This window comes from Pyrgilauda ruficollis, unplaced genomic scaffold (assembly GCF_017590135.1).
Source record: "Pyrgilauda ruficollis isolate IOZ18807 unplaced genomic scaffold, ASM1759013v1 scaffold144, whole genome shotgun sequence".
Lineage (NCBI taxonomy): Eukaryota > Metazoa > Chordata > Aves > Passeriformes > Passeridae > Pyrgilauda > Pyrgilauda ruficollis.
In genome coordinates, this window is record NW_024512988.1 from 96,703 (window position 1) to 233,862 (window position 137,160).

The following is a 137,160-nucleotide window of genomic DNA, read 5'->3' on the forward strand; positions in this document are numbered from 1 at the left end:
CTTCAGTGGGAGGAGGCCCTGAGCTTCCATCGGTTCCAGCAGCTGGCTGGAAGCTGGAATCCTCGTCAGGCTGGAAGCCTCATCTCCCTCGCTGCTGTTGAAATCGGAGGGATCCCGGCTCTTCTGCACATCCCAGCCGGTGCTCGGGAGCGGGATTTCCCGGCTGCTGGCGGTGTGCACGGCACCCAGGGCGTGCTGCAGCCACTGCAGCCGCTTCAGCCCTTGCACCGCCCTCCCCTTGTCGTGCAGGAGCTGGTGCTCGGTCAGTGCCCTCCTGCTGCGGGGGAAGGAACGCGAGTCAGGGACGGGGATGCTGCTTCGCATCCATCGGTCCCAGATGCTTCTCTGCGCTGGGGAAGGAGCACTGTCTCGGGATCTCCTCTGGTCCAGGTGACCCCGAGGTGTGTTAAAAGTCTCTTTTCCCCAGCCCAGCTGTCGAAGAAGAAGTCTTTGGCTCACATTCTCAAGGTTGTTTATTATTTTTTATTTAAAACGTTTTCTGTCTGGCCTGCTGAGGTCTGTTCTGCAGGTCAGTTTGAGGCACACTGCCTGCCCACGGGGCTGGTGTTTTCTTTTATACTACAAACTACGTATTTGATATTTACAGTCATTTTCCAATACCTATTACCTATGTTAGACAGTGACTTTCTACTCTACACCAATCCCAGAGTGCCACCATCACCAAGAAGATGGAGGCTAGGAAGAAGAAGGGAGGACAGGACAATGCCCAAATCCCTCCATCTTGTCCCCTCAACCCCCACAGTAAAATTCTTCAAAATTCCACCTTTCACCCTGTGACAACTACTGTTATGCTACTTAAACTTTTGTGACTTGCAATTTTTCATATAAAGTTGGTAATTTGCTTCATGGGTTAAGATCAAAATCCCAAGTGTCTTTGGCTTCCTGCCAGGGTCTCTGAGCCCCTGCCAGGATTTTGAGCCATCCAGGGCATCCAGAGAGTCCTGGGTTCTGACACACTGGAGATGCCTCAGGCTCCAGCAGCCTGTCAGGAAGCTTAAAGATTCCTGCAGATGGGAAGCTTGTGGGGATTTTAAAGGAATTTTGAATTAATTTAGAGGTGGGATTTTTGAGTTGTTTTAGATGGTGTGGTTTATTTTTTCTATCTTCTGCATAGGCAGGAAGGGTGAGTTTGGCTCACATCTTCACTGTATGGCTCAGAAGGTCTCAAGACCTCTAGTTATAACACTTTTTAAGGATTTATTAACTAATAAAACACTGTCAACAAGGATATTTATGGTATTTACTTAATCTTTAAATATTTCATCTTATGGACTCATGCTACAGTGTAAGCTTTTTTAACCAATTATGTTTTGACATACAAACCTACAGTACTTTACTCTAAAACTCTAAACATTCTTCTACTTAGTTTAATGTGTCTTGCTTTAAACTATAAATCCACATTCTCACTTCTAGCACCTCAGTTTGGAAGCCTTTTCTAAAGTCACAGATCAAATCCTGTGTTTAATTCTAAGCTTTGGCTTGCAGGCCCAAAGTTCTCAGAGTTCCCTGCATTTCAGATTCCAACAAAGCTGAAATGCTGTGCTGTGCCCAAAGCTGTGCCTTGAATCTCCTCTTTCTTCAGAAAGCTAAACTGGGGAAACTGACAATTTGGTCTTTCCCAAACTTAGATTCTTTTCAGAGGTTTCAGTAGCAGAATAAGGCTCCCTTTCCATCACCTCAGTGTTACAGAATTCTTGGGTTTGTTTCTTTCCTTCCAGAGTTGAAACTCAGGAGTAATTTACCTGAAATCACTGATGTCCATGAAATAAAACCAAACTCCTATTTTCTTCAGATACAACAAAATTTTTGAGTCAACTGTTGACTGAGGAGGGCAGGCTAAACCTCAGATGCAAATGTTTCAGGATTCCAGGCTGCTTAGATAAGATCTAACTGCAGCTATAGGCTCCTACTGCAGATTTGGATCTGAATGGGAACCTAAATATGGAATTTCAGCATGTGCCATCATCTCCATGGCTTCTGTTGAACATCCTTATGTGATTTGCCACACGGTGTTTAAAAGTGACAGCTGAAATGTGGTCCATGTTACACATCTAAAAATGCAATTGGTCTAATTTTATACTGCAGAGAGGGTGAGGTAAAATGGTGCTGTACCAATACATCAAATTTTTCTTCTGCCATGCCTGGAGTATCTAAGAGCAGTGCAGAACACAGCCCATGAAATCAAAAGTGAGCAGTTTTCTAATGATATCAATGAAAAAAAAAGGTAATATTACTTACTTTTCAAGGTCTTGGCCCGTTGCAAAACAAGGAAAAAAAAGAATTGCCAAAAATGTAACTGTCTGCAGAGATCTCTGGGGCAGGAACATTTTCTCTCTTCTTTAAATCAGCTCCACAGGACCAGAAGCTGATGATGTGATCAGAAAACTTTTCCCCTGTTCTTGCTTTCACCTGACAAAATGAATTTCAGCCTTTAAGCAGGGGTGAGAGTGGAGCACTGTGCTGTGGTAAAACACCCCAGGACCTCCCACATCATCCCAGACCCGTGGATTTGTAAAGTACACAGGAAAGGATGGACAGGATTCACAGGATATTTCTGCATTTCCTTGCTTAGAGTTCTAAATCTCCTTTCCCACTGTTGCCTCTCAATATAACATTTTGAGCTCTTGTGCATTTGCAAGCACAGAAAATTATTTTAGAACTTGGAAGAGATTCTCCTGATCAAAAAACTTCACAGCAATTTGACACAAAGATCAGGATTGCTGAAAATCATGAAACACAAAAGGTATTCAAGGTGGAGCAGGAATATCAAGTTAAAACATGTTCACAGCCCTGGGGTTTGGGCCTTTAATAACACAACTTTTTCCATGAGCAAGACAAGTGCTGACACCCAAATATCCAGGATTATGTTAGACTGATGCTGGATTTCTTTTCTGTAAAGAAGTGGATTTCTGGCTTAGGGAAGGGACAACTAGAATATGTAATTGTGCAATTAAAAATTATTATTTTAATCTATGCTATCATTTCATCCAGCTTTAGATCTGCTCATGGCATTGGTACACCCATACCTACCCATGCCTTCAACCCCACCACACCTTCATTGCCAGGTCTAGCCCTAAAATTTCTGCATTTTTGGTACTAATGACTGTACACTGCTTTAGGATTGGCTCCAGCCTAGCCCTTTATTCCTGCATTAATTGTTACATCAAAACCTGGAGGGACAACAAAACAAAAGTTGTAGCATTTAAATTGTTATGTGAGAGTAGTAAAGACAAGTTCCTGTACAATTTTTTGTAGGAATAATTCTTTCTCTGCAGAAGAAATTTGGGATAATAAAAAAACTCACCATGTCCTCAAAAGACTTGTCTTTATACTAACTTAAATATTGTCAGTGGCTGGATAATAAAGCAAATTATGCATTAATGGAACATAAATACACATCAGTTCTGTATTTGTTTGTAACAAGTTTGTTCTTAATAATACTGCCCTAGTAATTTGTGAGTAATTTTCTTGGGCAATATGTTGAAATCAAACTAGATGTGAAATAACAAGTGGGTATTAGTTCTGATGAAATATACATGTGTATTAAATGCACATACATGCACATAAATAGACATAGAGATGCGTGTATTAAATGCTGAGGGATATTTGAAGTTATGCTAATGCAGAACTGCTCAGACACAATAGAGAAATGACACTTTGCTACTGTGATCCACACTAAACTCTACATTAATTAAAAGCATCTCCCAGCTACAAAAGGAGCATTATCCACTTACAGATGATGGTGTTTGGATCCCAGGGAAGTCCTGACCTGCAGAGTCTCCTGCCAGCCTGTGGTGATGCTCCAGTGCAGTGACACCAAGTGCCCTTGAGCACCTTTTATAGCAGCCCAGAGAGCTCAGGAACAAAGGGAATGGGCTGCACAGCACTCCGTGACTAAGACCTTGTGCCAGGGAAATGAGACAGCTCCAGCAATAATAAATCTTGGATTTTAAAATATTCAGCTCTGACTAAGGACAAGATCACAGCTTTGCAGGCAGTTTCTTCTTCCTTTGCAGTCTCTCCTGTTTTGTGAGAACTTTTGATTCTAACAGAGCTTTGCTGTGCCCCAAGATGATGGACAGGGGATATGCAACTGTTCCAGGGCTGATCAGGAAAAGCGTCTCTGGTGTGGAAATAGATTTTGCTCCTTTCCTGTTCTCATGGCTCAGGTGTGGACACTGAGCTGGGTAAGAGGAATCTAAATTAACAGTGCTGGTGACACCTGCAATGTGCAGTCAGCAAAGCCCAGTTACAGAATCACAGAATCACAGAACGAACCAGCCAACAAAAGACCTTTAAGATCATCTAGTCCAACCTATGTCCTAACACCTCCTCACCAACTAAACCACAGCACTGAGTGCCACATCCAGGCTTTTTGTAAACACATCCAGGACGGTGCCTCCACCACCTCCCTGGGCAGACAGTTCCAGTGCCCAATCATTCTTTCAGTTAATATTTTTTTCTGATGTCCAGCCTAAACTTCCTCTGGCGCAGCTTGAGGCTGTGTCCTCTTGTTCTGTTCATGGTTGTCTGGGAGCAGAGACCCCCATCTGACTACAACCACCTTTCAGGGAGTTGTAGAGAGTGATCAGGTCACCTCTGAATCTCCTTTTTCTCCTGGATGAGCAACCCCAGCTCCCTCAGCCATTCTTCATAGGGCTTGTGTTCCAAGCCCTTCACCAGCCAAGTTTCCCTCCTCTGGACATGTTCAAACAAGTTCAAATTACTCACAGAAAATCTCAGGAGCTGGTAAATAATAAAATCCCAGAATGGCTAGACTGGAAGGGACCTTAAAGCCCACCATCCCACACCCTGCCATGGCAGGGACACCTTCCACCATCCCAGGCTGCTCCAAGCCCATCCAACCCGGCCTTGGACACTTCCAGGGATCCAGGGGCAGCCACAGCTGCTCTGGGCAACCAGAATAAGATTCCACTGGATTTTAATGTTCAGTACAAATTTAATTTAAATCTGTTGATTGTACAGTAAAAAAAATTTATTTGAAATCTTGGAAAATGGGAGAAACTCACTTAACAATAAAAGTGTAAGTGGTAATACAGGCAAAAAGCCAAATTCTGATATGTTTTGAAACTCTGCAATTTGACACCACACAAGGTTTTATATTCACTGTATGACCTCTAAGCAGGTAATTCAATATAATTTGGATACTCAGGATGTGGCTGGATCATTAGGCTGGAACTACTTAAGAGGACCAGTTCCTGCTTCTCAAAGTGAAGGACAGTGAATGTATTTGCATTTGTCACCTCTGAGGAGCAATTCCCTGCGAGGATGGCAAAGATCATTTGCTCAGTGTTTTCTGAAGCCATGGATTCCCTTCCCACAGGCACAGGGCTGTGTTCCTGACACAGCCAGGCTCAGGTGGACGCAGACACGTTGTCCTGCACACACAGGCCCCTTGCAGGGCTTCACAGCCTCTGTTCTCCAGCTTCCATGGACACCAAATTGCTTTTCATTGTGTTCCTCAGGGCAGCTTGTCTGAGCCCCACAGTGTCTGAGACACCCAATAAACATTCCTGACTTCATTACCTGAGTCCTGATCATTAAGGAGAGCTTCACCCATTAGAGTGCGTCACCAATTAAGGCTGACATTCGTTAAATATTGGTAGATCAAGGCCCAGCTTCACGTCTGGGTCTCCAGGGCAGCACTTACACTGTTACACCAAATTATCCACTGTGGATCCCTTGGTTACATCTTCAAGGATTAATAAGCGTTGGCCAAAGTCCTGTGAGAAGCATCTGGGACAATTCATCCATGAACTTTTTAAGTCTCCAGCGTACAATGGGTTTTTTATTGGAAGCAGTTATGGCATCTCCACCGGAAAAACAACAATTGAGTGACCTCAAGCAGCGATGGTGACGTGGGATCAGGACAGGGGCACTTGGAGAGTGTTCTGGTGGTCACAGCACACTGCCATGGCTTTCCCCTTCCACCAAGGATTCTGGAGAAATCAGAATAACCAGGGTCACTTTGTGAGGTCTTCCTGAGGTGAGACTGTGCCAGGGTTACCCTATATCCATGAGAGATACAGCATTTCTAGAGGAAACATAAAATGTGTCCATTGCACACTCCAGGCACTCACCCAGGAGGAAATGTTCCCAGCTGTAATGGGCTCAGTGCTGATGCCACAGGGGGAAATCCTACCACCAGCACTCCCAGGTGATATTTTTAGCTGGGATAAATCGACCTCTGTGAGAGGCCTGAGCGGTGCAGAGAGGAGCAGGAGGAGGTAAGGAGGGGTTTGGGCTGAGCAGAGCTTGGTCCCTCAGGGCCTCCTCCACGGCCTGCTTGGAGCCACCAAAGGTTTCAGCCTTGCCTTCAAAGCTTCGCTCCCTCCCTCCGGCTTTTCCTGCTCCCTGCACGGGAGGCCTTTCCCGGGAGGGCCTTTCGCTCTTCCCTCACCTTCAGCAGGAGTTTTGGAGCAGGAGGGTTGTGCCAATTATAGTTTCCCAGGGAGTGATTCTTTTGTTTTTCTTTCCAGTCCTTTCCCCGGGGAGCCAGGTGGGGGAGGAAGGGAATATGGCCTGCTGCAGGGCATGAAAGAAAAAGGGAAGAGAAAGCCTGGAGGCCCAGCTGAGGGGGAAGAAGGAACTGGGGGAGGGAACAGAAAGCAAAGCAAATGTGCAAATAGCCTCGTTAGGGTAAGGGGGATCCTCTGGCCTGGGATTTGAAAACTTAATTAAACAAAGACTGTGCTGCATCAAAGGGATCCTCTATCTGTAAGGCTGAGAGATCTGAGGAATTTTTTCCGTGTGCTGTTCTCTGTTATTCACCAGTAACAGGAGTGTGGGCTCCAGAAGCCTTCCTGCTTCCCTGACGAAAACATCAACTCTTTTTTTATTATCATTATTTTTGGGTTGTGTTTTTTTTCCCTCACTGCTCTTAGCCCAACAGACCCGAAATCCTGTGAGCTGCCGTGTGGAAAGCCGGGCACCGCCCTGCCGAGAGGAAACGCTCTGACCACACTCAGGGCAAACAGAGCTGCCCTGAGCTGTGGAGAAGCAGCAGGGCTGTTTGCCCTCCCTGGCCTCCCCCACTCAGAGACAGGAGGAAATGGCACCTCACAGCAAACCACGAAGATTTTGGCACCATCACACCTGCGCTCGGTGCTCCAGAGGCATCACCAGCTCTGTGTGCCCAGGGAAGGAGCCAACAGACCCACGGCTTCCATAACCATTTCAAGAGGTGAAGTTCAGCTCCCAGGAGTGAGTTCCAGGCTTCCCCTCCTTTCTGGGTGCTTTCAGCTCTTCTGTGTCACCCCCATGTCGCTGGGGACAGTCCTGTGCCATCTGGAGAGGTGCCAGCAATCTCATTTGGGAGGGGGCAAACTGTTCCAGGAGCAGTTTGAAATCGTGGCTGCTATGCACTGTGTACTGCGTCATTCCAGAGAAAACTCCCATCTTCCAGGGAATTAAAATTAGAGTTGAACAGCAGTGACTCAGGCTCACTGTTTTCATTTTCCATTTTCTGATTTCAAGCCAGATCTACAGAAGCTCCTTGGGACTCACAGCTCTGTCTGAGCATGGTAGCAAGCAAAACCTACCCTGAAGCTAAGCCTGGAGCTGGTTCTCTTTTCTGCTCCAAATAGTCTCCAGATGGAATATTTTATTTGTGCAAAACAAATTCAGGTGAAGCTGAGACAAAGCCTCAGGTCCCTTTTGCAGCTTCTGTAACACCCACTGGACTCTCTGAGCTTATCCCGGGTTCCACAGTGTCGCAGAACTCTCCTGAAGACCTCACCTGAATAAAAACAAAAAAAAAAACCCCAAACCAAACCAAAAAAAAACCAAAAAAGAAGGGATGTCTCCCAGTGCCATGGGCCCTGTCTCCATAAAAAGAAGCTCTCTGGGACCTGTCCCTGCAAGAGAATGTCACTGTGCTGTCAATATCTTAGACATGAGACCCCAACAGTGGCAGAAGCCTCACACCTGGAAAGGTGAGGATGAAGGATGAGCAATTAAATGTCATCCAAGTAAAGAAATGTCACACTGATTAATCCCCAAGTGCTGAGTCTTGGGGACATGCTGTGCTTGGTGCTGTGTTTTACTTTAGGTCTATGACATATAAATTACAGTCTGTTGTTTCCCTCTCTCTTTACATGAAGTCTGAAGTAGAGATAAAAGCTTTCACTGTGTAAAAATGTGTTTTAAAAGTGAGGAAATAAGGGACTTGTACCCTTTAAACAGAAGAGTGTGTGGGAATAAGCTCACACACTGAAATGCATCTAAAGATCAGGCTTGTGTAGGTCTGTTTCTTCAGAAAACAGCTTTCACCAGGGATGGGCAGGATGTGAAAATGGGGCGAATCCACAGGAACCTCGTGACAGCAGGCTCAGATGTGCCCGTGTGCAGTCGGTTTCTGACTGAAGATGCATCCTCTCCACCAGTTCCTGTTGTGTTTGAGCAGTGACATTTCCCACAAAAGGCCTTTCTGTGGGCAGAACCGCGCCAGTAAATAACTGGTTTTGTTGGTGTCTGGTTTTGCTTGAGGAGCAGCTCTAAGAGATCCTCTTGCAGATAGAAGTGCTCTCCAGTAAATATTATCTGTCTCCTGAGGTAAGCAGAGCTCCAGGAGCGTTTGGACAATGCTCTCAGTCACATGGTGGGATTTTGGGGTGTCCTGTGAAGGGCCAGGAGTAGATTTTTGATAGTTCCTGTGGGTCCCTTCCAGCTCAGGATATTCTGTGGTTCGGTGATCCCTTAAATTTGGCTCACACAGCTGAGGTTTCTTCGAAATCATAACATCTAGAATGTGTTCATTTTCCTCTGAGACTGAAATCTCAGAAACCACGACAACAGTTTGACTGGAACACCTTACTCCAGAGCAGTGTGGTCTTGGATCCTGGTCTGGGGGTTTATAAAACATTTAACCAGTGACATTGGACACAAGTGGTAAAAAAAGGTGGGTGCAATGCAGCAGGATTTTCCAAACACAGCAGGATTTTCCAAACACTCACAAACATGGAAGGAGGGAATGATGCAGCACAAAGTTTCCACCATATGTGACATGCACAGGGCTGGTTTGGGGACCAGGTTTGGGTCACAATCAAAGCACTGGCTTTGGAATGACACAAGAGTTGTGTGGCTGTGCTGGCACATCCCAGCTCTGGGAATTTGGCTGAGCACTCTGACCTCTGCCTTGTGCCCCGTGATGGGCCACGTTCAGCTTCTGAATAACACCAAAACCAAACTGAAAACAGATTATGTTTGGATGATGTGATTTTTGTGGACTGTGATTTATAAAATGTGGTGAGAGGCTTAACCCCAGGGAAAAAGTGCTTGAATAGAGCAGGTAACATGTGCTAGGTGAGTGCTGAGTGCTCTGTTTGCTTTTCAGCAGGTGAGCTGACTTCGGGATAAATCCTTTGTTCCCAAGTCTGTCACCTGGAATTATCTTCATACGTCATGTGTAACTTTGGTATGAAATTAAAAGTTATGTTAGGATTACAAGGTTGTCCAAGTTGCTCTCTAATATTTGTTCTATTTCTTTTTTAAATATCCATTGTTGCAAAACTTAAATCATATTTGAAATGCACATTATGCGAAGTGAGGAGGGTCTGGGAATGCTGCAAACCCCCTTGGAGAAAGGAGGTGAGTGCTGGAAATCACCTCAAAGAAGTCACAAAGTGAAATGGCTGAACAGCTCCAACCTTCAAATTATTTCCTTTGTTTGTGCTGCCTCAGGAAATTAGCCATCAGCTAATTTAGATTACAATGGATTAGATTTCCTTAATTAAAGGCAGGTAACTCTCAGATAACTGTATACACAATTAAGATACTTTGGAGCATTCATTACCTCAAAATCATTGCTGTGTTTCTGTCCCTTGGCCAGTTTTGATCCTTTGAGGATTTTACTGAGAAAAAGCTCTTAAAAATAATGGGAGATGCTGCAAAAGATTTTTGAAAATTCCAATTAATTATATCAGCTGGTTATTTTTAATTCCAGTTGGGTTTCTGGAATTTTGGTAGACGAGGACATCCCATCCTCTGCACAGCTCCTTTTTGGAAAGCAGAGCCAACCAGCATTATTTTGTACTCAAAATGCCTTTTTTTATATGATATGATTTAAAGTATTATTAATTATACCTGTACCAGATAAATTTGCCTTCTCTGGCCCATGGCAAAGAGTTGAAGTCTGGATTAAACCCAGCCTGGCTGTGAGGGGAGGTTTTTGCAGCAACAACCCTGGGTGAATTTCTTCTATTACCTGATAACCGAAATCAGGAGGTTTGTTATCAAAGTGAAACACTTTGGAGCAAGTTAATTGTTTAATTAGAGGTTAAAACTCATGTTGTATGTACAAATATTAGGTATGAATGAGAGTTTGGCACAGCACATCAACATGACTGCATATCTGTAACTGAAACTCCTCGTTCAAATCCTCTCGTTTTCTCAAACACAAAAAAAAACAAAAACAACATCAGTTCCGTCCTTTGTGCCTCAGTAAGCCAAGCTAAGCCCGGACATAAAATTTACCAAAAACTCCGCCTTCCAGCAGTTTGTTCAACGCATTTATTTAAAGCTCAGGGGGAGAAATGGGTCGGAGAGAACTGAAGCGTTCAGAGGTGTAAACCCTACAGGAAGGGACCTCATCGGGTCAGAGACAGAAAGAAATAAAACTTTATTTTTCATGTTAGCCGGAAAAGCAGCAGTTCTGGGGGTGTTACCGCTCTCTGATTTCAGGGCCCGGGCGGGGCCCCCTCAGCGCTCCCGCCATTACCGCCAGAATGCCTCCCGCGCCCGCTCGCGCCGTGACGCCACCTGTCAATCAGCGCAACGGCGCCCTCTGATTCGCTCTCGCCTGGCATCACGTGGGAGAGGACTAGCCGTATATAAAGGCGGGCGGGGTCGTTGCGAGCCGCCATTTTGTCCAGTGAGGAAAAGCGGAGCTGGGGTCTTGCTGAGGGTCGAGTCGGCTGAGTTTAGCGCGGGCTCCCTTCGCGCGCCCTCCCTCTAAGCACCGGTGAGGATCTTCACCCCGGAGGGCGGGGGGGGGAGGCGGCAGCCGCGGTCTCGGTGCCCGGCAGGGCGGATGGAAGCGGCGGTGGCGGCAAACAAAGAACAGCCGCCATTTTGTAACGCCGGGCCTGGGGCGGCGGCTGCCGCGGCCCTGAGCGGAACCGGGCGGGGAGGCGGCGGGTTGCCGGGAGGAGCCCGTTCTCGGCCTGCTCCCCGTGGGATGTGAGGCCAGGCGGGGTGGGAAGTGCCGCGGGGGCGGTGTGGCGGCGTCCCGTCCGCCAGTGGCAGCGCTGGTCCCTCACGGCGCGCCGAGGAGCAGCTCCGGAGCGAGGCCCCAGGCACTGCCCGCGGGGCTCGGCCGGAGATGGCGGTGCCTTCCCCCCGTTCGTGCGCGGATCGCCCTGATCCTAATCCCGATCCGGGAACAATGGAGCCTCCCCCGCGCAGCGCCCTCTGCAGACCCCCCCGCGCTAAGAGGAAAAGGAGCGCAGGGACCTCCCTCCACAAATCTAAACAGTAAAAGTAAAGTAAATTCCCCGAAATAGTAAATTTTAATCACAGTCTGGCATAGCAGCTCTCTTGTTGGGCTTTAAGTTTTTTTCCACCCCGCTCGCCCCTTCCAAACAGTGTCTCCATCGCAACGCATCATTGCTGAAGTTTCAGGGGGAAGTAGCCAGTAGAGTGACTCCCTTGGAAGTGAGCAGGCACATGCGGTGTGTTAAATACAAGTGAACTCCTTTTTTTCTTGTCCTAGCAATGCATCGTGACTCTTGTCCGCTGGACTGCAAGGTCTATGTGGGTAACCTTGGAAACAATGGCAACAAAACAGAATTAGAGCGAGCTTTTGGCTACTATGGACCACTGCGCAGTGTATGGGTGGCGAGAAATCCTCCTGGGTTTGCCTTTGTGGAGTTTGAAGATCCCCGAGATGCAGCTGATGCAGTAAGAGAACTAGATGGAAGGTAAAGTGTGCTTGTCTGGTCAAAATGTGAGACATTATAGGAGTGATACGGTTTGAAATTGTGAAGCTTAAGCTGCAGGACTAAGGTCTTGACACATTTCTTATGCACTATTTATTTGTATGATTCTAAAAGGGTGTTCTTATAGTACAGCAATAGAATCCCAGAATGGTTTGGACTGGAAGGAACCTCAAAGCCCATCCAGTCCCATCCTCCTCATGGGCAGGGAAGCCTTGTGCTACTCCAGGCTCCCCCAGGCCCCATCCAGCCTTGCCCAGGACACTGCCAGGGATCCAGGGGCAGCCACAGCTGCTCTGGGCACCCTGTGCCAGGGCCTGCCCACCCTCACAGGGAAGAATTCCTTCCCAAAATCCCATCTATTGCTTTCCTTCATGAATAGCATTGTAATGCTTAATTTTGCATTTCACAGTTGAACTCCCAAGTTAGGAGTTATTTGCATCTCTTTGTGTGTGTTAATTAAATTGCAGGTGGTGTTACTTTAAAGAGGTAAAACTGATCGTGGACACTCCTTTGCTCTTTCCCTGCCTGCTTTACTGGCACAGCAGTTTTGAGAAGCAGCCAAACCTTTTTGTCTGCCAAAGAATCCCAGAATGGTTTGGGCTGGAAGCCCATCCGGTTCCACCCTCTGCCGTGGGCAGGGACACCTTCCACTAGGTAGCCTGGGTTGCTCCAAGCCTGTCCAGCCTGGCCTTGGACACTTGCAGGCAGGAGTCCCCCGCAGTCATGCTGGAGCTGACTCAGGGCACTGTGCTTTGATGGAACATTTTTGCCCTTATGCATTGTTCTCCCATCTTCTGGATTGCGTATGCTTTATCCACGCTGCCTTCTCCCTGGCAGTGCTAACCAGAGTCACCTCTGTTCCCAGAACGCTGTGTGGGTGCCGCGTCCGAGTGGAGCTCTCCAACGGGGAGAAGCGGAGTCGGAACCGTGGCCCCCCTCCGTCGTGGGGCCGGCGCCCTCGGGATGACTATCGCAGGAGGAGTCCCCCTCCTCGGCGCAGGTACCTGGGCACAGCACAATCCTAGAGCTCTTGGCACAGTTACCACCTAGCATCCTAGGAGCAGGCTTGTTAAAGGCATGTTGATGGATGGCATTCATCTATCTGATCATGATTCGGAAATGACAGATGCAAAAAAAAAAAAACCCCAAAATCAACCCCCCACAAAATCGAGGTGAACTTGAGTTGTGTTGAATGTTGTTGGCTTTTGTCCATAGGTGACTGTGCAGTTGGTAGTCAGTGCCCTCTGTCCTGGGCTTATCCTCCTTCCTCTTAAAACCTGCTCATCTTCTAGTCACACTTTCCCTTTCTTCCCCATACTTCAACTTAGGCTGTTCCTTTCCTTTACTCCATAATGGCAAAACATGACATACAGCAGTTTAGCATTTCCATGCCAATGGGTTTTTCCACTTTGTTTGCAGAACTTAAATACTTCCCAAGCAGGCAGCTGTTTAATAGTAGATGGAGTAACAGTTGCTCTAAACATCTGGAATCTTGACACTTTAGTGTTAGTGTGGAAATAAAGCATCGTGTGACGATCCTGTCACTTGAGTTTGCAAACCCAGCTCTAGCATATAGCAGGATTTTTGGGAACTGGCACGTTCTTGGACCCAGACTAGTTTGTCTGGCAGTTTAAGTGTGCACCGTGGTTTTTACAGGACTGAATTTACCTGTGGCAGGTGAGTGAAGTCCTCCCGAGCCAGGGTTTCAAGCTTACCCTTTTGCTGTTGAAAAAAATAACACATTAGGAGTATTTGTTAGCTAATAGATGGTTGTACTGATGGCTTGTTTTTCATTTTTTTTATGCTTTTTGGTCCATCTATTAATAAAAATGAACCCGTTACAGAGTCACCATCATGTCTCTTCTCACCACCCTCTGAGTCTGCATTAGCCAGCCAACTAGCCCTTTCAGCGTCATGTGACCAGCGCGCCCCATGCAGCTTGGCTGGTGTCGTTTCACATGACCCAGGCATGGCCAGTCGTCAGGTTGCACCGCCCTTTGGTTCCCGAGCATGCTGTTTTCTCTCAGCCTTCTCTCCAACCTTAACCAAATCGGCAGCAGCCACCTCGACCGCCCACACATTCCCGGCCAATCAGCTCAGCTGTTTATTTACCAAATGTCTTCACAACAACTACAGCAGCAGCCTTCGGCTAACAAAAAAGCAGGAAAAATCCACAACACCCCCTTCGCCAACCAACTAAATACAACGCAACATCTGGCAAAACCTTTTCAGCAAATTCTTCTTGGCAGTCAGTCCGGCAGCCTCACCTCACCATTTCTAGCTTGTTGAAACCAAAGACTTGTAAGTTTTTCCTGCTTATACAGTTTACTGCTGGTTAAAATAAGGAGTAAGCGGCTTATAAGTAATTACTTTTCTCAATCAAAGGCTGGCTGTGCATAATTGAGTGGTAACGTACATATGTTGCTTGAGAAAACTTTTAAGGGTGATATGGAAGCTCTTACACTGTGAATAATGTAAAAAACAGGATATTTGCATGTGAGATGCCAAACTAAATTTTTAATAAAGCTCTAACAAATGTAGCTTTTCCTTGCCAGAAAAATCCTATCACCTTTAAATGGTTTTACTAACAGTTTTCAAAACTTAAAACAATTACTTTTTGGGATGAACTGGGCCGAGCTAAGGTTATATTTTTTAATTTTTTTATTTTTTATAAGAAAATAGTCTAAACACACTCTATGGCATTAAAAATTACAATCACAAATATGCAGTTCTAATGTAGCACTTAATGGCATTATCAATATTGACACTGAGCGCATTTTCACTTTTTTTTTCCACTTGATATCTCTTATGTCTTGTTATGGACCTTTTTGGCTTGCATGGGTTCCAAAACATTTGCTCTGTGCTATTTTTTTTTTTTTTGGAACCACCTGTGGGACTTTGGTGTGGTGTTCTGGGCAGTGTATTTAGTTGAAATGGAAAGTGTTGCATTGGACAACTCCGCTCTGACGCGTTCTTAGTTAAGTGAATTCGTGGTTGGAAACGTGCTGTTCACACTGAGCTTGGTTTTACTGCCTAATCTTTCCATGCCTTTTACTGGATGATGGATGCCAGTTATTCTTGGCACGTTCCCTGGGCCCAACAGTGAGTTTGACAAGTTGGGAAATGCCTCACTCCATTAAAGCTCAAAGAATGGATAAAGTGCCTCACATTTGGTTTTCTGGTTCTAGATCACCGCGAAGGAGAAGCTTCTCCCGGAGCCGCAGCAGGTACGGATCCCTTCCCTACCCCAGGGACTGCTCCAGCCTGGGGGGTTGAAAAGAACAGCCCCAAACAGCTCCACGTGTGGGTGTGCACAATCAGTAGTTTGGTAAAAGAAAAACAGATTTGCTTCCATCATACTGCTTGCCTGGAATTACTGAGCTGTTTTGAGATTCCAGGGATAGCAGTGGAAAGATACTGAGAACAGAAATAATTTCCTTTTTGCAGCTGCCTGGCATCTTAGTTTTCCCCCAAAGAATAAGTCTTAATGTGCTACTCTCACAGATACTGTGAGCTTGGGATCATTGAGCCCTGAGGTGGGAAAAGACAATTAAGATTGACTCCAGGCATAAATCAGAATGTGATTTAGTGGGATTCTGCAAAAAAAAAAAAAAAAAACAGCCAAACTTCTCCAAGTACTGCATGCTTGTTTACTTACAGCACATTATAAGCTGTTGGCTGAGGCTGATTATTCTTTCCTCAAGAAAGGGTTGATAGCAGTATTGGTGACAGGCTTCCACTGGTTGAGTAGTTACAAACTTGGACTCCTATGGGGAAGCTCCTCAGGGAGCCTCCTTGGCCTGATGAAGCTTTGCTCTGATGGTGTGGTGTTGTGATCTGTACCAGGTCCCTCTCCAGAGACAGAAGAAGAGAGAGATCACTCTCACGGGAGAGGAACCACAAGCCCTCTCGCTCCTTTTCCAGGTCTCGCAGGTAAGGAGAGTCTTCAGTGTTTGTGGGTCTGAGTAAATGTAAAACTTGGTGCCTTGTTGGAGAATCATTTCTAGTGTCATAGGGGATTCTTCACCTTAAACAATGAAGTACTCAGTTTTATTAAATGAACAGTATTTTTAAAATGCTTGAATATCACCTGCTGATTGTGGCTGGGGGGCTTGAAGGAGAATCTGCTGTTCCTGACACCTGATCCTAACCTTACCTGTCTGTCGTTCTTCAGTCGCTCCAGGTCAAATGAGAGGAAATAGGACTGTGGGAAGGAGCTGTGTACAGGAAGTCATGAGATCCGAGGCCAGGAGTATGTACAGAACATTGTTTTGTTTTGAGACTTCATAAAGCTTGGTGCATTTTTAAAATGTTTTAGCTGTTGAACTTGCTTTGTTCCTTGTATCTTGTAACAGGTGGCAAATGTAAAGATGTGAATCTGTATATGGTTCTGAGCAGATCCTATGATTTGTAATATTAATGGTTTTCCAATGTACCATTAGACGTGGGGGGTGTGTGTGTGGAATGGCAAATGGTCTGTGTTGTGTAGCTGGGAGAGCAGGGCTGGGCTGGGGGTTGCTGGGGCTCAGCTCGAGGCAGTGTGCAGGAATGGATGGTGTGTTCCTTGTGGGATCAGGGCCAGGAGCAGAGCAGGACACAGGTGCTCCATAGCCCAGATCTGGGAAAGAAAGTAGTGAGCCAGTGGCAGGGGGAGGGAAAGGGTTGGGGACTACAGCTTCATCCAGCTCCAGTTCTGACTGAGCTGCTTTATATTCCATGAAATAAAACTTTTTAGCTATAGGGTCAGTTAATTTTGTACTTGGTGTGAGTAGAGTCCTTAATTAGATGATTGTTGATTGACCAAGTATTCCAGAAGCTCTGAATAGACCAAATCCACAGCAGAACTGACACCTGGAGTGGATGTGTTGTGTCTAATGGTACATTGTAAACATTAGTTATTAAACATTTCTTTACTGTACAAGAATTTTCATGTCACTTGTAAAATGTCTTTTGTGAGATCCTTGGGATTAAAGTTTTGGTTACAACTCGTTGTTCAGTATTTAACTCGTCCCTGACTGTGACAGTCACCCCACCTGGCTGTAACACAGCTGTGAAGTGTCCAGCACAGCTGTACCTGCTCACCTGTCTGTGCTGAGGTGCAGGGTGCCACTCCACCATGGCAGTCAAATCCTGTTTTACAGGTTCAGCTGGGGTGCTCAGTAGCTAAAACCACCTGACTTCTTGCCTAACAGTGAGCCCTGCAGTGATTCCTTAGAAAACCAGCTGGGAATGCAAAGGTTCACCATGAGCTTTGTATGCCAGCTGTGGGCTGGGGACAGCAGCTAAGGTATTCATCCCATCTCAGTCTGGAAACCAAAACTTACCCTGAAAATTCAGTTCCTGTAGAAATGCAGCATGGCTGGAGGGCAGGTGGAGCTGCCACACTGCCCAAAGGCTCCCTTGCACCTGAATCCCAGATTGCTCCATTGGTTCAGTTGTGTGGTTTAGATTAAATCCCTCATGATAAACACTGGTGGTGGAGTTTCCTTTGCTTGGTGCTTTCCAGGCAGGGACAAGGAGATGGTGAAGCTGTAAGAGAAGAATGTGCTGGTGGCTGGTGCTGCTGAGCTCAGTGTCTGGATGGATTTATATTTTTAATGACTTAGTCTTGGTTGGGCTGGGTCTTGAAAGTCTGTTCCAGCCCCTCTGAGGTTCTGTTGATGAGTTAAAGACTGCGTGTTGCTGTGTCTCCCACCTCGTGTCTCAGAAGCGCAGGGTGGCCGCAGGTGCTGCGAGAGACACAGCCCGAACTGCCCCTGGAGCGGGATTCAGCGGTGAGCTGGGAATGCCCGGCCCATCCCGGCTTTGGCGGGCCCCGTTGGACCTGCGGAGGGTGAGGAGCGGCGGGTGGAGGCGGCTCGGGCCGTGCAGTGCCGCCGGTGCCCGGCAGAGGTCAGCGCGGCTCCTCCCGCCCGGGGCCTGTTCGCTCTCCAGACTTCCCAGCCCAGCTCCGGGGGGGCCCGGGGGCTGCCCCGGGCCCTGCTTGGTTCCGTTCCCTTTCCCTACGTGCCTCTGGCAGTGTCAGATGTGCACAAGGGTCACAGCTCGTGGTGCCTCTGCCGGCACAGACTTTCTTCCTGTGGTTACCTGGGGGAACAAGGAGCCTTCAGTAGTTCAGCTGCTGCAGAGAGAGAAATCTCAAGTGCCAGAGACAGTGGGGGAAGCGGGTTGTGGTTTTCATATGCAACAGTCTTGTGGAACTGGAAGCATTTCAGTTTCAGGTTTCTGACTCTCTTACTCCCCAGCTGAATGAAGAAGTTGCTCCTTAGATAAGAAGTGTGCTGGTTTTATGTAATCAGGCAGAGGTTTGAAGGGGAACACAACAAACAGCTCCTAGAGAAAGATGGGAAATGTATAAATATTTATAAACACTGACTGGACAGTCCTTCCCACAGGGTATAGGTAATGAGCTATTTTTGATGGACCAGCACATTTGTGGATTTCAGGCATCTCCTTCCTGTCTGAGGGAGTGACCAGCCTGGGAGTGTTGTGTTTAAAAAGTTTGCTCTCAAATTAAATGTACAAGGAAATGTTGGTGTTCTAAGGCCAGGGACATCCCTTGCTTCTCCCCAAGGATTCTGACACCAGGAAGAGTCACCAAGCAGTCTCTCCTTATACTTCAAGGCTCCTTGGCAGAACATCAGCCACAGCCCTGCTCTGGAGACCCCTGGAGTGATGGGAAAATTGCTGCTGCCTGGCACCTTCCAAATTGTTTCAGGGCCTTGTTTAATGGTGCTGACAGTAATGATTTACATAGTGTTTCTGATTTGGGGAGAGGTTTAGCTGCCCCTGCTTCAGGCAGGAGCATTCTGGGATTAATCCTCAGAGGTCCTCAACAGGGCCTGAGCACATCCTGGTTATTTTATGCACTCTCCCTGGGGAGAGCATTGTATGCAAATGGGTTTGCAAAGAAGAGGATCTTGTTTTTTTCTTTTTATGTACATGCTGCTCTTTGTTTATGAGCAAAGATCATGTTAAGAATGTGCCTTGCACTTAGAAAGTGGAGAGGTTAAGGATGTCCTTGCTTTTGTTGGGATTTGTTCCACTGGCCTTCAGACAGGGTCGTGCTTGGGTGAGGAGTTGTGATCATCCCAAGCACTGTCAGTGCTTCTGGTTAGGCTGCTCCATGTTTCAGGATGACATGGCCATATACGTACACCAGTTAGGACAAAAACTGGAGAAAAAGCTGACAGATGATTTTAGAAAAACAAGGAAAAAAAATCCCATGAAAAATAAACTAGTTTTTGTCTGTTCCACTCAAATTCACGAGGTTTTAGGGTACCTTGCCCTGTCAGAGCTGGCCCTGTTCAGAAAGCTGAAGGGAGCCAGTATGGATCATACCCAGCGTTGATTTCAAAGCTGAGCCTTGGGAAGGATTGCTGCTTCCCTATGCTAAATCCCTGTCCAGAGGTGCAGCCTGGCTGTTTCTGGTTTCTCCTCTATTAAATTGATTTGCTTCCCCTCTATGAGCAGAAAAGAGCTGCAGAGTCCAGAGCCAAACACTGCTCTGTGAAAGAAGAGCATTTTTCCTCTTGGACAAACAGGTGTGCTGTGTTACCCCCCCTCATCCTCCAAACCCACTCTCTGCTGTCCTCTAGCCACAGCTGGAGCTGCAGTGTGTTACTGATGGAAGGGCCTTGCATTTCATCCTCTGCCTTTGCATTTCCTTCTTTTTGAAACCAGAGAGACACCACAGTGCCCATGGATCTTCTGCAGCAGCCTGGGGCAGGTTATACCTTGTAGCTCTGAACACCTCTCCTGCTTTGGTGGGGGTCTGGCAGCAGAACCCAGTGCTGGAAGGATTTTTTTACCTATAAGTGTTTTCAGGGTTTTGTGTTCATTAATAAAACCATGGAATCACTAAGGTTGGAAAAGTGCTCTAACATTGAGTCCAGCCGTTCCCCCAGCAGTGCCTGAGCACTTCTGCAGCTTTTTACTGCTGTTATCACCTCTTTTCAGTTTCCAGTTTTACTTTCATTTGCCATGATGTCATCACCATGAGCTGCCTCAATGTCTCTTGATACACAGCTCCTCAAAGTGGCTGAGTGTTAGACAAATGTATTCCTGCTGGATTTAATCCCTGTACCCCTGTTCAAATCCTGCCCCAGAAATACTGTCCCAAAACCTGAGCTGCAGTCCCCCCCACAGGTCAACCTGCTCTGGTGCTGTCACAGTGCAGAATCTCTTGGCTGAAAAAGAGAGAAAACAAGTGAAACAGCTGGAGCATCAGCCCACTTTGCAAACAAAGGGCTGAAGGGCAGGAGTGCAATTCCAGTTGCTCCAGTTGGACCTCAGCTCCTGCACGGGGCGATGGCACCGTGCCGTACGTGCCATAAAGAGGCAGCTCCCCACTGCCTGCTGCTGGAATGCAGCTGCCTGCAGCTTCACACCTCAACCTGCCAGAAAGAGGCAGAATAAAGCCAATTGTTGCTTGGCCATGCTTAGCAGTTAGGGGCTTGCCGGAGATGAAGCCTTATCCCGGGCTCTGACATGAGAAGTGTTCTGGCTTCCTCCAAGCACCATCGCTGTCTGGGGTTGCTCTTTCGTTTCTGCAGTTTCACTGGGGCATGGCCACGAGTTCCTCTGTTAATGCCTTTCAAACAAACACGGCTGGGGACTAAAATAAACATGGGATCCAGACAAATATAAAATAGACATGCAAGAGGAACACTATGTTCATTCCCAAGTGATTCATGTGGCTATTATTTAATAATTTAGTGGCTGACATAACTTGGAGTTGAACAAATCTTCACATTGATTTGGGTGGTGTTTCTGCTTGCTCCTCTAAGTCATTTTCCCCGTCAGATTTTCTGTGGGAGTGGTCCCAGTCGGAAAAGGGAAGCACACGTCCTTCCCATCTGGATCCTGTCACTATGGCTGGTGGTGTCACTCCACAACCTCCCTGGCTGTGAGGAGATTCCTCCTGCTACAGTCACACTGTTGTTCTTTGCATTTTGCTGGGTAACACAGAAGTTGTGGTGTGCCACTGGCTGATGCCACCCCCAGAACAGCCCGAGGTGTGTGACAGGCCCTGGGCAGCCCCAGCGCTGCGTCGGGACTGCGCTATCGGGGTGCAGCAGGGGTGTCAGGGTGGGGCACCGTGTCACTCACGCTGTCATTTGGGAAGATCACCCCTGCCAGCTGTGAGACAGGCATTATCTCCTTGTGGGCAGAGGCTGCTTAGAACATGAATATTCAAAAATATTCAGCAGGAAGTCTCGGCGCTGTCCCAGCCCTCCCTGCTGATGGAGGGTTTGCTGTTTGTTTGATACAGAGTGTTTGCAGTCAGTGTTTCACGGAATCCCAGAATGGTTTGGGATGGGAGGGACCTTAAAACTCATTTTGTTCCACCCCTGCCGTGGGCAGGGACACCTTCCACTCGCCCACGTTGCTCCAAACCCCATCCAACCTGGCCTTGGGTGCTTCCAAGGCTGGGGCAGCCCCAGCTGCTCTGGGCACCCTGTGCCAGGGCCTCAGCCTCATGGCAGGGGAGGATTTGTGCCCAACACCAGTGTTATTACACCTCGTGCACTGGCTGCTGCTCTTCCTGGTGCTGGATTGATCAGCTTTTCATGCACTTGTACTATAAACTTTGTGGGAGGAGGTTGCCCCAGCTGGGGAGATAAGCTGCAGGTGTGGTGTGCTGCCACTCCTGCCAAGTTGTCCTTGCAGCTGCCTGGCTGACACGTGCCGCTCGGGAACTCGTGGATGAAACTCCGCCAGGTTTGGAGCCAGGAGTTCCCCTGTGCAGGGAATGTTTGACAGGGACCCATGGGGTATTTTTTGGTCTATAGATGTTTTCAGTGTTTCCTGTTTCATAGAATCATGAAATCATTTAGGTTGGAAAAGCTCTCTTAAGATCATCAGGTGTGTTCCCCCAAGCACTGCCAGGTCCAGCACTAACCCATCCATACTTTTTTTGAAATATGTCCAGGGATGGTGACTGCCACTGCTCTGGACAGCCTGTGCATGTGCCTGACAACCCTTCTGGTGAAGGAGTTTTTGCTAATATCCAACCTAAACTTCTGGTGCAGCTTGAAGCTGTTTCCTCTCATTCTGTCCCTGTTCCCTGGCAGCAGAGCCCAATCCCCCTAACTGCCCCCTCCTGTCAGGAGTTGTGCAGAGCCAGAAAGTCCTCCCTGAGCCTCCTTTTTTCCAGGCTGAGTCCCCACAGCTCCCTCAGCCACTCCTGGTGCTCCAGACCCTTCCCCAGCTCTGTTCTGGACACACTCCAGCCCCTCAATGTCTTTCTTGCCATGAGGGGCCCAAAACTGAACACATACTCAAGGTGTGGCCTTAGCAGTGCTCAGCACAGGGGCAGGGGCTTTAAAACATCCCTCTCCCTTTGTCTCCCTCCTGCTCCCATTGTGGGTTTACAACTGATCATCTATAAATCTCTCAGTGTTCTGCAAAGCTGAGGTTTGTGCAGAGGTAGGAAGGGCTCTGGTGCACCATCGCTGCTGGTGGGTGAAGCACAGAACGTTTTAAACCCTGTTTCCATCCTCTGTGGCACTGCTGACCACAGTCCCAGGTTCCAGCAAATTTTCTTTTTTTTCCTGAAACTGAAAGTTTTATTTTGGCATCTGGAACTCCCCAACTTTAATCTCTGTGGCACTGGGCAGAGCCCCTCTAGTGTGTGGAGCATGTCCACCCCCACAGCCCAGCTCGGGGGGGCAGCGGGGCGAAAGCTGCTCCTCAATCCCCATCCCGGAAATCCTGCTTGACTGACTGACATGGAGGAGGAAAAGTGCAATCGACCCTTACCCCGTGTCAAGGTGGTGGCTGCCATATCCTCACCCCTGCCTTAATTGCCATCTCAGCTGTCCCCTCCCATCACCTCTGCTCTGCTCTGGGCTGTGCACGAGTCATTGCGCAAGGCAGGGCTCTGTCTGTCTGTCTGTCTGGGGTCTGGGTCCTGCTCCTGCCCTCCTACAGATCCCATTTCATGACATGTTCAGGGTCTGCCTGCCCCTGGCTCTGCCCCTTCCCTCCCTGGCCCACGCCCAGCCCCGCTCCTCGCCCCCCAGCACAAAGTGAATCACGAGGCTGTGCTGGACTGGGGCATTCCCGAAAGGTGTGACTGGAGATCCCAGGAGATGGTGACACACGCTGAGCCAGCGGGTGTTGGGATGGGCAAGCAGGCCAGTGTGCACGTCCCAGAGCCCAGATTTGTGTGGGACAACCCAAAGATGCGCCATCCTGGTGTCTGGGTGCTCCAGGCAGAGGGTGCCCCATGGAACAGGGGTTGTTTTAGAGGTGAGATTGTGACCAAGTGCTTAGTCAGAGCTCCCCATCCTCACCTCCTTCTCATGGCTTTAAAGGGCCAGCTCGAGCTCCCAATGGATTTCAAACCATCCATGGCTTGGAGAGCAGCAGTGCCACACGTGCTGTGCATTGGGAAGAAGTTACATCCATTGACAGCTTCCAGGGGCTGGGCTGCACCGAGAGCTGCATGGACAGGAGCAATCCTGCCTCGCTCTCCCTCCACTCCCTTATCCTGCTGGGTAAGGTCCTGCTGTTCCTCCCTGAGATGCCCCTGGGAAACTGCTGGCTGTAAAATAACCCCCGGTGGGTGTTTTGGATGGAGCTTATTCCCTGCAGGAAGCACTGCAAGAGGCTGGAGCCGCTTGTCCCCGGCTCCCAGTGGGTGTCTGTGTCCCCTCCGGTGCCTGCCCTGTCCTGCCGTGCTCGGGGCCGTGGGCAGTGAGGTGGAGCAGCAAGGGAATAAAGGGGCAGCCGGGTGCAGGGTTTGGAGCCAGGTACTGCGGCCGCCCGGCCGTACTCCGAACAATGAGGCCTTTGCTGCCAGCAAAAAAACCCCACAAAGCTTCCAAGCTGCTCATGGAAAGTCAGTGAAGCAATTACGTTAATGACTATGAATGGGGCTAAAAACAATCTTGGATGAAAATGAGTGAGGGGCCGAATGAAGCGACCGATTCATAGCCTGGCTCCCGCATCCAGGAATATTTCCAGTAAGCAAAGGCCTTGTTTTAGGACTGTCTCATCCCCTGTTTGTGCTTGGTGGGACTCTATTTCCACTCTGCTGGGTCTGGTGTCTCATCAAAATGCCTTCATAAATGGGGCAAACAAGGGCTGGATATGGCAGGGGAACAGTCAATTAACACGATCCGAGTTCTTTTAGGGGCAGAGTTAATCAAGCATTCAGCGTTTTGTCATTCTTGTCTTTCTTTCCTGGGAAAATCCTATTAGTATAAAATCACTTAATAGGACACTTCAAAGAGCTGATGGGAAAACAGGCTGCACTGGGATACAAACGCCCTCCAGCTGAACACTGGGTTCATTTAGACTTCTGCTGGAGCGTGAGGATTTCATTAAAAGCCTTCACGTTTCCCACTTAAAAGAAAAAAGCTTGTTAGCAGAGATAATAAAAAAAACCACAGAGAAAAAACTCTTGGTGATTTGAATCTTGCTGAAGAGGCTTTTTAGCGCTGGAATACTCAGGACTTTGTCACTGGCAATCTGCTGTCCTGAGTTGAGTAATTTCCACCTGCCTGGGATGTTCTGGCAAATAAAAACTGTTTGAGGAGGGGAAAAAAAATCACCCCCATGTCCCATGGAGTAGGACACAGCCCTGGCTGGACATGTGGGGTGTAGGATGGTGCGTTCTGCAGGACTGAACCCCGTCCCCATGTGCTGATCTCCCCACTCTCTGTGCTGGGGCAGAGGTCCTGTGTTAGTTCTCCCCATTTTCAGAAATTCACTTTTTTGCAGAGTTTATATTTATCTCACCTTGAAAAATAAATGTGCCCTGATCTCTGCCATCTCCATCTCAGAAGACCTGAGGGATGCTCATCTGCCCAAATCTTTGCTGTTTTCTCCTCTGTGCTGGTTGATCTAACAGGAATATTACTTTCCCACCCCAAAAAACCCTTTTCACATAGACCTTTGACCACTAAATCTCCAAACCATGCAGAATCCCTACATGCAGGAATCTGTGTGCCTTTAAAACAGTCCCAATGAGCACGGGGTGGACCTCAGTGTGTTATTCCTGTTATAAATAAAGTTGGCTTTCGTAGGCAGGTTTATGAATTGTTAATTATGTAACTTTATTCTGAATTGTTAATTAATGTAATAAATTGTTATACCTAATTTATGTAATAAGTTATGAAGTAATAAGTTATGGGGTTAAATGATATGAGTGATATGAGTGCCCACTAGAAGGAAGGGAGGCAGTGAGGGCTAGGTGAGAGAATTTTCTAGAAAGTTACCTCATGGGATGATAGCATTAATATGGATGTTGATTGGAAGATTTGCCAGGCAATGAGGCCTCGGAATTCCAAAATGATTGGCCAAGAAGGCCCCATCTTATGGACCAACCAGCAACCAGAAAAAGGACTAATTAACAAGTGGATTGAAAATGCACCAATCCTGCACCTTTAAGAGACTTTAAAGCCCCTGGTGCTGAGCCCCTGGGGTCTTTCTATGGTGCTTAGGTCTGGAGAAACACCTTGTTGCAGAAAGACTGTTAGTGTTACTTCTGGCTTGTTGCGTAGGCCTTAAGCTTACCTTGGGGCCTTCTTGGATTTAATAAACAGGCACTTTTTCTTTTCAGGATCATCAGCCTCCTTTACTTTCTTTTTTCCTGTTTACTACATTCCTGTAAACACAGTTTCACATTTCCCCTTTCTCCATCCTATCCAAGGCTGGAGCATTCCAACCCTGATCCCTCCATCCGACCCAAGCCGTTCCCTGCTCCGCCCTGGAATTGCCACCCGTGTCCCCGTGGCTTTTGGGGGTGCTGCTTCCCGAGTCAGAGGAGGACACGGGACAGGGACGAGCCTCAGCCAGAAGCGATGTGCCCGGGCACGTTCCCTGCCGGATCCCTGGCTGTGTGCGGATGGGCTGAGTCACACCCCGCTCTGCCTGCCGTGAGTGATGTGTTTGCTTCCGTGTCTGCTGAGGCTTCCACTCCCTTCGGCTTCTGCGGGACCCACCCGGGGAGATCCCCTGGGAATTAAACGCTCCCGAGGGCTCCCTGCGGCCGCTGCTCAGTATTTGGGTGCCCCCGGTGCTGGGAAGGAGGTTCCTTTGAAGGCTGTGAAATATGCAGTCGTTTAATATATTCCTTTTGCTTCCAGGCATTGGGATGGGTTATTCAAGGAAACGATAAACATGGATTCTCCCACGAACACACTCCTCCCCGGTGGGGGCTTGGGAGCCCTGGGGGGAGCGAGCCCAGGACAAGGGAGGTGACAGATCCCACACTGTGGCTATAAATGGTGAGAAGGAAATAGCCCATCAGTCCCTTGGTGCTGATCCTGGTCCCAGGATGTGTCTGCCTTCCTTCTCCCTCTTCTCCTCCTCCTCCTCCGTGTTGTGGATCAAACACCATGAATCACCTTTGGGATTTTCTATTTTTTTAAAAGTTCCTGTATCGCCTTCTTAATTACTCTTCCCCCTACCCCCCAGTCCTATTTTTTTCTCTGGTAATGCCACTGCAGACGTGCCCATGGACTTCCTGACCCTGACCCTGACGCCATCCCTCTCCCCACTTCCCATTTCCAATAACCCACTCGGCTGAGTCTCCTCGGATGCCAGCGTGGCTGGAGCTCCCCTCTCCCGGAGGAAGGGAAGCGAGAGTGGAGTTTGCAAGAGCCAGAAACCCCCCTCATATCCCCCATCCCAGGGTGTGGGCAGTGAACCCTCACCTCACCAAAAAATTACTGAAAGTTACTTTCCTAAGGGAAAATCTACATCAGATTGATTTTCTTGCTGGTTTAGTCCTGGGATGAACCCCTGGTGTAACTGGGACATCCCCAGCAGCCAGGCTGGTTGGCTTATCTCACTTTTTGAATCCCTCAGTCTTGCACCGGTGGCTCTGGGGCCACTCCGGGTTGCACAAGCTCCTTCCTCTGCCACTTCAAAAAGCTGCTGGTTTGATGTTCCCATTTCCTTCTGTGCACTGGGGGGCAGGAGGGAGGGGGTCTTCTATGGAAAAAAAGGATGTGTTTTAAGCAGGGAGCATCCTCTGGTAAATGCTGATTCATCCCAGAGTCCCAGGTGGCACTGGAGCTGCACTGACGCGGGGATGCCCGGGCTGGGGCCGATTGCATCCCTCACATCCAGAGGGAGCAAACCCACACCTGCAGCTGGCGCAGGGCTGGAGCTTGGCAAGGAAATGATCCACAAGCACCCAGTGCTGCTGCTTCCTCTGCGTGAGGCTCTGAAGGCTGCTTCTTGCACCCAGGAGCAGAAATCATTCCTAGGTGGAAAAACCAGTGACAGCTTCCCTGTCCCAACTTGCCCCCTCCTCTGCCTATTGTGAACAGAAAGACAGGATGAATTTTGGAGCCTTTAAGTACAGACTGCACCTTTACAGGATGGGGTTTTGGCAGTGTAGCATGAATTTAAGATGATTTCCCATTCCCCATCCTCCTTTCACCTTTCCTTTCCATCCAGCCGTGCTTCTCTGGGGGATTGGACAGCCACCACTGAACCAAATTCCTGCACCTTGGCACAGCTCCACAGAGTAGGGACGAATAATTGTGAAATACTCCAGCAGCTTGTGGCAGCCTCCAGTCAAACATGCCCAAACATATTTCCAGCTGCTCTGGCCAGTGGGAAGCTGCTGCTCCAGCTGGAAAAAGCAGGAGTGGTCTGCACACCAAGGGTCCTCCTCAGCACCCCGGTACCTGCTGCCTGCAGGGGCTTTCGAGGAGACCTGGCATTCCCAAGGGATCACTTTAACATGGCCTTTGTCACTTGGAATTGTGCTGTCACCTCCTTGTGCCCATGGGAGCAGGTTATGTTTGTCTCTGTGTGCCCCAGCCGTGAGGGGACTGCAGGACACGTTCCCTGTGCCCCACTGGGCTGGCTCTGAGGGCATCCCTTCCCTTCTCAGGCTGCCAGGCAGGGATGGAGCCACCAGCCAGGCTCAGGGCAGCTCCCTCCAGGCCCAGCAGAAGCTGACCTGTCTTCACACCTTCTCTTGGATGCATTTTCCAGCTAAGCCACAGAACCCCTCAAATCCTTGCCACAGGTTCCTGCAGGACATGCACAGACTTGTTCCTCCTCCTCACCCCTGCCTGGACATCTGCAGGACTCAGAGCAGCAGATCCTACTCCAAACACTTTTTCCACCCACAGTGGGTGCTGGGGCTCAGCTGCTGGAGCAGAGCCAGGATTGGGGGAGACAATCCAGTTGGAGAGGCCGGGGGCAGCCCGGGATGGGTTGGGCAGTGCCTGGGGGCCAGGGGAGAATCATCACCGTGTGGTTCTCAGGTTGGCATCCTGAGGGGCTGAGCCACCCCTTCTTTAATCCATTAATCTCCTTCCTGCAGTGGCCCGGTGGGTGGGACAGCCTGGGTAGGACAGGACCCCCTTCGAGCTGCCTGAACTCCTGCATGTCCCGGCTGGAATGTGGCACCCCTGGATCCATTGCTGGGGGCTCTTTGTACCCTCTAACAAGGAGATCTCTGCCTCCCTCACGGGGGCATCTCCCTGTCCCCTGACCCCTTTAGGAAGGGAGTCTCTGCATTTCCTCGTGGGGGGGTCCCTGTATTCCCTGATGGGGGAGATCCCTGCACCTCCCAGAGAGGGAGGAGGGCCCTGTATCTCCTGGCTGAGGTTTCCCTCTGGTCCCTGATGCCGGGTCCCTGCACCCACATAGGAAGGGGTTCCCCCTATCCCCTGATGGGGGTCCCTCCATCTCCTGCTAAGGGGCGTCCCTGCACTCCCCAAGGAGGGGGGTCCCTGTATCCCCTGACACAGGTCCCCGCCGTCCCTAGCAAGGGGGTCCCGGTGCCCACGGTCCTGGCATGCCCGGGTGTCCCCTGGCACCGCGCACATTCCCGGGAACCGGGATGGGAGAGGAAGCGGCGGTAGGGGCGAGGAGGCACACGCAGAACGGGGGGCCGGTCCGGGGCGGGGCGGGAGGGAAATCCCGGGCGACGCCAGGACCGGCGCCCGGCCCCGCCTCGCCGTCCTATAAAAGCGGCGGGACGCGGCGCGCACTGGCACAAGCGCGGAGACGGCGGTGAGTGCGGGCGGGGCCGGCCGACCGCCGTGCCGGGCGGCTCCGGTCCTTCGCTGGCCAGGGAGGGAGGGCGGGCGAGCGCCGGTTTCCCCCGGGAAGCGCCGGTTTCCCCCGGGAAGAGCCGGTTTCCCCGGGAAGCGCCGGTTTCCCCGGGAAGCGCCGGTGCCTGGAGCGGGGGAAACGCCGTAGTGGGGGCGGCTCCGCCTGGAGCCCAGCGTGTCCCCAGCGCTGGGGGAGAGCGGGGAGCGCCCGGTGCCGGGGGTGGCGGTGCGGAGCCCACCGGGAGTCCCCGGAGCCCCCCGGGGGATGCGGAGTCCCCGGGCTGGGTCGCGCTCGCCCCTCGGTGGCGGCGGGGCGGGTGCGGGGTGCGGTGCGGGGTGCGGTGCTGTGCGGGGCGCGGTGTAGGGTACGGTGCGGGCGCGGTCCGGTCCCGCCGCCGAGCATCCTGCGGGTCCGGGCGGGGACCGGTCCCCCCCCCGTGCCAGCCCCCCGGACCCATCGGTGTCACGAACCGGGCGTTCTCTGCGCGGGATCAGCGCCTTCAGCCACTCCCGGCTGCGGGTGCCCCCCGCCCCTCCTGCTCGCCCAGCCTTCCCCAAACTGGTGTGACTGGTCCTGGCTGTCGCAGGTGTCTGTGGAGCCCCGCTGGGTGTTCCCCAGGGGTGCTCTCATCACCCAGCTCGGCTGGCAGAGGTTTTAATGGGGCCGTGCACCTGCCACCCCCTCGCCCAAATCTTGGGGTTCCCGCGGCTGCCGGGAGCCTCGGAGCCCTTGCTGGGCAGAGGTCGCTGGAAGCGGCACCAGTCCCATGGGAGGGGACGATGACCCGGCCCCGGTCCCTCCCTCGTTGGTGGCTTTGGCAATCTGCAGCCATGAGTCAGGGCGAGCGTGTTATCTTGAGGCTCCAGGGTGGCACCTGAGTCGCGTCGGTGACCTGAGAATGGGGACATCGGCTCGTGACGCAGGCGGGGAGGGCCGGGGGGTGTCTGGTCAGGGTGACGGAACGTGTCCCCCTCCCGCTACCTGCCCGGGCTTGCCTGGACATGCTGGGACTTGCCTGGCAGTGAGGTCACCCCTGTCTGTGTGCTCAGACTGCCCGGAGATAGGAAGCTGCATTTCTATTTTTACTCGAGGTGCTGAGTCTGAGCGCAGGGTGCCCATGGGGGTGGCCACAGGGACTGAATGTGGCCCCCCGGCCCCCGGGCTGGGCACTCCCCAGCTGCCCACTGGCACACTGGGTTGGTGACATGCCTGGTAATAGGATCATTGAATCATTAAGATTGGAAAAGATCTCCAAGATACTCGAGTCCAAAATTTGACTGATCCTCCCCTTGTCAGCTAGACCAGAGCTCTGAGTGCCACATCCACTCGTTTCTTGCACGCTTCAAGGGGTGGAATATGGGGAAGACAATGTGGCACACGTAATCCAGAGGGGCTGCAGGTGCTGAATTTGAGGACAAATCTTCCCTGCAGGAGGCTGAGAAGTCACTTCTTGGGGAAGTTTGGGGATGGGGAGGATCTTTTGTGACCTGGCTTTGACAGTCCCAGATTAGGTGGGAAATGGGAGCTATGAATCTTCCTTTTTTAAGCTGATTTAATGAGTGTGGTTGTCGCAGTGGGGGCAGGCCTTAGCTGTGAAAATTCAAATCCCAGAGCAGTCCTGACTCTTATCAGCTGGACTCAATGATCTTTTAGGTGTTTTCCAACGTTTAGAATTCAGATTCTGTGTCAAGGTTCCTCATAAGTGGGGTGTAGTGAGGGGTCCATTATCCCCACATGTGTCAGGGGAAGGACTGCTCAGATGGAAAGGCTTTGTCACTTACTGGGAAGGTCAAGGCTTTTGGCACCGATTTGAAAAAAAACAAACAAGGTCTTGTTTCGGGTTACCCAACAGCTCCTTGCAGATAAGGAGGGTGGTCAAGCTTGTGGCATGTTCTTGCAGTTCCTTGAAGGTTTCCTTACCACTGAGTCTGAGTTCTTGAGATGAAGAAACTGGCCAGAAAAACATCCTGTTGCTTCACTTGCCCGTGTGCCAACTTGCCCTTGCCTGCATGGAAGTGGGAATGAGCAGGCTGGGCAGTGTCTGGGGACCCAGGGGAGCATCATCCTGGTGTGGCTCTGAGGCTGGCACCCCGAGGGGTGTTGTGGGTGGAGCGGTGAGGTGCTGGATGCCCTGACCTGGCAGGGCTTTGCCTGCTGGAGGAGGAGTAGGGAATGTTGACATCTGCACCTTCTGTCTCGCACTGGGCTGTGTCTGACCTCAGCCGTGCTCAAGCCTTTGCTAAAATCTCCAAAGTCAGGGTCCAGATGTGTCAGTCCCCTCTGGGCTGCCTCACTGCAGACCCAGCCCAGCTTGTCCCACCTTGGCTACCGTGTGCTTTGCCCTGGTGGCCAGCACTCCCCTGTGTTTGTTCCCATCATCCCAGCCCCCGTTAACTCGCTCTGGTTTCCCCGCAGCCGCCACGATGCCGCTGTCCCAGAGCAGGGCTGGGCAGACCCCGTGCAGCAGCAAGGCCTGCAGGAACCTCTTTGGCCCCGTGGACCACGAGCAGCTCCAGCATGACTTTGAAGACAACATAAAACAACAGCTGGAAGAAGCTCAGCAGCGCTGGAACTTCAACTTTGAGACAGAGACTCCCCTGGAAGGGCCGTTCAAGTGGGAGAGGATCCTGGTGGCTGAGCAGCCGCCCCAGGAGGTTCACAGCCTGGTCAGGGCTGTCATCAGCAGTGACAGCAGGAGCTCCTTGGCCCACAGGGTCCCTCCCAAGGAGCGTGTTGGCAGGATTTGCCCCGAGGAGGCTCAGCAGAGCTCGAAGGTTTACAAGGCTGGTTCCCTGCAGAGCTTGAAACGTGGGCAGACCACGATCAAAGGTGAGCACTGGGGGTTGGTGTCACTCCCTGGGGGCTTGGTGGCATTGATGTCATGGCAGGGACAGACAGGGGACTTGGGTGCCAGAGCCCTGCCTGGCTCTTGGGCATGGGGAGGGGTCCCACCCTCCCTGGATCTCTCCTAGGGAAGCAGAGCCCATCTTGCAAAGGGAAGAAGGCCACCAGCTGGGTGCCTTTTGGCTGCTGGGGTTTGTGCAGGGGACTGGCATTGGGCCTGTGGGTTTTGTAGCTGAAGATGCCCCCAAATTCATCACCTTCAATTCCAATGACCTGACCCAGTCATAAAATCACAGAATATTAAGGAGTTGGAATGGAACTTAAAGATAATCTTTAAGGTCCTGTGGGCAGGAACACCTCCCACTAGCCCAGGTTGCTCAAAGCTTTTATCCAGCCTGGCTTTGAACACTTCCAGGGTTGAGGCATCCAAAACCTCCCTGGGCAACCTGTGCCTTAAGGCCCTGTGGGCAGTAACATCTCCCACTAGCCCAGGTTGCTCAAAGCTTTTATCCAGCCTGGCTTTGAACACTTCCAGGGTTGAGGCATCCAAAACCTCCCTGGGTTATCCAGCCTGACTTTGAACACTTCCAGGGTTGAGGCATCCAAAACCTCCCTGGGCAACCTGTGCCAGTGTCTCACCTCCCTCACAGTGAAAAGTTTCTTCCTGTCCTCCATGGTCAGGGCCTGGAGTAGAGCTGCAGATGAGACAAACAGCAGAGATGATGCAGACTTACAGCTCTGCTCTCCAGCAGCTTTGCACGGGGGCTTTAGGGTGAAACCCACCTGGGCTGGGCTTGGGGTGCCTCCCTGGGGACACCTCCCTCTTCCTGCCCTGCTGCTCCCAGCGGGCTGGAGCCACTTTCCAACCCTTTCCTTCTTCCTTCCAGACTTCTACAGTGCCAAGCGGAGGATCGTCCCTGCCCAGCCCCGGCCGTGACTCGCTGGGGCAGCCGCTGCCCCCGGGGTGAGCGTGGCTCCCCTGCCCTGTGCTGAGCTCTCCTGTAGCAATGTAGAGTCTGTAGTTCCCTATTTATGAGTTGCTCTGGGGTCCTGAGGGACCTTCACTGTGTGCAATGTAGAGGAGGAGCCCCACGGTGGGCTGAAGGAGGACTGAGATGGACCTGGTGGGATTAAGGCACTGCCCTGCCTGCAGAAAAGTGTCCTGTGCCCTGTGCCTGTGGGTCCAAACACCGTCCTTGTGCCATCCTGCTGTCCAGCCGTGGTCTGTCCCCTGCCTAGGGGCCGGTCCTGGGGGACACTTGTGTCCCAACCACCTGGTGGCACCAGATAACTTTAAGAAAAGTCACTGGTGTGGCTTGTAGAGCCCTGGGACACCCCTGCTGCTGGCACATGAGGGTGGCCCTCTGTCCCAGCAGGCTGGACCCGAGCACTTGTCCGTGTGTGGGAGCAGAGTGATGTGGAGGCTGCTCCTTCCCACGGCTCTGGGCAGAGGAAGCTGTTCCCTGGACAAATCTTCCTTGGGGTGACTCCCCGGGAGCAGCCACCAGGGACCAGCACTGCCCCCAGGAGGCTTTGGGATCCCCTGCACTCTGCTGGCCCCAAATCCCACTTTCTTACCTTGTTGTTGGCTTGTTGAGTGGTGCTGCTTGTCCCCATGCCCCTGCCTGCCTCAACACTGACACCAGGCTGGGGAGCCCCTGCTCTGGCTCTGCTGGGCTCCTCTTGGAAGAAGTCCTGCTCAGCAGCAGGGGTGATGCTGAAATAAGGAATTGTAGCTTGTTTTCCTGGACTTTTTCTCTTTTGGGGCTGGCGGGGAGAGGACCCTCACCTGGCTCTGCTCTGGGACCAAGGGATGGCCTGGAGCAGGGGCTGCTCAGTTCCAGCACTGAAGGATGAGTCCCTGAGGGACTCAACACTGTCAGGTCTCGGCACTTTCATGGAGTTCATCTGCTGCTCTGCTGGATTTGGACTCTGGAAACTGGTGCAAGATGGTCCCAGGAAGAAGAGGGACAGGGTTGATCTCCCACCTTGCACCACCATGCACTTTGCTGTCGGTGAAGCTGACAAGCTCCCAGCACTAAATGTTTATTTATATTTAAAATAATGCTATGAAGTGTATGTGGGGAGAGGGGAAATACCTGTTTGTCTGTAAGTGTAACTCTGAATAAACACCTGTGCAAAGGCATTCTGGGTTAATGTGGGATGGGGAGCAGGGCCTGGCTGGGGGAGGGGGGTGTTCCAGGGACTGGGGATCCCTCTGGGGATGCAGCCCTGAGCTGGCATCTGCCTTTGTGAGGGCTAAGAGGGATAAAGCCTTGCCACAACCTCTGTGCTTGACCCCATTCCCTGGGGACAGTGGTCTGGTGCTGCCACCATGTCCCCAGCAGAAGCCAGTGCCACCTGTGTGAGCTGTCCCTGGAGACCCCCTGTGGCTCCTCTGTTGTCCCCATCATTCCCCCTTCCCCACTGTGACCCTGTTCCCCCTAACCCTCAGCACCCAGTCCCATGGTGACTCCCCTCCAAGCTGCTCCCCTCCCTTACCCCTGTAAAGGAGTGCTGGGTGCCCAGGGTGACCCATGCTGTGGGATGGGGACACCAGCATGTGCTGGTGGAACGGTGCAGTGGCATTTCCTGGGTGGGGCTGAGATCCCAGGGGAGTCAGGGATGTCTCTACCACTGGCTGCTTCCTTGGAGGACTGGGCAAGGCTTGGATGGAGACTCAGGTTCTGGTTAATGTGAGAAATGACCAGATTTGAGAGGATCCAGATGAAAAGAAAGTTGATGGCAATGACAACCTCGTGTTATTGTTCAGCTGAGGATCCCTAAAGCCTCTGCCTGTCCCTGGAGTGAGGGGTGACACCCGTGCAGGCCCATGGCCCTTGACACACGCTCAGCCTTTGAGCTGCTGCCGAGTCAAACCCTACAGATTTAGCCCCTGTAATCTTTCCCCTTACGTCAGTCCTTCCAAACCCCCCTGGCTGCTGCCAGGAGCTCCCCTCTGCTGTCACCTCCCGTTTGCCAGGAGCAGTAGCAATGAAGGAAATGAGAAATAAACCAGTGAAACCCCCTTGTCTGTGTTTGTGGCTCTGGGGAGAGCCAGGGTATGGCTCTGCTGGGCACCAGGGCTTGAGCTCTGTCCCTGGGACACTCCAGGACTGTGTCCCCCTAGCTTTGGGACAGAAACCAGTGATGGGCTCCCAGCAGCTGGGGCATGGATGGAAACCTCCCACACTCAGCCCAGGCTGTGTTTTGCTGCTCCCACCCCAGCCTGGCCTCACACAGATCAGGGATGCTGAGGGTCAAACCCCCACAGGGGGAGGGTTGGGTGGTTCCCTTCCCTTGTCCACATTCAATCCCCTTTCACTGGCACCTTCCAGCATCTCCTCGGGGTTGGATCGTGCCCTCCCTCCCGGTCTGTGCCCTCTGGTGACCTCTGCTGATCTGCTGGAAGCACGATGCCAGAGCCTTGCTGGGCAGAGGGCACAAATCAAGCTATCCCAGGGATATTCAGGGTTTTCCCTTCAAAAGGGAAAATTTTCTCCTCAAATCCTTAGGGAAAACCAAAATCCAGCCATCTCTGTGCAGCAACAAACATTGCAGAGGCTTGGAGGGTGAGGACACACTAAGCCCCCCAGCCTAACCAAGGGCATGCTTCATTTTGGGGTAAGAAGCTCCAGCTTTGCCCAGAGTGTGCAGAAGAACCAGCTGAGCTTTAGCTGGCCCTGATGGAGCAGATGGACCTGAGCTGGCTGCTGCTCCGTTAGGTTAAACAGCAAATGAGCAGGGTGTGGCTGGTTCCCAGTGAGGGATTTCACCAGTTTAGATGGGCAGAGAGAGCTGGGGCATCAGCATCCAGCTCACAGCACCTGCCCGGGGAGCCTGGGCTCAGATCTGCTGTGGGTCAGGGGATGTTTGCTCGAGTTATGCCCTAGAGATAACAGTGTTTCCTCCTGCCTGAGTTCTCTTCACATTTTACAGTTAAAGAGCCGAGAAAATGCCTGTGGTCCATCTGATTCCCTGTGCCTCATGAAGCAGAGAGGCTGCAGCCCATGGGTAACCAGTGGGTTTAAAGCCAAGTTTATAATTCAGGCAGGAGCCTTAAAAAACCCATCAGAGAACAGCACAGGGAGGACATCTTCAAAATCTGGGGCCAAAGAGCCTCCACAGAGGGGATTTTCAGGTTGTTCTGTCTTTGGTAGGATGTTATAATCCAAGGACTACAGATAATCTTGTATTTTGGGTTATTTGGAGCCTTAAAATAACATTTGCTGTTTGTCTGCTGTTCTTCCCCCCACTCCAAACACCTCCCAGCCCCGGACATTGCAAACCAGGAAAGGACAGGGACTTTGCTGCCTTCCTGAGGGCACTGGCAGTGCCTTTGCAGAGCTGCCTTGGGACCTGGGGACTCTGGGGACACCGTGACCCTCTGGATGGGTCCTTTCCACACGCCACTTGCAAGGCAGCAAACAGGAAATGTGTGAGCACAGGCAGTTGGTGTCACCCCAGAACGGAAGGTGCCTTGAGTAAGAGAGATGAGAGCGGGGGCAGCTCCGTCCCTCTGAGCTGGGGAGCCCTTGGCCCCGTGTGCCCCACACTGAGGGTCCCTCGTGGGGAGGGTAAGTCCTGCTGCTCTGGGGATGGCTCGGGCATCACCTTAAGAAACAGAAAACTGGGGGAAATAAGGGGTTTTTCTTGCTGTTGGTGATCCAAGGGAGCTATTTCCTGCTGCCTGTGAGGGACGGTGGCTGGGGGCTCCTTTCTGAGGGCTGGGAGCAGCGCAGGGTGCTTTGGGGGGAGGCAGGACACTGGGAGCTGGTAATGCCATGGGGGACCCTGCTTGGCTGGGGGGGGCACAATTCCCATCCCATCCCATCCCATCCCATCCCATCCCATCCCATCTCCCTGCTCGCTCAGTGCCTCCATCATGCTGTGGGCTCAGCTCACCTGCCCTGGAGCTGGAAGAGGAACCAGGGGCTTCTCCATGCCCTAAACAACCCCCCTACCCCCCAGAGCTCCTACTTCTGCTGTCTTAGAGGCTGAGATCACCACAAGGCTGTTCCTGGTTCTGTGGGACTCCAGCAACTCCACAAGACCCTCTTGCTTTAAGGGGCAGGTTTTGGGCCCTGTTCCCATTTCTGGTCACACTGGGATTTAGCAGGATCTGTTTATCATGGCAAAGGAAGGGGGCAGAGGGCTGGAGGAGCTGCTGTCCCCCCAGGCTGGGAGTGGAGAGCTGGCTCAGCCAGAGCGAGCACGGCCCCGGCCCTGCGTCACCGCTCCCCGAGGCTGTGGTTTCCTTCCCTCGCAGTTTCAGCTTTGCCACACAAAGAACAGCCCCTCTTGGGGATGGCATGGTGGCTGCTGGTGACACGGCCACCCACCCAGGCTGGGGACAGGGCACTGGGGTCCCCAGCTCAGGCCCCACAAGCCTGGGTGAGCAGCAGTGTGGTGGAAACCTGCCGAGGGCTCCTGCCCTCTGCCCGGAGGTGACTCACAGCTGTGAAAACTGGGGGAGGAATTTTAAAAGGTGCTGCTGAGCCCTGAGAAGGCAGGTGGAACCAGCACGTCCTGCTCAGACCTCCAGCATCACCTTGGCTGGTCCTTTGCTGGTGTCACCTCCTGGCTGTGTCACCTCCTGGGTGGCCCTTGCTGGTGCCCTGTGCATCCTCCACGGCTGGGGAAGAGTATGGGAAGATTTGGGATGGGTGCTTGGCTGGTGGCAGGAGGAGTGTTCAGCAGGTGGGAGCTGGGCTGGGAGCCCCTGGGATGCCTGGCAGGAGCAGCTGTTGCTGCTGCAGATCCAGGCTCCATTTGTGCCGTGCAATCGGAGATAAGGCCTTCCTTCCCTTCCTGTTACCAAATCCTCCTCAGCAATCAGGGTCTGGGCCCTTAGGCACAGCAAAATGAATTTCCAGCTCGGTCCCTCTCTGCTGTCTCCCACCAGGCTGGAGCAAAGGTGCCCAGCGAGGGCAGAGCGGGCCGAGTGTCCCCTCCAGGCCAGGCCAGGCCAGGCCAGGCCATGTCGGAGCGCCGGGCGGGCGCCAAGGGCCGGCGCTTGGGCTCCAGCCGGCGCAAGCAGCTGCAGGAGGGCCCCGGGCAGGCCCCGGCACCAGCACCTGGGCCCAGTGAGGAGCCACCATGGGCATCTGAAATAGTGCAGAGGGTGCAGCACCTGCTCAGCGACAGGGACACGGGGCAGGCGGGAGTCGTCACCCGCTCCGACATGCAGGTGAGGATGGAGCTGTGCCCTGGGCTCCAGCACTGCCGGGTCACTGGAGATGGTGTGACGGGTGGGTTTCACCCTGATTTGCTTTGGTTTTAGAAGCTGCATGAGGAAGGTTTGCCGTGCAGCAGGGAGGAGTTGGAGCTTGTGTTCGATGGGCTGGATGCCGCTGGCACCGGGCGCTTGGGCACAGAGGAGTTCACGGCCGGGCTCCGTAAGTGCAGCCTGGGCTGGTCCTGGACACGGTCCCGGGGCTCTCCTGGGGGATGTGAGGTGCTGCTTTCTGTGTGGCACAGGATGAATCATCCCCATGACTGGCTCTCAGCTCCTGGCTCACCTGGAGCAGGGTCCTGCTGTGCTGAGCTGCTTTGTTGAAGCCATGGAGGGGGAAGTGTTGGGGTTTGGGCTTTGCTGGCACTGAGGATTTGGGATATCTGTCAGCAGGGCAGTTCCTGAGCTCCCAAAACGCTGCCAGGGAGCACCGGCGGAGGAAGACGGCGTCCCGGAGGGTGCGGCTGGTGCTGCCCGGCCCGGCGCTGGCAGGGGGGGACAGCGAGGAGCGCAGACACTTCGCCGCCTTTATGGAGCAGCTGGGCACAGGCCACCCCTCTGAAGAGTAAGTGCCCTGCTTGGCACTCGTGGGTGTCCTGCAGGATGGATAGAGGGGGAAAGGCTTGGGGCAGGAGATCCCCACACAGGCAGGGAGCTCGGAAATGCCATGCAGGCGCCTTTGGCCTGAGCACAGGAGCAGGGCCACAGTGACCCCAGAGCTCATCCGCCCTCACACACCTCAAAAAGTGTGAGTTAGGTGACTCAGCTGGCCTGACTTTGGGGGTTCTGGGGGGGGCTCACCCCAAAACACCCCTCTCCCTGCAGACAGGAGATCTGGCAGCTCTGGGTGAAGCTCCGGCAGGACGAGCCCCAGCTGCTGGACAACCTGGAGGGCTTCCTGGCCAGGATGAGGCAGCGCATCCAAGAAGCCAGGAGCGAGAAAGAGGCTTTGGAGCTGACTCTGAACAAGTGAGTCACCCCAGGATGGTGCATAGGGATGGGACAGGAGGGATGGGGACAGGGATGGGGCCCTGGAGGGCCACTCCAGCCGTGTGGAGAAACCTGGATGCTTCAGCACACCCACCAGCGGCGGGAGCAGAGGTTTTGCCAATGTTTGGGGTCGGGCTCCCTCTACAGTCACGGAAGGGATGGCAAAAGGGCCGGACTCGGACTGCCGGACTCATCCGTGCCGGGTGACCCTCGGGGCTCTGTGTGTGGAGCCCCAGGGCCTGCAGCCCCCGGAGCGGGGTGTCACAGCCCTCCCCGGCCCCGCTGTCGCCACAGGCGTGTGGCCGAGCACGACAAGGACGTGCAGCAGCTCTGCGAGGCCCTGGAGCAGCAGATCCAGCAGGAGCAGCAGCGGCTGCAGCAGCAGGTGGGTCCCAGCTCCTCCTGTCCCCTCGCTGTCCCTGCCGGGGGCACCCAGCACCCCAAACCCCCTGGGCAGCTGCCGCGGGGTGAGTGGGTGCCAGTGTCCTTGTGCCACCCAGAGCATGGCCCGGAGCCAGCAGCAGGGCGAGGAGCTGCAGCGAGTGCTGGATGCCAGCGAGAGGGAGGTGCAGCGCTTGGTCACGGCGCAGATGGAGGTGGGCTGGCCCAAGCCCCTTTGTGAGTCTGGGGTCTCTGGGCTGTGCTGTAACACCCCCAGGGTGCTGCACAGCCCATCCCGGTGTGTCCCCAGCAGCCCTTGCTGCAGGTTGTCACACAGGACCCTCTACACCACATTTGCCACCCCCATCCTGCCCTCCCCTCCATCCCCAGAGGGCACAAGTTGAATTTCCTACCCACCATCCAAAGGGAGGGGGGGGGGCCTGTGAAATTCAGCCCCGGGTCTAGAGGAGGTGGTTATGAATTATTTTGCGTGGGGATTTTTGGCTCTGAGCGTCCTGGTTGCCACCCCACAGCTGGAGCAACGCTGCCACAGCCTCCAGAGCTCCCAGCAGGTCACCAGCACGGAAAACCAGCAGCTGGAGAAAAGCAACCGGGCCCTGCAGCAGCACCTGCAGCACCTGCACCAGCAGCTGCAGCAGACCCAGGGCCACCTGAGGATGATGAGGGCTACAGTGGCTTGGGAGCACATGGGGGAGCCTGGGTGAGTAGCTGAGTGACCGCGTGTCACTCATGTGTCCCCACAGACATCATTTCCTCCTGGATGAGGAATGAGTTGGATGGGCCTCAGCCATCACGGTGCTCCAGTGCTGCCCATGGTGCAGGTTAATCGTGGCTTGGTGTGCAAAGCATCAGAGGAAAAAGCAGGACTACCAGCACCATGCACTGAATGTGTGCCTGGAGGGCAGTGCCAGAGAGGTGGGGGTGTCCTTCACCCAGGAGGGATCAACAGGACTGATCCAAAGATTGTGGATTTTGCTGACCTGCCCTATCACTACCCTGACAGCCCTGGTGCTGGGTGGATGTGGTGGAGAGGATGGAGTTCCTGTTTTGACCCTTGTGCTCTCTGTTTGCAGGGACAGAGTGGTGGCAGAGTTACCCATCGAGGTGCCAATGTCCCCACAGGTACTTCAGCGGGGTGTGTGGGGACAGCACAGGGGGCCCAGGGCCTCGTGCTGTTGTGTATGGAACTGCTGAGGAGCTCCAGAGCACAGGGTGCTCCTGCAGCACTGCCTCCCCTGAAATCTCTCTCAAATGGGGCTGGTGCAAATGTTTGGGAAGGGAGGGGGGTTGCACCACCTTGCTTCTGGTACCCCCAGGATTTTGGGTGGGTACAGCTGGATACCTGCTGGAGAACTCCACATCATTTCAGGTGGATATTCTCCCTCACCAAGTGTTTTTTTCCTCTTCTCTTCCCACCCTGTCTCCTGCAGCTGAGTCCTGGGAAGAGTGAGAAGTTCCGCTCCGAGATGCGGATCAGGCTGGGATCTCAGAGCAGTGAGAGCAAAGCCAAGAGCACCCATCAAGTGTAAGGGGTCCTCTGTGTGCCCCTGGGGTCTGTGAGCTGGGGCTGAGCCCCAGACCCTCCCTTCACCCTCCCCAGGGTGATATTTTGTCGTTTTAGCATTCCTCTCCCACCCACTCATCTCTCACCTCTCACCCTGAAGCTCATATTTCTTATCCCAGCTCATCACTCCCTTGGCTCAGGAACTGGCTGTACGTGGCTGAGAATTGTCTTTTCCTGTCTGATAATGTCAATATGGGTACTGGGAAGAGGCTAGGATGCAACCCTGGGTCTGGCTGCCTGCGTGTGCATTCCTTTTTCCCCTGCCCCCACTGCTGCCCGTGTGAACTCCAAGTGCAATGGGGGGAAATAACATCAGGTTTGGAGAGGGATGGGGTGAGGATGTAGATCAGAGACCCTCTGGGACTGACTGGGGATGGAAAGGAGCTGGAGCCTGATCTGGGAGCTGGTTCATTGCCACCATTTTTTGCCCTTTCCAGGGTTTGGGAAATGCTGCCAGCAGAAACAAACCTTTCAGGAGCCCCACGGAAAGCAAGCTCTGCAGAAGAGGACCCCTTCCCAGAACCTTTGAAAGAGGAAGGTGTCTCTGACCAAAGCTCTTTGCTAAGAGAGATGAATGATGCAATAGCAGCTTTGAGCAAACATCTGAAGGCACAGGCACTGGGTGCACCCCCTGCCCTGGCAGACACTGCTGGTCACCCCTGGGACAATGCTGAGCCCCAAACAGGGCCAGAGGCAGCAACAGCCCATGAAACAACCCCTGGGCTCGTGCAGGAGACCCTCCCTGGCCACGTCCATCATGAGCTGCTGGAAGGAGACCTGCAGGAGGGGCCAGGCACAGCTGAGCTTCGTGCTCCAGATGTGACACAGGCTGGTGCGTCCGCAGGAGCTGGGCACTGCATGGCTCAGGAGCAGGGAGCAGGGAGAGAGCCCAGAGGAGGCACAGAGGCACAGAGGATGTTATTCCAGCAAGGAAAGGGTGCTGGTGTGGAGGAGATGGTGCTGAATGTGGCTGAGCATCTGGGAGAGCAGGTGCTGGTGGAGGTGGAAGGAGCAGGGTGGCTGCAGGAAACAACAGCTTGCGCAAAACCACAGGTCCTGGGAGAAGCTGAGGAAGTGGAGATAAGCCAGAGAGAAAATTTGGAGGCAGGTCTGGGGCCACCTGAAGCTGGGCAGGAAGGTGTAGCAGTGGGACAGTGCCCTGCCATGGATGAGCAGCAGCTGGGCAGGAAGCTGGGTGTGCAGGCCCCGGGCACGGTGCTGCAGGGACGGGCTGACCCTGCATCAGGGCTCCCTGGGAAACTGGAAACTGAGCTGGGAGAGCACCTGGAGCCACAGCCACCATCCTGGGGTGAGGCACAAGTGGGAGCAGCCCGTGGGGGTGGTGTCCCTGAGGTGACAGGGGCTCCTGGCCCAGGAGTGCTGGACGAGGAGCATGCCAGGACAGAGATGCAGCCCCAGCGAGAGACCACGGACTCCAAAATGCTGGAGGTGCTGCCAGCCCAAGCTGAGCATGCAGGGACCAGCAGAGCCGGGGGCGAGGAAGAGGAGGTGGAGGAAGCAGAGCCCAGGGAGGCAGAGCAGCAGCTGCAGGGTGAGTGTGCCAGGGGAGGCGCAGGGTGGAGAGGGAGCGTGGGCGCTCTGGAGCCACTGGCAGCGGCTGTGCCACCCACCCACGGGCAGGGAGGAGGGGGAGCAGGGCTGGAACTGGTGGAGGCCCCCAGCAGCACCAACATGGAACTACTGGCAGAGGTGCAGGCAGATCTGCAGGTCTGGAGTGAGGCTGGATCCCCAGGGACACAGCAGGGAGGGGGCGTGGATCCAGATGTGCAGCTGGAGAAGGATAAACCAGAAGTGGGGCTGGGAGAAGAAATGGGGGCTGCTGCAGTGCAGAGTGAGGGTCCTTCCCCTGTAAAAACACCTGTGGGCAGCCCAGACTTGTGTGGGCTGTTCCCAGGTACATCTCAGGCACTGGTGGAGGCAGATCTGCAGCTCTCTGGGGATCTCAGCCCAGAAATCCCCCAGAGAGGGAAGGGGGAAAGAGCTGTTCAGCTCCAAGAGAATGAGGAAGAGGATGGGACACAAGGACAGGATGAGCACGGGCTGCGACACGAGCTAGTGCCTCATCCCAGTGCAGTGACCTTGGGTCAGGGAAAAGGGGATGGTGCAGGGCTACAACCAAGGGCAGAGGCTGAAAATTTGCATGCAATAGGGGGTCAGAGCACTGGTGCCAATGTGCAGCTGATTGCAGAGGGGGATGAGCTCAGACTGATCCTGGGAGGGGGCACAGAGCCAGATCTGCAGCCCTTGGGTGAGGCTGGATCCTCAGGGACAGAGCAGGGAGGGAGATTGTATCCAGAGGTGCAGCCCCTGGATCAGGGGGATAAAGAAGACATTTTGGAAATGGAAGTAGAGGATGCCCATGCAGATCTGCAGCTGTGTGTTGGTCTCAGCCCAGAAACCCCGTGGGGAAGGGAGAAAGGAGTCGCTGTTCAGATTGAGGAGGAAGAGGATGGGGCACAAGGACAGGGTGAGCACGGGCTGCCACACGAGCCAGTGCCTCATCCCAGTGGGGTGATCTTGGGTCAGGGAGAGGGGGCTGGTGCAGGGCTACAAATAAGAGAGAATGCTGAAATCCTACACATAGTGGAAGATCAGAGCAGTGGTGCCAATGGGCAGCTGATTGCAGAGGGGGATGGGCTCAGACTGAGCCCAGGAGGGAGCACAGAGCCAGATCTGCAGCCCTTGGGTGAGGCTGGATCCTCAGGGACAGAGCAGGGAGGGAGTGTGGATCCAGAGGTGCAGCCCCTGGATCAGGGGGATAAAGAAGAGTTGGTGGAAGGGGTGGCAGAGGATGCCCAGGAAGACACACAGCTGTCAGAGGGTCTCAGCTCAGGAGTCCCACAGGGAGGAGAAATTGGAACAAATGTTCAGATGGAAGAGGAGGAGGATGGGGCACAAGGACAGGGTGAGGATGAGCTGCCACACGAGCCTGAGCATGATCTGCACAGATCAGGAGTCAGGCAGGGAGAGGGGGCTGATGAAGACATGCAAGCACAGGAAGAGGCTGAAAGCTTTCATGCAATAGGGGGTCAGAGCACTGGTGCCAATGTGCAGCTGATTGCAGAGGGGGATGAGCTCAGACTGATCCTGGGAGGGGGCACAGAGCCAGATCTGCAGCCCTTGGGTGAGGCTGGATCCTCAGGGACAGAGCAGGGAGGGAGTGTGGATCCAGAGCTGCAGCCTCTGGATCAGAAGGATAAAGACAAGTTTTTAGAAAGGAAGGCAGAGGATGCCCAGCAAGATATGATGTTCCATGAGGGTGCCAGCCCAGGAGGCCCACGGGGAGGGCAGGGTGAAAGAGCTGTTCAGCTGGAGGAGGAGGAGGATGGGGCACAAGGACAGGGTGAGGATGAGCTGCCACACGAGCCTGAGCATGATCTGCACAGATCAGGAGTCAGGCAGGGAGAGGGGGCTGATGAAGACATGCAAGCACAGGAAGAGGCTGAAAGCCTGAACACTACTGAGGCCCAGAGCACTGGTGCCAATGTGCAGCTGATTGCAGAGGGGGATGAGCTCAGACTGACCCTGGGAGGGGGCACAGAGGCAGATCTGCAGCCCTTGGGTGAGGCTGGATCCTCAGGGACAGAGCAGGGAGGGAGTGTGGATCCAGAGCTGCAGCCCCTGGATCAGGGGGATAAAGCCAAGTTGGTGGAAGGGGAGGCAGAGGATGCCCTGGCAGATCTGCAGCTGTCAGAGGGTGTCAGCCCAGGGACTTCGTGGGGAAGGGAGTGGGGAAGAGCTCTTAAGAATGAGGAGGATGAGGAGAGTGGGGCACAAGTGCAAGGTGAGAATGGGCTGCCACAGGAGTCTGTGCTTGCTCCAGAAAGAGCACAAGGCCAGCAGGGAGAGGGGGCTGGTGCAGGAGCACAGCCACAGGAGGAGGCTGAAAGGCTGCACATACTGGAGGCCCAGAGCACTGATGCTGCTGTGAGGCTGTTCACAGATCAGCAGATTCCCAAATCAGGCTCAGGAGAGAGCACAGAGGCAGATCTGACACCTCTGGGTGTAGCTGGGTTGTGGGAAGGGGAGCAGAGCCTGACTCTAGGTTTGATGGCAGTTCTGGGTGCATCTCACACTGCAAACCCATGGGAAGGAGCTGCTGCTGCAGATGTGCCCCCTCCAGCTGAGGCTGCTTTGTGTCCTGAGCCTGCCCCTGCTGCAGAGGGCCCTGGTCTGGAAACAGAACTGGGATCATGCCTTGGTCCTGAAGGGCAGATTCTGGAGGCACAGGAATTACTGCAGGGAGAAAGGGCTCCTGCAGAGGGGAAGCCTCTGGATGGAGCTCACGGTCTGGAAGTGGCACAGGGAGAGAGGCTGGAGGCAGGGGTGAAGAATGGAGTGAAAACTCAGGGTCTAGGACTAAAGCAGGGCCATGGTGATGCTGAGTTGGCCTCCCTGGTCTCCGAGGTGCTGTCACAACTCAGCCCCCTACAGCTGGAAACGATGATGCAGGAGGATGTTCTCATTCCAGATGTGTGGCGGCTTTGTGCTCCGGGACAGGCAGCCCAAAGGGAGCTTCAGGAGCAGGTTTCAGCACAGGGACATGAGGGGAAGCTTCACATGGTGGCCCAACAGCCAGAGGGGAAGACACCACCCACAATGGAACCAGAGCACACGGCTGCTGGACCTGCTGAGCATCCGAAGCAAGAGGTGCCACCAGCATCAACACTGCACAAGGCAGTGCAACCTGGAGATACTGGGAGTGATCAGCTGGGGGTGGTCCTCAGAGAAAACTCTCTGGGGCAAAGGCGGCTCTTGGGAGAACAGAGCACAGACCGCAGCGTTGGTCAACGAGAGAAGATGCAAGAGTTTGGTCAGAAAATGAGCCAGGAAGGTGAGCCCAGCTCAGGAGAGCCATGGGCTGTGACTGCAGGTGTGGCAGGAGCTGCCCCACAGGGTTGTCCTAAAGCTCCCCTGGAGCCAGACCACCTCTACAACGTGCTGTTTGTTGGGGACTCCCACGTGGGCAAAACGTCCTTCCTGTACCGTTTGCACACCGACACCTTCAACCCCCACCTCACGGCCACAGTGGGTAGGTCTCCCCCAGCCCCTCTCCAAGCACTGGCTGAGATCACGGCTGCAGTTCCCCTTCCTCCACCCCACAAGCTGCTGCAGGTCCCCACAGCCTGTCACAGCTCACACCAAGCGTGTTGTACAACCAGTCCCCAGGGGCCACGCAGAACCACCAAGTCCCCACACCTGGGTGCTCATGGGCAGGAAATGCTGCTCCTCCTTGTCCTTCCTAGCAACAGTGGCCCATGCTTTCCTCTCTGCTTTGCCTTTCAGCTCCATTCTCCTTTCTTCACCAGCCTGGTTTTATTCATCATGAGATGAGAGACCTTCCCAAAATCCAGTGATTAAACATCTAAAAGCCAGAGGTTCACTTGGGACCAATTCCTGGAGCTGCAGCCTCACACCACCCTGCACCATGTCTCTTCTCCATCCATCTTCTGTCACAGGGCAGAACTCTACAGTATCAAAACATATTATTTTGTGTCTTCCAGGACTGGATTACCAGATCAAAAACCTCGTTGTGGATAACAAGCGCTTTGCTCTCCGCCTGTGGGACTCAGCTGGTCAGGAAAGGTGAGGTGCTGTGCTGCTTAAGGACACAACCTGTGGTTTTTTCCCTGTAGTTTAGGGGCAATTGATATCCTTCGCTTTGCTAAGCAAAGGTGAGATTGCTCAAGGAGGGACTCTGTACATATGTGATCTGATAAAGCATAATAAAGGAAGTAATTAAGATAAAACTGGCGCTCAGGCTGTGCCGGGGCCCCTGCCATCAGGACAAGAGCCAAATCTGGGGGTTGCCTATTTTGTAGACATGCATTCCCACCTTTTCCACTAGGATTTCCCATCACTCCTAGGCAGAACCTCCTTAGATCATCCTGGTGATCACCCAAAATGCCCGCAGGTACCGCAGCATGACCAAGCAGTTCTTCCGGAAGGCGGACGGGGTGGTGCTGATGTACGACATCACCTCCGAGTACTCCTTCTCCGACGTGCGCTACTGGCTCAGCTGCATCCAGGTGGGCGCGGTCCCCAGCTCCTGGGACTGACAGGAGTGGCCAAGCCCTTGGGAAAGGGTATTCTGCATTGCTTTCCTTATAAAATGATTTTTTTTTCATGGAGGATTTAAGGCAGATACAAATGATTTTCACACGCTGGCAGTGTTTCCCAGAGTAATTTGTTGATAGAACCAGTAGGGTAATGATCAACTCTTAAACAATTAAAAACTAGTGCAAAGGAATGGAAAACATTGCTTTTACATCAAGAATAATCCACTTTGAGTCCTAGGGAATGGGAGGTTAGTCAAGGCCTATTAAAAACTTCTCAGAGATTTCCAGTTGACACAATGCCAGTGTTTAAAAATGCTGGAACATAATAGGATATTGCCTCATTTGGTGCCTGTAAATCCCAGCCAGAGCACCTTTAGAGGGCTGCTGCAGTTGAGTACAAAGTGAATTCCTTACAAGTGTAACTCATCCAGTGCTCTGTCATGTTAATAGACACAGGCAGATGATTTAAGGAAAAAAAAATCTTAAATGCTGTTAAACTTATTCAGTAATTTAAAGTTTTGTTGTTAGCCCAAATGTGTGTGTGTCAGTCATGGTGTTCCAGGATATGTGTAGACAGTGTGGCCAGCTGGGATTCAAGGAAGATTTTGAAGCTGTCCTGATCTTATCTTCTTTCTCACTCAGGAAGGAGCAGAGGATGGAGTTGCTGTTCTGCTTCTTGGGAACAAAACCGACTGTGCTGCCCAGAGACAGGTCCCTACAAAGGAGGGTGAATGCCTGGCCAAGGTAGGTGGTGAAGCACAGCCACCCAAGCGAGGCAGGGACAGCTAAGGATCAACACCACCAACCCCAAGAGCTGGAGAATGGGGAAAGCCCTTAATTTACCCCTCATGCAGTGGTTGACAAAATGTTCTCCAAACCCATCTCTCACCCTTCCCTGCCTTGCTTTCCCTTTGTCACTTTAGTTTTGCCTCAGCACCATCCCAGTAAATTGGTTTATGGAACTGGATTTGTAAATTAAAACATTTTCAGCTCTGCTTATCTTTGCTGTGAAGTGTTGAGTATCTTCCCAGCATCATAAAAATAATAAACCCACTGAGCACGATCCTGGTTTAAAGATACTGAAATGATCAAAGTTTGAGTAATCTCTTCACATATAGATGGCTAATAAAAATTAGATGAGGAGACTGAGAAGAATCTCACCTTTACCAATTTAATTTTAAACCTAATGGGATTTGGGCCAGAATCCATGGACCAGTTTTGCTAATGGAGATGAGGGATGGATGCTTATTTTCCCAAACTGGTAGGGAGCAAAAGAGTTGGGAACATCTAGTTACGCCTCTCTCTGTGTTTGCTTCTATGACCAGAAGGCATCACAAATTCTTCTGCCTTCACAGTCATCCTTTTCCTTGGTATTACAAGCTGGTGTCATAGCAAACAGAAAATCTGGATTTCACCCTCATGTTCCAGTAAATAAGTTATTGAGTTATTTGTTTCCTTGATGCCCCCCTGTTTCCCCTTGACTGTGACTGTCCCATGGCTATTTATTCCCACATAAACTATTCCAGTGCAAGAACATTACATTTCTACTCGGGTCTGTGTTTTCCAGGAGCACCAGCTCATGTTTTATGAGTGCAGCGCTGCCTCAGGCCACAATGTCTTTGAGTCCATGGTCAGCTTCACCAGGTGAGCCATGTGCTTGGATTTTTCCACCTGTCCTCAATTTAACAGGCTCCCTCCCTGCATTTTTTGACTCCAAATACTGGATGTCACCATCACCAGAGACTCCATGCCCAAATGTCAGGGAAAACTCAGGGAAGCTCATGCTTGGATGAGCATTTAGCACTGCCCTAACTTGTCTCCTGAATAACCAGCATTGCAAGGAGGTGAATAAAACCCATCTGAGGATGCTGCTGATTTCTCCCTGGCTTGACTGAAACAAGTTCTGTCTGTGATTTGATTTAGGCTGGAATTTTTAGTAGCATCCACAGCTCTCGGATCACATGGAACTGGAAGGATCCTGACTCCTTTCAGCTGTGTTGAACCTCTTGTACCAAGGCTTGTCGAAACAAACAGCACAGCAATACAAAATTTGTGGGAAATACCCAACTATTTTGCTTCCTTTTCTCCCAGGTTGCTCAAAGTTCGTGAAGATGAATTGAAAAAGAAGGCAGAAGAGGTACCAAAGGCACCTGAGAAGAAAAAGGGCTGCTGCTGGTGATGGACAGCCACCCCACACACTGATCTGAAACTGCACTAACAGCCAGAAAAGCCTAAAAATAGTCCATGGACACCTTCTCTTTTCCTGTGTGTCTTCCTTGCCTGATCTTCCTTGGATGCTGAGAGCAAAAGCTGCTGTGGGGGACCCCCTGCCATTCCACCAGAGCACACCAGCCCTCCGAAATACTTCTCAGGGAACTTTACCACTTTCTTTTGGAGACAAAAAACCGGCCAAGAAAAGAGGCAGAAAAGGAACCCAGCTGGGTCTGAAATGCTGCAATGATACTGGAAGCAGCAGGGAGTAAACCCAAGCCTTTGGAGAGAAGAAATAAAAACCTGAAGCCATCCAAGTGGTTAAAACCAGGGGGTTTAGTGCTGTTGGTGCTCTGGGCTGTAGGGACTTCTCCTCTGGCTTTGCAATCTGATTGGATTTGATCAGGAACAATGAGATATTCAATATATTCTAAATGCACTTAAATCTCTCCAATGACACAAGGCAAAGCTAATTTTTCCCTTCTGTGGTTTATCCTGCCAGTGAGCAGTGAGGGAGCTTGACAGAAACTACTGAATATTTTGCTCAAAATAAATTCAAAAACCCCTTAGCACATCCAGGATAAGAAGAAGATAAATGCTTGCAAGAGATTTTTTTCATTATGTTGTCCCCAGAGCAGAATTCTGGATTATTGCAACAAATCTCAGGCTGGGCAGAGAAGAATGAGCTGCTGCATCCTGCCCTTCTACTCTTTGTGAAGTGCTAAATTGGTTTTAAATCCAGCTTGAAAAATCTAAATAAGCACATAACAATTTCAAGGTGTTTTTTTTTTTAAATCTTTTCACAGCTTGATTGAATTATATTTTTGCAGAAGAAAAAGACACACAGGCTAAATAAATAAGAATACAAGTGCTATATTTTAGTATTTTATATGTTCCATGTAAATTCCCAGCAGTTCAACAGGTGTATTTAAAGACTGTGCTTATTTGCAGAGTTTGCAGAAATAATTCTGCCTAGTTGGGCTTGCTTTTTGTTGCCATTATTATTTATATGTACATAATGGCAAAGCATAATAGTAGCCAGTTTGTGCTTTAGGAAAATAAAGTGACAACAGGAGTTGGGCTTCTAGCAACACTATATATTTCACATATAATTTTATATATTTTATATATATCAGCTTCACCAGCCAGGGTTGAAATTTGCAGTGACTCTGGAATTTCTGAGTCTTTTAGGGATGATTTATTTCTCCTGCACATCACAGTTTATCACTCCAGTACCTCTGTACCCTAAGTCTCCACCCCCAGCCTACCTCAAGCCATTCTCCTTTGGCCCCATCATTAAAACACTTTATTTTCTTGATGCAATATATTTAATGCTCCCATTTTCTGTCCATCCCTCTTTACCATATTTCTTTATATAATATTTTTAGTGATGGAGCAGCTCCTCAGGAAGGATTTATGTGGCTCAGTTCAGAGCTGTGCCTAGGGGTTTGGTATTTGGGATATCTGGAATTGCTTTTTTCTTGTTGTTTGGGACCTTCTTCACTATTTCTTCTTTTATTTAAAAATAATATAAATCCAAGTGTACTTTGCAAATTTGATCCATAATAAGAGAAGCATCATTTCAGCCTGATCAACATAAAAATTTTCTACTGGCTCTGTAACACTTCCCCATGTAAAGCCACCCATCAGATCAGCTTTTATTTTGCCTAAATATGCTGGGGTTGCACATGGAAGATACTGCTTGGCCGAGTGGCAGCAGGATTGTGCAAGAAACAGTTTTATTTGATTCCAAAATGAAGAGTTGATGCTGTGGAGGCTGAATTTTCCCGTTAGATGGCAGCAGCTGCAGCAGTTCCTCCCCACTGCAATGTTGCTGCTGCAGGGAAGGACCGGGGAGCTCCAACAGGGCCCAAAGTGGGAGCTGAAAAAAAAAAAACCTTCCCAGAACAGCAGGCAGAAAGAAATGTCTATCTTATTTCCCTGGAATCATCTCTAGAAAAAAAGGATGGCGTTTATGCCCAAAGCATGAGTTACTACACTCCAAACCTCCCTGCCAAACTTGGAAATGAATTTTTCATTGCCAGGCTGAGAGAAACACCGGGCAGGCAATAAATCACACTGGAAAACATGGGCAGCATGTTGCACTTGAAAGCATCTTTCACCTTTAATAATTCACATCCCAGCAGACATTCCCACTCCGGGATCAAAGACACCGCTCCTTTGCAAGCCATTAAACGCCTGCACGAGTATTTGGAGGAGGATCAAGGCCTGGGATATTAATAGCAAGAGGGAAATGCATACTTGTTTGGACCACAGGATGTTTGTTTTTTTTTTTTTTAAATCAGGTGGTTTCCTTTTAAGCTGTGTGAAATTCCTCAAGGCGCTCCACAAGAATTAGAGGAGCTGCCTCAGCCAAGGCAAGATTGGGAAGATCTCGGATCCCAGCCCAAAGTCAGCGGGCATTTTCCATCATCCTGCTTGGATGAATCCACCTTGGAAGCAGAGCACCTACACAAGCTTCTGACAAGTTGGAACAAATCTTCAACCACAGCTTTCAGTGCCCCAGCCATGGGATTTGGGTTTTGCCCAGGAGTGTCTCCCAGAATTTCATCCCATTCCCCTGGAAAGGCAGTAAAATTGAGATGAGGAGACAATCCCACTCCCTGGGCTGGGATTGACAGGGCAGGAAATCCAAACCTGAGTAGAGGAAGTCCTTTTTCTTGCAATGTTTAATTCATCTGCAGAACTCAGCGCTGCAGGAAGTTGTTGAGGCCGAGAACTTAAACAAGGCTGAAATTTAAACAAGGTTGCTCTAAAGGGACCTGGTCTGGTCTGGTGGAACAGGGGGAGTGGAATGAGGTGATCTTTAAGGTTCTTCCAACCCAAACCATTCCAGGATTCTACGAAAATGCATTGGAGAGATACCAAAAACACCCATCACACCCACAATCAAGAGCTGACTGAAAATATGTTTAATTGCAGTTAAGGACTGAAGCTCACGTCTGAGAGTAGGGTGAGGCTGAGACCCCTGGCTCCTGCATTCTACCAAGCTTTTCATAGCAGGGGTGCCTCGAGGGACCTTCTCTTGCCCCATCTCCAGCCCTTTACTCCTCAAAGCCTTTCCCACAATTTTTAGGGCTTTCCCATGTATTTTTAGGGGATGTTAACTGTGTGCTCAGTGCTTGTCACTTGACCTGTGGGAATGAGCACTCATGAGTCCCCCATGGGGCTGGGGATAAGTGGGGTTCAGGGGGATAAATGGGTCTCCCAGGGGGTGCTGGAGGGTCTGGGGGGGCTGTGGGGTGATACTGGGGACTAATGGGGTGCTGGGGGGTGGAGGGAGGTGTTAGGGATGCTGTGGGACATGGCTGTGAAAGATTTTGGGGGTTTTGGAGGGTGTTGGGTGTGCTGCGGGCTCAGGAAGATGCTGAGGGTTCATGTGGGTGCTATGTGGGATGTCTCAAGGTGCTGGTGAGGGTCGGGGGGCTCAGATCTTTCTTGGGGAGGTCTGTGAATGATGGGGGATCAGGCAGGTGCTGGGGGTGGTCTCAAGGTGTTTATGGGCTCAGGTAGGTCCTGGTGGGGTGTGTTTGTGTAATGACAGGGTCAGGCAGTTTTTGGGGGTGGTCTCAAGGTATGTATGGGCTCAAATGGGTGCTGGGAAGGGTCTTAGGGGTCCTGAGGAGCTCTGATGATCCAGGGGAGGCTCAGGCTGGTCTGGGTTGGGGATAATCATGGACAGAGATGGGTGCTGGCAAAGGGGGTCTCATTGTTCTGGCCTGAAACGTGTGCAGGGAGTCTCAGGGGGACATTGGGGGTGCCAGCAGGGAGGGATGTGGGTGCTGGGGGGATATTGGGGGGTACCAGGATGGTTGGGGGGTACCAGGGTTGTTGGGAAGTATTGGGGTGGTTCGGGGGTACCAGAGTGGTTGGGGGGTACCGGGGTTGTTGGGGGGTACCAGGGTTATTGGGAAGTATTGGGGTTGTTGGGAGGTACTGGGGTGGTTCGGGGGTACCAGGGTGGTTCAGGGGTACCAGGGTGGTTCAGGGGTACCAGGGTGGTTGGGGGTCCTGAGGGATGTTTGTAGCACTGTGAGGCCCTGGGGCTGGCACGGGAGTTTGGGGTCCCTGGGGGTTTTTGGGGGTCCTGGAACAGTGTTGGTGGTCCCAGGGTGGTGTTGGAGGGTCCTGAGGGGTGTTTGGGACAGCAGAGGGACAGGTGTCGGTGAGGTCCTCGGGGGTGCTGAGGCTTTGGGCCGAGCAGGGTGTTGGGAGTCCTGGGCAGCGTTGGGATCCCTGGCTGGGCTGGCCCGGGTGTTGAGGGCCCCGGGTGGTGTGGGGGTCCCGGGCAGGGCGCTGTTCCCGGGCAGTGTTGGGTTCTCTGGGCAGCGTGGTGTCCCCGAGCAGTGTGGGGGTTCCCCGGGCGGTGTTGGGTCCCCGGGCAATGTGGCAGTCCCTGGGCGGTGTTGGGTCCCGGGGCGGTGTTTGGTCTCGGGGCAGTGTTGAGTCTCCGGATGGTGTTAGGTCCCTGGGTGACATGGTGATCCCGGGGCAGTGTGGGGATTCCCCGGGCGGTGTTGGTTACCCCGGGCAGTGTTGGTTCCCCGGGCGGTGTTGGTTCCCCGGGCAATGTGGCAGTCCCCGGGCGGTTTTGGTTCCCTGGGCGGTGTTGGTTCCCCGGGAAATGCGGCGCTGCCCGGGCAGTGAGCAGGCCCCGAGCCGTGCCGGGCCGTGCCGTGCCGGAAGCCGGAAGCGGGAAGCGGGGCCGTGCCCGCCCCGCCGCGGGAGGAGCCGGAGCCGGGGCCGGGCCCGGGGCCGGAGCGGAGCCGGGCGGGGCCGCAGCCGGAGCGGGAGGAGCCGCCGGGCGGGACGCGAGCGGGGTGAGGCCGCGGGCGCGGGCGGGGGTCGCGGGGGGCCCGGATTGCGGCCTCTCACCGCGGGTCGGCCTGGGAGGGGGGGTCCCGGCTTGTGGAGGCCGGAGCCTGGGGTGGGGGTGTCATACTTAGTTTATTGATTTATTTGTAGGAATATCCCCTGGCTGGGGCTCCTGTGCCTCAGAGGAACACGGGCGAGGCCGTGGGGCTGTGGCCGGGGGAGGGTCCCTCCGGAGGGGTTTCAGCGCAAGGCTGGGACCTGATCCCCTGGCAGGGCGAGAGAGGCGGCATCAAGCAGATGGGAATGTATTTTTATATCTGTATCTATATATATGTACATCATTGTAGGTTCACCCGCAAGACGAGCGAGCTTTCCCTTTTAAAGACTCCTCCAGCACCGTTTCTGTCTAAATATTTACCTTCTAAAGCCTTGGACTAAGCACCCTGGGGTCTGTGGGCAGAGCTGGGGTGCAAACCCTGCCAGCCAAGTGCCATCACTGTTTCTGTTGGTGGAGAGAGCTGCTGATTCCTCCCGGGGTGGTGGAGTTCATAAAAAACCAGAATAACATATGGGTTCCTCGTTTAAAGGCCTCTCTCTGAGGGGCTTGCAAGGGATGAGCCCTGCTCAGTGTGTGTGATGGCAGAGAGGGTACAGTAGCCTGTTGTTATTATTTTGTAGGGATAGGAAGGGAAATAATGGGCTGTTATTTGTTTTTTAAGGCCTCATCTGTTCTCCCAGCAATGTGGGAGCATAATGCCTTATTTCCTAGCTGGAGGATTGAGTTACTCTTGATGTTGTGAAGGAGCTGGATTGGGTTTTCAGTGTCTGTGATTTACAGGGGCTGTCTACAAAGGTGTTTGCTCAGAGCGGAATGTAAATGGAGAGGGGTGGGAACTGGGGTATATCTCAGTGTTGTATTTTAGCAGGATTTTTCTGATGTTTGGAAAAGGAGAAACCACAGCGTTTGACAGCATTTCTGTGGGGATGTTTGTTACAAGTAGTCCCAGGCAGATCCTGCAAGCAGGAGAAGCTTGTTGAATCTGCTGGAATTCTGCACGGGACAGCTTCAGGGGGGAAAGCTTTGGCACTCACGAGCCAGAGGACACTAGGTAGTCTTTTAGACCACTTAGCACACCGCTTACAGTGTCCAGGCAACTGGAGTAACCAAAAAAGCTGGAGGGGGGGAAAAAAAAGGGCTTTAATATCCTGCAGATGTGCTGGCTCCTGCTTCTTCCATGAATCAGGGTATTGCATGAATGAAAGAGTTAGTAAAGCAATGGCTTGTTTTTATTGTCACGTGCGTGGCAGGTGCTTTACAGATGACGAAGAAAAGTCCTTGTCCTGGAGAGGTTAATGTGAGATGTTATTGACTCAACCTGCTTTGCTTGCCCATGGGGCTGCTCAGGTGGCAAGATCTGGGACAAATATTTGCATGGAATGCAGAAAATGTCGGTAGAAGAGGGCCAGGAGCTAATTAACCTGGTAATGCAGTGCAGTATGTTCTCAGAGTTGGGTTTTAATTTGGCATTTTTACCTTTTTAGTGTTTCTGTGGCTGTGGCTAGAAATTTGACACTGATGTTAATAGAACATCTGACATTAACTGCTGGAGTTGAATGCTTAGGCAGCTGCTGACCAAACAAATCAGGGTTATTTTTCAGCCAGATAATTTTCCTGATCTGATGCTCCATGTGACCATATAAACAAGTGTGCAAGGGCAGAATAGGGGGATCTTGTGGGGAGAAGAGCAGTCACTGAAGCTGTGAAACCTGGGGGTTTTTGAAAATACATCCCAGTCTTGCATCAAAAGAAGATATTAACATCACCCTTGCTTGAGGTGTGACTTGTAGGTGATTTAGGGGGAGAGCTGTCAGCCAGTTCTTTAAAAGCAAATCAGAGTTCAAATCTGAACTTTATCATGTCTGTGGTTCTGTCCACACATAGAGTTATGGCTGATTTGTGCCGTGGGAGCAGCCAGAACAAATTACAGCTGAGCAAATCTCAGTTTAGGTGGCTTGTTACTCAGGGCTGGTCAGTGTGTGCTCAGGTGAGCAGAGCAGCTCTGTGCTTTCCCAGGCAGGCTGTGCTGGGAGCTGTGTGAATAGTTACAGTTCTCACAGTGCAGGGACAGAATTTGGGGAGCAGAGTGATGAATTGGGTCAAGTGGATTCATGAGCTGGTGGTTCCTGTGGCCAGGAAACTGTAGAGCAAAATGGGGACAGGGGCGTGATTCCAGTTTTCCATTATCCATCGTGCTTCTTGTGTTTTTATGTGATGATCCTCAGGCTGTGCTCTCAGGGCAGAGCATTGCTCAACTCTCTCCCAGCTGGCCCAGTTTGATCAGGTTAGTGTTACCCACATCAGAAACGAGAGGCAAAGCAAAACTCTGCAGATTCTGCCTTTCCCCCAGGCAGTGCCAGTGTTTTTCCCAAGCAATAGGAAAAACTTTTACAGTGTGATCCTCACATTGGCAGCTTGTACCTTGTCCAGCAATTTCTTTGCATCTTTTCTTGAGCCCATCAGCTGCTCTCAAAGAGGCCTTTGTGGCAGAGTGAAAGTGGTAGAGAAATATACTTTTTTTTTTTTTTTGCAACTTAATGTTGATCTCTCATGGGTGTGTTCTTATAAGTGAGAAATAATTTGCTGTCAGATGCCATTTTGTCACCCAGCACAATGCAGTTCTTGCTGGGATATTTAGTTCTGTGGCATCTCTGACCTGCAGGCAAACTTGGAGAGGAAGGTGGGGGCTTTGTTGCCTGCAGGGCAGCTGCTCTCAGGTTGCTGTTACTCAATAATCAGTTGGCTTTGACATTAGGTTGCGAAAATTTAAACAAATTGTAAACTGCCGAACTTTGCCCGACACATTCTGCTTGTTTCTCTGTCCTGTCCCACTGCTGACGGGGGATTTAGTGAAAACAAATCTGGGTTAACAGAAGCGACTGAAATTGTAGCGCGGGAGGGCTTAGCAGGGCTGCTGAGTGTGATGATCAGCTTTGTATTGTTGCCTTTTGTACTTGGTGAGCAATTGCTTTATGGGACGGATTCATTTGGAGGAGATGAATAAATGGAGTTTCATGGATTTCTGGGAAGCTTTGTTCATTTACATAAGCTGCGAATCTCGGCCGGTTGTGCTCTTGTCAGGAAATTTCACGGCTTCTTTGAGTCGGTGGGAGATCCTGAAGCAGCAGAGACTGTTAGGAGTGCACAGTGTTGTGCTGTTGGCTGGGAGCAGGTTTGCTCCAGAGGAGCCTTCCTTCTTTCCTGGGCACTGCCACATTCCTGGGATGGCTGTGCACTCGCTGCTGTTGGGTTGTGTGGCTGCAGTTGATTCCTGTTAACACACCCCATCTCTCCTCAGGGATTTCTGCTCGGAGGCCATGGAGCTTTCAGCCAACGAGCTCAGCATCTATGACAAGCTCTCTGAGACCATTGATTTGGTGAGACAGACTGGCCACCAGTGTGGCATGTCAGAAAAAGCCATTGAGAAGTTCATCAAGCAGCTCTTGGAAAGAAACGAACCCCAGAGGGGCCCTCCACGGTACCCTGTCTTAGTGGCTCTCTACAAGGTAAGATGACTTTTGTGCATGAGCACAGCATTTGAGGGTTAGGGTTCTCCTTTGAACCTGAGCTTTGTATTCCCATTGCATTTTCTTGATGAATTTTCCAAGATCTTTATTTAAAAAGCTGTGAAGTGTAGCTTCCTTCCTTCATGCCATGAGCTGCTTTGAGAACAGGAGATATCTGCTCAAGATTTGGAATTCCTCATGTGTGCTGTAAATTTACGTTGTCAACATCTTCCTCTCCCATAAATTATTAAATAATGAGATTTGGATTGATTTTTCAGACTAAAATTCCTAGTGTTGGCATCCTGAATGGAAATGTGAGGAAGGAAGGAGATTCTTGAAGTTCAGGGTTGAGTCATGAAGTGAACATGGCTCTCTTTCTGACCCTGCCATGAACTTCTACATGTCTTTATTCTCCTTCTGGTCTATGAAATAAAGCTATTATCATCATGCTTGATGGTAGAAAAATGTTTTAAAAGCCTTAACTAAAAGATTGTGTAAAAACTTTTGCAAAGTGAGTGAAAGGATGCTATTGTTAGGTAGGCTTGAGACCATTCGATCCCAGACTGGTTTGGGTTGGAAGAGATCTTGAAGATCATCTAGTTCCAAGTCCCTTCCATGGGTAGGACACTTTCCACTATACCAGATGTTTGCTTCAAGTCTGAAAAGCTTCCCACTGACATAATATTCAGTAATAAGAGAGTGTAATCTCTACAAATCCATTGCAATGGATTTTATTTGGAAAAAACTTCAAGCTCTCTTCCTCATGTCCTATAAAAAGCTGTAAAATTAGGCAGGAGAACAGAAAACTGCAAATTTGAACTTTCAGCTTCTGTTCTTGTTTTTGCTGTTGATTCAGTTTGACTTTGGCCAGGGGGAGAAATGCGTCATGTCATCTCTTTAAGGCTTATTTGGGATTCTGGTATGGAGGAGGGAGCTGGTGCCAACTCTGCCAAAGTGTTTCGAGGCTTGACGGATGTTTGCAAAAGCCACAGGGTTTTCCTTGTGTAAGAGGCATGGCAGGAGTGCAAGCTTTTATTTGATTAGGTAGGGAGGAAAAGGAACTATCTGTAGATAATCCTGATTGATCTCATGCTGGATTATTTGCAGTGCTAAAATACAGGAACAAAGCTGTTTGCGTGGCTTGGGTTTGAGGGCTGCTTAATTTCATCTGTGGACAGCCCTGATAATAAAACTGGCTGACAACTCTGTGCACATAAATAGCATTGCAGCTGAACGAGGAGACACAGCAAAAAATAAGAGCGTTCATGTTGTGGTGCACAGCCACAGCCCTTTGACACCAGCAGAAGGTGTGTCCTGGAGTGAGGACACCTCAGCTCCCTGCAGTGTGATTAACTCTGTGCCTCTTTTCCCTTGCAGGGACTGCTCACCCTGGGCTTGGTGTTGCTGACTGTTTACTTGGTGATCCAGCCCTACAACCCGCTGCCACCTGAAGCACCACTGTCCAGAGCCCAGGCCTGGGGCTCCCTGGTCGGGCACATCCGGCTGCTGTCCCTGCCCATTGCCAAGAAGTACATGTTGGAGAGTAAGGAAGTGTTTTCTGTGCTGTAACATAAGCCTAGCAAGAAATACCAACTTTAATACCAGCCACGAGAGTCACTTGAACGTCTCCAGGGCACCACAAATGTGTTGCTGGCTTGGCATCATGGTTTTCTCTTTCCCTACCACTGTACTTAAAAATAGCATCCTGAGTTCTAGCTTCACTGGGGCTGAAGCATATTTTATCTCTAACTTGATAATTTTGTTCTTGCACATTCTCTTTTCCTTGCTTTTAACACCTTGGGTCTTTCTTCCACAAGAGTTCCCTTTTCTCTTGAAATCTTTGCACTTCTGAGAACCAGAACTGAGATAGCTCTGCTAGGGAAATGTCACCTTCTCATGTTTTTTCTGAGTAAGGCAAAACCAGTTTCTCAACCAAATCTTGATATCTGTGAGTAAAGTGTAAAAACCTCAACTTGTGGCCTGGTTTAAGGAAAAGGAGTTTTTGCCAAGTGGCATATTGGGAAAGGCCTGGGGGATTGAGTGCTGTCGTGTTTACGTGACATTGAGGGCAGTGTGTGTGTGAGGAAGTCAGATAAGGGTTTCTGTGAGGTGATCCCATCACAGGAGAGCAACATCCTGGATTTTCCTAGAATGGCATAATAGAAATGGAAAAGTTTGGCTATTTCTCATTCTTGGTTAATCATTTCACTGACTTAGCCTGGCAGGTGGGTGCAAGCCTGGGCTCTGCCTCTGCTGGAACACAAAGACTGTCAGTGATGATAAAGCTGTGAATTATTTTGAGCAGGGATGTGGCACAATGTTGATGGCCTGGTGGCTCACTGTAAAAACAAACTCCTGTAGCCGTGCCCTTGTCATGTTTATATTTAGCTCGGGCACCTCATTGTGCTGGAGTTGTCTCTGTTGGCTCTGACCTTCCTGCCAGAGCTAAAAAGGGCTCCCTGAAATGCCAGCACCATTCTGCATTCTCTCCCTCCCTCTTTTCCGATGACGCTGACACGGGATTTCTGTTGATTCCAATTTGTATGGGTGGGACAGGGTATCCCCCATTGTTCTTCTTATTCCTTATGGATTGGGGTATCTCTGGGAGTGGAAAACAAAGGTGAGAAGATGGCTCTGATAAGCACTTGACATTAGGAGCCTGCTTATCTACTGCATTCAGCTTTTCCATGGGTAAACACCCCCCTGCTCTTGTATTGAGATGGAATCCAGTGGGAATTTTAATGCTCATTTCACTTTTCACAAGGGCCAGGAGTGACAGGACAAGGGGGAATGGACTAAACTTGAATTTAGGTTGGACATTAGGAAGAAATTTTTCCCTGTGAGGGTGGGGAGGCCCTGGCATGGGTTGCCCAGAGCAGCTGTGGCTGCCCCATCTCTGGAAGCTTTCAAGGCCAGGTTGGACAGGGCTTGGAGCAACCTGGGACAGTGGAAGGTGTCTCTGCCCATGGCATGGGGTGAAGCAAGCTGAATTTTAAGGTCCCTTCCAACCCAAACCGTTCTGTGGTTCTGTTGTGTTTGTTCAATCAGATTTTGTCCAGAAAGTTGACAAGTTCTTCCTTCAGCTACCACAGGCTCCCTTTGGATGAGAAGAGCCCAGGGAGGTTCCTTGGCACAGCTAAAGGTTCGTAGGACAAGGGCTGCCTGAAACCATGAGGATCTCCTTGTAAAGATAAATAAGAGCAGGAGCAGTTCTGGCCTAACTTTGGAAAAACCAGCTGAATGATGAGGAAATGGGGAAACATCCAGAGGAACAGGGGAAAAGGGAAGGATGGATGGAGAGGAAGGATGCAGTATTGTTATTTAAATGCACATAAAATCCCACATGCTTCTGTGAGTCCTGTAAGTCTTCAGAAGCAATGAGCAATAGGGTGGGCACCAATCCAATTCTGGGGAAAAGAGAGGGGAGAGGCAGTTCCTGCTCTGTTTTTGACAGAATTAGATTGTGGTGGAAGCCACAGCATGTCTCAATTAACAGATTGATGGGGGTTGGCTGGAGTGACTTTGATCCTGCCTCAGCAAAAGGAACTGCACGAGACCCTGGCTATTTCAATGGGAGAGTGCAGCACCCAGCCTGAACCTTGGCTGGGTTCCTATGGGAATCCCTCATGTCCTGGCTTCCCAGCAGGCAGCTGCAGCCACTGACACTGTCCCAGTGACACTGGTGTCACCATCACAGCTTGCTGCCCAGAGGACACTGGTGAAGCCATCCAGCAGGAATCTGGAAGAGGGAATTCCATGGCTTGGGGCTGAGTGCTCTCCCAAGCCCTTTCAGCCCTGCTTTTTGTGTGTTGTATTGTTTTGCCCCTAATTTTGGCCTTGTGGTCTGCTGAAGGGAAGGGGTAAAGCTGCATCTTGTGTCCCGTTTGTTGATGAGAGTTTAAGTCCAGGTCTTGCAGGCAGGTCTGGTGTTCTCTGATCACAGAATGCCAAAGTAGTTTGTGTTGGAAAGGACCTTTGCAGGTCATGCAGTCCAACCCACTGCCAAGGCAGGGTCACCTGGAACAGGTGGGTTTGGAATGGATACAGAGGGGGGGACGTGGCTTCCCTGGCAGCTGTTCCAGTGCTCTGCCACTCTCCATGGAAAGAAGTTCTTCCTCGGGTTGAGGTGGAACTTCTTGTGTTTTAGTTTGTGGCTAAAACATGTTGCTGGGCACCATGGAAAAGTCTGACCCAGCCTCTTGGCATCCCTTGGAGATATTTATATGCCTTAATGAGATCCCCTCCGAGTCTCCTGTCTCTAGAAGGGAGATGTTTGCACTGTGCCTGAGCAGCAGAGAAAACCACTAATGAAGGGACTCGACGTACAGACTCCTCTTCCTTTCCCTATGTAGGTTCTGGAAAGAAAATTTTGAGGGGGCTGAGGATGGAGCTTGGAGCTCTCTGTGCTCAGGCACCAGTTCAAAGCCAGCTTGGGCTGTTCCTGTTGAAAGCCACCTGTTGTCAGCTGGAGGCTGCTGTGGCCCACCGGCAGTGCTGGCACACATTGCCGTGCCCTGGACACGGGTGGTCTGGCTCCTTCCTCTGTGCCTGGGCAGGCAGAGGCATCCTGGACTGTGCTGTCCCTCCTGAGCTTTGGGGCAGCTTTCCTGTGTCCGGGGTTGAGGTTGGAGCCTGCTCTACTGGGAGGTGTGGGCTGAGCAGCCAGGTTTGTGTTGCAGAACAAGGGCGGCTCAGTTGCTGGGTTTCCCCTGAGAGCCAAGAGCTCCAGTCAGACTGGTGGTGAGGCTTTGGGAGGTGCAGAGGTGCAGGATGTGCTCCCCCCTCCCTCCCGCTCATGGTGACCTGCCCTCCATCCTTGTGCCTTCCACCCAAGAGCTGTGCTGTGGGTGACAAGGGCTGCCTGTCTGTCAGTGGCTGTGGGTGGACCTTTGGGCAGCCGAGGTGAGCAGCAGCATCCACAAAACTCTCTCGAATTGTTTATAGGATTGAGTCCAAAGTAAATTTCCTTTTTGCCTGTCTCTGTGCTCTCTTTCTTATTGACTTTTTTCCCCGGATCAATTCCCATATTAAACCTTATGTTCCCACCCTTTGTTCCTTGATAGCTGACTCTTAGACCCTTGGGTCTGTGCCTCTCTTCCAGCTGTTTTCCCAGGGCAAGGTCCCTGTGGTTGGGGAAAAGGTCTGTGGAAATGTGGTTTGCATTTGCTCTTCCTGAGCTGGTGTTTATGCAGAGCTTGTGAAAGCCCTGGTGCTGGGTCAGGTTGGCTGCTCTGGGCCTGCAGCTCTTGGCACATCAGCCCTTCATTTATAACCCCAGAGAGGTTATAAATGGCAGTGGGCTGTCAGACCTCTGGGTCTACCTGCTGTAAAGAACATGGTGTATTTTGATGGGTTAACTCACAGCTACCTCATGCTATTCCAGGGAAATGTAGGACCTGTGCATTCTGGATTAATTTCTCACACAGGCTGGGATTGACAATTCCCTCTGTGTTTCAGTTCTCTGGTGCAAAACAGGGGTACAAGTTCTCCTCTCTCCCCTGCAAGCATTAGGAATACATGAGCTCTCAAAGTCTGCTGTAAAGCCAAATGAAAAGGGGTTTTCTATTCTTTTACCAGAAATTTTAAAACCACACTGGTAGTCACTCATCTGATTTTTCTTTCCTTCACAACTGTGTCATCCCTATAGCTTTGTTAATATCTAAATATGATTTTTGATGTCAGCTGGTTGGTAACTGTTCCCTGCCAGCCATGCAATGATGTGATGAACAGAGCATTAAGCTCCTCTCATTTAACTTGTGTGTCTGCCCATGGTAAGTTCAGTCCTTGCAGCTCAAAAACCTCAGCAGAGCAGGTCTGTCAGTGGGGAACGGGCTGTGGCCCAATGTGACAATTTGCACATTGTACTGGTAGGACCTCAAGGAAAAACCAGCTTTGCTTTTACTAATGACACTTGGTCCTGGGCACACTCATCCTGCACAGCCCAGAATCAGCTGGGTCAGTAACTGCTCAGCACAGCTAAAATCAGACAAAAGCACACATGAATCTCAGTGCTAGAAAAGAGATCCTGTGCAAGTTATCCCCCAGCTTGGAGAAGAAGTGTTAAATGCCCCTTTTTGCCTAGACCAGTAGGGCTAAAATCATGTTTACAGCTTTATGTGTAATTATGGTAGAGAAAGGAGCCCAGCTGGAGGAGCAGTGTTTAGCAACACCTTGTAAATGGCCTGTCACTGTGTTACTAAAGCCTGCTGGGTGCCAGAGCTGTTTGTGGGGATGGGTCACAGCAGGCTGGGTTACTGGGGGAGGGCAGCAGCTGGTTACTGGGAGAGGGCAGCAGCCTCTGCCTCTTGGCTGGCCCACCTTGGGTTTTGCTGGAGGCTTGCCTTGGCACTTGGCCAGCCCTTCTCTTCCCTCATCTTAACCCTTTGCAGGCAAAACACTTTCCCCTATGCTTCTCTCACTCCAGCCTTGGAGAGTTTTTATCCTTGGCACAGCTTTGTGCAGAAGGGGAGCATCCAGCATGCCTGCCTTGCACAGAGACTTGCTGCTTCTTGAGAGCAGCCTGGGCACCGAGGTGTTCATGCAGCCTTTCCCTGTGAGCTGAGCACCCAGGCACTCATCCAGCCTTTCCCTGTGAGCTGAGCACCCAGGTGTTCATCCAGCCTTTCCCCATGGGCTTTGCCCGTGCTCTGTCTGACCCATTCCTGAGCCCAAGGAGCATGGGCCTGCTCAGAAGGAAGGGTTGAGCAATAAGGCTGCTTGGGAGGTAAGGCAGGATCTGATTTCAACTTGTTTCCTCTTCTCTTGCTCTCAAAGGATGTTACTTTTTTTTTTTTTTTTTCTCCTCAGCAAAGTTGAGCTGGTTTTTGCTCTCGTTTTTGTGTGTGTTTTCATGCACTGCTTTGGGGGCTGAAGCATTTGGAGGTGGTTGTGGGTCACAGCATGTGCAGGGCTCCCTCCCATCACTGCACAGCTGCCAGTTTATCTGATCTTTTGTGTGTGTAAACAACCCTTTTATGATATAACCTGAAAGCAACCAGCAGACATGTGTTGGCTCGTTGAGAGGGGAAAAAAAACAGCTGACTTTGCAGGGCAGGGTGGTGCCAAGCTGTTCGTACTCTGTTACTTTGGCCTTGGTTCAGCCAGTGAACTGTTTATTTGGGTTTGCTGGCAGTAAACTAACCCCAAACCATTGTGGTACTGTAGAACACAAAATACTCTTCCTTTTACTTCTATATTGTGAAGCCTCCAAAATGTCTTGTTTCCTCATTTGCAGAGTGAATCCTTACTTTGGATTTGCTTCCCTGGGATCAGCGTTTGCCATAGGTGGCCTCTTGCAGAGGCATTTAGCAGCCTGCAGAGCCCTCTGTGCACTTGTGACACAGACATGTCAAACCTTTTACAGGCTGAGGCCACCATGAGGCAGGTGACAGCAGCTGGGAGGGATTTGTTTCCAAAGCTGTTCCTCTGAGGCAGATTGCTCATGCAGCACAAGCTGTCGCTGGGGCAGGTAACCAGAGGTGCAGCTGGAGTGGACTTTGGATGCTTTCCCGACAGCTTGGTCCCTGCTTTCCATTCTTGAGACTGGTAGGTGCAGATTTCTCCTGGAAATAATGCTCTTTTGCCCCAGTGGATTGTGAATTGCTCTTGGGCTCGGCTCAGCAGACTTGATTTCACAATGTCTGGTTGGATCAAAATCATTTTCGTGCTTTGCTCGAGGTTGACTAATGATCCCTGTGCTGGTGGAGCAGCCGTTACCCATTAGTGAGATGAACGAGTAGTTCTTCAAGCTGTTGACTTCTACTCAGAACAACAATAAAGGGGTTCTTGATGGGGTTTTTTGTAGTTGTTATTTTGTTCCTAGCTGTTTCTAAAAATGCTGTGAACCAAACTGGTTCGTGGCATAAATATATTCAGTATACCCAGAGCTACAATAAAAGTTCAATATGAGGGAGGGGTGAGGATCTTGTGCTGAACAGGGACACTCTTTGTAGTATATATTTAAAGCCCCACTGTGATGCAGTCCTTAATCAGGACTTGCAGGCTGTAATTAATAATCCTTGTTTCCTGCCTGACTTACTTAAGAGCTCATCAGTTTAGCCTGACTTTGACATGACATTATAAATGATCAAATTAATTTTTAGCCTAGTGAAGAATTTGCAGCAAGATGGGAACATTGCTTGTGCAACAAAGTGCTCCAAATGCCTCTTCCAAACTGTGCCACCTGGTAACTGCAGAGCTTGGAATTCCTAGATCTGTAAAGTAAGAATGATGGGATTTACCTGTGTCATACATGGTGATCATAAATTTTTCCACCATGCCAGGTTACTCCAAGCCCCATCCAGCCTGGCCTTGAACGATTCCAGAGATGGAGCAGCCACAGCTTCTCTGGGCACGATGTGCCAGGGCCTCCCCACCCTCCCAGGGAAGAATTTCTTTCCAATATCCCATCTGTCCCTGTCCTCTGGCAGTGGAAGGCATTCCCCCTCATCCTGACACTCCAGGCCTTGTCCCAGATCCCTCTCCAGCTCTCTGGGATCTCCTTTAGGCACGGGAAGGGGATCTAAGGTCCCCCCAGAGCCTTCACCTCTCCAGATGAACAACCCCAGCTCTCCCAGCCTGGTTCCAGAGCAGAGGGGCTCCAGCCCTCAGAGCATTTCTGTGCTTTCCTCGGGACTCACTCCAGCAGCTCCACATTCTTCTTGTGTTGGGGTCCCAGAGTGGAGGCAGCTCTGCAGGTGGGGTCTCATCTGAGCAGGGCAGAGGGGCAGAATCCCCTTTTAATGAAACACCCAGGTTTGTACAATGAACCTACAAGAAAGGACAGAGAAATGCCTAGGGAATATTCAGTGCACAGTCATTCTTGGGAGCCCTGAGTTCATTCAGTGCTTGCTTGAATATTCCTTGGATTGGTCCTAGTGAAGTATGTAGTTGGTCTGGGGAATAGTCTCATCCTCAGAGAGAGGGATCTGGGACTTGGAGCCAGCCTTGGCAGGTTGTGGAGCTGCTCAGTACCTCAGCCAGTCCTCTGGGGAGCTTCCTTTCTGTGGGTGATGGCAGCAACAGCCCCTACAGACACAACACCTGGGGGGGCTGTGGAGTCCTGGGGGTCTTTCCTGGGACCAGACTTCCCTGTGCAGACCTGGCTGGAGCTTGCCTGGTGGAGATTGCTACAGCCTTGCAGCCCAGAGTGCTAGGGAGAAAACCAGCTTGGTGGGGAACCAGCAAACTGCCTCAGCACCTGCAGTGCTACAAGCAGGAGGTTTTGTGTTTTGAACTCTTTGTTAGGGTCAGGAGCAGCCCTTTGCTCTATATCCTGCAGGAACAAAAGTTCCCCCTGCTAGAGGCTTCCCTTTGAACCTTCTGCACTGGCAGATTGATCCTGCACCCTCTGTATGGTCCCTAAAGAGAGCAGGGCTTGCTGAGATCCTGCTCTCACATCATGTGGGCAAGTTTCCATGAGTTAATTTGCTTTGCTGCAACGGGCAGAAGCAGGGCCAGGTCTTCCCAGGAACCTTGAGTTTACAATCTGATCATCCACACCCAGCATCTCTGGGGCTGTGCACACACACCCCTCTCTTAGTGCTGCGGGCAGCCAAAAATTTGGGAGATCCTCTGTGAAAACAGCCAAGAAGGGCGGTGTACTCATTTTAAATTGAGGGTGACTTGAAAATTATTTTTCTGCATAGTGGAAAGTAGAGTCATAAACTTCTTGTAGTATTAATCATAGATGTGTTTTAAGGGAAGATTGTTATCTCGGTCTGTGCTGTGTTAGCAGCTGAAAGTCCCAGGCCTGGCTCTGCTAGGAGCTCTCCTGACACGGGGGAAAAGACAGCTCTTGTTCTGGAGAAATAATAACACATAAAAGGAAATATGAGGTGGTTATGGCCAATGGGGAACTGAAGTTCTGTTGAACAAACCGAAGGCTGCCCCTCAAAAAGGGGTGAGAAAGCAGAGAGAAGCTGGCCACACTTCTGTCCTGTAATGGATAGTTGGATGTGTCACTGCTACAGCTGCTCTCCTGCACTCCAGCTCCACAGGGATAATTGCCCACGCCCAGCACTTCAGCGTGTGGATGGGACCGTGGTGTGAGGGCTGTGCTGGGATGAAAAGAGCATCTCCCATTTGCATCCCCGAGCAGCCGTGTGTGTGCACAGACAGGCTGCTCAGCCTCCACCGGAGCAATCCCCAGGGTGTCTGGGCAGGCAGGGTGATAATGGAAAAGGAATGCAGGGAGGGTAAGGAGAGAAAATCAGCATCCTGGGTAAAATCCTGCCCTGGTCCCCGGTGGCAGTTGGCTCCTCTGTGCACCATCTCTCCTCCCGCCCTCCCTGGGAAGGGCAGGCGCTGCCTGTACTTGTCATGCCAGTCACACACATGCTGGTGCACAGACTAACACCCTCCACAATAAATCTAAAAGATTAATTACCAGGGGAAAAAAATATCCCACAACCCCACTTGCAGCATTTGAAATGCATCTCAACCAGTGCTCTGCTCTGGTTATTCATGGGGAAAAGAAATCACCTCCTGAATCGAGCAATTGAGAATGCAAATATCCCAGCCTGGCTCAAAAGAGGAATCAAGCTCTGTACTGTCAAGCTGATTAGCATCCTGTTCCGTGGGGTACTGCCCTGAGCCCAGAGGGAAAATTTGGGGACAACTGTGCTTAATGCTTAGGGATGAGGTTTCTGAGTTTTGCCCAGAGAGAAATTACAGTCTTGCTACGCCCCGTCTGATGACAGATCATAGAGATGTTTTCGTGTTCTCCTCACAGCGACTGCCCTTTCTCTGGTGAGATCTTTCAGCCTTTTGTTTCCTGTCACTGACCAGCTGTTTTTTGTGAGTTCAGTTTTTTTGTTGTTGTAAAACTGAAGCTTTCTACAGGCAGTGGAACAAAGATTTTCTTTTTTCTCTTGTGAGCAGGGAGGGAAAGTACATTGGAGCAGTTTCTCATGGGACTGGGACTTCTGCTTGCAAGAAGGATTTTACACTTTGTTTTGCCTATTTTCCCCTTTCCCTGAAAGCAGTGTAGATGCATCTTCCAGAAAGACTAGGAATTATATCATGATCCCTTTCAGTCCATATCCCAGCAGTAGGGTGGGAAATGCAGCATTTGGGAGTTGGAAATACTCAGCAAGAAAGAAGCCAAATTAATCCCAGTCTGCTCCTTGTTGTTATGTCCCAATGAACATAAATCCTCTGTAGCATTCCTTGTGGCCCGTTGCAGATGTCAGAGGAGAAAATAAAACAAGAGCTTCCCTATGAAGTGCTGTTCATCCCTTTTAGCCTTGTGCAGGAACATGAGTGTGGCTGGAAATCACAGTGGCAGTGACAAGCAGTTTGTGCATCATCTTTATTCCCCCAAAAAGCTGCTGTGCATCCTTGTTTCCCAACTTGATTTTTCAGCCAGACTTCACTCTTCTTGCTCCATTCGCCATCCCCTCCATTTTTCCAAGTTTGCCTGCAGCAATGTCCAGGAGACTTTGGAGCTGTTGTGACATGTGCTGGCAGGGTGGGCCTGTTGGTGAGGACAGATCCCTGGATATTTCACGTGAGATGTTTCCCAGGCCTTGGGTTTTTCCTGTCCCACCCTGACAGATCAGGCCTGGGATGGGTTTGCTGCCACTGCCCAAGTTAAGCCTCTCCTGTTGGATTAAAGCTGCAGAACAAGGGCTGTCACTGCCATAAAATCTGTGTTTGAAGTGGAATTTCCATTAAGCCCTCCCATTTCTGACAACCTGCTGCTGTATCTCCAAATATAAAATTTGTCTTGGGGGCCTTTAGGCTTGAGATCAGGGGAAGGTTCTTCCCCCAGAGGGTGCTGGGCACTGCCCAGGCTCTTCAGGGAATGGGCACTGCCCCGAGGCTGCCAGAGCTCCAGGAGCATTTGGACAACATTCTCAGACACAGAGTGGGAGTTTGGGATGTCTCTGTGCAGGGCCAGGAGCTGGAATTTGATCTTTGTGTGGTTCTGTAAATTAGAGCCACACCTTTCAGTGTGGTGGCTGCTCTGCACATCCTTTACATAGAAATGCATGGGGTGTTCAGCATTCTCCTGCTCATTCCCTGCTGCAGCAAGTCCCTTCTCTTAAGGTTTCTTTGGTTTTTTGGGAGAGCTGTTAATTGGAGGAGGAGGCCATTAAGTTGTGTTTTCATGTAAAGATTAAATTTTTGAAGATGTAAATATATGCAGTGTTCATTTTTGGCTAGTTCAGCTGATTGTGGTGTAACAACAATTTTTGGAATTTACAATGAATGTGGCTGTGGTCCAGGAGTTGCTCGTGCTGGGACTTTTCTCCCAGTTTCATCTTCAAATCAATGCATGGGATGAATGAAAACAGCAGCAGCATGTCTTGGTGAAATCTGACATTTTCCCAGCATCTTCTGCACATCAGAGAATGGGCAACCATTGCCTGGGACAAATTTCTAAATTAACACTGTGGTAAAGGGGAGGGTGATGATTTCAGGTATGTCCTAGCAGGATTCATGACACCAGTGCTAACCATATGGGAGTTACTCTTTCCTTGGATCTTTTTTGTTTACTGGGTGTTATCTCCTTGATAACACTTTTGGGTTGCTCTTTTGCTCATGGACTTGTTTCAGTTTAATTACACTACATGTGATGGTTGCCATCCCTCTGTTGCTCATGGAAAGGTAGCTGAGCCTGTGTGCCTCATGTACAGAGAAATGGAATTTCCATGAGCTCACAACCTTCAGCTCTATCTCCAAAATGTGCTGGAAGCATTCCCTCCAGTTCCCTGCCTGGTGAAGCTGCTTCCTTTTGAGTTACAGCCATCAGAAACTATAAGAAATCTCAGTGTTTCCTGTTAGGGATAATGAGTTTATCATTGAATTTGTCTCCTTTCCATTCCATTTTTGGTCTTACTAAAGAGGTTTCCCTTGTTTCTTCCCCAGAATGCCAGGACTGGTGGGCAGCAGGTTGCAGACAGAACACTTCTGCACTTCCTGCAAACTGCACAGTCTGTTCTGCTGTGAAAAGCCTTCACATAGTGACAGACTTCAGAGAGCTATCAGAAAAGCTCCAGAGGCATCAGCCTTTTCTAATCAAGGTAAGGCAGGGATTTGTGAGGCTGGGTGATGAGTCCAAACTCTTGAACAGCACAAGCCCAAAACCCCTACCCAGTATTTTCACCCATGAACTCAAACTGCTCATTCAGGACATGTGTCTGAGAAGATATTTCACCCCAGTGTGAAGATGTGGGAGGAGAGAGCTCCCTGCATTGTTCCTCTGACTAATGATCATTGTATTTGGACACTTAGCAATCCATGTGGCTGTTGCTCTTGGATGTTTTCTAGTGGGAGGGAAATGGGAGCAGGGAGCAACCCCGTGGGCACAGCTTTTATCTTTGTTTCATGTTCTTTAAGACAGGGCAGCATCTCTCCTATGAAGAACTGAAGCATTTTCAGTCCCAGGATCCAGAACTGGCAGAGGTTATAATAGAAGAAAATTCAGCTGAATTATGGAGCTGCCCATTTTTCTTTCCCTGGTGAGTCAGACAGAACATGTGATGGATGGACACATCCTTTCTGTAGGGGTGCTCAGGCTCTGCCTGTGTGAACCTGAGTTCACACTCCAGTGCCTGCAAGTTGCAGTTTAACTGGAGAGAAGGTGTGCAGGAGTGGGTTACAGGCTGCTTCTGCTTGCTGGCACTGATTTGTTCTGAGGATGAGACTTCTGCACTAAAAGTGGAGAGTTGGTGCTTGGTCTCCAGCTATTGCTCCCCTTATAAGATAAAATTATCCCAGGGACTGCCTGGTCCTGTTCTTCAGGCTGTAAATCCTCTGGGCTGTGATCTGATCACCCGAGACAGCTGGTTCACATTTCTATCACCTCTGTCTACTCAGTGGAAATCCTCTACCACTGGTGCTGACTGAGAAGAGGTGCTATGACTTGTGCAAACACTGAGAAGTAATGGAAAGTCAAAGAACCCTGCAGTTTGTGTTTGGTCTTGTGCAGAAAATACGGCCAAGTCTAATCCTGCCCCTGTTAACCAAAAGCTCTTTGCCCCTTAAAGGCCAAAGCCTTCAATGTGAACAAGATGTGTGAGCAACTCAGAGTTCTCTGAGGTCTCAGAGTAAGCACTGGTAGAGGAATGGTCAGGGTACAGAAGAATTAATCATGTCAGTCCCCTAGACAGGGATGTAAAGATAACAAGCTCTACCTGGCCTTTTCCAGTCACATTTCCTGGTCTAGAGAATAGCCTTGGATCCCCCTGCCTCACAATGTGAGTTCAGTTGTGGTTGTGTATGATGCCAGCTCTCTGCATCTTCTGTAATTAATGGATCTGGTCAATGACTTGGATCATTTTAAGGGAAAAGGAGAGAGAAATGAAGTTCAGGTATCCATAAGGATCTGTTTGTTCCCTCTTTACATGATCCTGATGCAGGAGCCCACAGGAGAGTGGGAAGGAGCAGATTTAGAGGCTGAGGTTGAATTTTGCTCCTGACTCCCAGGGCTAGTCTGTCATGCTGTTTATCAAGCATGAATGTTTGGCAAGACTTTTATCTGGAAAGTAGCTTTTAAATGCAAACATTATCATTGTATGATGATTCTTTAATATGGGCTGGTTTGTTTAGGAACAAGTCTGTGAATAGATCCCGGATTCTCCAGGAATTTTTCCCTGCTTCCTCTTTGCTGTCCTTCCCCAAGACAGTGTCTCTGGAGAGCTGCTTCCTCATCCGCCACCCAGATTTGGGGAATAAGGTGAGAAATTAATTCCAAAGGTATTCTCTTCCTGTGCATGAGTTGTCTCCCAGCAGCTCTGAGGTTTTGTGGGATTTGCAGGGTATTTTTAGCTGATTCAGTCCTGAAAAGGAGCTTTTGGGGTTGTATCAGTTCTGTCCATCCCTGTGTAAAGTGGCATCTCAGGGTGGCTTTGCCTCCCAGCACTTGTGTCTAGTTTGGGGCAGGAGATTCCCTGTGCCCATCTCCCTTGGAGCTGGAGATGTCACAGAAACAGAGGGACTCCAAAGATCATCGTGTTCCAACACCCCTTGCCTGCTCCATTCATGTATCTGGCCTTGCTCTGTAGCTGGGTGAGGTCTTTCTGTGCACAGTTGGGCAGAATTGTTTTACGAGTTGCATTTTAGGAGCTGCTCCTGGCAGTGAGTCTCACTCATTCTGAGACCCTTCAGGCTTCTGGCCTGATCTCCTCTGTGTTTTCCTGAGTTGTGAAGGCTCTGCCTTGCCTTGGAGCAGAGGAGAACCCTTGCATGCAGCTGACCTCAGCTAAGATTCTGTGCTCCACTGGTAACTGGTGAAGCAGCAAATGTGTTGTTTGCTCTGTCTCACCTGCCTGCAGGGCAGTGACTGTCCCTGCTTTGGGCAGACAGAGCCAAGGAAAGCTGGCCAGGCTTTTGAAATCCTCTCCTCTCATCCTAGAGCTACAGCCTGCACAGCCTCTTCGCTGTTGGGAGTGGGCAGCTCACCCTGACTGTTGCACCTCTGGACACGTGCAGAGGACACTGTGAGGTGTTCAAGGTGGAGCTGGAAGCTGGGGATTTGGGTGAGTACCAGAGCTGTGGCTGGCAGGGACTGGGAGTGCAATCAGGAGACTGCTTCCAGCCGGGTCTTTTCTGTCTGACACCTGGGATGGTGGTTTGTGCCATTGTCACCTCCAGACCGGTGTGTGCCTGCTTGTCACAGCACAGGGAGTGATCCTCCTGGACTGGGAGTTTGTGGCCTGGAACTCCAACACTGGAGATGCTCCAGGCTGAGCAGTGTGGGTACACAATGGGTATTGCAAACCCAGTGCCCACTGAGGGAAGAGTCTTTCCAAAGAGCTCCAGCACAACCACATCCCTTTGTGGGGAATGGGAGCACTCGTTAAGGATGGACTCATCTAACAGAGCCTCTCCATTGCCTCTTCCCAAGGTTATGCCAGCACAGATCACTGGACAATGAGCTTCATGGCCAGAGGGACAGAGCCAGCAGTGATTTGTGATGGAGCTGCCAGCTAAGGATGCTGGGGTGGGAAAACAGAGCCGTTCCCAGGACAAGAAGACTTTCAGCTTTGAAACCAAGGCAACGTCTTGAGAGGAGCGAGCCGGGGCAACTGGGGCAGGCAGCTTTGCCACCCTGCATGTTTACAGTGTTTAAAAAGGACTATTTTCCTGACCCTTGAGGTAATCCTTTGCCTTTCCTCAAATGTATTTTGGGAGAAGCTCAAGCTATTTATGACCCTCCCTGTCCCCTCAGGTAAGCCCTGGGTTTGCAGCAAAGGGTTTTTTTTCCAGGAGCAGCAGATGGATTTCTCAGGATGAGATTCACCTTATGTTCTTTGTGGATTATGGCACTTCTGAAACTTCCTGGGGGGTTTGGGAGTGGATGGGATGTGTGACATTTCTGTGTACATTCCTCCTGAGGAGGAAGCTTTGAGCCTGTGTAGTCAGGCCAGTTCTATAAAGGGAATGGATTGGTGATGTGTCCCAGCTCTCACGTCCGCAGCTGTGTGAGCCCTGCAGAGCTGACCTTGGCTCCTGCTCCCTGGCTGGGGAGAGCCTTGAGCCTGAGGGCAGAAGCTCTCACCCACTGCATCCTTCTTGTACCAAAAGAATCCCTTCAGGCCTCTCTGTGTTGTGATCACCCTTCTGCAGCTCTCTGTCAGCAGGTTGCGAGTGAGTCAAATGGTAATTGTGCTTTTCTTCACCTCCACTTCCTTTCCTGCAAAAACACTGACACTCATCTTAGAGGTGCTGGCAGTGCAGAAGTTCTGGATGGAGCTGGGGCTGGGAGAGAGCAGCTCTGTCCAGCTTTCACCTCAGACACCAAGGGCTCCACAGCCATTCTCAGCTGCTCCTTGTTTTTGGAGGCGCTGCCTGCGTTCCCAGCCCACGGTACCTCTGGGAGCACCTGAAACCTCCCTCTTCCCTGGCATATTTTTGCATTGACTCCTTCCAGACCTGGAACTCTGTCTTCAGAATGAACGTTGGTTTTTCCTGGGTCCTTTCCAAGCTGCCTTTGCGTGTTTCCTGCTGCTGGAGCAGCGCTGTCTCCAGTGCCCTGAGAGAGGCTCGGGTTCGGTGTGTGCAGACTGCGGATGCTCCGGTCCCTTCCAAGTCTGATCCTTTGGGTCTGATCCCACTGCTGAAGATCATTTACAGATGTGTCAGGCTGAACTCATAGGCCAGGGCTGGAGTTCAGGACATACTCTCACACTTGTTAATATGGAGTTGGGAGGGGTTTTGGTTGACAGCGAGTTAACTCTGTTCTCAGGAGCAAGAGCCTTTTTCTCTGTAAATATTTTAGGTACATGTAAAATGACAGATTGGGAAAATGTCTGTCCAGCCTTTGTTTTTGAGGAGAATGGGAGCAAACATTGTGCTAATCTGATTAGGAGTTGACAAAAGCTGCCAAGTGGGATGACCACTTCTGGCTCCTGTACAAGAATAAGGCAGAGGACAGTTCCTGCTCCAAAGAATTTAGTCTGAGGCCTTGACACTATAAACATTTCTATGCATAACCCTTGTTTTTCTCCTGTCAAAACAATGAGAACAAGCCCAGCACCTGTGTCAGTCTGTGCATGGCCCTTGGTGCTGAACACACACCAGATCTAGTAGAACCAAAAGGGGAGAGTCTGGCTCTCTCAGGATAGAAAAGGACTGATATAATTTGTTACCAAGTATTAAAGGGAATTGGACTAATAGAACTTCCATTAGTGTTCTCACTGCTTGGAGTGTATTTCACACTCATGACACTACATTAAATCTTGTACATGCCAAGACACACACACACACCACCCCTCTCCCTCATCTTAAAGCCTGGGTCTTAGTTAATGGAAATTTGGGAGTTCAGTGATGGCAGAATTAGGGCCTCATTAGTGACTGTTGCTGTTTACACTTTGGCAGCTTCTCAAATCAAATTCAAAGGCTGACCAGGTTACTTCACCTCTTACTGCTTTTGTATCTGACCCGTTTTTGTAAAGCATTTGCTCAAAGATGCTGCTGGAGCCATTCTTGCTGAGATTGCGGCGGTTCGGTGACACTGTCACCGCTAAGTGTCCTTGACTGTAACTTGTAAAAGAGCTGCGGAGACAATTCCCAAGTGTCTGTGAAATGCCTGGATTTTGAGAGTCACACTTAAGCCATTGTGGCTGTCTGGCTCTTTCGGGAAGAAGCAGAGAAAATGGATCTATTTACAGTTGCTGTTTGGACTGGGGGGAGGAGGGGGAGGAAGGGGCAGGTTTGTGTCTGTTTAGCAGAAATGTTCTCACGTAGTGCTTCTCCCTTCCTCCAAGAGTTGCAGCCTTCCTTGAAGGGTTGCAGCTGGTTGGACAGGAGCTGGTGAGTCTGGCCTGTTTGCAGAGCAGCCTTCCAAGTGCACTCTATGGGCTCTGCATAAGTTTCCAGCTCTGTCTCAGCGATACATTGCATATGTCCCAGCCTCGCTCCCTTCGGAGCTTACATCATTTGTTTTTAAGCTCTCCGGTATATTTTCTCTTCCTCTTCCAAAGGCTGTAAGGAATTAGCTGCTAAACTAAAACAGGAGGGCAGTTCTCCTGCTGATAAAGAGTCAATTTTGGCTGAAGTGCAGAGCCCCAGTCTGCAGCACGGCTTCCAGAGCAGCTCCTGTCTCCAGCTGCCAGAGGAGTGGTGCTCACACCTTCCACATCCCAGGGCAGGCAAGGAGCCACAGTGGGAAACCCAGAGGTGAGGCCACAATGGCAGAACTGGGATGGCCAAAGGGAGGTTTTGATACCTTTATTGCAATTAAGCCCTGGTCGTCTTCCACATCCAGAGCTCCAGCTTTACAGAGTCCCTGGAAAGGCTGCAGGACTTCCCTAGGGAGGCTGGTGGTCCTAGTGGCCTGCTGAGGTGGAACAGGGCTGTTCCTGCAGCTACTGAGGTTTCACAGCCATGATCACATGAGTCACAGAGGGGGTGTCCCACCATGGTCCCCCTCACCTCAGCTCCTCTTTTGCACTCTCTGTGCTGGTTTGGACAATCTCCCCCTCTCCCTCTGCCCAGCTCACACAAGTTCCCAGTTAATACATTTTGAAATCCCTTTGTGTGCTTTCGAGCCCATTGCCTGTGAGCTGGGAGATGGAATCCTCCTCACCCCACATCCCAAAGGCTGCAAAGCTGCTCTGAAATCTCACCAGAAGTTGGTACTACCCACGAGCCCAGTGGGCAGAGGTGAGGAGGGGTCACCTCTGCACTTGCCAGGCTGGAAGGACAGGCTGTCCCTGTCAGCTGGGCAGGAGGATCGTGGTTTAAAGCTGCTCCCCAAAGCAGGGGTCACTGACCAGTGCTGTCAGTCAGTCCTGAACTCAGGGTAACTGAAAGGAGGAGAAAGGATTATTATGATTTACTTCAGTACCAGGAAATCAGCGGCCCCCACGGGAGCCAACCTGGCAGTTTCTATTGATTCTTTTTTTTGCTTTCTTTGTTCCTTTTCATTTTTTTCCCTGCCCACTGTTTTTGCACACATTGATTCCCCTGAGGGATCTCTTTGCAAGGCCCTGGAGAGCTTTGAGTCAGATTTCCCGTGAGTCTCCAGAGTGCAGCTTCTCCCACCAGGCCTGTTTTTGCAGTGTTCTGGAGGAGAAGCTGGTTTGTCTGGGCTGGATCACCTCTCTTCCCTCCTGGGCTCCAGCAGCAGCAGGAGGAGGTGGGGAGCAGGAAGGCATCTCATGGTAGAGATGAGAGCTCTATAAACACCAGTGTCTCAGAAAAGGGGATCCTTCTGCCTTGAAACCCTCTTGTTCCCTCTCTCCAGGAGGGGGCTTTCCCCACACCCCAATCCCAGGTCCTCGTTCAGCCCCGTGGCCCCCAAGAGAATTGAACATTTCCTGGGGTGAGGCCATTTTGATGGGTGCACAAAGAGCTTTTGCTTCCTGCAAACCAAACTTTCTCCTCTTGGTAGATTTTATAGGTAGAACTCGAAATCCTCCTGTTCAGAAACCTCCTCCTTGTAAAGGGCAGATTTAGTGTCCTACTGAGTTAGACAAGGGAGATGCTGGACTTCCCTTTGCTTTGGAGATTCAAAAAAATGGCAGGTGATTTATTTTTAGCATTATCTCATTGTCTTGGGGAGGGGAGCCACATTCTAAAGGCTCAGAGGTGCTGGGAAGTAAAGCTATATATGCATAAAGACTGTTTCAATGCTGAACACTAAACTTAGTGATGGATTAAAAAAAAAAAAAAAAAGAATGTGAATATGCACTTAATGCAGAATTTTATGGATGGTCCTAATTTAATATATTGCAAACTTTGTAAATACTTGGGAAAAGACTGTAAAGTATGTAAATAAATGAGATTTGTATGTAAGAAGAATAAAAAAGTTTTTAATTTTTGCAATTAAATACAAGTGTTAATGACCCTTTTCCCTTTTCCTGATTTTTATTTTCATGTTGCATGTCAGCTATTGAGGTGTTCTTTAACCTTTTTTGGGGCACTTTTCCTAAGGGAAGTGTAATTTTAAATGAAAAGTCAGAATACTTTTCTTAGGAAAATGTCATAAGAAACACTTTGTGAAAAAGGAGCAGTTTAGGAAATGTTCTGTGGGTTTTAGCCTGATTCTCTGAACAAAGTTGATGCAACAGCTCTGCCTGTCCCTCCTTTCTTTTCTTCCCAGCAACATTCTCCATATTTCCTTCACATTTGAGTTGATTTTAGCCAAACTTTGAGGCGTGGAAGACGATAAACTCCTCCAGAGCTCATAAATCCAGGCGAGTAGGGAGAAAAGAGAGAGATCCTGTTACTCCCACAGCAGTGCAGGAGCCTCGTTAGACACCGGCCAGCGCCGCTGGAGACCCTCGAGACGTGAGTCAGTAGAGCCCAGGCTTGGTCACTTTGTGCTGCAGAGTGGGGCCAGCAGGCTGGAGCAGAGCCTGTCAGGTGTTGGTGTGTGGCTCCTGTCCCTGTCCCTGTCCCCGTGCAGTGGCTGCTGCTCCCTGGGGTGGGGGGAAGGAAAGCTGCAACCCACATATCCTGTCCCCTATGATCCAGAAATCAAGCAAAGAGGACAGGAGACCTGCATGGAAGAGCAGTGAGGTTCTAGCAATTCTCAAATGGAACAAAGAAATTGATGGGGTGTTGAAAAAGGGACAGGCACATGAGAGATCTATAGGAACATCTTTGGCGTATGCAGGGATGCAAGGAGGAAGGCCACAGCCCACTTGGAACTGAGTCTGGCAAGGGACATCAAGAGCAACAAGAAGGGCTTCTCCAAGTGCATTCAGCAGCAAAAGGAAGACAAGGGAAAATGTGAGGCTGCTGCTGAATCCACTGGGTGTCCTGGGCACAGAAGACACAGAGAAGGTGTAATTACTCAAAACCTTCTTTGCCTAAGGCTTTACTGCTGAGAGTGGCCCTCAGGAATCCCAGACGCTGGAAGTAAGAGATGAAGGATGGAGAAAGGAAAACTTCCTCTTGATCACAGAAAGTTGAGAGAGATCAGCCAGGCAGACTTAACACTCATAAGTCCATGGTGGGATGCACCCACAGGTGCTGAGGGAGCTGGCAGAGGTTGTTGGTTAGCCATTCTCCATCATCTTTTAAAAACCCTGGAGAATGAGAGAGGTGCCCAATGACTGGAGAAAAGCTAGTGTTAAGTCTTGTCTTCAGAAAGGGCAATAAGGAGAATCTGGGAAATTCCCAGCAAGTTAGCCTCACCTTCATCCCTGGAAAGGTGATGGAACAGCTCATTCTGAAGGTCACCAGGCACCTGAAAGTAAAGCAGGTTACTGGGAGTGGTCAGCATGGATTCACCAAGAGGAAATCCTGCTTGACCAGTCTGATGCCTTCTATGATGGCACGGCAGGATGGGTTGATGAGAGGACAGCAGTGAGTGGTGTCTACCTTGACTTCAGCAAGGTTTTTGACACTGTGTCCTGTAACATCCCCATGGATAAGATCAGGAAATGTGAGTTGGATGAATGGATAGTGAGGTGGATCAAGAACTGGCTCAATGGCTGAGCTCAGAGGGTTGTGAGCAGAGCAGAATCCAGCTGGAGGCCTGTAGTCGGTGGCATTCCCCAGGGATCAGTACTGGGTCCAGTCTTACCCAACTTCTTTATCAACAGCCTGGGTGAAGGGATGGAATGGACCCTGAGTTTGATGGTGGTACAGAACTGGGGGAGTGGCTGATCCACCTGAAGGCCGGGCTGCCATTCAGAGGGACCTGGACAGGCTGCAGAGTTGGATGGAGAGGAACCTAATGAGGTTCAACAGGAGCAAGTGCAGGTCCTGCACCTGGGGAGGGACAACCCCAGGTACCAGCACAGACTGGGGGTGACCTACTGGGAGCACCTCTGCAGAGAAGGACCATGAGTTGACCATGAGCCAGCAGGGTGCCTTGGGGCCAGGAGGGACAGTGGGATCCTGGGGAGCATTGGGAAGAGTGTGGTGAGCAGATCAGCAGATCCTTACCCTCTGCTCTGCCCTGGGGAGGCCATATCTGTGTTCAGTTCTGGTCTCCATGAAAGACAGGAGTTACTGGAGAGAGTCCAATGGAGGCCATAAAGATTATGGGACTGGAGCAGCCCTCTGATGAGGAGAGACTGCTGGAGCTGGGCCTGGTTAGTCTGGAGAAGAGAAGACTGAGGGGGATCTCATCAATCCATATAAATATATCAGGACGTGTCAGAGGATGGTGTCAGACTCTAGTTCTGCCCAGCAACAGGACAAGGAGCAATGGCCATAAGCTCAAAATACAAGTTCCACCTCAAGACAAGAAAAAACTTAATTCCATGGAGGGTGGCAGAGCACTGGAACAGGTGCCCAGGGAGTTATGGAGTCTCTCACTCTGGAGATATCCCAAACCCACCAGGATATGTTCCTGTATCACCTGTTCCAGGTGATCTTGCAGAGGGGTTGGACTGGATGATTTCCAGAGGGCCCTTCCAACCCCAGCTTCTGTGATTTTTAGAAAAAGAACAGGAGGTAAACAAAGGGACCCATAACTGAGGGCTCAGGGGATGGCTGAGGTTTGGATAAAGAATGCAAATCCAGGGATTGGGATTCAGGCATGGAGAGTGACCATGCATGTTGGCACCAGCCCCAGTGCAGCCTCTCCATCAAGGCTGATATGTGCCACGGGTGTGTCCCACGTGGCTTCAAAACTCTAATAAATACATTTCCTCCCCAGTCTTCAAGCTGTTGGGTGTTCCTGGCTCTTGGGAGGTGCTTTAAATCTGACTGCCAGAGCCGTGGGCTGCTGAGAGCAGAAGCTGCCTGCACGATGCTGAGCTCAGGTCTTCCTCCCGTCCTCCTGGTGCTCTCAGTGCTGGAGCTGAGCTGGTGCCTGAGTGATGAAGAAAAGAAGATCATCTTGGATGAGCATAATAAATATCGCTCCCAGGTCTCTCCTCCTGCCAAGGCTATGATGAAGATGGTAAGTGGCTTTTATTACAGAGGAATATTGGGGTGTTTGTGTGGTCCAAGGCTGGATCTTAACACGAGGAGGGATCAGGGAGTTCCTTAGGGAAGGCAGAGCAATTCTCATGTAGGGTTACAAGTAGGTGTTAATGGAGGGATTCCCTAAACTGCCTCTAAAGAGAAGAGTTTCCTTTACCTTTGGAGTGTCTTTGGTCATTTTCTGGAAGTTCCTAAGCATGATGTGAGTCCCCAGATGCTGTTCCATGAGAGTGATGCAGCTCTCACTCACCTGAGTGCCTGCTGGAGGTCCCTGTGATGGCAGGAAGGGCAGGTGAGACCCTGCCATGAGCAGGTGCCATGAGCAGGTGCCTGGAGACTTTGGCATTGTCATTGCCAAGAGGTGGTGGGGGAATCCTGCTGTGTGGGACATCACACAGTGCTCTGTATTTGCATCAACTTCAAACATGTTGGTCAAGTCTGTCAGTTATTTGGGCCCATCATGCTCCTACTCCTCCCCATGCCTTGTGCAGAGCTGCCTTGGATGTGAGGGATCCCCTGTTTTGCTTGTGGAAATTGAGCCAGGTCCCACAACATGTGTGGTTGCAGTGGGAGCAAAACTGAGCTCTAGAGCTGGTGCTTTTTGTCTTGCTCAGACTCTTGATTTGATTAGAACTTGGCTATGAAGTTTTATCTTGCACCACATGTGATTTTTCCTCATTGTTTGCAAATCATGGGGAGGAGAAGGACAACTGTTTGTCCTGGAAATTTGGAGCCCTTTCCTTCTTTGGTCACAGTGTGCTTGGAGGACATCTTCCTGCCTGGCCCAGAAGTTGCCCAGAATAAGTAAAGCCTTTGTGGGCTGGTAAATGGGAGTTTAACAAGCAAACAAAGCCAAAAATTCAGGGAGAGAAGGCCTGACCAGTGACTGCAGACTCAACAGGGACAAAGCCAGAACCCTCAGCACTGTGATGGTTTCTCCACACTGAGTTGAGGATGCTCCATGATGGCATTAGATGAATTCCAGGAGAGGTTGTGAGAGTTGTGCTGGTGCCGACCTTCTCCTCTTTGACCCATAAACCAAGGCTTGTGCTGGGACTGACCATGGAGCTCCCCTCTCCTGAGGACTCTCTTGGGTAGGGGTTTGAATTTTCCTGATGGATGGGGAAACTGCAGCCAGACAGTGCAGGGTGCTTGGTGAGTGCCTTGTTCCTGTTGGAGAGCCCAGTGTCCCTCCCTGTGTGCTGACACCGAGCTCCTTTCAGACCTGGGACAAGGAGCTGGAGGCTGATGCTCAAAAGCATGCAGAGAAGTGCAAGTGGTCCCAGAACGGGGGCCCAGGCAGGTTAAACCTCTTTGCTACACCTTCAACCCTGGATGTAAAATTGGCCATTGAACAATGGAACGCGGAGAGGAAATTCTACGACTTGACAACATCCACGTGTGTCCCCACGCAGACGTGTGAGAACTACGTCCAGGTACCAGCTGCTGGGGTGGAGGGCCTGTTGGGACAGGAGCTGGGCCACTGCCCCAGCTCCTCCTAAAATCTTTGCAAAAGGACAGGGAACCAGGTGGGATTCACAATGATAGAGGCAGACCTGGGCATGGTGTCAGTCATGAGTGCCCTTTGGAGAAGAACTTTTATGAGACAAGCCCTGCAGCCATTTTTTTGGCTGCTCAGCAGTGCCAGCTCAGTGCCAGCTTGTCTTGGGTGGAATGATGAGGTCCAAGTGTTTCTTCACAGCTTGGGTGGGAGCAAGGAGGAGAAGAGATGGTGGTGGCAACTGGATGGATGGATGGATGGATGGAGGGTTCCAAGACCATAGCAGAGGTGGTGATGCTCTGCCTGGGTAGACTATATGGTAGGAGAGCTGTGGCACTGGAATATATGACCTTGGGAAGGTGGTTCAGACAGGGGCAAGGGGGAAGGGCCAAAACAACATGGGGATGGGGATCTGGGGCACGTGCTGGGAGATGAGGAAGATATTCCAGCAGAACTTAAGGCCAGGGGAGAGACTGCCTTCAACCAGTCCCCTCACCTTCAGCCCTGGTCTTTGCCTTAGGTGGTCTGGGCAGAAACAACTCGCATTGGCTGTGGGAGCAGTTATTGTGAGATCATTGATGGAACTGAAACAGAGAACGTGCACCTGCTTGTTTGCAACTATTATCGCCCGTAAGTCCCAGGCCCCAATATCCATCCCCTGCTCTGTTCTGAGGGGATGAGGGATCTGCTGCACGGAGTTGTCTGCCCTGGCTTTAGCTGCCTTGGGGTCAGGCTGGTGAGTAAATGGCCCTGACAGGCCGTGGCAGGACACCAAGACCTCTTTGCTACATTAATCCCAAGTTTTGCCTTGGCTGGGATATCCCAGCTGAATCAGCCCCCTCTCTGGGATGGGTGTTTCCCCTTTCCTCATGTCTTCTTTATCTTGGCATTTTCTGCTTCCAGGAGTAATATAAAGAAAAAAAAGCCCTACTGGGATGGACCCTCGTGTGTAATGTGCCCCATGGACACAGTCTGTGTGAACAACCTGTGTGGTGAGTGAGGGGAGCCCTGGAGGGGCTGTTGGGACTGAGACCTGGACTGGTCTGAGCTCTGAACCCTCCTGGAGCTGTCAGGAAGCCTCTGAACTTCAGTTCCAGGGCTGGACCATGTTAGGAGCAATTGCTGCTCCTAACAGAGGGCAACTGCCTCAAGATGAGGAGGATTGGTCAAGGGCCTTGTACTCCATTAGGCAGCGTTTTTTGCCCCTTGTGGAGCAGGAGGTTGTGAGGGACATGAGATGTCTCCAGATTGGGAACCCCAGAGTGGGGAATGGCCCAGAGTGACCTGAGAGGGCTCAGCTCCTGTTTCAGCCCCTCACTGGTTTCTGTTGGTTCTGCTCACTGCGTGGATCTGTGGAGGTGAACCAGTCCTAACCCACGGCACTTTTCATCTCTGCATCTCTTACATCCACCCTAACAGCCCTGCCAAAACTCACAGCCACAGCCAACCCAGAACCCACAGCATCAGAGGCCACCATAACCACAGCCAAGCCACCATCCACAAAGTCACTTCCAACCACAACCACAGCCAAGCCATCCCCACAGCCACACTGTCAAACACAGCCAAGCCCAAACCCATCACAAGAGCCAAACCAAAACCTGCCACCACTCTCCCAACTACAACCCCAGCCAGGCGAAAACCCACAACACCAAAACCCATGACAACTCTGGCTGAGTCAAAACCCACCACAACTCTGGCTGAGTCAATATCTGCTGCTACAACACCAGCATGTGCCACAAATGCTGGTGGCAAAGGCATGACTAAAAACTGGCACAACCACAAAGCCAGAGCACAAAGACCTGATCCTGTTGAGGCAACCAGGATCACTCTTTCCTGTGAGCCCAAGATAGACCCATCACCAGAGACAGAGACAGGCAATGGAGAGCCTCTTAGCTCCTTCACTAAAGAGGATCTTCTACTCTGACTTCATCTTGTCTTCTTTTCCTTCCATATCTGCCCTGGACACAGAAGAACAGGAGACAAACTCAGACCAGACAAGTGTGGATCTGCCCAAAGGAGGAGCCCCCAGTACCTGCTTGGGCCTTTCGCTCTTCCTCCTCCCCAGTGCCATCCTGGTGGGCCTTCTGCTCTGAAGGATGTTCCTCAGCTGTCCCTGCACCCCTCAGCAAGGCTTTTGTCAGCGCTGGTTGTTCCGCAGCCCTGGTAGGCTCAGGAGGCTCCTTGGACAATTCACACGCTCCCTCCTTACGCTGCCTTCTCTGCTGCAGCCCCGGCGAGCCAAGGCTGATGCTGGGGGAACTTTGTCCCCTTCCTGAGGAGACCTGAGGACAGGAGGGTGCTTGCCATAATGCTGGTGACCTTGGATGCTTCTCCTTTTTCCTGGCTTCTCTTCCATTTCCAGGCTGGAAGTGTTGAGCACCACGCACCCACAAACCCATGTGGTCAGTAGGCCCTGCCACAGCCTGACCCTGGAGACAGCAGGGTGACCTGGGGACAATGAGACATGGTGGCTGGCTTTGGTGTTTGCAGATGAGGCATAGTGGTTGGCTTTGGTGTTTGTCAGGAGGAGTTTCCCGCAGAAATGCTCTTTTCCCTCCCAGTGTATTTCTTTCCGTTTTGGACATACTTTATCTCTTTCCTGTCTTGTCCAAATAGAGAGTCTATTTGGGATTTCTGTTTCCTCCTGGTTCTGGTGGAGCTCTGGCCAGTATTGCCCAGCTGTTCACCCCTCTCCTCCTCACACCCTGCAGCCCATGCCTCTTCCCTCTCTCCTCCTCCCTCTCACTCTCTGGCACATGTCCCATCCCTCAGTCATTCCAATGCCACAGATTTATTTCACGTGTGTGTCTGCACAGAAGAGAAACCTTCAGAGCTGAGAGAGGCCACCAGCTCCTTCATGTAGCTTTTCCCTGCGTGGCTTCATACTTTGCATCATTTCAGTGTATTTGAATTTAAATACAGATCCTGATTGATGTGCAACTTGTGTGTGTGTGTGGTCAGGGAGAACAAATCCCCACATGTGTTGGTACGATCTGAGCGCCAGAGATAAAAGTGATGCTGTTACAGGTCACTGGTGGCTCTGCTGCCCGGCAGCACCAGCCGTGTGCAGGAGCCCCGCTGCCTGCGGGCTGCCACCACAATGTCCTGTGAGGGTCTGGGGAGAACCCACCTTTCTTGATCTTGCTTCCTGGCTCCTTTTTGCTAAAAGGTGTTGCCCTTCAAGGCCATTGCAACCATCTACAAAACTAAAACAGGAGGGCAGTTCTCCTGGGAGTAAGGAATCTCTTTTGGCCCAATCTGCCAAGGGCCAGTCTGCAGCACGGCTTCCAGAGTAACTCTTGTCTTCAGCTGCCAGAGGGGAGTGGTGCTCACAACCTCTGCACTGCCAGGGTGGGAAACCCACAATGGCAAAACTGAGATGGCCAAGGGGAGGTTTTGATACCTTGGCCAAAGAGCTGCAAGTGAGCCCTGGTCTTTTTCCTCATCTTGAGCTCCAGTTTCACAGATCCTTGGAAGGGCTGCAGGAGGCTGGGACCTCCTCAGAGAGTCTGGTGTTCCTAGTGACCTGCTGAGGTGGAACTGGGTGGGAATGGGGCTGTTCCTGCAGCTGTTGAGGCATTGTGGTGACAGACACAATCAGATGAGTCACAGATGGGGTGGCCTCCCTCACCTCAGCTCTCCTTGGCACTCACTGTACTGGTTTGGACAATACCCCACTCGCACCCTGCCCAGCTCAGGGGGATTCCCAGTCAACACTTGTGTCCCAGCATTTTTAAATAATAGAATGGATGAATGAATGGTGTGGAAGACTATAAACTCCTCCAGAGCTCATAAATCCAGGCGAGTAGGGAGAAAAGAGAGAGATCCTGTTACTCCCACAGCAGTGCAGGAGCCTCGTTAGACACCGGCCAGCGCCGCTGGAGACCCTCGAGACGTGAGTCAGTAGAGCCCAGGCTTGGTCACTTTGTGCTGCAGAGTGGGGCCAGCAGGCTGGAGCAGAGCCTGTCAGGTGTTGGTGTGTGGCTCCTGTCCCTGTCCCCGTGCAGTGGCTGCTGCTCCCTGGGGTGGGGGACGGGTTCCTTGAGCGAGCAGAAGGAAAGCTGCATTCCACACACACTTACCTAATGCCGGCTGGACACGAGTGTCTCAGCCCCAGGGTGGGGCTTGGACCTTGCACTGCTAATCCTGATGCTTCAGACACTGGCTCCAGAAGAAGCTGTCAGAGCAGGTTGGAGTTGAGAAATGGCCCTGCATCCCTTTGGCAGCTGCCCTGCACTTGCCAAAGGCATCAGCTCTTACTCACGTTTCCCCGTAGCCACATGCCCTGGTGATGACTCCTCCAGGGCTGTTTGCTGTTCCCCACAAGCTCTGTGTATCCCATTTTCCTTCATCCTTGTTGCCACGCTATCTCCTGCAGGGCTCAGCCAGGGTGCTGTAGTGCCAGGGTCAATGGGGAGCTTGGCCCTGCATCTCCACATCACCAGCACCTGCACTGCTCTAGTGGAAGGTGTCCTGCTCATGGCAGAGGGGTTGGAATGAGATGGGATCTCAGGTTCTTCCCAACCCAAACCATTCCATGGTTCTAAAATCCTCAGCACTGCCTTGTTCCTTGTAAGCCAGGCCATGGTGAGCTGGTCAGCAGGAGCTGGAACCAGTGTTGATGCTTTCTAGATGTTTCTCCAGGTCTCCAGAGATCCAACAGCAAATGTGTGGAGGTGTCTCCATCAAGAGATAGATTTGCCTTAGCAATATATGGGAATCTCTGGTTTGACCATCTGAGTTGAAAATCTGCTGAGATCTTGGCCTCAGATCCCACTTGCAGGAACTGTTGGACAATTGAGGGCACGGCTGACCCCAGAGCTAGTGAAGGACCAAGTAATACACAGAGCTCAGAGATCTGGGGGGCAGTAGGAGAGCTGCTGTGGTGAGAGAGGTGATCCGTGTGGTCCAAAACCGGAGGGAAACCAACAAAGCGTTTCCTGGGGAGTGGGGAGGGGAGGGGGAGGCAGAGCGGCAGCGTGTGATTAACTTGGCTCGGCTCTCCAGAGCTGCCCACCCGCTGATCCTCTCTGACAGGCTGCGATCCCAGCGGAGCCCCTGGAGCCGGGCCGGGCGGTTGCACAATCGCAGATGGGGAGCCGAGGCTGGAGCAGCCCGGGGGGCTCGGGCAGGCCGGCCCCGGCGCGGGGGCTGCGGACACGGAGGATGAACCCTGCAGGTGTCTGCGGGGACGGAGCACAGCCTGTCCCCGCAGAGCCCACGGTTTGGTTGTTCCAGCCAGCCCTGAGGGCAGCCACAGACTCCCAGCTCTCCGGTTTGGGGCCAGCTCAGCTCTGTACCCTGTTCTTCCTCTCCTGATGGTTCAGGGAAGAGGCACCAGCCCTCTGCCTGCCCCTGTTCCCAGCAGGTCTGGCAGCCCAGGGGGATGTTCCTCAGCTGCCAAATGCTGTCCCCCCATCACAGACACGGGGCTAGCCGAGGTGGGCTCCGGCTCTGTCTGGGGAGTTGCTGTGCTGCAAAGTGCTCTCAGCAATTGCATCCTGCTGCCTTTGTTTCTAAGGCAGCTGCATTCCAGGCACGGGGGAAGACCCGTGTGAAAACAGGGCTTTGTCAGCTGCTGTGGGATTGTTGTTACAGATTAGGAGGAATGGAATAGGAGGTAGAAGACAGGACCCGTAACTGAGGGCTCAGGGGATGGCTGAGGTTTGGAACAGCAGAGGCTTGGATGAAGAATGCCAGTCCAGGGATTGGGATTCAGGAACAGGGTCTGTCCCAGGGAGAGGACCCTGCATGTTCGTTGGCACTGCTGCCTCTCCATCAAGGCCGATATGTGAGATGGGTGTGTTCTGCATGGCTTCAAAACTCTAATAAATACATTTCCTCCCCACAGGTGCCATGACCTGGAGAATTCGTCATGGTTTTCCAAGAGGTGGGGGAATCCTGCTGTGTGGGACATCACACAGTGCTCTGTATTTTCCTCTGCAGGTGAAGGTCCTTTTATTTAGCGGAGGGAATGTCACCCTGTCAGTCTAGGTCCTTCAGTTATTTGGGCTCATCACACTCCTAGTCCTCACCGTGACTTGGTGTCTTAGTGATGCAGGATCCTCTGTTTTGCTTGGGGAAATCAAGTCCCATCATCAGTAGGACCTGTAGTAGGACCAAAAACAAGCTTGGTGCTGGTGCTGCTTTTTGTCTTGTTCAGACTCTTGATTTGATTAGAACTTGGCTATGAAGTTTTATCTTGCACCACATGTGATTTTTCCTCACTGTTTGTAAATCACACAGAGAGGGATAATTGTTTATCATGGAGAGTTGGAGTCCTTTCCTCTTTGGGTCACAGTGTGCTTGGAGGACACCTCCCTGGCTGGCCCAGTAGTTGCCCAGAATGAGTAAAGCCTTTTTGGGCTGGTAAAGGGGAGCTTAACAATTAGAAGAAACAAAAAGTTAAATTCAGGGGGAGATGGCCTGACCAGTGACTGCAGACTCAAAGGGGACAGAGCCAGAACCCTCAGCACCATGATCCCATCAAACCCACCAGGCACAGCAAACTCAGAATATCAGGGCTTTGGAGCCAAAGTCTTAGAGAAAACCTGAGATAAATGATCTTTCAGGGTCCTTAAGTCGATTCCAAACCTGTGGGGGCTGCTCCTGGCTGAAACTTTGATTGCAGCCCCTGTGCTTTGAAATGCTCCCTCTGCAGCTTCTGCTCCTGCTCGAGCACACAGGACCTGCTCTTGATCTGGAGCCAAAGGCTTTTTCATTTTGAAGCCCAGCAAATGTTTAGCAGCCCTGACGATTCCTCAGCAGAAGTTTTCCATGAGAACACCATCCTCACCTCCCTCCTGGGACTTTGCTTGGGCTGGGTTTGCCTCTGGGTTCACCTGCTGCTGTGGCACTGTGCCTGGCTGAGGTCACTCTGTGCCTCCTTTTGGAACATGGGGCTGGTTGCTTTGGAAATATTTGGTTGAACGGGGGGGAATCTGTAGCCTAAGCCCACTTTACTAATGAGGCAAATCTGCAGGTGTGAGTCCCCCGTTTATGGAGCCCAGCTCTGTGTCAGAGGGAGAGGGGTGTGTGTTCCTCAAATTGGGTCTCCAGCCCTCTCTGTCAGCGTGGCTTGGGGCCATGGTGGGAGGTGAACCAACACTCTGTGTGCCAGCCAGGTGTTTCCTCCCCCCAGTGCCTCCAGGCCTGTCCTCATCCCCTTGACACCCCAGTGGTGACATGCCCTCCTGTCTGGATCCTTTTGGATCCAGCCCTGGCTCTGTCCAGGAAGGTCCCCCTCAGGACCCTGTTTGCAGGGCTGCCTTCAGAGCCAAGCTGCTCTCTCCATCAAGGATGGTCCAAACAGCTGCAGTGCAGGATTCCCCATATGCATCCCTGCTTGAAAAGCTCTCCACCTCCTCCTCCTCCTCCTCCTTGTTCTCCTCCCTGTGGCCGGGGGCTCAGCTGGTGGCGGGGCCGCTGCTGCTCCAGAGGGGGCTCCTGGCTGGCAGCCAGGCGGCCACGTCTGGGTTCCAGGCAAACAGATGATGTTTCCCAGGAGCCTGTGCTCCCAGGCTTTGTTCAGCTGCCAGGAGAGGTGTGTCCCATTCCCCTCCTATCCCCACCCTGGGTGAGGAGGGATGGCCCCAGACCCCTCTGGCCTGACCCACAGTGGGTTTCCTTCTTTCTTCCATGACTTCATGGTTTCTCCACACTGAGTTGAGGATGCTCCATGATGGTGTTAGATGAGCTCCAGGAGATGTTGTGAGAGTCGTACTGGTGCCCTGACCTTCTCCTGTTTGACCCATAAACCAAGGCTTGTGCTGGGACTGACCATGGAGCTCCCCTCTCCTGAGGACTCTCTTGGGTAGGGGTTTGAATTTTCCTGATGGATGGGGAAACTGCAGCCAGACAGTGCAGGGTGCTTGGTGAGTGCCTTGTTCCTGTTGGAGAGCCCAGTGTCCCTCCCTGGGTGCTGATACTGAGCTCCTTTCAGACCTGGGACAAGGAGCTGGAGGCCCTTGCTCAATCCTATGCAGAGAAGTGCATCTGGGACCACAACAAGGAGAGAGGCCGACGGGGAGAAAACCTGTTTGCTATGGCCCCAACCCTGGAACTAGAATTCGCCGTGGAAGACTGGAACGGGGAGGAGAAATTCTACAACTTGACAACATCCACGTGTGTCCCCGGGCAGATGTGTGGCCACTACACCCAGGTACCAGCTGCTGGGGTGGAGGGGTGGCTGCTCAGCAGAGCTGGGTGCCAGATTTTCTCAGACACAGAGATGAAGTCTGAGTGTTTCTTCACAGACTCGGTAGGAGCAGAGATGGTGGTGGGTCCTGAATGCCAAAGCAACATGGGGATGTGGGATCTGGGGCACACTCTGTGGGATGAGGAGGTCTTTGGAGCAGCCTTTAAGCCAGGGGACAAGTTGCCTTCACCCAATCCCCTCACCTCCACCCTGGTCTTTGCCTTAGGTGGTCTGGTCAAATACACATCAGATCGGCTGTGGGGCACATTTTTGTGAGAAGATTGATGGAATTGAAACAGAGAACATGCACCTGCTTGTTTGCAACTATTATCCTCCGTAAGTCCCAGGCCCTGCATGGATTGGTGTATCTCAGCGGGGTTTCTGTGCTGGAAATGCCCTGGCTTATGTCACAGCAGGCTTTGTCCTTGGTCAGAAATAGAAGTTGCAAATAATGCTTCTGTTATCTTGGGTTGGTCCCAGACTAAGGAAGGGTTGTCTGGAGGTCCTGGCCCATGATTGTGGCTGCTGAGTGCTGGTTCAACTCCTGGAACACACCCAGGGAGGGACCTTCTTGCCCAAGAGCTGCTCAAGGCTGAGGTGGCAGTAGCTGAGGGTACAAACACCTCCCTGCCCCAGGCCTTGTTCTTCCTGCTGCCGTCGCCTGGGGTGGAGGAGTCCTTTTGCAGCAGCAGGAAGGGTTGGATGTGGGAGGACAGCTGGGTACCCCCTTCCCAGCCCTGGGACCAGCCTTGGCACCACTGTCTTGGAGCTGCTGAGAGCACCAAGAGCAGCCAGTGGCTGCAGACCTTCCTGGGGCCTGGAGCAAAGTGAGACAGAATTCCCTGTCCCAATATCCATCCCCTGCTCTGTTCTGAGGGGATGAGGGATCTGCTGCACGGAGTTGTCTGCCCTGGCTTTAGCTGCCTTGGGGTCAGGCTGGTGAGTAAATGGCCCTGACAGGCCGTGGCAGGACACCAAGACCTCTTTGCTACATTAATCCCAAGTTTTGCCTTGGCTGGGATATCCCAGCTGAATCAGCCCCCTCTCTGGGATGGGTGTTTCCCCTTTCCTCATGTCTTCTTTATCTTGGCATTTTCTGCTTCCAGGGGTAACATGAAAGGCAAAAAGCCCTACATTGAAGGACCCTCGTGCGAAATGTGCCCCATGGACACAGTCTGTGTGAACAACCTGTGTGGTGAGTGAGGGGAGCCCTGGAGGGGCTGTTGGGACTGAGACCTGGACTGGTCTGAGCTCTGAACCCTCCTGGAGCTGTCAGGAAGCCTCTGAACTTCAGTTCCAGGGCTGGACCATGAGACAGGACAACTGCCTTAAGCTAAGGAGGGGCTTGTACCCAGTTAGGCAGCATTATTTGCCCCTTGCATGGCAGGAGGTTGTGAGGGCCATGAGATGTCTCCACATTGGGAACCCCAGAGTGGGGGATGGCCCAGAGTGACCTGAGGGGGGTTGGCTGCTGTTTCAGCCCCTCGTTGGTTTCTGCTGGTCCTGCTCAGTGCAGAGGATCCATGGAGGTGAGCTGAGCCAGCCCTAACCCACGGCACTTTTCATCTCTCACCAGAACTCGTTGTAGAAGAGACCACTCCGGCCTCTGTGACAACAAAGGCAAGGCCATCCACCCCAGCCACAGCCAAACCAGAGCCCACAGCTAAACCTGAACCCACAGCCAAACCAGAGCCCACAGCCACAGCCAAACCTGAACCCACAGCCAAACCAGAGCCCACAGCCAAACCAGAGCCCACAGCTAAACCTGAACCCACAGCCAAACCAGAACCCACAGAACCAGTTCACACCACAGCTGAACCAGAACCCACACCAGTGTCCACCACAGCCAAATCTGAACCCACAAAACCGGTGTCTACCACAGCCAAGCCAAAACCTACAACCACACTTCCAACCACAACCACAGCCAAGCCACCACCCACAGCCACACTCCCAACCACAGCCAAGCCCAAACCCCCAGCACAGGCACCCTTCAGCACAGCCAAGCCAAAACCTGCCAGCACGCTCCCAACAGCAACCCCAGCCAGGACAAAACCCACAGCACCAGCAGCCACCACAGCCATGGCCAAACCAAAACCCACCATGCCAGCAGCCACCAGCACTGCAGCCCAGCCAGAGCCCACCACAACTATGGCCAAGCCAACACCCACCACACCAAAACCCACCCTAACAACCACTGCCACTAAGCCAACAACCACCACTACCACCAAGATGACACCCACCTCCCTGAAACCCACCACAACCACCACCACCACCAAACCAACACCCACCACACCAAACCCCACCACAACCACCACCACCACCAAACCAACACCCACCACAACCACCACCACCACCAAATTAACACCCTCCACATCAAACCCCAGCACAACCACCACTACAGCCAAGCCAAAGCCAACCACAACTATGGCCAAGCCAACACCCACCACACCAAAATCCACCCCAACGGTAGCTAAGCCAAAACTCGCTGCTACAACACTAGCACCTGCCACAACAGCAACGACACAACTGAAAACTGCCACAGCCACAAAGCCACAACCAGAAAGACCTGATCCTACTGAAGCAACCAGCATCACTCTTTCCTTTGAGCCCAGCTTAGACCCAGACTATAAAGTATCTCCAGAGGCAGACACTGGAGAACCTTTTAGCTCCTTCACTACAGAGGATCCAGCCTTATTAGAAAGCATGGGCACAGCCTTCAGCCCCAGATCAGTCCCAGAAATAAAGAAAGGTGCCAAAGAGCATGGGAAAGAGAAATCAGCCTTTCCCAGTCCATCTCCATCCCTCAGCCAAGCTGTTCCAGAGATGAAGCTAGGTTTCAATAGAGCTGAGCTCATAACTCCCTCCAAGTCAGTGGTCCTCAGCCCTGAAGAGCCCACGTTCTTGCGCTTAACATCATCCTCCAAAGACAAAAAAGGGCCGAGCCCCCATTTCCAGACCTCCCTCTCAGGTAAGGCAACCGTGGAGTTTGTCCTGGCATGGACACTCGGACATTCAGGGATCCCCAAGCAGCATGGAGAGGGCTTGGGAGGAGCAGTGTCAGACTGGTCCTTTGGATCCTCCTCTTGTATGTGGCACCAAGACTTTTCCTCACTCTTTCCTCTAACCCTGGTTGGATGGTTGGATGTCTCATCCCTGCAGCATGGTCCCGTTCACAGCCTGCTCCCACTAACGCACAGCTTCCCTGGACCAGAGCTCTGCTGCCTCACGGACCCTCGGGGCACATCATGGCACACCTGCATGAGTGGGAGCTTCTCTTGTGCCAGATCTTGCCCTCTAACTCCACATTTTCCTCTCTTCCTCCAGCAGGTGCCCTGGACACAGAAGAACAGGAGACAAACTCAGACCAGACAAGTGTGGATCTGCCCAAAGGAGGAGCCCCCAGTACCTGCTTGGGCCTTTCGCTCTTCCTCCTCCCCAGTGCCATCCTGGTGGGCCTTCTGCTCTGAAGGGTGTTCCTCAGCTGTCCCTGCACCCCTCAGCAAGGCTTTTGTCAGCGCTGGTTGTTCCGCAGCCCTGGTAGGCTCAGGAGGCTCCTTGGACAATTCACACGCTCCCTCCTTACGCTGCCTTCTCTGCTGCAGCCCCGGCGAGCCAAGGCTGATGCTGGGGGAACTTTGTCCCCTTCCTGAGGAGACCTGAGGACAGGAGGGTGTTTGCCATAATGCTGGTGACCTTGGATGCTTCTCCTTTTTCCTGGCTTCTCTTCCATTTCCAGGCTGGAAGTGTTGAGTTCTCCCACCCATCTGCCCGTGTGGCTGGCAGGCCCTGCCACAGCCTGACCCCGGGGACAGCAGGGTGACTTGGGGACAATGAGACATGGTGGTTGGCTTTGGTGTTTGTAGATGAAACGCAGTGGTTGGCTTTGGTGTTTTGTTTTTTTTTCCAACAGAAATGCTCTTTTCCCTCCCAGTGTGTCCATCTCAATTTTGGACAAGTTTTACCTCTTTCCCTTCTTGTCAAAATAGAGTGGCTTTTTGAGGATTTCTGTTTCCTCCTGGTTCTGGTGGAGCTCTGGCCAGTATTACCCAGCTGTTCCCCCTCTTCTCCTCACACTCTGCAGCCCTTGCCTCCTCCCAAGCCACAGATTTATTTTACGCGTGTGCCTGCACCTGTGTGCTCGCACAGAAGAGAAACCTTCAGAGCTGAGAGAGGCCACCAGCTCCTTCATGTAGCTTTTCCCTGCATGGCTTCATTCTTTGCATAACTGCAGTGTATTTGAATTTAGATACAGATTCCTCTTGATGTGTAACTTGTGTGTGTGTGGTCAAGGAGAACAAGTCCCCACTTGTGTTGGTACAGTCTGAGCTCCAGAGGTACAAGTGACATTGTTAGAGGTTATTGGTGGCTCCTGGGCCCGTTGCAGGACCACTGGCATTGTCTGGGCCACTGTGTTTTGTTACCCCACGTCTCTCCTCCCTTCACCTGAGGGTTCCCAGTCAGGTGTGTTAAACATGTGCCAAGCTCTGCAGACAGATGGAAGGAAGATAATGGGGAGATGCAGCCCCTTCTCTGGACATTGCAACCTTTCATTTCTTACAGAAGAGGTGGAGGATGACCTAGGGCCATTACTCACATCCACCCCTGCTGCTCTGTCCTGTGCATCCCCAGAGCATGCACTGAATAAATCCTGTTGTGAAAGTCTGTTCACTCTCTCTGGGGGATCTGGACACCTGGGAGCTATTTACTATACCTGTAAAATGCTCTTCATTATGTGCTTACATAGAACTGCTAAAAAAAAGCATGACTTCTGTGGCTCTTGAAGGGGTTTTTTGGCTTTCCAAAAGCATCCATGTGCTGCTTTTTGTAAGGGTGTAACTTGATGTTTTTAAACCTTTGTAAAAGCAGCAGGAGGCCATGGGGATTGGAGGATGACCTGAGGGCCATTACTCACATCCTCCACTGCTGTTCTGTCCTGTGCATCCCCAGAGCATGCACTGAATAAATCCTGTTGTGAAAGTCTGTTCACTCTCTCTGGGGGATCTGGACACCTGGGAGCTATTTACTATACCTGTAAAATGCTCTTCATTATGTTCTTACATAGAACTGCTTAAAAAAAAGCATGACTTCTTTGGCTTTTGAAGGGTTTTTTTGGCTTTCCAAAAGCATCCATGTGCTGCTTTTTGTAAGGGTGTAACTTGATGTTTTTAAACCTTTGTAAAAGCAGCAGGAGGCCATGGGGATTGAGGATGACGTAGGGAATTTTTCTTGAGCATCCAGCTGAGTGTAAAGTAAAAATGTGTTCCCACCAGGAATTCTTGGGCAAGGGAAGCAAGAGAAAAAGGGCTCAGAGCAAAACAAGAAATAAAAACTATGGCTGGAGCACATCTGGTTCCCTGTTTTAGGAAGCCCAGCACAAACCTCTCACACCCTAAACACGATTTAATCTTTGCAGCACAGAAAAAAGTTAAATATAAGTGTAAGTCTCCAGATTCTGGGTTTTTGCAGCATTTTCACCTCAGAACATCCATCAGGGAGCAGCATAAGGGGCAAGGGCCTCGAATCAGCACTGGAGTGATGCTGGTACCTGACTTTGCCTTTTGCTTTTCCCCATCCTCCTGCTGCTGCTTTTCCCAGCAGAGCTGCCCTGCAGCTCCACATTCCCGTGTCCCGAGCCCGGGCTGCAGGAGCCGGCAGCACCAGCCGTGTGCAGGAGCCTGTCCCACTGTGTCTTGAGAGGGTCCCACCTTTCTTGATCTTGCTTCCTGGCTCCTTTTTACTAAAAGGAAGTGCCTGTTCCTCCCTGCCATTGTGGTCAGGGATGGTGTGGGTGCCCCAGTGCCATGTGCTGTGGGATCCTGGCTGGTGAGTCAGGTGGGTGTCCCACAGATCCATGGGTGTAAGCTCAGCCAGGCTGGCCACCCTCCTGCCGGGCAAAGCTGCCCTTTCCTTTGTGCCAGGATTCATTGAAGCAACTAAACATTACCTGGGCTGGTTTCTTAGCCCTTGATGGGATTTATTTGGGTTAGTGAACCTTGTGTTCTCCTCTTGCTGGTATACACATTATAAACATGTTTATAGCAAGGACTATCCAGGGCAGAGAGGAGCCGAACCTGCAGCCATTGATCTGACTGAGGGTGAGGAAGGAGGTCTGGCTTTGTGTAGGAGTTGTGCAAAAAATTTGTGTCAGGAAAGCACCTGCTGGCAGCCAACACACATGTCTCAGCTGCTTGGCCAACTCAATCTGGTCCACATCCTCATCCTGTGGCTTCCCTTTCACACCCAGGATTTTGGTCAGTCAGGAACAGTGATCACCCCTCGAGAGGTCCCAGTTCACCAGCCAAGCTCACTTCAGGGCAATAAAAAGACTCTGTTTTAAAAAGGTCAAACCAAGTTTATTTTCACGAGGGAATATCTCCAGTAATATTTTATTCATGGCTTCCAGCTTACACAGTTCCACTATTTGAGATTCTCTGAGTTAATATCAATGCCATGGAGGGGGACTGAAGGGATTCCATCTGGGACACGTGGAATTAGCTCTTTTCCAGGGGACACCTCTCCAGATGAAGTGGATATGCTGCCCTGTTCCCATGCTTCTGCTGCTATTTTGGTACCTTCCAGGCAATCTGCGGGCAGCAGCCCTGCCCCTGAGCAAGCAGCTGGAGGGTAATAATGCAGCTCAGAGGACCAAGCTGTAGTTTTGCACAGCAAGTCGCCAGGACTGCTGAAAAGCCAGATTTATGGAGAGAGGGCTGCATTCCTTCGCCGCTTGCAGCTGCAGCATCCCCACCCAGCAGCTGTGTCCCAGCTACGCCCTGTCCCAGCAGAGGGGCCTGAAATGAGCTGCTTCATTCTGGGGACTCCCACGACAGCCAGGTCTGCCTCTCCCTGGGCCTTTGCTCAGGGTAAAATTTGAGGGCTCCAATTTCTCGGTGCTCTCTCCCTCCCACTTCATCTGAGAAGGTGTCCTCTGCTTGCCCTCGCTCCCCGGTGTCTCGGATCTCACAGTCTCCCTGGCAGTAAGATGGTCGTGATAATGGCCTGAAATGTCCTTCCTGGTGCAGCCCTGCTCGTGTTACAGCTCCACTCCTGGTCTTGATCCTACTTACTCTGGAAAACAGCAGAGGGATAGTCCCATCTGCTCCTAAGAAACAGAAGAGTTAACAGTTCCCTGCCCCTTGCCAAGGGCCAGAGCTCTGAAGCGTGATGACTTCTCACATGTCTGTCATCAGGTGACTCCCTGGGAGAACCCAGAAGGATTAGAACCTGCTCCTTTTGCCTCATGTCTCCTCCTTACCTGTCTCCACTTTAGGAAAAGATTTTAGTCTGAATCATTGGTTCATCCTATGTAAATACTCAAGAGCCCCAAACTGCCCTGACAGGGTTTGCATGTGAGGCAGTTCAGTTGATAAGGGATTATCAGATTAGAAAGAACCACCCTCTAACTCTGTTCCATGGGACAGGCTGGGAACTTGTCCAAAACAAAATGCACTTCCTGAGCAGGGGCCAAGCAGCCAAATCTGATCAGCTCCCAGGGCTCTGAGTCCACAGGCTAAGCTTGCCCCTGGGTCTGGTTCTGAACCCAAACTTCAGAACTGGGTACAAAAAAAATTAAATCATGAGCTCACATCTGTCCCATTTACACAAAAATATCTGCTCCCCTCCAGACCTGAGGACAGACCAGAAAAGATCAACACATTTAAACACTTTACAACTTCAACCTATCTCCTGCAAAAAAATAATAGAATTGAACACTGGAAGCTGCTGTGCAAACTCATTTCCCTGGTTCTTTTGAATCTTAAAGAGAGGTGGGTTCCCTGGAAGCAGGTGGCTCCATGTACCAGTGCCTGAGGCATGAAGCAATTCCTGGAAGAATGCAATTCTGGATGCTGTAAGAGAAACACCCACTGAGTTGTTTAACAATGCCATGCTGCTTTTTTGGATCCTCCACAAAAGAAGCGATGCCTCGGGAGCTCCGTGGTTTTGCTGCTCTTTAAGGAAGGCAATAGACTGTATAGTTATCACCTGAAATGGGATCAAATCCCTCCCACCAAACTATACAACCTACTACCTCACCTCCACAGAGCAGAACAGACGGTCACGGGCACGGATTTGCTTTACTTGCACCACCTGCCCCCACAGCTGGTGTAGAAGTGGATGAGCAGACCTGAAGACCTGACTGTCTCCTTAGGAAAGACAGTAGATTGTATAGTTAGCTCAGAGGGAGGACCAGACTCCACAACTATTCAATCTACTACCTCAGCCTCAAGGACAGCTTGGGACCGTGGCAGTCTAAGGCACTGAGATGATTTTTATCCAGGCACTGAGATGATCCTTATCCAGGCACTGAGAAGATTTTTATCCATGCACTGAGATGATCCTTATCCAGGAACAGAGATGATTTTTATCCATGCACTGAGATGATCCTTATCCAGGCACTGGGATGAGCCTTCTCCAGGCATTGGCTGCTGCGCAGGTCCTGCAAAGAGGAATGCATGAAAAATCAGAATTCTTGATGGCAGGGGAGAGGACTCATATCCAGCCTTGTCCTGGAGCTCCTTCTCCTTCTTCAAACCTCCTTCAGCCCACTTGGACTATACCTTGTGCTTGGCAATCACATCAGCTGCAGACTTCATGCACCCAAGGGTGCACAAAAGCAGCAGCCCTGCCCTTGGAACCTGGGGCTACCCATGGAGATAGCAGAGCTCTCGGGAAGCTGCAGCAGCGCCAAGCACACCCAGCCAGGCTGACCTCACCTCCTGAACACACAGCATATCTAGAACAAACCTGCCAGACCAGATAAGAGAATCCATCAATTTAGCTGCTGTGCACTCCAGGGAATTGAGCAGATTAGAAATAACTAAGTACAAGGAAGCTTTTAGGCTGCAAATGTAATGGTATCGAGTACATCAAGGCAGATCTTATTTCCTAAACAAATGAGTGCAACATGCAGCCGTGCTGTCCCTCTAATGCTCCAGCCCAGCCAAGCAGTATTAGCATGGATCTGAGACAGACTGGCTTCCCCCCAAGCCCTTGGCTCACCTTCTGAGGCTTCCTCACTCTCTGTACACCCAAATACAGAGGCGAGGTATTAATCTGGTAGTTTGAAAGAAACGTGTGAGGCTCTTTTGCAAGGAGAAGAAAGAATTCCCCTTGGAGATGAAAGAAGCCCTAACGACGAGGGAGCCACGCCAGGCAGGCTGCATGTGCAGCCCAGCACAGTCCCAAAGGATAACTTCCCATGGGAGCTCAGCAGGAGATGTCCCCAGCCTCCATGAGCATCTGCTGAGTGCTGTGGTGGGAGAGGAGGGGGCTCAAGCAGAAGTCTCCAAAGGGGTAAAAGCTGCCTAATGCTTTGTGCTTCCACAGCTACCAGGCAACAGGCTAAATAATCCTAAAGATTTGGTCAGCTGGAATCCTTGTGAGAGTTTAGGATGGCCTCAGGTACCAGGGTATCTCTGCAGCAAGGTTTGGAAGTGCCCTCTTCCAGAGCTCTCCACAGGCTCTCCTCACTGGCATTCACACAGTCCAGGTAATTCTCTTAATTTCCTTTGACAAACTGGTCCTTGACGGGGAATGACCCACTGTGCTGGACCATCTGGCCCAGGCCTCTCCTGGTGTAACAGGGCACGAACAACGTCAAAACCCCAACGTGGCAGAACTGGTTCCTACAGCACTGGAGTGCCCGGCCATCCCTGCTGCCAAGTGCATCCCAAACAGCCTCCTGATGGGAAATGCTGTTTCTCCTGGTTTTATCAGCATAAAAAGTGATGCACAGGGGTTGCACATCCCTCCTCAACCAGCCAGAGCTTCGTTGAGGTGACAGCCAGGCTTCAGGGTCCTTCAGGGTCCATCAGGTCTGTCACTGCCCCCTCCTTGGGGACAGAAGGGTTAGCTTAAACTCAAATGTTTCAGCTTCCCAAAAATTAAGCTGCTGCCACAAGCATCAAGCAGAAGAGTGGCAAGAAAACCACCAGATGCTGCACTGGTCAGGGACTGGGAGGGTGGGTGGGTGGTCTACGTGATTCCTGGGTGATGCATAGGGGCAGAGGATGCTTCTCTTCTCCAAGGAGACTTTTAGCAATTGACCTGAAGGAACAATTTCTCCTGGTTCCCAATCTGGTGGTTTATATTGCTCTAAGCACATAAACCAGATGTATCAGGCAGGCATTTCAAAGGTCACTCTTGATACCATTGCAGACAACAGGCATGTGGGCCAATCTCAAACTGTTGGTGGGAAATTACATTAAATAACTCTGAGCTCACATAGATGTAATTATACATGGAGAGAGAGAAGAAAAAAAATCCCTTCTGACTTCTATAAGTAAACCTGAAAACAGAAGACTTAATTATAATAATTGTCTTAATGAGTATTGGTTTTGGGAATACCCAGCTGCTGACTCTGGAATTCTGATTTTAGCAGGATCTGTGAAAAAAGGAGTCAAACAGGAGGATTTATGGATCAAACGGGGGGATTTTTTTATGCCCAGTAAGGATGACTAAGAGCATCCTACCCTTAGGATCACTGTCACACTTGTTTGTCCTACACAAATTGCAATGACAGGAATTCCCTCTCCTCGTGGCCCGAGGTCTAAACCATCAAGACAAAAGACAAGAAAGGAAGGAGATGTGCCCAAATTTGCCTGGATGTGATGTAGCTATGCAAAATTCTGGATAAAACAGCCAACAGGGTCTGTAGGGGTGAGAGACTCACACCCAAAGCTTCTCACTGCCTTCTGAGATTAAACCAGGTTTTGAAAGATTTTTGGATACCTGATTGCCAAGAACCTCTTCAAAAACCACCACTTTCTGTGCAGGCCTTAAGGCAGTGGCCCTGTAATCTCCACTTTCCAGATTCATACGGATCCCTCAAAATTGACCAAATCTGATTTCTGTGAAAACACTTCATCGGTTTCTGCAAGCCACTGCACGAAGGTCCCTGAGCACAGAGTGTGTCACTGCACGGTCCCACTGTCTACAGGTGCTTGGAGGGGTGAGGAAAATTGGGAGGTAAAGGGTATTTTTTCACAGCAAGATCCTCCAGGTTGCAATAAAAATGGCCTTTCCAGTCCAGCTTTCAGACTTGTTTTTGGGATCAAGTGACCTAAACTGCTCCTCATTTATCAGGGCTCAGGGTGGCTTGTGATGACCCCAGCAGAAAACCCAAGGTGATGCCCCCCAAATTTTGAAACATCTTTGCACCAGAGATTCCTGAGCATGGCCAAGTGTCTGCATTTAAAAGGAGCCCACCTCGGAGAGGAGCTGGGAAGGCTCCGAAGCCTGGAGGAGCTGATCTGGTTCATTAAGGAGCACTGAAAGAAATGGAGGAGGGGGGAGGAGGAAACCAGAAAACAACAAAGTCTCTGCTTTAAAAGCTGACACCACTTTCAGCCTTTGTGTCGGTGCCAAAACGTGCCAGGGACAGGGAGGGCTTCTCAGTGGGAAATCAGGACCCTGAGTGTCCAAGAGGATTTTCAGCCTCCTGGAGCTGGGGCAGAACCAGCCCCGGCTCCCTGGAATGGCGGCGTTGGCACAAAATGGCCGAGTGTGGCCATTTTGTTCCCTTGGCTTCGTGTCCTCCCAACCTGGCTGGAAAAATAAAAAACAAAACGGACCAAAAAAAAAAAATAATTTAAAAATCAAACCAAATATAAGCCAAAAGAAGGGTGGAAGGTTTTCAGTAACTCCCCAACATTGTGGGGACCCACAGCGCCAATTGGAGCTGCTGATCCGGCTGGCAGCGAGAAACACGCTCACACAAAAAGCAGAAAACAGACCAAAAACCCATCTTGGACACACCCTATGCCACGGGAAAGCAATAAAAAATGACATTTGCCAAACTAGCCATGAAGACAAGTTGTTTATAACTTCTCCCAGGCCAGGCAAACCTCTCAGCAAAGCAAGGCCAACCACCTTCGCAAACACCCCATCCTAAAGTCAATATTAAATATCACACTTTGAAACAATTAATCAAAGACACCATGAATAGGGAAAGAGAAATGGAAGTAAAAATATTTACAGTTCAATGCTGTAACAGCCCGTGTCTCTCAGCAATGCTTTTACTCCACACACTTTTAATGACATAGGGAATATTTCACATCAATATTGTCATCACATTTATTATTAAACAGTTAGCAGGTATCTTTATAAAAGCTGCTCATCACTAAGGGGTTGTCATGAGTCCTATCAGATGTTTCTAAACATCTGGATCATTAATGAATCTGATATTGTTATCTATAATGCAGGCATCTATAACCTTCTTGTTATATGACTTATCTTTTACTAAGCCTTCCTAAACGCATTATTAAAGGTGGCCATAAAGGTAATGCTTTTTCTAAAGATTTGTGTATTTTCCTTGTAAATTTGTATATACCTCACCCTCTCCTGAAGCAAAAAAAAAATCCCAGAATTTTTGTCATAAAAAATAGCCGCTACTGACATTTCACAGCATAATTTCATTAAATACTAAAAATAAGAGGAAAAAAATATCCTTCAGGCTTATTTTTACCTGTTCTGCACTCAATTCTATAAGCTAACTCAAAAATCAAAAGAAAATTTTTTTTTTTTCTGTAATACTCTATAAAACTGTTCTATTAATACTGTTAACCTTCTCAATGTTGAGTTCATAAGCTGCTCATGAAAGGTGTGCAGGTAATGTCCACCTCTAATGTAGATTTGGACCAAAACATTACATTTGCACCGTGAAGCACCTGCCCAGCGCCCGCCCGTGCAGCCCCGGCTCCGGGACCACCATGGCCCTGCCGTTCTCTCTATTGTCTGTTTGCAAACAAGCCAAGGGGATATGGAGGCAAATCAAATACCTTTCTGTGCAAGGAAAGCCATTTCACCTCTTTCTGCTCTCCTTCCCAGCTCCGCTCTGGAAGTGTCAGCTTCTCTCCACATGTCTGGAAAGCCACTCAAGGAACAGCAGGACGATCATTCCAGCACCTTATCAGAGCCTGATCCCCCCGTGCCACAGGGCAGGGATCTGCTCCTCAGAGTGTCCACGACCAAAGTGACGTGGCTATTAACAGCAAGACATCCAGGCTACTGAAGGAAATGCAGAATCACTTTTTTTAAAAAAAAAATCACTTTTATCTGGCGCATGTTCTGGTGTTTTTGCCCTGCTTCTGCGCAAAATTTTACAGTAATGCCACCAAGTTGCTTTAAACTTTCAAGGCGTGTTCCTGTTGATGGTGTTTCTGTTGTGTATCACACCTTAACGTGTGCAGGATACACACAGAGTGCAGTAAACAGCTTGTGAGCACAGTACAGCTCCAGCCTTGGGAGAAAAGCAAGGGCTTAAAAAGCCAAGAACAGCTATTGCTTTAAATATTTAAATTAAGATGTTTTTATTCCTGAGATGAAAACTTTCAAGGAAAGAAGGCAATAAACAAAAAATCCCTAAAAAAATATCCTCCGGATTACATCAGCTAAATCCAGGCAGTGCCAGCTCGGTGGAAAGGTCAGATCCCGTATGCACCAAAAACAAGAGGACACACAACAGGTTAAAACGCTACCGTCCGGCAATGACCGGCTCTGGTCATACCAAGCCGATGTGTAAAACCATCCGCCCGTCCAAAAACAAATTAAGACAACAGTGCTCTCTGGTACTTTATAAATCCAGAAGAAAGGAGGGCTGTTTTATTGAATATAGCGAACAAACCTTTCCGTCCGGCTATTCCGTGCAGCCCCGCGGCTCTGCGTGCACCGAGTAGCCCTTACGCTGCTCATACAAAAGCTCAGTTTGGCAATTCCAGGCATTTTCAGTGCTCAACATACGCCAAAACTACCCACTCTCTGCCTCTGCCTTTGGTCTCATTCCAAAATGTCCTTTTTTTTTTTTTTTTCTCTTTTTTTTTTCCCTTTCTCTCTCTTGCTACAGCCGGTGCCACGTAGAGACGGGAGAGTTGGGCTCGGACATGGCCGCAGCCTCCAAAAAAGAGCCAAGTCCCAGCGTCCCGGCTTCCCCCTTCCAGACGGGAAACAAAATGGCCATGGAGCAGCCATTTTGTTTGCTGCGGGATGGGAGGGAGAAGGGAAGGGAGGGGAGACGCAGGCCAGGCGGGAAGGATGAGGGGGGAGAGGGGAGGGCGTCAATTCGGCAGGAACCCAAAAGCTCTGCAGCCATGCCCGGGCGCGTCCTCCTTCCTCCTGCCGGCCCCGTCCAGTTCTACAGCAGGACTGAGCCAGAGGGATGGACAGGTTGGTTTTCCAGCCCTCCCAAGCTGGTTGAGCCCGAGTTGTCCGGCCTGACATGGGTGACACTTCCCTCCCTGGCCACGCTGGCACCTCCATCCCGCCCGCGGGGTCCGGCCCGGCTGCTGCCGGGCTCTGCGAGAGCTCCCAAAGGGAGCCGGGCAGGAGAGCGGAAACCAACCCAGCAACGTCAAACTCCTGAACTTCCCTGGGCAGGAAATGGTGTAAATAACACCCGCAGAGAGGGGGAGAGGAACCCGGCCTTGGGGACAGCGTGGCCTCTGCAGCCCGGATCCCAACGGCACCCGCGGGAGCAGCAATCCCAGCTTTCCTTGCTCGCTCTCACTCCCGCCAGGACGAGCCTGCCTCGGCAACAGAGGCTCTCTCCAGCAGGACCGTGTCCCCACAAAAAGCCTCGTGAGCTCCACGACTTTTATCTTGCTGCCCTTTCACGGAGCAGCACCAGAGCTGCCCATCCCAGCAATGCACCCATGGCTTGAGGACCTGGAGGCGCCTCTCACTGGACCCTCTTCTCCCGAAAGCACAGGGCTGAAGTCCCAGTTACATCCAACAAGACACACAGACGAATCCCACCTTCCATCACAGGCATTATGTTCCTCCAAATCCTCAAAAAAACTAATGACAGGTTTTTAGAACAAGGCAAACACCTCACAAACCTGTCTGGGAGTACCCAGCATGGGAAGACCCCTAGGAGGACACAAATCAAACAGCCCCTGGACTGTCTGCTTCTGTAGATAGGAAAAGCTGTGAAAATCAGGACTATTCCAGCATTTAGGACTGCTAAGATCTCCCCATTAGAATCCTATCCCTTAAGGATGCAGGGAACTGGAAATACCAAAACCCAGCACAGCTGTGAAGCTGTTACAGGGCCTGTAGGAAAATCCTGTAAGGAAGGCTGTCAAGAGGATGAGGCACTTTGTGCCACATTTACATGGGATAAATTTAAGCAAAGGAGGCTGGACCTGCTCAGCTTTCTCAAGTCAGTAGGGAGAGTAATTTCTCTGCAAAGTAATTCAGAGCAGAAGCATAATGGCAATATCTTGAATTATCCTGTGAAAGAAGTTAAGTCTTTAGATCTTTTTTAATAATGACTATTACTCACTGCAATTTCTGGCAAAGTAACCTAACATCTCCAGGTGAAAAATGTTATGGATTTATTAGTAATTTGTTGTGATTGATTAGGCTTATTAAAATGTCCCTAAAAATAAGCATCACCTGTAACAAACTCCACTGAGACCCTGCTCAGGATATCCTGATTTCTGGTATGGGTTTGATGTGGAGCCATGTGACCACACAGGTAGGTTTGTGCCCTTTGTATTAACCTCAAAGTCTGGGAATTTTGAAGGAATTTCAGAGATCCAAGTCTGGTTTATTTTACCAGGCTTTGAGAAGACAAGGCTTGCTTGAAAACACCTGTGCATGGAGAGAATAGTGCATTTCTTGTGTAATACTCTTCCAGGAAAACCAGCAAGACAGGTTGGAGAATGATGATCAAAGGGCTCTAGATGTGCACAGGAGCAGATCAAGAATGGCCACATGCAGCATGTCAGGCTGAAGCTAAGAATGAAAATCAATTTCAGCTGCTCTGGCACCCAAAATTCTCTTCTAGAAACCCCCAACAACCTGAGGAACTCTGTTTTTACACTTATTCCGAGTGAAAATTAACAGAGCAGGATGAGACACATTTACCAGACACATCTGGGGTACTTTGCCTTTCCCAGTAATGGGACCCCTACAGCAGCAGCACCTTCCTGTTGGTCCTGAGATGGAGAAATACAGAACTGGGGACATGCAAGGGGCTAGGGTTGCTCAGTCTATCAACAGCACACCCAGAGCTGCATGTAGCCCCTCAGCACTAGCTGGTTATTCAACAAATCTCAGTGAAATGAGGGTGCAGGTTGGGAAAGATGGGAATACAGAGAATAAGAAACAGGGACGTTTGGGAGGCTGATGGAGGGGAGAGTGTCTGATGCATCAGCAAGAGAATGAGACCAGGAATGCACAGGTTTTGTGGACCTGGGAGGGAGCTGAGATGGTTTGTGTCAGGAGAGGGAGGTGTGAACATGATTAAAATGCTGGAGCTTCACAAAGGACAAGGGAGGAGTTGCTGAACAGGGATATTTTTGTAGCCTCCAATCTGGGCTGCTGTGGGCTCAGCAAACTGGTGGTGGATTAAGCTGTGGTCATGAAAGGATTCCCTTCTACAGGACAGGCCCCTTGCTTTGGTGCCCTCTGCTTCTGTGACCTCACCAGGTCCCTCATTCCAGGCACTCCTTTGACATTCCAGTGTTGAGCAGGGCTGTGGCTGCCTGGGCTGCTTGGAGGCCAGCAGACTGCTAAGGCACATGGCCCCATAATTAAACCCTGTGAGATTTTCCTCCTCAGGGATGGATCCCTGCATGCAGGAGTTGGTTCTCATTCCTCTGCACACACATCCTTGCAGCTGAGAGTTGTCATTTGAGAGCAGGCAAAGCACAGAGGGCCTTCAGGTCAGAGCTGGGAGGAGAGAACAAGCTTCTCCTTTCTGTTTGGGATCAGGGCTCGTGAGGAAGGGTCTGTGGTGTTGTCATGGGTCTGGCAAGCCAAAGAACTCTGCCCTTGTGCTTCAGCTCAGGGCTTTTTCCAACCACGCTGCAAAGCTGTGCAAATCAGCTGCTCACCATCATGTGTTGGAGTTGAAGGGGTTCCTCAGCATCAAAGTGTCCCCTCTGGCTGTTTGTCTGAATCTCTTCAGGTCTTATCCCTCTGGTCTGATCCCATCCCAGTGAGCCCGTACAAACACAGCCCCACTGCCATTCCTCCTGTGCTCTCTCCTCCCCACGCTGGCCATTTGCTCATAAAATTTAGAGTAGATGAAGACGTGAGTGAAAAGCCAAGGTGGTGAGAAAAACTTTCCTTGAAAATGAGGAGAAGTGGTTTTGTTTTTATTCCTTAGTTGGTGCATGTGGGTGAAGCAAATTGCCTCCTCTGAGTATTTGGACGGATTCAGTTCTTGTCAGGTTTGTCCATGGGTACCTTCCCTCTCTGGGCCTGAGCACTCTCTTGGGAGTTTTTAAAACTCCTCAATTTCTGTCTCAGGGAAATTATGTGCATAAGGCAGCAGCAGTCACACAAAATCATTTGGGACAGAAAAACCCAGACTTAACAGCTGCATTGCTAAGCTTCTGCATCCAGTCTTAGTGAGTCACTTTGCCTGTTTCCTCCTTTGGGAGACAGATATTCCCTACCTGGGATGCTGAGAAGGTTATTAGTTAATGTACTAATTAACCAAATGTGCTTTGAACAATAGAACTGCTTGAGGCAGTGGATCTCATGAAGGTCTAAGTCTAACACTGGCTTTAACAAGACTGGGCTCCCAGTTCTTATCAGCTGGGACACCTTGCTCCCAGCCAGGGAGAGAAGAATTGAACATACATTATTCATACTGTTGGCACTCTGGAAGCACAAAGGACAGAGTCCATCCAAGCTCTTTCCTGCTCCCACCACGGATGAAGATGAAGCTGCCACACCACAGACTCAGCTCTGGGACTCCAGGCCCATGAAACACAGAAAAACCCCAAGCCAGGGTTTTGACAACATTGCTGACCTCTCTAGTACATGCCCAGCAGTCTGTTTGTGACCCACATCCCACCCCGCTCTGGAGCTCTGCTCACACCCAGGGCAGCTTCTCCTCTCTCTTCCAGAAGCTGGATGGTGGCAGAGAGCTCTCTGAAGTGAGAGATGGCTTCTCTACCCATATCACTGGGACCCATCCCAGGCTGGATTTGGAGCTGCAGCTGCCACAAATCCTGCAAGCCAGACCAGTTTAAGCTTTGGCCAGCCCTGAGCTCATCCAAAAGCCATTTTGTGCAGCTTCAGGCACCTAATGTGTCTGTTGAGGCAACTGAACTGGGAAGTCAAAACCCATAGTGGAGATTTTAACTACTGAAAGGTTCCAACAGAGATGTAACCACTGGAGCTGATGAAGGTTGTTTGCCTTGAATTTGTTTGGATGTTTGGTATGAATACAACAATCCTGCTCAACCCTGCACTGCCTCAGGGTGCAAATGTTACCCCTTAAGAATGACACTGTCCCCAGGCCTGGGAAATTGTGACAGTTTAGATTACTCAGGGATCTGAGTTTGTTTCCCAAACGTGAAACTAAATTCTCCTTCCACACCAGCTCTGCAAGCTCTGAAACCCTGCAGGTTTAGCTGGTTCCTCCCCAGCTGGAACAGAAAACACCAGGCAATGTCACAGCTATTTCTTCTGTGTCACATTTATACAATGCAAAGACCAAATTGAAAGAAGCTGAAAATCATAATTAGGTAAGCAAGAACCTACAGTCTCCTACAGTCTGAAAATTCATCCTTCTTTAGTCTAGTCTGAGGCATATATTGTATGAGACTGTGAAGAGCTGAGTTTTCAGAGCTGCATTTTCAGAACTGAACTGCTTCCGAAAGCAGGGCCCCTAAAATAAGCAAGATTAGCAAATGTTCCCACCTCCAGCAGTTCTGACGATGACACCAACAGACAGATTTTCATCACCCTTTTGGCTGAGCCCTTCTGGAACTGTGGACATATTTTCTACAGGCAGAATCCTTTCTAAAACTCCCCCTTTGCAACACAGAAACTGTACAGATTCCTAACTGCAGCCAAGTCTGACCACAGATCCAGCTCTCAGCCCTCTTTGTGGATACAAAAATGCTTTGGAGAAACAATATCAATATGGCTTTGCTAATTGATGGTCTTGTGCTGGCTTTGACCCATCAGTTGATTGACCATTCTCAACTGTCATTTCCTAAACCCATTTTTTTTCTGCTTGTTTATCTTCCCCAGCCTTGTTTGCACACAGCCACCACCCAAAAAACCTCTGTCCAGGGATTGGGATTTGTCACTCCTATTTCAGTAGCAGCAGAGCACAGAACAATGTAGGGCCTACGCAAACAAGTACTGCTGTTTTCTTTTGATTTTCATTTATTCCTTATGGTAAATCAGTGCATTCCAAACCAAACAAAAATCAGAATATTTAAGAGCCAAAGAGCAGCCCAGAGCAATGTAACAGGGTCTGAGGGCAGGTTGCTTTTAGAGATGAAGCAACAAGTAGCCCTTGAAAGCAAATGAAATGTTTAACCTGTGCTGCATTCCTGAGATTGTTCCTGGCTGTAATGACACTTTGGCAGGAGCTCAGGTGCCTGGATCCCTGAACACCACACGAGGGGGTGGCCTGGGCTGTGCATGTGAGCTCCCCTGAGTAGGGGCCACCTTCATCTTCAGGTGGAGAACACTTTGTGACAGATCCCCAGGACACTCCAGTGACCACCAGTAAGAGCTGTTTCAGTGGAGGTCAACACTGTTTGGGTCAGGACGCCAGGACTGGGAATTGTAACCCTGAGTTTTGTCCCAACTCTGTCACCAAGCTGGACCTTTCAGAAGACCCTAAAGGACCATGCAAACTTCAGCCACTGCACTCCATAAAAACCCCTGATCCACACACCAGCTCCTCTTCAGATTTCATTTCAGCCCAGGCTGGTGCATTACCTGACATTTGTAACCCACTGCCGGGCTGCTGTGTTTTTTGCATAGTTGGACAAAATTGCCAAGGAAAAGAAGGTGCAATGAGCCCTGAGGATCCTGCACAGCACCTATCAACTTTCCCAGTGCTCTCACAGAGCAGGACACAGAGCTCAGTCCCTCCCCTGACCATGAGGGGCCCGTGCGTCCTGCGCTCAGCATCCCATGGGATAAATGAGGCTTTGAAGCCAGGCAGCCAAACATAATCCACCTTTACCTGCTTGTGGCAAAGCTGAGCTGGGATGAGCAGGCAGAGCCTGGAAAGCTGAGCTTATCTGTGTGTCACAGCGATCCCTTTGAACTGCTCCAAGCCCTTTGGAGCAGCCGCCCTCCCTCTGCCAGAGCAGCGGCTTTTCCTGGATGCCAGGCTCCATCCCAACGAGACACCCCAGGCCAAGGGAGGCTGGCACAGAGGCGAGCTGGCAGGAATTCCTGCACTGGGAGCCGTGTGCCTGCGGGACGAGCCTCCCAAAAAATCAACCTCCGACACCGCCCGCTCCGGAAAGCCCCGTCAGGCTCAAAAACGCCCCTTGAGGCTCAAGCACGTGGCAAAAAAAAAGGACAAGGGGAGGAAAAAAAGGGCTGGGTGCTGCTTTTTGGGATCGTGGCTGTGCTGGCTGCAGCTCAGAGCGAGACTTGTTCCCATCCCAGCCGGAGCGGCCGTGGCAGGCAGGGATGAGAACAGTGCCCCAGAGGCATCTGCCTGCAGTGGGGCCATGGCAGACAGGGATGAGAACAGTGCCCCAGAGGCGGCATCTGCCTGCAGTGGGGGATGAGAACAGTGCCCCAGAGGCATCTGCCTGCAGAGGGGGATGAGAACAGTGCCCCAGAGGCATCTGCCTGCAGTGGGGGATGAGAACAGTGCCCCAGAGGCATCTGCCTGCAGTGGGGTGTGCGCGGCTGATGCGCAAGGATGAACAGATGGGGTGATTACACAGGGAGAAATGGACGCTAATCGTATCCAGATTCACCAGCTGCAGGATTTCCTCCTGAGCCCTAAAGTACAGGAAGCCCATACCTGCTTCGTTATCCTGTCTCTGTTCATTAGTCCCTCCCCCGCCCTGGGAACCGCAGCTCCGCTAATCCCCTGGGCAGGGGAGGCCGGCGCTGCAAAGCTGAGATCCAGACGGGAGCTCCTACCGTGCCCAGGCACGGCTGGACCCAGCCCCGGCTCAGATCCCGGCTGCCAGCTCCAGCACAGCCAGGCTCCACCAGCTCAGCTCTCCCTGCTCTGTGAGTTTGCTGCCAGGCTCTTCTTTTGCTGCTGCCCCTCTGAAGAGCCAGGAAGATGTCAGGGTTAGCAAGGTCAGCAACAAAGACTGTTGGGTTTGACACATCACTTACTGTGTGTCTCCTCATCTCTGCTGAGATGCAGCCGCCCCTAGGGTGGAGTTTGGTGTGTGTTCACAGCACGTGGCTGTTGGGGACAGGGAGAGAAGGAAGTTTTGTGGATTTAAAGCAGCAGAAGCAATTCCCCACCACGCTGTAGGATGACTGGCCAGATTGGATGGGGAGGTGATGTTGGAAACCTCATCTGTATTATATCTGGGACACTGAAACATGCCAAGTGGATGGGTTTCATACCTGCTTGGATTTTGTGCAGTGCCACCTTGGAGGAAGGATCAAAGCCCTCCTTTTATCCATGTCCCTCTGCATTCATCCCAGCTCTCTCCAGAGGCAGCAAAGTGCTCCTAACACACAGCAGCTGGGGGGATGGTCCCAAGCATCCTCCCTGTGGGGCTGCTCAGCTCCAAGGGTCTCAGCCCAATCCTCCTCCCACAAACTGGAGCTCTGGGAGCGATGTGCAGACACTGAAGCTATCAATCACGTTGGCATCAGCAGCTGCCCTGACTTTTGGTGGAGTCTCTGTGAGGGGTTTCCTGCTAGGAAAACTCTATAACCCAACTTGTTGCTCTGAGTTGGGATTTTGGCACCTTCTCTCCTTGCATGCCCAGGCTGCCTCCACTACAGCCTGAGCTCACCTTTCTGTTGTCAAAATTGATGCAAGCAAATTAGGCTACTCCTGCCCTTGTGCCTGCTCCCATCCTGCTGCCTGATCCCCATCCAGATTCACTCTGGCTCACGTGCCAGGATGCCACGTGCTGCCCCACAACCTCCCTTCCTCTCATCAGAGCTGATGCCCAGTGTCAGGCAAACCCAGACTGAAGGATGGGAGAAGATGAACTCTTGGTGTTACCCCCAGAAGCTCCCAGGCCTTGCAAAGCTGCTTCAGGTCTCCACACCTGGCATGGACCATCCTGTGAGTCCACACCAGACCTAAAACTGAGATAAAGGTGGCTGTGGCTGCCCTGCACAGCCCTCAAGCTGGGGGGAAGAGGAAGAGGAGGAAGGAGAAAAAAGCAGGAGGAAGAAGCACAATGTTTGTTGTGGTCTTGCAGATGAGGAGAAACCTCCTGCCCAGCCCTGCAGGAGCCAGGGACGCGCGGCCACCTCCCTTGGGCAGGGCCTCCCAGGCCCAGCAGGATGGTGATGCTGGCAGCAACCACAGAGCAGAAAAACACTGCTAGGGGAAAAGCCCTGGTGTGGGAATGAGAGGAGAGGTTCATGTGAAGCCACCCCCAGCCACCTCCCAGAACAGGGTGATATTTGGTTGCCAAATATCCAACAACCCCCACCCCTCCGACTGCCCAGGCCTCGCCTCACACAGAGTTGGTGGTGTCCTTTGCTGGGCTGCTTCTCTCACATTTCCCATGGCCAGGACTATCTGGAGAGCAGCCTTAGCATGCCAAACCCTGCGTGTCTCGTGGGCTTTCCAGCTGCAGAGCCAGACAGCACAGCTCAGTGCCCATGAGCAGCCCTGCAATAACAAACTGGTCACCTCCTGTGTCCTCCCAGGCCTCACCTCTCACAGCAGCCAATTCTCACCAAAGTTAAACAGTAGCTACGAGCAACTCCAACAGAAAAAAACAGTACCACAGGAAAAAGCTAGAGAGAAATTAGGAGCTGAGAAAGGTGGCAGAGAGAGAAAAGCACTGCAGGGGGAAAAATAAATGGTATTGATTCTTCTGAGGCCCTGCTGTGGGGTGGTACAGAGGGTGAATCCAGTCTGGCTGTGCTTGGACACCATGTTCCACATGGAGCCTGCCAGCATCAGCTCTCCCTTGGATGGGCTTCTGCAAGGATCTCATGGAACTTGTACCCCCAAATCCCTTGGAACAATTAGTGGAAAGGCTGAGGGTGGAGCCCACAGAGGTCAAATTAGTCTCATTGCCTTTTAGCCCTTCTTTCCCCAGCAGAAGTGGTTCCTGGAGTGGTGAAGCTGTTTACATGGATGGTCCAGCATGGGGGAACCTTTCCACCTTAGGTCTGGCCTGTGGGGACACAGAGCTCAGCATTTTCTGCAGCTGTAAATCAGGCAGTTCTCACCAATATAAATTTTGCTGTGAGTTGTAGGGGATTACAGAGAGAAAAAAAAAAAAAAAAAGAGGAAAAAGAAAAAAGGAAATCACAATTCAAACTCTGCCTTGGCCAAACTTGGTCTTTTTAAGGAAAGGAAATTACCCAGAGCCACCCTCGACAAACCTGGGGGCCTGATCCTGCTGTGAGGAATGTCTGTGCAAACCCAGAGTGGCTCTGCTGCCTGCTGGGGGTTACAGCAGCTGAACGAGGCTCCAGCCTCAGAGCAAAGCTCCTGGTCTCCTGCCAGGAGATGGAGCAGAGCTCACACCAGAGCAGCCTGGAGCAAACTGGGGTTTCAGAAGCAATAAACAGCAGAAGGATCTGACTGCCCCTTTCAAGAATTCACCCTTTCTGCTGAGCCATGTTCTGGAAGCACGAGCCCTGTTTTGCTGTGAGCTGTGGAATAAAACAGCTGTGTCCCTTGGCTGGACGGCTCTTCCAGGGGTGCCAGATGTTTTGCTTAGGACACGTCAGAAGAGCCTTGCTTGAGTTCAGACTTTTTTTTCCTCTCAGGCCGCTTGCAGAATCTTCAGTGGGGTTTTGGGGTTTTTTAATATTTGTTCTCCACCAGATTTTCGCAAGAAAGCAATAGGGATTGGGAGCAAATTGGGAAAGGTCTGTTTTCACCCCAGCCCCTCTTTGTATAAATAATCTGTAAGGGAAAAGCTGCAGTGATGAGTAAAACACTTGTGCTGCCTTTTCACTGGAATTAAGGGTCTGGATGTAACCCACTGTGTCCACGTGCTCTGCTGAAGAGACCATCCTGGCACATCTTGGGGATCAGACCCCACAAATGCCTGACTGCCCCCAGCTCCACAACGTGGGAATTCCAGCTGCCAGACCAGCCGTGGGGTGTTATGGAAACAGCACAAGCAAGGTCCAGGAGTGGACCTCAGCATCCCAGCCACCAAACCAGGGCGCACGAGGCCACAGAGCTCCCTGCGGGGTCAGGAAGATGTGAAATTCCCAGGACATCATCTCTGGGAGGCTGTCACCATCCTGGTGGGTAAGGCAGTTTTGGGAATGTCCCCAGAGCAGGGCTGATAGAGCCAGGGCAGGCTGCTGGGTCACGGAGGCAGAGAAGGGCCGCAGCATTTGGGTGCTTTGTGGCCAGTTTGAAGGTTTTACTGTAGGGCCATGCCTCGCTGACTGAAAAAGGGGTTTTTTTTCAGATAAAGGAGGAGGAGCAGGGAGGCTGGGCAGCAGGGAAGAGGAGGAAAAATTTGGTGAAGGAGGAGGGGTGGCTTTCATGGCTCCGAGCGCCTGCAGAGTGCGCGGCAGCCAGGAAGGAGGACCCTGCCCTGCAAACAAGCTGCTTTTGTTGTGTCCCAGCCAGGCCTAAATTAAGTTTGACAGAAAGAGGGCATATTCCCCCACGCTGGGGCAAGCCCTGGGCTCGGGTAGGGCTGGGCCACCCTGCGGAGCCTCGGCCGTGCCAAACCTCGCCCCGGTGCGAGGCGCGAACCTGCACGAGGCCGGAGGAGCCACACGGCCCGGGAAAATCCCGAGCCTTCGCAGGGCTTCCTCCAGCAGCAGCCGGGAACATCCCGAGCCTTCGCAGGGCTTCCTCCAGCAGCAGCCGGCCCAGCCCCGAGGCCGTCGTGGCTCCAGGAAAAGCCACCTCCGGAGTGCCCCGTCCCGCCCCGCTGCCGGGCATCTCCCAGCCCCGCTCCTGCCCGGGCACGCCGTGCCAGCGTGGGGAACCAGCCAGCTTCTAAACAGTTAATGCTGACAAAACCAGGCGGCTTGAGTTCCCTCCTTCCCAGACCGCTCCTGGTGGAACTCACCCCCTTCAAATGAAATGAAATAAAATTATCCTCCTGCTCTGACCTCGCCCCGGTGTCCTCCCCGCTGTCCTCTCGTCCTCCCTGTCCGTGCATCCGCTCTTGCCGTGCCCCCACCCTGCGCTGGCGCTGCCGGGAGTGCCCGTGCCCAGCGTCTCCCACCACGTTTGCTCCGGCTGCCATGTTGAATTGTAAATCCGACATGATTCGACACATTCTCCCCCTTCGGTGGTGCCCGGTGGGGAACTAAAGAGGCACCCGGGCGACAACGCCCAGCTCCGGGTGGCTCTTGGGGACGTCCCGGGTGGTGGGGCGAGGGCAGGGAGAGAAATCACCCTCCAGTTCTGCTCCAAATGCTGCACGTAGGGACCTGCCTATCTGCTATACATCCCTCTCTAGGAGACTGATTAAAGTCGGGTGTTTTAGCACCAAGGGCCAGAGGACTCGGCGGGAAGGGATTTCGGGGAGAAGGCAGGTTACAGCAACAACAAAGCAACGGAGCAAGTGGAGGAACAAAACGTTATTTCAAATCAAAGGCAAAAAAACCCCAACCGCACGGAGAAAAAAAAAAAAAAAAAAACCAACCAAAATTAAGAGTGAGGTTCGATTTCGTACCAAGGCAGCAAGAGAGACGCACCGTGGAAGAGAGTGGTTTTGTTGTTGAGTAGTGGCTGGATTTAGCTCCGCTTATCCGGACAATCATCGGGGAAGGATCCTTTTCCGAGAAAGGCCAGTTTGAGTGAGACAGCTTTTTTTTTTCCCTTCTCTCGCTCGCTCTCTCCCCTTTCCTTCTCCTCGCAGCTCAATGCCAAGAAATGGGCGGTGCCTGGATGCCAGGCTCCATCCGAACGAGACACCCAAGGCCAAGGGAGGCTGGCACAAAGGCGAGCTGGCAGGAATTCCTGCACTGGGAGCCGCGCGCCTGCGGGACGAGCCCGTCACCTCCCAAAAAATCAACCTCCGACACCACCCGCTCCGGAAAGTTGCCCCGTCAGGCTCAAAAACGCCCCTTGAGGCTCAAGCACATGGCGAAAAAAAGGACAAGGGGAGGAAAAAACCCCCAAACCCCTCTTTGCATCGATGCAGGGTAAACAAAAGGCCTGGGGAGGTGGATTATTTTTTCCGCCCTCCCCATGCTCCTTTTCCCGCCTTCCCATCCCTCTCCTCCCTCCTCTTGTCCTCCATCGTTGTCTCCCTTGCACGCCGCCCCGGCGTCCAGGCAGAAATGAGCCCTTGGCTCCCTCCTTCCTGGTTTTAGCACAACAGGAGGTGGTGGGTCCTTGAATAGGAACACACACACCCAACGCGAGAGGGACCCAATGGGGGCAGAAAAAAAAGAGGACAAAATATATATACGTACATACAAACAACAACCCACCCGCCATGGAGGACGGTTGGAAGCAGTTGCTGCCCAGGGTGGCAGATTGGGGGTGGTTTGGGTGCCAGGGGGTATTTTTGGCCTTATTTTGTTGCTGCCCGAGCACCTGGGTCGTGCTGATTGTAAAAGGGAGTCACAGCAGGTTGGGGAAGGGAACGGAGGGGGGGCAGCTGGGGTTGGTAGTGCTGCTGGGGAGATGCCAAAAAACCAAAACAAAACACGTTTTCATTTTGTCTGCACCAGCCTGGGCGCAGGCGAGCGCGGGAGAGAGGGAGGGAGAGGGAGGCGCACGCCAACAGAAAGCCGCCGTGCTCAGACGCGGGCCTGCGGCCACGTCCCTCCGCAGCCGCCCCAGCAGCCGTTCCCGCTCCCTCGTCCCCCTCTCCCTGCCCACCCGGCTTCGCCTGCCAAGTCCGAGTTGGCACGGCTCCCCCGGCTGCGCCGAACAAAGCCGTCACCCATCCCCGAGCCGGCGCTGACAGTAAGCAAAGTGACAGGCGCATCTTCCGCATGTTAATCCAAACGGCAAGAAGGCGAGCGAGCGGCAGAGGCCCCCCCGTGCCATGCACACACACCCCCCCCGCCACCGAGCCACCCACCCCACCCTTGGCACCCGACAGCCCTGGTGGCCTCGTGCGGGGATGGCGAGGCCCCCGCCGGCGGGAGCACCGAAGGCTCCTCGTTGGCGAAGCTTAAATCGAGCTGAAGCCCCGCTCGGCGGGCAAACGAGGCCACTCGGCATCTGCTGTACCTGTTCCCGCTGCCTTCATCTCGCCTTGGAACCGTGACAAGAGCGCACTCGCCTCTGGTGGGCTCTCAAAGCCGCGGGTCTGTAACCCTTTGCAGGAAGTTGGCACCGATCCCAGGTAGGACTTTACTCCCCGGCTCTCGCTCTCTCCCCCCACCTCCGCCTCCTGCTCCCTCCCCTCCGCTCCCCCACCCATCCTGTCCCTTGGGCCCCTCTTGCGTCCCCCAAAACACCACCCGGCCCCCGTTGCCCCTGCGCTGCTCACCCGCCTCGTTGGCCAGGGGTAGCATGGGGGGCGGCCGACGGCTGCTGGGCGCCCACCAAGCCCTCGTGCCCACCGCCCTTGCACACATACCCTGGAAGGATGACCTGGGCAAGACAGAGAACAACAACTTCCTGCTCCGGCTCCCTAAAACGCCTGTTTCCACGCAGGGGTTAGGCAGCGCGGCGAGACGGGGGGAGCTGGGAGGAGGTTTGGGGGTTTGTCGTCATTGAACCAGGCTTTTTTTCTTTTCCTCTTTTTTTTTTTTTTTGGCTTTTTTCTTCTTTTTTCCCCTTTTTTTAAAGTCTTTTTTCTATTTTTTCCTGCCTTTTTTCCTTTTTTTAATGCCTTTTTTTTTTTAAACATATATTTTTGCCCTGCAGTCCAAACCCAACGCGAAGGGAAAGGAGGGGAAGAGAAATCAGATGGGAAGAGAATAGCTCCAAGTCGGCAGGACAATGCACGGGAAACGGGGAGATTAGCGTAGCTCTCGAAATCCATCACGCCCGCCCCGTTTCTGAACCGTTCGCCCCCGCGCCTCGTCTTTTTTAATTCTCCCAGCTCCTGAATTATTCCAGTCCACAAGCGGGAGGGGAGCGCACAGTCCGGAGTCCCTCAGAGCTGCCAAGAGCATTGCAACAGGAAAGAAAGGAAGCGGGAGAGAGAGAGCCAGGCAGAGCCCTCACAATCGAGCAGCGAGAAGAGCAAGGAAAAATTAACATCCAATTAGTGCCGTGTTTAACGAGGGAGACAGAGGCGGCTGTTGTTTTATTGCCCTGTTCTTTTCAGGCACATCTGACAGGCAGCAGGGAAGGCACCCCCTGCTCCGAGTGACGTCATCATATTTTATTTTTTAATTATTTCCCCCCCCTCCCCCGTCTTTCCTCCTCTAAGTTTTGCACAGATGAACTCGGCCAGAGAAATTTGGGACTTTCTCACATTCAAGCTACTGGCTCCCCCCTCCACCTCCAGCCTCCCCCCATCCACCGACAGCAACCCCGGAAAAACAACAGCGCCAACCCACCCCAAAGTCTTTGTTCTTCCAAAAACAAAAGAAAAAAAGGAGGAAAGAAAAAAAAAATCAGCGTTGGGATGAGAGCTGGAGGGAGCCTGGAGGAGGTTTCTCGGCGTGCGCGTCCGAGTGTGTGCGTGCGGCGGTCGGTCCCTCTCCCCAGACACTCGCTCGCCTTGTAAAACTTTGCTGCATGTGACGCTGCTCCGGCCTCCTCTGGCAGCCTGACAAGAGCCGCCCGGCCGCACAGCGCAGGCGGCTTTTCAGGGAGAAACTCCATTCCGAGGGATGGGAGCACTCACATGTCTGCAGCGAGGGCCAGCGCCTCGAGACAGGGCCGCAGCCGCGGCGATGCCGACCCTCGCCATGCCAGCCCGGCCTGGGGTCACAGCAGGGGGAGAGGGGCTGAGTTTAAAGCTGGGGAGACTTTTCCCCTCCTGTTTCTCCCCTGGGATGGGGGGCCCAGTGAGGTGAAAGTGCCGAGGGAGGTGTGCAGGGGTCACGGTGGCTGCAGGGAAAGGAGCCTGACCTTGTGCTGACCTTGTGCTGCCACCTCTTCCCCAAAAGACCCAGATGCCCTCGGGGTGGGATGAAACACCACCTGAGAGCACTGCCCAGGAGGGAACACAGCAGCTCAGTTTAGGGAGATTTGGGGGAGTTTACCCTAAAAAAACGACCGCAGCAGGCAAGCAGGAGCATGGAAAGCAGCTTCCCCACATCCTTCCCATCCTCTTACCAGCCGTGAGTGATGGACGGAGCTGTCACTGTCAGTGTGGCAGGTCAGGCTGCTGTGCTGAGCTTTGCTCCTGTGCTCTTTGTGGCCTCTTCTCCTTGATTCCAGATGGGATTTCCCTTATCCAGGGGGGAATCCATGAGGACCTGGCTCCTCTGTAATCCCCCATTTCGAGTGAAGGCCATCCCAGGGGATGGGGCTGTGTGAAGACAGGGACAGGTCCAGGGCCACCGTGCCGCTGGTGCCTGGGTCCAGTCCAAGTCCCCACCCTGAGCATTTCCTGGCACCAGCCAGCCCCACCAGCCCAGCAGCAGAATCTCCTCTGTGAGGGTTATTATTTTTTACATATATATATATATTTTTTTTTAAGGAATTATTTGCCTACGTGGAGCTCGGCGCTGCGGGAGAACAGAGCAAACAGCCTTATCGAGGGCAGCTGTGCCACAGGGCACTTCCTCATGCGTGGCTGCAAGATGGGGCCCTCCATGGCTGCGGGGGAGGGCTGGCAGCTCCTGGTCTTCCCTCTGACCAGACACCAGGGAGACACCAGGCACCATCCAGACATCAGGAGGGCTCTCTGGGATGTTTCCCTCCCAGCTCCACGGCAGGAGAGTGGCACGGCCAGGAGGGGTTTGGACTGAACTGAAGGGTCTTCAGCAGGACGACTCTGCAGGGGAAAGGAGAGGATGGAACATTGGCTCTGAGCTCAGCTGCACTTCCCTGGGCACAAAGGCTCATCTTGCTGCTTTCCAGATCCTGCCAGACTCGAGCATCCATGCCCAGTGGAGAGACAGACCAGCCTTGACCTGAGATTCCCTCTCCTGGCTGCTGTCGCTGCCTCCCTTCTCCCCCGGGCAGCTGGGAGCAGATGAGGCCAAAGTCCCAGCAATCTCAGTTCTCCACTGGAGGCTGATAAACGGTGTGGGCACGGAACAGCAGCGATCCCCACCCAGCCTGGCTTTGTGCAGGAGAGTCAATATTTAAACCAGAGGTTGTTTCCTGGGCAGACAGGGGAGCGCCAGCGGGACAAACCCCCGGCTCCATCCCGGGCGCCAGACCCAAACCTCCTCCTCCACCCCTTCATTTGTTCTCCTGACCACATGTTCCACCCTGGATCCCCTCTCCTGCGGGAATGGGGCCCTATCCCCTTCAGCTGGGATACCTGAGCACCAGCTACAGGGCCAGGCACTGACTAATGGGTAGCAATTTAAGGGAGAGGGATGCCCAGCCAGGGTTTGGGTTGTCTCCTTGCCTGCTCCTGGTGAAGACATTTGTCCTTGTGGTGGGGCCCCTCAATGAAGCATGGGACAAAAAGAATCAGAGATAGAAAGAGGAGGTGAAGAAATATTCAACCATCCTGAAAATGGCAGCCCCTTTCTTCAAAGTAAGGCAGTGCAGTGAAAGCTCTGAAACCTGGTTTTCATTTAAATTGAGCAAAAACTACAGTCAACTGTTGGGTTTTCAGCCAAGTTTGTGGGCCCTGATGAACTGGGCAGAAATTACTGCCAGGATGCATCCACTGGTCCAGCTTTAGGTAAATCCCTTAGGTAAATTCCTTAGGTAAACTCCTCAAAGGACAGGAAATAGCACTTTTCCCTGCAGTGGCTGCAGTCAGGCTGTGCAGGGGCTGCAGGAGGTTTGACAGGCATGTGAGCAGCAGAAGGTGGCTTTAATTTGGAGGGCAAAGGTACATGTTGCTGAGCAGGTGCTGTGTGACCTGGCAGGTGCAGTGCCCTGTGTGGGAGCAGGTCATAAAACAAGGTGATTAAAGGGAAGGATGGAGCTGTGAGGGGGAAGATGGCTGAGCCCACCTCACTCGTCTGACAACAGCAAAGGGTCTCTATCACCCCTTTCCAGAAGACCTCAAGGTCAATTTTAACTCCAAAAACCTAATTCCACATATATTGCTTCAAGCACCCAAGCCCTCTGCTGCCTCCATCCTCACTCCAGGTGCACCCACTGCAATTTGCTCAGCCTAAATATGCCCACCTTCCATGGAGGAGAGGAAAATCACGGGGAACCTGAGTTTTAAACAGCTGTTTTAGCCCCTGATTAGTAGAAAAGACCAAAGGAAGTGCCTGTCTTAAACTGAAATCTTCCCTGAGGGAGCACATTATACAGGGGGAAAAAAATCACCAAAAAAATCACAAAAAACCCACCAAAAAACCAAACCACCCAATAGTTGTTTTATAACTCTATTTTGGAGCATAATTAAATTATCTTTGAAATCATCTCTGGTGTTAGGGAACAGGTCCATGCATTATTTAACTGTAACACAAACTGGGAGCGAGGGAGGACAGACAGGACCGACTTCACGACACTGAAGGAGCTGGGTGGGGGCTGCCAGTCCCAGCACGCACCACCACTGTCCTGCAAGCCCTGCCTGGGGTGTGCATCGACCCTGCCTGCTGCAGAAAAAACCCCTGTGATGGCAGGTCCCCAGAGGACCAGGATGAGATGAGATCCCAGCTGCAGCACATGGGAACCTGCTCAAGCAATGCTAAACCTCTTCCCAGGGAGTGCAGCATCACCTCTGTGCAAAAGACTGCTTCGTGGGGAACTGAAATAGGGGAAATCTGCCTGGCTGCCATCACAGCACAGACTGGTGCAAAGAAATTCTTGTCTGGGGAGCTGAGCATCAATCCTGCCCCGGTGCCATGGTGAGCTCTGCTACACACAGAGCCAGCCGTGCTCCACTGAGCACCAGGAGCCTTCAACTCTGATGCCTCACCAGCCTTTGGCCAGCTCAAGGTGTGTCCCTTCATTGCAGACAGCCCTGGATGGCTGCCCCTGCTGCAGGAGAGCCCTTTGTGTGCAGCTCTCAGATCCCAACAGGAGCAGGAGCCCAGCGGGGCTCGTGGTGCTGCTGGCTGGGAGAGGCCCCTCGCTGCAGCCAGGCCAGTCCAACCCAGCACCTGCCTCCTCCAGTGGGTGCAGGCTGCCTGCCCAGCCCACAGCTCTGCTGGGTGTATCCTAAACACAGCCCATTCCATGAGTGAAATCCTGCCCAAAGCAGCATCACTGGCAGCACATGTCCCTTCCCAAGCGCCCTCTCCTTGTCCACATCCCATCACTGCCCTGAGCTGGGCTGGACCTGTCTCTTTGGGACCCTTCTGTTCTTTGCAGTGGGACTCTGTTTCCCTTCCCTGTTTTGATCCTATAATTTCCTTTTCATGCCCATGGGAGGTGGGATGTTCCTGGGTGATAAGGACCCTCAAACCTTAAATATGGATGGCAGGTTGATCTTGCCCAGGATGAGCTACCTGCCAGGCAAAGGTGCTCTCTCCAGAAAGGACGAGGCAGGAGGCTGTCACCTGGCATAACCTTCCCAGGGGGGTGACCTTGGCTCTCCTGCTGCTTTTCAGCTCAGGCAGAACAAAGCAGTCTTTTGTCCCTGCAGCTCATGGCTGGCTCCTTTAGTACCTGGGCATTTTCTGGATTCCTGGACTTCCCCAGCAACTCCAGAGCTACAGCTTGGACCAAAGAGACAACAGCTTTCTGCTCTCTCTGCTATACATCCCAGTTGAGACAGCCACGAGGATGGAGCTTTGGTCCAGCTGGGGCCTGAGCCAGATGTCCAGAAGTCTGTTCCTGGCCTTGCTGGAGAGGAGGTGTCAGTTCTGGCACCATGGACTTTGGATCAGAAAATAGAAATATACAGATATCGAAACAAGCTTGGGGTTTCTTGAGGAGTCCACGCTGATGAGCTGTCCCTGCCGAGGCGTCAGTCGATGGGGAAGGAGGCGGCTGGGACGGGCGCCCTGCGGAACAGCAGGCTGGAGCCACGGAACAGCTGCCCCTGAGGAGGAGAGCTCAGGGTCAGGGCAGCCTCAGACCTGCCCAGGGAGCTGCAGCTGTTTTAGCAGGGCCCCACGCCATGCCCATGGCAGGGCTGCAAGGCCTGGGCACCCTGGGCTGCTCTGAGGACAAAGTGAGGTTCCAGCCCCGTGGGTGCTGGAGCTGAGCATTTCCCCAGGCGTGACACATGCAGAGGGGCACAGACTCTGCTGTGTGCAATGCACAGGATAAAAGCTCACAGGCTGCAAGCTCGGGGTGTGCAATGGGCAGAGCAGCACTGCCATGCTGGTACCAGTGCCAGAACTGGAGGGACAGAAGCAGGCTACAGAGCACGGCAAGGATGCAGCACAGGCACTTTTGGGGAATTCTGCAGACTTGGGAAAGGAGCAGAGGGAGCCCAAAGCCCCGTGTGTGCCTTGCTCCCTCACCTGAGCACTGAGGTACCTCCAGCAGTGGATCCAGGATGCAAAGACAGGAGCGTAGGGAGGGAGGCCTGCACGCAACCTGCACGGCAACAGGAACAGCTGAGGTGGATGTGTCACCTTACCCACACAGGTAACAGAAGAGCAGCAGGAAGTGTGAATGAGGACATGGGGACAGTGTCCACACCGGGCTGGCAGCCAAGTGACAGCTCCTTATTTACAATGCAGCAGATCTGTAATTTAATTACCCCTGGAGTGCACAAACAAGGAGCGTTACCTGGAGACTTTGAGAGTCCAGGACCGTATCTACACCTTCAAAAGCCAGCAGATACTGAGAAAACACGGCACCACACTTGGATCCCGTTCCCATGAGCAAAAATGAAGAGCAGGGCGATTGGGAATGCAAGCTGGGTCCTGCTCCTGTCTGCTCCCATGGCTGCCATAAGAGCTCTGCTTCCCTCGTGCTGCTCCCTGGAGCCAGCACTGTCCCTTTGATCCCTGTGCCCCCAGCTCAGCTCAGATGGGACCACACCACCACAACTCTCCCGATTTCTCACCACCTGAGCTTTTCTGCTGCTCGTGTCTGTGCCCTCTGATCTAAAATTATAAGCAACCTGGGACAGGAAACGAGCCAGGTCTGCGAGGTGCCACAGAGTTTACGGGGCTGGAGGAAAGCTTTACGGTCGTTAGCAGCCCATTCAGACAACAAGGGGCTGCAAGAAAGGAAGGGAAAGCTTTAGATCTCAGTGTGAAGGACATACCCACAGTTGTTCACTGCCATGAGATCTCCCACGAGAAGGAACGGGTAGGTCAGCATGCTCACAGCGATCTGAAAGCACAGAAAACCAGCAGCCTCTCTAACGCTCCCCATGTCAAAAACGCTATTTCCAGCTTTTGCAGGTTAGCAGTTATCCTTGGATAAGGGATGTCAAGTACAGACCAGGCTGTGTCCCTAGAGCACGAGCTCTCAGCCCAGAGGTGGCAGGAGGAGGGGAAAGGACACAGCAGCTGCCTACATACCCCCATCACGAACTTGGTGTAGCTCCGGATCACCGAGGCCTGGCTGAACTGCAGAGAGAAACCAAAGGCGTTGTGGAGCATGGGGATGACACCAGGCTGGCAGTGTCACATATGACACTCCCTGAACCTGAGGAGAGGGGCAAGGGAGGAGGCAGAAAGCCACACAGAGCAGCTGCATTCCAGCTGAGAGTCTGGGAAGGCATTTGGGGAACTGTGATCCCCCAAAGTGCAGGTGAAGCACAGCCCTGAGCAGACACAGAGCCTCCAGCACTCTCAGGGAGTTCCCCAAAGCCTGGGGTCTGTATTAAATCAGCCCCTGCTCCCCAGTAACTCCTCCCCACTGCAGGTGCTTGGTGCAGACCCCAGGCACCTTCAGGCACTTCCACTCACGTTGTCATCCACAGCGTAGGTGTTGATGAAGTGAGCCAGGAGGTTGCAGCACCAGAGGAAGATGACATCCCCCAGGATGTGAGGGACTAACCCACTGCAAGGGCAAAAAGAGGGGTGTGAGGTGCAGGAGGGTCCCAGTGCCACCTCCTGAGATGCCCAGCCCTCCTTCCCTCCACCAGCTCAGAGGAACTCCACTCCCCCAAAATGAAATTTTTACTTCAGGAGGAACTGAAAAGGGAGATTTCAGGGAAGAGCTCTCAGCCTTAAAACTTGGTACACGTACTGCTCTGGCTGGAAAGTTTTTGGGATCTGGTTTTTGGGCATGACTCAATTCCCCTTGTTCTATCCAAAATCCCTTCTTGGCCCAACTCCTGCTGAGAAACCCAAGTGAGACACAGATGAAGTGGTTTCCATTTCTGAAGATGCTCTTTTGGATGCAGAATGAGAAGTTCATCTCTTTGTGGAATATCCCTTCTTTTAGAAATCAAAATGAGAGGGGTTGTTCCTGCACAACCTGCTCCACTGCAAAGTGGGAGTAACTGGGGGAACACTGATATTTCCCAGTCCCTGCTGCCCCCAGGAGCACAGTTCTTTGGTTAATGCCTCCCACTGACACACTGGAGCTCCCAGCAGCACCAGCACTGCCAGCTTTTGCAGATAATAGCACTAAAACTTTACAGAATATTCCAGAGGGCTTCTCCAGATTGTTGGTGCTTCTGCAGCATTTGCTGCAGCAGTGCAGGGTTTCCTGCTTTTGCAGAGGTTGTTCCAGTGCAAAATGATCCAGGTGTGTGTCAAACCTGTGTTTCGCCAGCAGATGTGGTCAGTTCTGAAAAGGAGCCTGTCAAGAGCCACAGGAGTGTTTGCTGAGCTGGAAAGAGTCACCTTCAGCACATTAATCTGACTCTTTTGTTTCTTCCCAAACACAACGCTGCCTCCTCAGAGCAAGGGACCAGTTTGTTTCCTGCTGTGGTTGCTGCAGCAGCAGAGCAGCAACTGGGACTGGTTTTGGGAGCAACCTGTGCATTGTTAAGGCCCCAGCAGCCCTGTGGATGCAGCTGAGGTCTCAGGGGCCAGGCACAGCAGAAACCTTCAACAGAAGATTCACTGGCTTCAAAGATGTGATACATGAGAGCAGCAGTCTGGACAAAGAAATCAAAGCTCTCTGGCCCCAAAGAGATGCTCTGCTTTGTGTTTGGCTTTCAGCCTTTGTAAAAACCATCCTTTCTCTAACTCAAAGTTAAGTCTGAAGCTCCTGAGCTGCTGAGATACAACAGAGTCTAATAAATTCCAGAAGCAAAGGGCTGGGCCAGGGCAGCCCCATAAGGAAAACCTCACCCAACTGTTGATAGGGAGTCAGACTGTTTATTCCACTTCCAATAAGGATCCCATCCCTTTCTCCCCTCCAAAGTAATGACAGCTGCTGGCCCTGAGCTGGATGACTGGAAACCAGGGGTCTGAGAGCTGCAGAACGCAACTAAAAAAAGCCAACAAGCCAAAGGCATCAAGCCTGTAAATCCCTCCTGGAATTCCAGCACTGCCTTTACTGCTATTGACATAAAAAAGTGAGTGCTGCAATTCTCACACCTGCTGAGATGTCCAAGATCTGAACTGGGAGTATCTTTGGAAGGTGATGAAAAGCTGGAATAGCAGCAGGCAGAGGAGGAAGCCTGAATGATGTACAGTAACCAACAGCAGAAACCCCAGTGCAAGGGACCTGGTACAAGCCATCCTTGAGCTGACCATGCCCAGCAGCTTTGAAGCTCAGGGAACACCTTCCTGGGCTGTCAGGAGCCTGCTGCAGGTATGAGGGAAAGGGAGATAAATCCATCCTTGAAAAGCCTTTATCTCTAGCCAGGCACACACCCAGAGAGTGTGTGCCACTGTTATTGCTGGGGGTGGTTATAAGGCATGAGAAACAAGTGCACTGCCATGATTTTAGGGCAGTGGATGTGCTGGGATTGCACCAGGGCTGAGAGGAGAAAACCAGCAGTCTGGTCCTTCAGATGCACTTTGTGCTCCCCTCACAGCAGTGGGACTTCCTAGGAGGGTTATAGAGCATGTAGAACTTCAGAGCCCTCCTGAGACAATTTGGGTTGTGTTAAAGCCTTTCTTGAGAACCATTAAGTTTCATGAGGCTACCAGCAGTGCTTATTTTATGTGGATGGAAGAGAATGTGGTGGCTTCTTTCAGATCACTTCCCTGAGAGGTGGAGGGTTGTGAGCAGCCTGCTCCAGCCATGCCCCACTCACAGGGACCATCCCAGAGCATCGTATTTTCAGTGGAGCAGATGTGGAGCTGCACAGCTCAGCTGAGAAGCTGTGGGCTGCCAAATGAAGAAGCAGTGACACTCAGTGGGTGGGGTCTTTGCAGATCCCTGGCCATTTCTTCTTGGAGAAGGACAGGGTGAGACCCCCTGTGATTGCTTCCCTCTTCCTGATGCATTCAGGTTTCATCTGGAGGCCCATATTTTGTGACTGCAGAGCCAAAGGCATCCTGAAAAGCCCTACTGAAATTCCAGAGCTGCCTTTACTATTATTGACATAATAAAGTGAGTTATCTCCCGACCACGAGCAGACACAGCAGGTGGTTCTGCTTTTATGAAGATGTGAAAAAGAAAGGCAGGAAGCATTAATTAAAGGTTCAAGCGAAAAGGTGCCCACTAAACTTCCATTTCAGTGATGCATCAATTTGCCACACTCTGTAAGCAGCTGGAAACACCTTTCAGCTCCTCCTGATCCAGATACCACCACTCTCCAAGCACACAGGTAAACCTGCTCATTACAAGCACCCACGGTGCTCTGCAGAGGAATATGCTCCTTATCCAGGCTCTGGCTTTCATTTCAACAAGGGAACTTATTGTTGCACTTGATCTTGGTGCCTGTTGCACAAACAAATGCTTTAAATGGCCCTTCACTGAAACACAAAGAAGCACCAAGGGAAAACGAACGGTAAGAAAAAAATACAGCTTTCTCTGGGCTCTGAAGGTTTGATTGAAGATAAGATCTGGGGCAAACTTAATGGTCAAACTGGAATGCTGTCAAAGGCACAGATTTAATCGTAGGAGTGATGTGGGAGTCCCTTGGTCAGACAAGGTTTCAGTGTGACTCCAGCTGGGGGTGGCAGAGCTGCCGGCAGAGCCATCAGCGCCTTCAGGCTACGGGAGAAAGTATTTAAACAACAACTCACGTACACAAAGAATCCCAGGATCCCTTCTTCCTTAAATATCCTGCCAATGGCACTGAACACACCGCTGCCAAGAAAGGAAAAGAGCTGTGAGTGTGCAGAGTTGTTCCACCTCTGCCCTGTGCAGCTTCACATGCATCCTGCAGGCCCCAGCCATGGCAGAGCCTCCCCAGCCACCATTCCAGCAGAAGGCAGCTTGTTCTGCCTATTGTCCTCAGACCAAGCAGGTTGGAGGGAAGGAAGGTCGTGTGTGTACTCTGCCAGTCTGCAGTGACACCTGGGAGAACACCCAACCTGCACATAGCTGTTCAGTGCTGAAGGTACAAGAGCTCTGTGAGGCCTTGTGAGTGGGCACAGATGTTGTGTGATATGATTTGATTTGGCTGATTCTAAGCCCAAGAACCCTGTCCTGCCTTTGGGAACTTGAGCTGGCTGTTGTGAGCTGGCTGCAATCCTGTCTAGCGTGCCTCCATGTTGCTCCACAGGCAGTTTTGCCCTGCAGAGAGGCAGCTGGTACTGCAAAAGGCTTGGAAAAATTTTACAGACTAAGCAGGGCTGCAGCAAAGCTTTGTGATATCCACTCTGCCTCCCTGCTGCCTTCCCTTTCCATTAACAGCCAAAGAAAAAGGCAGGAGACTCGTGTGATCAGCAAGGGGTGATACAACCCCAAAGCCCCATGGGCACAAGGTGGAACAGAGGCACATCAGGGACAGAGCCAGCCTTCCCACATTCCTTCAAGCCCCAGTCACCCACCTTCTAAGCACAGCTGAGATTCACTTTTCAGTCTCTCAAGCCTCCTGGATAACCCTATCCCCCATGTCATGGGAGCTACCATTAAGTTTCATTCAGCTACCAGCAGTGTTTATTTTATGTGGATGGAAGGGAATGTGGTGGCTTCTTTCAGATCACTTCCCTGGAAGGTGGAGGGTTGTGAGCAGCCTGTTCCAGCCATGCCCCACTCACAGGGACCATCCCAGAGCATCCTATATTTGATCTGGGGTCAGCACCTGGCACCCCTGGCCCCAGACCCTTCCCAGCTGCAGCCACTCACCTGTATTTGACTTCCCGGCCTACGAACTGGACCATGCAGCGCATGGAGATCACTGGGAGGAAAGAAACACAAGGCTGATAGACAAACAAATCCAGTTTGGGTTGTACTGGATGTGAAGGAAAATGAAAAATGACCCTTCTGCTCTCCCTCAACTCACAGCATCTCCAGCTCCTCTCAGTGGTCATCAGCACTGCAAGACTCATTAGAAACTGGGGCCTTTCCTGAGCCTGTAAGTGGTGGGAAGGATTTCAGAGGATCACAGAGAGGTTTGGGTTGGAAGGGACCTGATTGATCATCTTTTTCCAAACCCCCTGGCATGGGGAGGGACACCTTCCACTCTCCCAGGTTGCTCTAAGCCCCCTCCAGCCTGGCCTTGGACACTTCCAGGGATCCAGGGGTAGCCACAGCTGCTCTGGGCACCATGTGCCAGGGCCTGCCCACCCTGACAGAGAAGGATTTCTTCCCAATATCCCATCTAACCCTGCCCTCTGGCAGTGGGAAGCCATTCCCTGTGTCCTGTCTCTCCGTGCCCTCGTCCAAAGTCCCTCTCCAGCTCTCTTGGAGCCCCTTTAGGCACTGGAAAGCTGCTACTGGCCCTAACCCCAGTGGGATCTCTAGGACAAGGTCCTGGATGAGTGGGAAGAGAGAAACTCCTCGTCCAAAGTCCCTCTCCAACTCTCTTGGAGCCCCTTTAGGCACTGGAAAGCTGCTACTGGCCCTAACCCCAGTGGGATCTCTAGGACAAGGTCCTGGATGAGTGGGAAGAGAGAAACTCATTGCTCAGCTGTGTTAGTGCCTGAAGGCAAACCCCAGCATCAGCCTCCTATGATACAGAAGTATTGTAAGAATCATCCCCCTGAGTGTGCAGGGTTTGGGGTGATGCCAGTCTGGAGGGGGCTGCCAGCCAGGGGACAGGACTCACCGTGCAGCGGGTGTGAGACAACCCGGGACACACACTGCATCATCATCTCGTGGGATGTCTGGGAAGGGAGGAGAACACACCTGTGAGAAAAGCTGTGCTGCTCCTCCTGCACAGCCCAGGCCCTTCCCCTCAGAGTGGGGAAACATGTTTTGGGTCCCTCTCTTGAGATTTGTTCTTGTGGTAAACTTCTACTCCTGTGAATTATTTAACAGATGGACACAGAATGACCACTAAACTGATAGACAAACAAATCCACAAACGTCTCACCACAAACTTCTCACCCCAGATTCTCTCCAAGTAATCTCACCCACGTCCCCAGGGATGTCCCCAACCACTCATGACTGGGCAATATCCACTTCTCACCTCTCTGACCACTTTCCTAAGTGAAGTTTTCACATCATCCCTGTTAGACACGTGCTCCATGTCTTCCAGTGGAAAAGCCTGAGTGGGGAGGGAAGCAACATGCTCAGAACTGATGGAAATGCTGACCAACAATGTCTGAGGACAGGGGGAAACCACAAAAAGCTGTGCTCTAGATGCAAGGACAAGACAACCAGGCAAAAGGAACACAGGAGAAGAAAGGATGGAAAGTAAAATAGAGGAATAGCAGAGTCACAAAACTGCTGACAGAGGATACGAGGCGCAGAGATGCCAAATCAAATTAAAAAGGTTTATAAATTAAAAAATACTTCAGGGATAAGGGCACTGGAGGACTATTCCCTTAGGAGATGGAGAGGGATGGGTGCATCAGTCTTCCTGTGCAGCCCTTGCTACAGAAGCACTGACCCTGCAGGTGATTAACAGAGAGAGAAGCTGACCTTTACCTTCTTCACACTCCCCCTGGTGATGGTTGATAAAGTGCTTGAGATGAGGCGAGGAGTCAGGCCACGGAAGAGGCCTCTCTTCCCATCCACTTCCACGATGTGTCTGGCTGGGTGGGACAACACCAGGCTGCTGTCAGTTGGGAAGGGGACAGTGCCTGGAGAGCACCCCAAACAGCCCCAGGGTTCAGCTGAAACCATGCCAGGCTCAGCTCGGCAGGGCAGCCACTCCACGGCCCCACAGTAAGTGATTTATTGTAACAGTCCTAAAGAAACTTCATACTGGAGGACAAGAATTCTTACTGTCATCTGCCTAATCTGGAAGGACAGCTCCAATATTTTGGGCTACTGTTTGTCTTTTGATGGTTTTGCTCACCTGAAAGGGCTCCAAGGGAGTTTGGACTGAACCAGGCAGGGGGGATCATCCCAGGTGCTCTGTGCTGTCACCTCCTCCCTCCACCCCAGGAAGGTCTGACTCGGGGTTCATATGGACCTCACAAACCCATGTTCAGTTCCTGCCCCACCACCTTCTCCCAGGCAAACCTCCTCAGGTCTCTAGTTGCAAAAAAAAAAAAAAAAGCCCAGAGATCCTATTTCTCCCACATATAACAAGGTGGGATAAAACCCACTATGTGCTGGTGGCTACTGACTGCTCCTGGCCCCTTCCTGTGCTGTCCAAGCAAAGCCAGGTGGGCTCTGCACCTCTCCATCACCCAACATTGCCCATCTCTTTGGAAATTGCATCTTCCAAAGGGCAGCACTGGAGTATTTCCAGCCCTAGGTGTCCCAGGATGGGCTTCCAGGGCTCTCATCCTGCTCCTGTGCTGGTTCCACCCCATGGATAACACTGGCTGATTTTGGGATTGGCCCAGTCAGCTGTCAGCTGTGCATTCCCCTTCCCCACAGCAAACCTGCACTGAGAGCAGGTCACAAAGTATTCACCCACCTCTCCATGATTCTCCACCCACAAAAAGAGGAAAATACTAATTTTTTTTCCTTCTAAACATATTACCTGCCCTTTTCTTGGTATTTCTGTCCCTTTAGGGCTCCATCTACAACACACAAATGAGCAGGGCAGGGGGCAGGTTATTCCAGGGCTGTTTTGGAGCAGAAGGAAAGTATTTTGCAACCTCCAAAACACACAAAAACCTCCTGCAACAAGCCTAGAGCACCTAAAACCCCCCCAAACCCCTCCACCACGGTGCAAACGCAGAGCAATGTGCCACAGGAACACGATGCAGCACCAACAACCCCCTGTCCCCAGCAACAGGTACATAAATCTGACAGCCTTGCAAGGAGTTGTGGTGGTTTATGCCTCACTGCAGCCTTGGGATGACCCCAAGGGGATGTGGGAGTGCTGCTGGGGGTCAGCTCAGGCTGCCTGGCAGCTCCCAGCCCCGGTTCCTCAAGGGCAGGACCTCGTGGTGGCAGGGAGGGACAGTCACTCACCGTAGGTGAAGAAGCCAGGCATGTACAGGACCTTCCTTCCCAGCACATTTCTTCCAATGGTTGGAGGCAGTGGCTCATGGCCAACCTGAGACAGAAAGCTCGTGAGCAGGTCTCTGCTCTGGTGTTGCCAAAGTCCCTGGGATGAACAGGATTGATCCCAGCATCTCCCCGTCACTCTCAGGCACTCCTTTCCTCTTTTGGGGCCCCTAGGTTACAGGGGGTCCTCCACCCTCCCATTTTGCGGGGTCCCTGTTACTGAGAGGGTTTTGGGGCTTCCTATTCCTCCTTGTATGGGAGGCCCCATGGCAGAGGGGTAATTTTATAGGGGTTCCCAGTGGGTGTCCCCATTCCCTGGCATAGGAGGGGTCCCAACACCCCACTGCAAAGGAGCCCCCACTGTATGGGGGCCTCACCCCTCCATTATATGGTGTCCCTTATCCCCAATATAGGGCGCCCCTGTTGTAGAAGGCATCCTCACTCTCCTATTATACAGGACCCCATTTTTATATAGGCTCCACCAGTGTATAGGGGATCCCATTCCCTTACATATGGAGCACTCCATTACCCAGATGTCCCTCATTCTTGAAGTGCTCAGGGGGTCCCATTATAATGGGGGGGGCTGCCTGTACAGTGACCCCCAGGGCATGGAGGCCTCCATAGGGGCACGAACCAGGAATCTACTTCCACAAGTGACACTGGGGTCCCAATCCCCATCACACACAGGGACTATACCCCTTTACACATGGAGGTCCCCCATTCTATAGGTGTCTGAGGCCTCCATAGGGGCACAAACCAGGAATCCACTTCCACAAGTGACACTGGGGTCCCAATCCCCATCACACACAGGGACTATACCCCTTTACACATGGAGGTCCCCCATTCTATAGGTGACCCCATTCTGTAGAATGCCCACATTGCACAGGGGGTCCCACTGTAACGAGGGGCTGTATATATACATACATATATATACACATATATATACATATATATATGTGTATATATATACACACACACACACACACATATATATACATATATATATAGCCCTAGCACATGGGGGTTTCCATAGGGGCCCTGCAGGAATCCAGCTGCTCCCGTTGTACCGGGGTCCCGATGCCCCGTTACCCATGGGACCCCATCCCGTTAATTACACTGAGCTCCCCGCTTCCACAGGTGCCCCCCGTGCTATAGGTGCCCGCACCGCACAGGGGGCCCCGTTATACAGGGGCAGGGCTGTACACACAGTGACCCCCAGCGCACGGAGGCCTCCACGGGAGCATCACCCAGAAATCCTCCCGTTATCCCGGAGTCGCCACCCCCGTTACACACCGGACTCCCCCCGCACCGTCCCGCTCCCCCCCGAGCGGACCTGCACGAGCAGCTTGACGTAGAGCAGGGGGTGGCTGGCGGCGGCGAGCCCCGCGCCCAGCAGCACGAACAGGCCCTCGGCGCCCTCAGGCCCCGCCGCGTCCGCCGCGCCCCCGCCAGGCGGCGACAGCGGCCCCGGGGGCAGCGCCGCCACGGCCGCCATGGCTCGCGCGTCACCGCGCCGCGCGCCGGCCGCCACCACCGCCGCGCCGGGCGGGGGAGGAACCGCGGCGGGAGGAACCATTGCGGAGGGGGGGAGCCCGGCATGAGGGGCGGCGATGGCGGCGGGGAGAGAGGGGCGGGAGAGGCGGGAAAAGGAGAAGGATTTTAGGGGTTTGTGGAGTTGGGTGTTAGTGCCTGACCGGGTTTGTGAGCGCACGGCAGAGGGGTTTGGGGAGAGAGAAAAGATAAGTGGAGTTAAAGGAAGGGAAGGGAAGGGAAGGGAAGGGAAGGGAAGGGAAGGGAAGGGAAGGGGAGAGAAGAGAAGAGAAGAGAAGAGAAGAGGAGAGAAGAGAAGAGAAGAGAAGAGAAGAGGAGAGAAGAGAAGAGAAGAGAAGAGAAAAAAAAGAAAAGGAGCTCTCCAGTCCCGGTTGCAGCACTGGTCTGGCTGATGGGATGGATGTCCAGGCTCCTGGGGCACAAGCTCTGGGATGGGTTGTTTCTCAGGTTGTTTCTCATGCACAGTGCACTGTCTCAGACCTTTCTGGAAAAGTGTTGCCCTGCCTCCACATGGGCCTTTCTCCAGCCACGTCTTGTTCTTTCTCAGGGTTATCACCAACAATCCTTGTGTGTTGTTACCAGCAGTCCTGGGCTGGCCCCACAGCCGTGCAGCTGTTGGTGTTTGGGGCAGACACGCCGGCCCTAGCTGGGCACCAGGCTCCTGCCAGCCCATTCCTGGCCTCTCCAGCCATCCGGACTGCCCAGACTCCCACCCTGAAGCCCACCCTGGTGGCACACAGCCCACCCTGGTGGGACACAGCCCAGCCCACCTGTGCTGCTGGTGTCCCAGGTCACACCTGCCCTGCACCATCCCCGCTGCTGCTCTGGCCTTGGCTGTGCCACCGCTTGGGTCCCTCCCAAACTAAAGCGATTCCCAGTGTTTTCTCAGCATTTCTCCTACCCACAAACTGCTGTGGTTCCTCTTTCCCTTCCCTTTTGAGGCCAACCCAGAGAGGGCAGCGGGTGGGCTTTGCCTCGTGCAAATCCTCGTTCCCAAACTGCAGCCAGAAACACTTCAGAGCAGAGAGGGGCACAGAGGAAGGAGCTGCAGCCCCCAGCACCTGCTCCTGGAGCTCCTGGACACCCAGGACCTGCTGCCAGCCCGTGCCATGGAGGGGAAGGCAGATAATCAGCAGAGCGTGGTGGAGTTGGTGGCTGCGTTTGAAGAGCACTGGTAAGGCAGGAGGGCTCTGGGTGCTGAGGGTTATGGCTCCACGTGGAGTGAGTTTGGGAAGGAAGAAACCCACTGTGGAGGTGGTTTGGATCCTGTGGAGAAGCTGACAAGGTGATTTGCAATTCTTCACCACTCAGGTCTGCCTCAGTGTCTTCTTCCCACTGCGGGTCATGAGCAAAATCTGAAAACCTCAGTGGGTGTGAGTGGTTCTGCCTGGCTCAGGGTCAGGCTGTGGCAGCCATCCCCCACACCCAGCATCTTCACACTCAGCCTGGCTGGTGCATCCTGCTGCTGCTGCTGGGGAAAGGAATCCTGGTTTGCAAATATATAGGCAGGGGATGTCACTGGGAATTAACTGACTGGGTGTCTGGGAGGGTCCCAGCCTCAGACTGTCCAGTTGTTTGCAGAGATGTGGCTCCAAGGAAAGGAAACAGAAATTATGTTAAGGGAGAGAGAGAATTCCTTCCATAAAGCAGCTCCTTCCTTTGGAGTGTGAGCTGGGACCCTCAGACAGGGTGTGCTGGGGTCTGAGCGAGGGGATCTGCCCTGGCTCTGGTGTAAAACTAATTCTGAGGCTTCAGGTGAGTTATTGTCAGGACTGTGCCTCACTTTCTCCACCTGATGGATCAAGATATGGAAGCCTGCCATTCCTTGTTCCATGAGATGCTCTCAGTGAGCCTTGGAGGGGCTGGGTGGTTGGGCAGGTGAGTTTTGCAGCAATTCCTGAAGATGCTCAGGCACGAGATTTCCTTTCATTTCAGGAACTCCTGCATCTCTGCTGTGTGCTTTTCCCCAGGCTTTGTGGTTGTCCCCATCATCCCACAGTGATGTTGTGTTGGAACCACTGCAGTGTTTGATCTGCTCCCATGTCACTGCTGCAGTGTGTTTGTTGTTTGCCCTGGAGTGTGAGTTTGATTTAGAGGAAATAAAAGTAACTTGAGACTTTCAGAGGAAGCTGGGGAACCTGGGAATGAGCAGAACATTTTGGAGCAGACAACGGTTTGGCCCAAGTCAGCATAAATAGAAAGAGAGAAGTTCCCTGTTGGGACTCAGCTGTGGCTTTAGGCTGACACAGGTTTGGGAGGCACCAGGAGAAGTGGAAAAAGCCTCTTTGTCTCTGAAGGGTTCTGCCAGCCCCCCTGAACAGGAGGGGATTTGTGCATGGCTGTGGAAGCACTCCTGAGCTCACAGACATCCTGAGCATGGGATGGAGCTGGCATCCTCTTCAGATGAGTTTCTAGCTTTCAAGTCACTTCCTATCCTCAGCTTTGCAGTTTGATGTCCAATTTCTTCATGTCTTTCCCTTCCCATCCCATCCATCCCACTCCTGTGTGCAGGCCAACAGTGGATGTCTTTCCACTTTCTGCCCAGAGCAGTTTCCTGCAGTGACCAGCTCTTGGATGACAGACAAGTCACTTGCTGTCACCTTCATGGCCTGGCTTCTCCCTCATGCCCGCTCTGGACCTGCTTTCTTTGTCTTTGCCAGAAAAGGGAAG

The 137,160-nt window shown here is 51.7% G+C and overlaps 7 protein-coding genes across 15 annotated transcripts in view; 6 read left to right on the forward strand and 1 right to left on the reverse strand.

Annotated features, from left to right (window-relative positions):
* The first annotated feature begins 10,845 nt into the window (after window positions 1-10,845).
* Window positions 10,846-16,963, forward strand: SRSF3 (serine and arginine rich splicing factor 3). The gene is made up of 6 exons (XM_041460490.1): window positions 10,846-11,002; window positions 11,753-11,960; window positions 12,844-12,978; window positions 15,167-15,205; window positions 15,825-15,911; window positions 16,153-16,963. Exons 2-6 carry the CDS (start codon window positions 11,755-11,757, stop codon window positions 16,178-16,180), a joined length of 495 nt encoding a protein of 164 aa, XP_041316424.1. The 5' UTR covers window positions 10,846-11,002; window positions 11,753-11,754; the 3' UTR covers window positions 16,181-16,963.
* An 11,932-nt stretch (window positions 16,964-28,895) lies between these two features.
* CDKN1A (cyclin dependent kinase inhibitor 1A) lies at window positions 28,896-34,005 on the forward strand. Its single transcript, XM_041460516.1, has 3 exons — window positions 28,896-28,973; window positions 31,431-31,844; window positions 32,747-34,005. The coding sequence occupies exons 2-3, from the start codon at window positions 31,439-31,441 to the stop codon at window positions 32,794-32,796; spliced, it is 456 nt and encodes a 151-aa protein (XP_041316450.1). The 5' UTR covers window positions 28,896-28,973; window positions 31,431-31,438; the 3' UTR covers window positions 32,797-34,005.
* Window positions 34,006-36,343: 2,338 nt separating this feature from the next.
* Window positions 36,344-50,215, forward strand: RAB44 (RAB44, member RAS oncogene family). Its single transcript, XM_041460545.1, has 17 exons — window positions 36,344-36,436; window positions 37,765-38,049; window positions 38,143-38,257; window positions 38,488-38,659; window positions 38,920-39,063; window positions 39,379-39,469; window positions 39,585-39,680; window positions 39,999-40,186; window positions 40,560-40,608; window positions 40,917-41,011; window positions 41,488-41,882; window positions 45,543-46,103; window positions 46,576-46,657; window positions 46,986-47,100; window positions 47,773-47,874; window positions 48,698-48,774; window positions 49,222-50,215. Exons 2-17 carry the CDS (start codon window positions 37,840-37,842, stop codon window positions 49,307-49,309), a joined length of 2,580 nt encoding a protein of 859 aa, XP_041316479.1. The 5' UTR covers window positions 36,344-36,436; window positions 37,765-37,839; the 3' UTR covers window positions 49,310-50,215.
* Window positions 50,216-54,135: 3,920 nt separating this feature from the next.
* Window positions 54,136-78,023, forward strand: CUNH6orf89 (chromosome unknown C6orf89 homolog). The gene is made up of 8 exons (XM_041460472.1): window positions 54,136-54,182; window positions 57,534-57,741; window positions 59,119-59,284; window positions 70,615-70,769; window positions 71,086-71,207; window positions 72,298-72,424; window positions 73,103-73,226; window positions 73,595-78,023. Exons 2-8 carry the CDS (start codon window positions 57,553-57,555, stop codon window positions 73,678-73,680), a joined length of 969 nt encoding a protein of 322 aa, XP_041316406.1. The 5' UTR covers window positions 54,136-54,182; window positions 57,534-57,552; the 3' UTR covers window positions 73,681-78,023.
* Window positions 77,605-95,039, forward strand: PI16 (peptidase inhibitor 16). Of its 8 annotated transcripts, none has more exons than XM_041460473.1 (7): window positions 77,605-77,717; window positions 78,296-78,483; window positions 80,810-81,055; window positions 90,522-90,740; window positions 91,003-91,112; window positions 91,883-91,971; window positions 94,101-95,039. In XM_041460473.1, the coding sequence occupies exons 3-7, from the start codon at window positions 80,903-80,905 to the stop codon at window positions 94,241-94,243; spliced, it is 714 nt and encodes a 237-aa protein (XP_041316407.1). In that variant the 5' UTR covers window positions 77,605-77,717; window positions 78,296-78,483; window positions 80,810-80,902; the 3' UTR covers window positions 94,244-95,039. The 8 variants fall into 8 exon arrangements, with proteins under 8 accessions (XP_041316407.1, XP_041316408.1, XP_041316409.1 ...); XM_041460474.1 differs by having other exon boundaries at window positions 94,104-95,039; XM_041460475.1 differs by having other exon boundaries at window positions 94,119-95,039.
* Window positions 95,040-122,026: 26,987 nt separating this feature from the next.
* On the reverse strand, window positions 122,027-134,456 carry MTCH1 (mitochondrial carrier 1). Of its 2 annotated transcripts, none has more exons than XM_041460483.1 (12): window positions 134,273-134,456; window positions 132,904-132,988; window positions 131,458-131,564; window positions 130,997-131,074; window positions 130,634-130,691; window positions 129,712-129,763; window positions 128,668-128,727; window positions 125,475-125,568; window positions 125,085-125,132; window positions 124,826-124,893; window positions 124,071-124,146; window positions 122,027-123,643 (listed from the first exon to the last, which is right to left on the reverse strand). In XM_041460483.1, exons 1-12 carry the CDS (start codon window positions 134,432-134,434, stop codon window positions 123,569-123,571), a joined length of 963 nt encoding a protein of 320 aa, XP_041316417.1. In that variant the 5' UTR covers window positions 134,435-134,456; the 3' UTR covers window positions 122,027-123,568. The 2 variants fall into 2 exon arrangements, with proteins under 2 accessions (XP_041316417.1, XP_041316416.1); XM_041460482.1 differs by having other exon boundaries at window positions 131,452-131,564.
* Window positions 134,457-135,540: 1,084 nt separating this feature from the next.
* FGD2 (FYVE, RhoGEF and PH domain containing 2) overlaps window positions 135,541-137,160 on the forward strand; it is an 8,278-nt gene continuing 6,658 nt past the window's right edge. Inside the window, exon 1 of the mRNA XM_041460492.1 lies at window positions 135,541-135,664. Within this exon, the coding sequence (XP_041316426.1) occupies window positions 135,600-135,664 (65 nt within the window). The 5' untranslated portion in view covers window positions 135,541-135,599. The remainder of the gene's footprint in view (window positions 135,665-137,160) is intronic.

Bases quoted from the DNA above. Each gene is read 5' to 3' on its own strand.
- CUNH6orf89 (XM_041460472.1), top strand. From the start codon at position 57,553: ATGGAGCTTTCAGCCAACGAGCTCAGCATCTATGACAAGCTCTCTGAG. The intron at 71,208-72,297 runs GTGAGTCAGACA...TGGTTTGTTTAG, and splicing joins TGCCCATTTTTCTTTCCCTG to GAACAAGTCTGTGAATAGAT. The intron at 72,425-73,102 runs GTGAGAAATTAA...CTCTCATCCTAG, and splicing joins ACCCAGATTTGGGGAATAAG to AGCTACAGCCTGCACAGCCT.
- SRSF3 (XM_041460490.1), top strand. From the start codon at position 11,755: ATGCATCGTGACTCTTGTCCGCTGGACTGCAAGGTCTATGTGGGTAAC. The intron at 12,979-15,166 runs GTACCTGGGCAC...TTCTGGTTCTAG, and splicing joins AGTCCCCCTCCTCGGCGCAG to ATCACCGCGAAGGAGAAGCT. The intron at 15,912-16,152 runs GTAAGGAGAGTC...GTCGTTCTTCAG, and splicing joins TCCTTTTCCAGGTCTCGCAG to TCGCTCCAGGTCAAATGAGA.
- CDKN1A (XM_041460516.1), top strand. From the start codon at position 31,439: ATGCCGCTGTCCCAGAGCAGGGCTGGGCAGACCCCGTGCAGCAGCAAG. The intron at 31,845-32,746 runs GTGAGCACTGGG...TCTTCCTTCCAG, and splicing joins TGGGCAGACCACGATCAAAG to ACTTCTACAGTGCCAAGCGG.
- RAB44 (XM_041460545.1), top strand. From the start codon at position 37,840: ATGTCGGAGCGCCGGGCGGGCGCCAAGGGCCGGCGCTTGGGCTCCAGC. The intron at 38,050-38,142 runs GTGAGGATGGAG...CTTTGGTTTTAG, and splicing joins TCACCCGCTCCGACATGCAG to AAGCTGCATGAGGAAGGTTT. The intron at 38,258-38,487 runs GTAAGTGCAGCC...ATCTGTCAGCAG, and splicing joins GGAGTTCACGGCCGGGCTCC to GGCAGTTCCTGAGCTCCCAA.
- PI16 (XM_041460473.1), top strand. From the start codon at position 80,903: ATGCTGAGCTCAGGTCTTCCTCCCGTCCTCCTGGTGCTCTCAGTGCTG. The intron at 81,056-90,521 runs GTAAGTGGCTTT...AGCTCCTTTCAG, and splicing joins CCAAGGCTATGATGAAGATG to ACCTGGGACAAGGAGCTGGA. The intron at 91,972-94,100 runs GTGAGTGAGGGG...CTCTTCCTCCAG, and splicing joins CTGTGTGAACAACCTGTGTG to CAGGTGCCCTGGACACAGAA.
- MTCH1 (XM_041460482.1), bottom strand. From the start codon at position 134,434: ATGGCGGCCGTGGCGGCGCTGCCCCCGGGGCCGCTGTCGCCGCCTGGC. The intron at 132,989-134,272 runs GTCCGCTCGGGG...TTTCTGTCTCAG, and splicing joins ACGTCAAGCTGCTCGTGCAG to GTTGGCCATGAGCCACTGCC. The intron at 125,569-128,667 runs GTACGTGAGTTG...TTGCCCTTGCAG, and splicing joins GGGATCCTGGGATTCTTTGT to TGGGTTAGTCCCTCACATCC.